Source organism: Triturus cristatus, chromosome 1_1 (genome assembly GCF_964204655.1).
Source record: "Triturus cristatus chromosome 1_1, aTriCri1.1, whole genome shotgun sequence".
Taxonomy (NCBI): domain Eukaryota; kingdom Metazoa; phylum Chordata; class Amphibia; order Caudata; family Salamandridae; genus Triturus; species Triturus cristatus.
The window spans coordinates 1,087,131,358-1,087,275,536 of record NC_140579.1 but is presented as its reverse complement, the minus strand read 5'-3'; positions in this window follow the sequence as shown (position 1 = coordinate 1,087,275,536).

Here is a 144,179-nt window from a genome sequence, read left to right as displayed (position 1 = left end):
ACCTGCTTAAATGAAATGTGTAGAATGGAAAATGCTCACCTAGCAATGAATTAGGATTTGCCTGCGTAATGGCAAAAGGAGGGTCTGAGGTTCTTTAATTTCGACTCCATTTTACATTCACCACCATTTTGTGTTGCCTTTACACAGGCTGCTAGATTCACAAAGTGTCTCTGCCCCTTGGACTGCAACGTGTCAAAAACCCCCTCCGTCCTTGTCTTGAAACCCATCTCAGACACCAGCCGGCCTAAACTAATCCTTGTCTGGACTACCTAATCTCTACATCAACTATCTGTTAGCCTTTAGTATTTTTCTCATGCCGTATCTTATCTTCTGGCCTTCGCTATTCTCTACTTGTATTCTCTCATTTCACAACTGTCCTCCAAAGCATACAAATGTCCTGCCACCTGCAAGTTTTGTTGTAGGCCCAACCACTAATTAACTTTGTGGGGAGGGGTGACAAAAACAGTTGTAAGAGAGGTTTTTTTTGGGTTACTTGATATCTTGTTTTTAAACTTTTCTCATTGGTTATATCTTGTTTTCAAACTCTTCACATTGGCTAAACATGTATGCATTGGGTGTGTTCTTGGTGAATCTATGTGCTATAAAAGATTGTGCGCCATGGAGTAAAGTGGCAGTCTCCTAAGAACATACCAGGTGTACTTTTGGGACAACTGTACTTAGCTGCAGCTAATAAACCTGATCTTCTACGCTCAACAGAGTGTCCTGTGTCTCTGTTCAACAAAGCAGGTGAACTCAGGAGATTAAGGCATACCCTGCGCCGCCAGGCCTAATTCAGCCTGGTTCTTCACACTCATCATCCAGGATAGCTTGTTTCCAGTGGCATGCAGAGCACGGGACCCATGTCTGTGCAAACCCGTCCCTCTCGGGTTGACAAATTCAAAAACAACAGTTGATGGACAGAATGCAGAACAATGTCATATATTCTCCCCTGTACAGAGATCTAATCCTAAATCCATAGTTTTTTTGCTCACCATCCCATTCCAGTTTTTACCCAGCCATATGCAAAATAGTCTTCACCCTCTGCCTCATGGGAACAGTGCAGCCCGAACTGCCAAGCCAGGTCCTCCCTGGACTGGAAACAAGCATTCTAGGCCGGTTTCTGGGTTTCACCCCTCTTCAGCCAGGTTAGCTTGTTTCCAGTGGCATGGAGAGCACGGGACGCACATCTGGGCATACCCGTCCCACTCGGGGTGACAAATGCAAAAACAACAGCTGATGGACAGAATGCAGAACAATGTCATACATTCATCCCAGTACAGAGATCTGGGCCTAAATCCATTGTTTTTTTGCTCACCGTGCCATTACAGTTTGAACCCAGCCATATGCAAACCAGTCTTGACCCTGTGCCTCATGGGAACAGTCCAGCCTGAACTGCCTAGCCAGGTCCTCCCTGGACTGGAAACAAACATCCTAGGACCGGTTTCGAGGTTTCAACCCTCTTCAGCTGGGTAGCTTGTTTTCAGTGGCATGGAGAGCACGGGACCCACGTCTGGGCATACCCGTCCCACTGAGGGTGAGAAATGCAAAAACAACAGTTGATGGACAGAATGCAGAACAATGTCATACATTCACCCCAGTACAGAGATCTGGACCTAAATCCATCGTTTTCTCGCTCACCATGCAATTCCACTTTGAACCCAGCCATATGGAAATCAGTCTTAACCCAGTGCCCCATTTGAAGAGTCCAGTCCGAACTGTCAAACGAGGTCATCCCTGGACTGGAAACAAGCATCCTAGGACCAGTTTCGGGGTTTCACCCCTCTTGAGCCAGGATAGCTTGTTTCCAGTGGCATGGAGAGCATGGGACCCACGTCCGGGCATACCCGTCCCACTTGGGGTGACAAATGCAAAAACAACAGTTGTTGGACAGAATGCAGAACAATGTCATACATTCACCCCAGTACAGAGATCTGGGCATAAATTCATCATTTTTCTGCTCACCATGCCATTCCAGTTTGAACACAGCCATATGCAAATCAGCCTTGACCCTGTACCTCATGGGAAGAGTCCAGCCCGAATTGCCAAGCCAGGTCCTCCCTGGACTGGAAACAAGCATCTTAGGAAAGGTTTCAGGGTTTCACCCCACTTCAGCCAGGATAGCTTGTTTCCAGTGGTATGGAGAGCAAGGGACCCACATCCGGGCATAACCGTCCCACTCAGGTGACAAATGCAAAAACAACAGTTGATGGACAGAATGCAAAACAATGTCATACATTCACCACAGTACAGAGATCTGGGCCTAAATCCTTCATTTTTTTGATCAACATTGCCATTCCAGTTTGAACCCAGCCATATGCAAATCAGTCTTGACCCTGTGCCTCACGGGAACAGTCCATCCCGAACTGCCAAAGCAGTTCCTACCTGGACAGGAAACAAGCACCCTAGTACCGGATTCGAGGTTTGACCATTCTTCAGCCAAGATAGCTTGTTTCCATTGGCATGGAGAGCACGGGACCCACGTCTGGGCATACCCGTCCCACTTAGGTTGACAAATGCAAAAACTAAAGGTGATGGACAGAATGCAGAACAATGTCATACATTCACCCCAGCACAGATATCTGGGCCTAAATCCTTCATTTTTTTGCTCACCATGCCATTCCAGTTTGAACCCAGCCATATGCAAATCAGTCTTGACCCTGTGCCTCATGGGAACAGTCCAGCCCGAACTCACAAACCAGGTCCTCCCTGGACTGGAAACAAGCACCGTAGTACCGGTTTCGGGGTTTCACCCATCTTCTGCCAGGATAGCTTGTTTCCAGTGGCATGGAGAGCACGGGACCCACGTCTGGGTATACCCGTCCCACTCGGGGGGACAAATGCAAAAACAACAGTTGATGGACAGAATGCAGAACAATGTCATACATTCACCCCAGTACAGAGATCTGGGTCTAAATCCATCGTTTTTTTGCTCACCATGCCATTCGAGTTTGAAAACAACCATATTCAAATGAGTCTTAGACCGATGCCTCATTGGGACAGTCCAGCCCGAACTGCCAAACCAGGTCCTCCCTGGACTGGAAACAAGCATCCTAGGACCGGTTTCAGGGTTTCACCCCTCTTCAGCCAGGATAGCTTGTTTCCAGTGGCGTGGAGAGCATGAGATCCACGTCTGGGCATACCTGTCCCACTCGGGGGTGACAAATGCAAAAACAACAGTTGATGGACAGAATGCAGATCAATGTCATACATTCACCCCAGTACAGAGATCTGGGCCTAAATCCATCGTTTTTTTGCTCACCATGCCACTCCACTTTGAAACCAGCCATATGCAAATCAGTCTTGACCCTGTGCTTCATGGGAACAGTCCAGCCCGCACTGCCAAGCTAGGTCCTCCCTGGGCTGGAAACAAGCATCCTAGGACCGGTTTCGGGGTTTCACCCCTCTTCAGCAAGGATAGCTTGTTTCCAGTGGCATGGAGAGCCCTGGACCCACGTCTGGACATACCCGTCCCACTCGGGGTGACAAATGCAAAAACAACAGTTGATGGACAGAATGCAGATCAATGTCATACATTCAGCCCAATACAGAGATCTAGGCCTAAATCCATTGTTTTTTTGCTCACCATGCCATTCCAGTTTGAACCCAGCCATATGCAAATCAGTCTTGACCCTGTGCCTCATGGGAACAGTCCATCCTGAACTGCCTAGCCAGGTGCTCTCTGGACTGGAAACAAACATCCTAGGACCGGTTTCGGGATTTCACCCCTCTTCAGCCGGGATAGCTTGTTTCCACTGGCATGGAGAGCACGGGACCCACGTCTGGGCATACCCGTCCCACTCAGGGTGAGAAATGCAAAAACAACAGTTGATTGACAGAATGCAGACCAATGTCATACATTCACCCTAGTACAGAGATCTGGGCCTAAATCCATTGTTTTTTCGCTCACCATGCCCTTCCAGTTTGAACCCAGCCATGTGGAAATCAGTCTTATCCCTGTGCCACATGGGAAGAGTCCAGCCCGAACTGTCAAACCAGGTCCTCCCTGGACTGGAAACAAGCATACTTGGACCGGTTTCGGGGATTCACCCCTCTTCAGCCAGGATAGCTTGTTTCCAGTGGCATGGAGAGCACGGGACCCACGTCTGGGCATACCTGTCCCACCAAGGGTGAAAAATGCAAAAACAACAGTTTGATGGACAGAATGCAGAATAATGTCATACATTCACCGAGTACAGAGACCTGGGCTAAATCCATCGTTTGTTTGATCACCATGCCATTCCACTTTGAACCCAGCCATATGCAAATCAGTCTGAACCCTGTGCCTCATGGGAAAAGTCCCTCCCAAACTGCCAAGCCAGGTCCTCTCTGGACTGGAAACAAGCATCCTAGGACCGGTTTCGGGGTTTCACCCCTCTTCAGCCAGGATAGCTTTGTTCCAGTAGCATGGAGAGCACGGGACCCATGTCTGGGCATACCCGTCCCACTCGGTGACTATTTAAAAAACAACAGCTGATGGACAGAATGCAGAACAATGTCATACATTCACCCCAGTACAGAGATCTGGTCCTAAATCCATTGTTTTTTTGCTCACCATGCCATTCCAGTTTGAACCCAGCCATATGTAAATCAGTCTTGACCCTGTGCCTCATGGTAACAGTCCAGCCCGAACTGCCAAGCCAGCTCCTCCCTGGACTGGAAACAAGCATCCTAGGACCGGTTTCGAGGTTTCCCCCCTTTTAAGCCAGGATAGCTTGGTTCCAGTGGCATGGAGAGCGCGGGACCCATGTCTGGACATACCCGACCCACTAGGGGTGACAAATGCAAAAACAACAATTGATGGACAAAATGTAGAACAATGTCATACATTCACCCCAGTACAGAGATCTGGGTCTAAATCTATCATTTTTTTTCTCACCATGCAATTCTAGTTAGAACCCAACCATATGCAAATCAGTCTTGACCCTGTGCCTCACAGGACCAGTCCAGCCCAAACTGCAAAGCCAGGCCTTTCCTGGACTGGAAACAAGCATCTTAGGACCAGTTTCGGGTTTCACCCCTCTTCAGCCAGGATAGCTTGTTTCCAGTGGCATGGAGAGCGCGGGACCCACGTCTGGACATACCTGACCCACTCGGGTGATAAATGCAAAAACAACAGTTGATGGACAGAATGCAGAACAATGACATACATTCACCCCAGTACAGAGATCTGGGCCTAAATCCATTGTTTTTTTGCTCACCATGTGATTCCTGTTTGAACCCAGCCATATGCAAATCAGTCTTGACCCTGTGCCTCATGGGAACAGTCCAGCCTGAACAGCCTAGCCAGGTCCTCCCTGGACTGGAAACAAACATCCTAGGACTGGTTTAAGGGTTTCACCCTCTTCAGCCGGGATAGCTTGTTTCCAGTGGCATGGAGAGCACGGGACCCACGTCTGGGCATACCCGTTCCACTCTGGATGACAACTGCAAAAACAACAGATGATGAACAAAATACAAAACAATGTCATACATTCACCCCAGCACAGAGATCTCGTCCTAATTCCTTTTTGTTTTGTTCACCATGCCATTCCAGTTTGAACCCAGCCATATGCAAATCAGTCTTGACCCTGTGCCTCATGGGAACAGTCCAGCCCAAACTGCCAAGCGAGGTCCTCCCTGGACTGGAAACAAGCATACTCGGACCTGTTTTGGTGTTTCACCCCTTTTAAGCCAGGATAGCTTGTTTCCAGTGGCATGGAGAGCAAGGGACACACGTCTGGGGATACCCGTCCCACTCGGGGTGACAAATGCAAAAACAACAGTTGATGGACAGAATGCAGAACAATGCCATACATTAACCCCAGTATAGAGATTTGGGCTTAAATCCATCGTTTTTTTGCTCACCATGCCATTCCAGTTTGAACCCAGCCATATGCAAATCAGTCTTGACCCTGTACCTCAAGGGAAGAGTCCAGCCCGAACTGCCAAGCCAGGTCCTCCTCGGACTAGAAACAAGCATCCTAGGAACGGTTTCGGGGTTTCACCCCTCTTCAGCCAGGATAGCTTGTTTCCAGTGGTATGGAGAGCAAGGGACCCACATCCGAGCATTACCGTCCCACTCGGGGTGACAAATGCAAAAACAATAGTTGATGGACATAATGCAGAACAACGTCATACATTCACCCTAGTACGGAGATCTGGGCCTAAATACTTTGTTTATTTGCTCACCATGCCATTCCAATTTGAACCCAGCCATATGCAAATCAGTCTTGACCCTGTGCCTCACGGGAACAGTCCAGCCCGAGCTGCCAAACCAGGTCCTCCCTGGACTGGAAACAAGCACCCTAGTACCGGTTTCGGGGTTTCACCCATCTTCTGCGAGGACAGCTTGTTTCCAGTGGCATGGAGAGCACGGGACCCACGTCTGGGCATACCCGTCCCACTCGGGGTGACAAATGCAAAAACAACAGTTGATGGACAGAATGCAGAACAATGTCATACATTCACACCAGTACAGAGATCTGGGTCTAAATCCATCGTTTTTTTGCTCACCATGCCATTCCAGTTTGAAAACAGCCATATTCAAATCAGTATAAGACCCGTGCCTCATGGGAAGAGTCCAGCCCGAACTGCCAAGCCAGGCCCTCCCTGGGCTGGAAACAAGCATCCTAGAACCGGTTTCGGGGTTTCACCCCTCTTCAGCCAGGATAGCTTGTTTCCAGTGGTATGGAGAGCAAGGGACCCACATCCGAGCATTACGTCCCACTCGGGGTGACAAATGCAAAAACAACAGTTGATGGACAGAATGCAGAACAACGTCATACATTCACCCTAGTACGGAGATCTGGTCCTAAATCCTTCGTTTATTTGCTCACCATGCCATTCCAATTTGAACCCAGCCATATGCAAATCAGTCTTGACCCTGTGCCTCACGGGAACAGTCCAGCCGGAGCTGCCAAACCAGGTCCTCCCTGGACTGGAAACAAGCACCCTAGTACCGGTTTCGGGGTTTCACCCCTCTTCATCCAGGATAGCTTGTTTCCAGTGGCATGCAGAGCACGGGACCCATGTCTGGGCATACCCGTCCCTCTCGGGGTGACAAATTCAAAAAACACAGTTGATGGACAGAATGCAGAACAATATCATACATTCACCCCTGTACAGAGATCTAGTCCTAAATCCATCATTTTTTTGCTCACCATCCCATTCCAGTTTGAAACCAGCCATATGCAAATCAGTCTTGACCCAGTGCCTCATGCAAACAGTCCAGCCCGAACTGCCGAGGCTGGTCATCCCTGGACTGGAAACAAGCATCCTAGGACCGGTTTCGGGGTTTCACCCCTCTTCAGCCAGGATAGCTTTGTTCCAGTAGCATGGAGAGCACGGGACCCATGTCTGGGCATACCCGTCCCACTCGGTGACTATTTAAAAAACAACAGCTGATGGACAGAATGCAGAACAATGTCATACATTCACCCCAGTACAGAGATCTGGTCCTAAATCCATCGTTTTTTTGCTCACCATGCCATTCCAGTTTGAACCCAGCCATATGTAAATCAGTCTTGACCCTGTGCCTCATGGTAACAGTCCAGCCCGAACTGCCAAGCCAGCTCCTCCCTGGACTGGAAACAAGCATCCTAGGACCGGTTTCGAGGTTTCACCCCTTTTAAGCCAGGATAGCTTGGTTCCAGTGGCATGGAGAGCGCGGGACCCATGTCTGGACATACCCGACCCACTAGGGGTGACAAATGCAAAAACAACAATTGATGGACAGAATGTAGAACAATGTCATACATTCACCCCAGTACAGAGATCTGGGCCTAAATCTATCATTTTTTTTCTCACCATGCAATTCTAGTTAGAACCCAACCATATGCAAATAAGTCTTGACCCTGTGCCTCACAGGACCAGTCCAGCCCAAACTGCAAAGCCAGGCCTTTCCTGGACTGGAAACAAGCATCTTAGGACCAGTTTCGGGTTTCACCCCTCTTCAGCCAGGATAGCTTGTTTCCAGTGGCATGGAGAGCGCGAGACCCACGTCTGGACATACCTGACCCACTCGGGTGATAAATGCAAAAACAACAGTTGATGGACAGAATGCAGAACAATGACATACATTCACCCCAGTACAGAGATCTGGGCCTAAATCCATTGTTTTTTTGCTCACCATGTGATTCCTGTTTGAACCCAGCCATATGCAAATCAGTCTTGACCCTGTGCCTCATGGGAACAGTCCAGCCTGAACAGCTTAGCCAGGTCCTCCCTGGACTGGAAACAAACATCCTAGGACTGGTTTAAGGGTTTCACCCTCTTCAGCCGGGATAGCTTGTTTCCAGTGGCATGGAGAGCACGGGACCCACGTCTGGGCATACCCGTCCCACTCAAGATGAGAAATGCAAAAACAACATTTGATGTACAAAATGCAGAACAATGTCATACATTCAGCCCAGTAAAGATATCTGGGCCTAAATCCATCGTTTTTTTGCTCACCATGCCATTCCAGTTTGAATCCAGCCATATGCAAATCAGTCTTGACCCTGTGCGTCATAGGACCAGTCCAGCCCGAACTGCCAAGCCAGGTCCTCCCTGGACTGGAAACAAGCATCCTAGGACCGGTTTCGGGGTTTCACCCCTCTTCAGCCAGGATAGCTTGTTTCCAGTGGCATGGAGAGCACGGGACCCACGTCTGGGTATACCCGTCCCACTCGGGGTGACAAAAGCAAAAACAACAGTTGATGGACAGAATGCAGAACAATGTCATACATTCACCCAGTACAGAGATCTGGGTCTAAATCCATCGTTTTTTTGCTCACCATGCCATTCGAGTTTGAAAACAACCATATTCAAATGAGTCTTAGACCGGTGCCTCAAGGGAAGAGTCCAGCCCGAACTGCCAATCCAGGTCCTCCCTGGGCTGGAAACATGCATCCTAGGACAGGGCTCGGGGTTTCACCCCTCTTCAGCCAGGATAGCTTGTTTCCAGTGGCATGGAGAGCACGGGACCCACGTCTGGGCATACCCGTTCCACTCTGGATGGCAACTGCAAAAACAACAGATGATGAACAAAATACAAAACTATGTCATACATTCACCCCAGCACAGAGATCTCGTCCTAATTCCTTTTTGTTTTGTTCACCATGCCATTCCAGTTTGAACCCAGCCATATGCAAATCAGTCTTGACCCTGTGCCTCATGGGAACAGTCCAGCCCAAACTGCCAAGCGAGGTCCTCCCTGGACTGGAAACAAGCATACTCGGACCTGTTTTGGTGTTTCACCCCTTTTAAGCCAGGATAGCTTGTTTCCAGTGGCATGGAGAGCAAGGGACACACGTCTGGGGATACCCGTCCCACTCGGGGTGACAAATGCAAAAACAACAGTTGATGGACAGAATGCAGAATAATGTCATACATTCACCCCAGTACAGAGATCTGGGCCTAAATCCATCGTTTGTTTGCTCACCATGCCATTCCAGTTTGAACCCAGCCATATGCAAATCAGTCTTGACCCTGTACCTCAAGGGAAGAGTCCAGCCCGAACTGCCAAGCCAGGTCCTCCTCGGACTAGAAACAAGCATCCTAGGAACGGTTTCGGGGTTTCACCCCTCTTCAGCCAGGATAGCTTGTTTCCAGTGGTATGGAGAGCAAGGGACCCACATCCGAGCATTACCGTCCCACTCGGGGTGACAAATGCAAAAACAATAGTTGATGGACATAATGCAGAACAACGTCATACATTCACCCTAGTACGGAGATCTGGGCCTAAATACTTTGTTTATTTGCTCACCATGCCATTCCAATTTCAACCCAGCCATATGCAAATCAGTCTTGACCCTGTGCCTCACGGGAACAGTCCAGCCCGAGCTGCCAAACCAGGTCCTCCCTGGACTGGAAACAAGCACCCTAGGACCGGGTTCGGGGTTTCACCCCTCTTCATCCAGGATAGCTTGTTTCCAGTGGCATGCAGAGCACGGGACCCTTGTCTGGGTATACCCGTCCCTCTCGGGGTGACAAATTCAAAAATAACAGTTGATGGACAGAATGCAGAACAATGTCATACATTCACCCCTGTACAGAGATCTAGTCCTAAATCCATCATTTTTTTGCTCACCATCCCATTCTAGTTTGAAACCAGCCATATGCAAATCAGTCTTGACCCTGTGCCTCACAGGACCAGTCCAGCCCAAACTGCAAAGCCAGGCCCTCCCTGGACTGGAAACAAGCATCTTAGGACCAGTTTCGGGGTTTCACCCCTCTTCAGCCAGGATAGCTTGTTTCCAGTGGCATGGAGAGCGCGGGACCCACGTCTCGACATACCCGACCCACTCGGGTGATAAATGCAAAAACAACAGTTGATGAACAGAATGCAGAACAATGACATACATTCACCCCAGTACAGAGATCTGGGCCTAAATCCATTGTTTTTTTGCTCACCATGTGATTCCAGTTTGAACCCAGCCATATGCAAATCAGTCTTGACCCTGTGCCTCATGGGAACAGTCCAGCCTGAACTGCCTAGCCAGGTCCTCCCTGGACTGGAAACAAACATCCTAGGACTGGTTTCGGGGTTTCACCCCTCTTCAGCCGGGATAGCTTGTTTCCAGTGGCATGGAGAGCACGGGACCCACGTCTGGGCATACCCATCCCACTCAGGATGAGAAATGCTAAAACAACATTTGATGGACAAAATGCAGAACAATGTCATACATTCAGCCCAGTAAAGAGATCTGGGCCTAAATCCATCGCTTTTTTTGCTCACCATGCCATTCCAGTTTGAACCCAGCCATATGCAAATCAGTCTTGACCCTGTGCCTCGTGGGAACAGTCCAGCCCGAACTGCCTAGCCAGGTCCTCCCTGGACTGGAAACAAGCATCCTAGGACCGGTTTCGGGGTTTCACCCCTCTTCAGCCAGCATAGCTTGTTTCCAGTGGCGTGGAGAGCATGGGACCCACGTCTAGGCATACCTGTCCCACTCGGGGGGGGACAAATGCAAAAACAACAGTTGATGGACAGAATGCAGATAAATCTCTTACATTCACCCCAGTACAGAGATCTGGGCTAAATCCACCGTTTTTTTGCTCACCATCCCATTTCAGTTTGAAACCAGCCATATGCAAATCAGTCTTGACCCTGTACCTCAAGGGAAGAGTCCAGCCCGAACTGCCAAGCCAGGTCCTCCCCGGACTGGAAACAAGCATCCTAGAACCGGTTTCGGGGTTTCACCCCTCTTCAGCCAGGATAGCTTGTTTCCAGTGGTATGGAGAGCAAGGGACCCACATCCGAGCATTACGTCCCACTCGGGGTGACAAATGCAAAAACAACAGTTGATGGACAGAATGCAGAACAACGTCATACATTCACCCTAGTACGGAGATCTGGGCCTAAATCCTTTGTTTATTTGCTCACCATGCCATTCCAATTTGAACCCAGCCATATGCAAATCAGTCTTGACCCTGTGCCTCACGGGAACAGTCCAGCCCGAGCTGCCAAACCAGGTCCTCCCTGGACCGGAAACAAGCACCCTAGTACCGGTTTTGGGGTTTCACCCATCTTCTGCGAGGATAGCTTTTTTCCAGTGGCATGGAGAGCACGGGACCGACGTCTGGGCATACCCGTTCCCACTCGGGGTGACAAATGCAAAAACAACAGTTGATGGATAGAATGCAGAACAATGTCATACATTCACACCAGTGCAGAGATCTGGGTCTAAATCCATCGTTTTTTTGCTCACCATGCCATTCCAGTTTGAAAACAGCCATATTTAAATCAGTCTTAGACCCGTCCCTCATGGGAAGAGTCCAGCCCGAACTGCCAAGGCAGGTCCTCCCTGGGCTGGAAACATGCATCCTAGGACCAGGATCGGGGTTTCACCCCTCTTCATCCACGATAGCTTGTTTCCAGTGGCATGCAGAGCACGGGACCCATGTCTGGGCATACCCGTCCCTCTCGGGGTGACAAATTCAAAAACAACAGTTGATGGACAGAATGCAGAACAATGTCATACATTCACCCCTGTACAGAGATCTAGTCCTAAATCCATCATTTTTTTTGCTCACCATCCCATTCCAGTTTGAAACCAGCCATATGCAAATCAGTCTTGACCCAGTGCCTCATGCAAACAGTCCAGCCCGAACTGCCAAGGCAGGTCCTCCCTGGACTGGAAACAAGCATCCTAGAACCGGTTTCGGGGTTTCACCCCTCTTCCGCCGGGATAGCTTTGTTCCAGTAGCATGGAGAGCACGGGACCCATGTCTGGGCATACCCGTCCCACTCGGTGACTATTTAAAAAACAACAGCTGATGGACAGAATGCAGAAATATGTCATATATTCACCCCAGTACAGAGATCTGGTCCTAAATCCATTGTTTTTTTGCTCACCATGCCATTCCAGTTTGAACCCAACCATATGCAAATCAGTCTTGACCCTGTGCCTCATGGTTACAGTCCAGCCCGAACTGCCAAGCCAGGTCCTCCCTGGACTGGAAACAAGCATCCTAGGACCGGTTTTGAGGTTTCACCCCTTTTAAGCCAGGATAGCTTGGTTCCAGTGGCATGGAGAGCGCGGGACCCATATCTGGAAAAACCCGACCCACTAGGGGTGACATATGCAAAAACAAAAATTGATGGACAGAATGTAGAACAATGTCATACATTCACCCCAGTACAGAGATCTGGGCCTAAATCTATCATTTTTTTTTCTCACCATGTCATTCTAGTTTGAACCCAACCATATGCAAATCAGTCTTGACCCTGTGCCTCACAGGACCAGTCCAGCCCAAACTGCAAAGCCAGGTCCTCCCTGGACTGGAAACAAGCATCTTAGGACCAGTTTCGGGGTTTCACCCCTCTTCAGCCAGGATAGCTTGTTTCCAGAGTCATGGAGAGCACGGGACCCACGTCTGGGCATACCCGTCCCACTCGGGGTAACAAATGCAAAAACAACAGTTGTTGGACAGAATGCAGAACAATGTCATACATTTACCCCAGTACAGATATCTGGGCCTAAATCCAGCATTTCTCTGCTCACCATGCCATTCCAGTTTGAAACCAGCCATATGCAAATCCGTCTTGACCCTGTGCTTCATGGGAACAGTCCAGCCCGCACTGTCAAGCCAGGTCCTCCCTGGACTGGAAACAAGCATTCTAGGACCGGTTTCAGGGTTTCACCCCTTTTCAGCCAGGATAGCTTGTTTCCAGTGGCATGGAGAGTACGGGACCCAGGAATGGGCATATCTGTTCCACTCGGGGTGACAAATGCAAAAATTACAGTTGATAGACAGAATGCAGAACAATGTCATACATTCAGCCCAGTATAGAGATCTGGGCCTAAATCCATCGTTTTTTTGCTCACCCTGCAATTCCAGTTTGAACCCAGCCATATGCAAATCAGTCTTGACCCCATGCCTCATGGGAACAGTCCAGCCTGAACTGCCTAGCCAGGTCCTCCCTGGACTGGAAACAAACATCCTAGGACTGGATTCGGGGTTTCACCCCTCTTCAGCCAGGATAGCTTGTTTCCAGTGGCATGGAGAGCACGGGACCCACGTCTGGGCATACCCGTCCCACTCAGGATGAGAAATGCAAAACAACATTTGATGGACAAAATGCAGAACAATGTCATACATTCAGCCCAGTAAAGAGATCTGGGCCTAAATCCACCGTTTTTTTGCTCACCATCCCATTCCAGTTTGAAACCAGCCATATGCAAATCAGTCTTGACCCTGTGCTTCATGGGAACAGTCCAGCCCGCACTGCCAAGCCAGGTCATCCCTGGACTGGAAACAAGCATCCTAGGACGGGTTTTAGGGTTTCACCCCTCTTCAGCCAGGATAGCTTGTTTCCAGTGGCATGGAGAGTACGGGACCCACGAATGGGCATATCTGTTCCACTCGGGGTGACAAATGCAAAAACTACAGTTGATGGACAGAATGCAGAACAATGTCATACATTCACCATAGTACAGAGATCTTGGCCTAAATACATCGTGCTTTTGCTCACCATGCCATTCCAGTTTGAACCCAGCCATATGCAAATCAGTCTTGACCCTGCGCCTCCTGCGAACAGTGCAGCCCGAACTGCCAAGCCAGGATCTCCCTGGACTGGAAACAAGCATCCTAGGACCGGTTTAGTAGTTTCAACCCTCTTCAGCCAGGATAGCTTGTTTCCTGTGGCATGGAGAGCACGGGACCCACGTCTGGGCATACCCGTCCGACTCGGGGTGAAAAATGCAAAAACAACAGTTGATGGACAGAATGCAGAACAATGACATACATTCACACCAGTACAGAGATCTGGGCCTAAATCCATTGTTTTTTTGCTCACCATGCGATTCCAGTTTGAACCAAGCCATATGCAAATCAGTCTTGACCCTGTGCCTCACAGGACCGGTCCAGCCCAAACTGCCAAGCCAGGTCCTCCCTGGACTGAAAACAAGCATCTTAGGACCGGTTTCGGGGTTTCACCCCTCTTCAGCCAAGATAGCTTGTTTCCAGTGGCATGGAGAGTGCGGGACCCACGTCTGGACATACCCGACCCACTCGGGTGATCAATGCAAAAACAACAGTTGATGGACAGAATGCAGAACAATGACATACATTCACACCAGTACAGAGATCTGGGCCTAAATCCATTGTTTTTTTGCTCACCATGCGATTTCAGTTTGAACCAAGCCATATGCAAATCAGTCTTGACCCTGTGCCTCATGGGAATAGTCCAGCCTGAACTGCCTAGCCAGGTCCTCCCTGGACTAGAAACAAACATCCTAGGACTGGTTTCGGGGTTTCACCCCTCTTCAGCCGGGATAGTTTGTTTCCAGTGGCATGGAGCACACAGGACCCACGTCTGGGCATACCCGTGCCACTCAGAATGAGAAATGCAAAAACAACAGTTGATGGACAGAATGCAGAACAATGACATACATTCACCATAGTACAGAGATCTTGGCCTAAATCCATCGGTTTTTTTCTCACCATGCCATTCCAGTTTGAACCCAGCCATTTGCAAATCAGTCTTGACCCTGTTCCTCATGGGAACAGTCCAGCTCGAACTGCCAAGCCAGGTCCTCCCTGGACTGGAAACAAGCATCCTTGGACCGGTTTCGGGGTTTCACCCCTCTTCAGCCAGGATAGCTTGTTTCCAGTGGCATGGAGAGCCCGGGACCCACGTCTGGACATACCCGTCCCACTCGGGGTGACAAATGCAAAAACATCAGTTGATGGACAGAATGCAGAACAATGTCATACATTCAGCCCAGTACAGAGATCTAGGCCTAAATCCATTGTTTTTTTGCTCACCATGCCATTCCAGTTTGAACCCAGCCATATGGAAATCAGTCTTAACCCTGTGCCCCATGGGAAGAGTCCAGCCTGAACTGTCAAACCAGGTCCTCACTGGACTGGAAACAAGCATCCTAGGACCGGTTTCGGGGTTTCACCCCTCTTCAGCCAGGGTAGCTTGTTTCCAGTGGCATGGAGAGCACTGGACCCACGTCTGGGCATACCTGTCCATATCGGGGACACAAATGCAAAAACAACAGTTTGATGGACAGAATGCAGAATAATGTCATACATTCACCGAGTACAGAGATCTGGGCCTAAATCCATAGTTTTTTTGCTCACCATGCCATTCCAGTTTGAACCCAGCCATATGCAAATCAGTCTGAACCCTGTGCCTCATGGGAAGAGTCCCTCCCGAACTGTCAAGCCAGGTCCTCTCTGGACTGGAAACAAGCATCCTTGGACCGGTTTCGGGGTTTCACCCCTCTTCAGCCAGGATAGCTTGTTTCCAGTGGCATGGAGAGCCCGGGACCCACGTCTGGACATACCCGTCCCACTCGGGGTGACAAATGCAAAAACAACAGTTGTTGGACAGAATGCAGAACAATGTCATACATTTACCCCAGTACAGATATCTGGGCCTAAATCCAGCATTTCTCTGCTCACCATGCCATTCCAGTTTGAAACCAGCCATATGCAAATCCGTCTTGACCCTGTGCTTCATGGGAACAGTCCAGCCCGCACTGTCAAGCCAGGTCCTCCCTGGACTGGAAACAAGCATTCTAGGACCGGTTTCAGGGTTTCACCCCTTTTCAGCCAGGATAGCTTGTTTCCAGTGGCATGGAGAGTACGGGACCCAGGAATGGGCATATCTGTTCCACTCGGGGTGACAAATGCAAAAATTACAGTTGATAGACAGAATGCAGAACAATGTCATACATTCAGCCCAGTAAAGAGATCTGGGCCTAAATCCATCGTTTTTTTGCTCACCCTGCAATTCCAGTTTGAACCCAGCCATATGCAAATCAGTCTTGACCCTATGCCTCATGGGAACAGTCCAGCCTGAACTGCCTAGCCAGGTCCTTCCTGGACTGGAAACAAACATCCTAGGACTGGATTAGGGGTTTCACCCCTCTTCAGCCAGGATAGCTTGTTTCCAGTGGCATGGAGAGTACGGGACCCACGAATGGGCATATCTGTTCCACTCGGGGTGACAAATGCAAAAACTACAGTTGATGGACAGAATGCAGAACAATGTCATACATTCACCATAGTACAGAGATCTTGGCCTAAATACATCGTGCTTTTGCTCACCATGCCATTCCAGTTTGAACCCAGCCATATGCAAATCAGTCTTGACCCTGCGCCTCCTGCGAACAGTGCAGCCCGAACTGCCAAGCCAGGACCTCCCTGGACTGGAAACAAGCATCCTAGGACCGGTTTAGTAGTTTCAACCCTCTTCAGCCAGGATAGCTTGTTTCCTGTGGCATGGAGAGCACGGGACCCACGTCTGGGCATACCCGTCCGACTCGGGGTGAAAAATGCAAAAACAACAGTTGATGGACAGAATGCAGAACAATGACATACATTCACACCAGTACAGAGATCTGGGCCTAAATCCATTGTTTTTTTGCTCACCATGCGATTCCAGTTTGAACCAAGCCATATGCAAATCAGTCTTGACCCTGTGCCTCACAGGACCGGTCCAGCCCAAACTGCCAAGCCAGGTCCTCCCTGGACTGAAAACAAGCATCTTAGGACCGGTTTCGGGGTTTCACCCCTCTTCAGCCAAGATAGCTTGTTTCCAGTGGCATGGAGAGTGCGGGACCCACGTCTGGACATACCCGACCCACTCGGGTGATCAATGCAAAAACAACAGTTGATGGACAGAATGCAGAACAATGACATACATTCACACCAGTACAGAGATCTGGGCCTAAATCCATTGTTTTTTTGCTCACCATGCGATTTCAGTTTGAACCAAGCCATATGCAAATCAGTCTTGACCCTGTGCCTCATGGGAATAGTCCAGCCTGAACTGCCTAGCCAGGTCCTCCCTGGACTAGAAACAAACATCCTAGGACTGGTTTCGGGGTTTCACCCCTCTTCAGCCGGGATAGTTTGTTTCCAGTGGCATGGAGCACACAGGACCCACGTCTGGGCATACCCGTGCCACTCAGAATGAGAAATGCAAAAACAACAGTTGATGGACAGAATGCAGAACAATGACATACATTCACCATAGTACAGAGATCTTGGCCTAAATCCATCGGTTTTTTTCTCACCATGCCATTCCAGTTTGAACCCAGCCATTTGCAAATCAGTCTTGACCCTGTTCCTCATGGGAACAGTCCAGCTCGAACTGCCAAGCCAGGTCCTCCCTGGACTGGAAACAAGCATCCTTGGACCGGTTTCGGGGTTTCACCCCTCTTCAGCCAGGATAGCTTGTTTCCAGTGGCATGGAGAGCCCGGGACCCACGTCTGGACATACCCGTCCCACTCGGGGTGACAAATGCAAAAACATCAGTTGATGGACAGAATGCAGAACAATGTCATACATTCAGCCCAGTACAGAGATCTAGGCCTAAATCCATTGTTTTTTTGCTCACCATGCCATTCCAGTTTGAACCCAGCCATATGGAAATCAGTCTTAACCCTGTGCCCCATGGGAAGAGTCCAGCCTGAACTGTCAAACCAGGTCCTCACTGGACTGGAAACAAGCATCCTAGGACCGGTTTCGGGGTTTCACCCCTCTTCAGCCAGGGTAGCTTGTTTCCAGTGGCATGGAGAGCACTGGACCCACGTCTGGGCATACCTGTCCATATCGGGGACACAAATGCAAAAACAACAGTTTGATGGACAGAATGCAGAATAATGTCATACATTCACCGAGTACAGAGATCTGGGCCTAAATCCATAGTTTTTTTGCTCACCATGCCATTCCAGTTTGAACCCAGCCATATGCAAATCAGTCTGAACCCTGTGCCTCATGGGAAGAGTCCCTCCCGAACTGTCAAGCCAGGTCCTCTCTGGACTGGAAACAAGCATCCTTGGACCGGTTTCGGGGTTTCACCCCTCTTCAGCCAGGATAGCTTGTTTCCAGTGGCATGGAGAGCCCGGGACCCACGTCTGGACATACCCGTCCCACTCGGGGTGACAAATGCAAAAACAACAGTTGATGGACAGAATGCAGAACAATGTCATACATTTACCCCAGTACAGATATCTGGGCCTAAATCCAGCATTTCTCTGCTCACCATGCCATTCCAGTTTGAAACCAGCCATATGCAAATCCGTCTTGACCCTGTGCTTCATGGGAACAGTCCAGCCCGCACTGTCAAGCCAGGTCCTCCCTGGACTGGAAACAAGCATTCTAGGACCGGTTTCAGGGTTTCACCCCTTTTCAGCCAGGATAGCTTGTTTCCAGTGGCATGGAGAGTACGGGACCCAGGAATGGGCATATCTGTTCCACTCGGGGTGACAAATGCAAAAATTACAGTTGATAGACAGAATGCAGAACAATGTCATACATTCAGCCCAGTAAAGAGATCTGGGCCTAAATCCATCGTTTTTTTGCTCACCCTGCAATTCCAGTTTGAACCCAGCCATATGCAAATCAGTCTTGACCCTATGCCTCATGGGAACAGTCCAGCCTGAACTGCCTAGCCAGGTCCTTCCTGGACTGGAAACAAACATCCTAGGACTGGATTCGGGGTTTCACCCCTCTTCAGCCAGGATAGCTTGTTTCCAGTGGCATGGAGAGCACGGGACCCACGTCTGGGCATACCGTCCCACTCAGGATGAGAAATGCAAAAACAACATTTGATTGACAAAATGCAGAACAATGTCATACATTCAGCCCAGTAAAGAGATCTGGGCCTAAATCCACCGTTTTTTTGCTCACCATCCCATTCCAGTTTGAAACCAGCCATATGCAAATCAGTCTTGACCCTGTGCTTCATGGGAACAGTCCAGCCCGCACTGCCAAGCCAGGTCATCCCTGGACTGGAAACAAGCATCCTAGGACGGGTTTTAGGGTTTCACCCCTCTTCAGCCAGGATAGCTTGTTTCCAGTGGCATGGAGAGTACGGGACCCACGAATGGGCATATCTGTTCCACTCGGGGTGACAAATGCAAAAACTACAGTTGATGGACAGAATGCAGAACAATGTCATACATTCACCATAGTACAGAGATCTTGGCCTAAATACATCGTGCTTTTGCTCACCATGCCATTCCAGTTTGAACCCAGCCATATGCAAATCAGTCTTGACCCTGCGCCTCCTGCGAACAGTGCAGCCCGAACTGCCAAGCCAGGACCTCCCTGGACTGGAAACAAGCATCCTAGGACCGGTTTAGTAGTTTCAACCCTCTTCAGCCAGGATAGCTTGTTTCCTGTGGCATGGAGAGCACGGGACCCACGTCTGGGCATACCCGTCCGACTCGGGGTGAAAAATGCAAAAACAACAGTTGATGGACAGAATGCAGAACAATGACATACATTCACACCAGTACAGAGATCTGGGCCTAAATCCATTGTTTTTTTGCTCACCATGCGATTCCAGTTTGAACCAAGCCATATGCAAATCAGTCTTGACCCTGTGCCTCACAGGACCGGTCCAGCCCAAACTGCCAAGCCAGGTCCTCCCTGGACTGAAAACAAGCATCTTAGGACCGGTTTCGGGGTTTCACCCCTCTTCAGCCAAGATAGCTTGTTTCCAGTGGCATGGAGAGTGCGGGACCCACGTCTGGACATACCCGACCCACTCGGGTGATCAATGCAAAAACAACAGTTGATGGACAGAATGCAGAACAATGACATACATTCACACCAGTACAGAGATCTGGGCCTAAATCCATTGTTTTTTTGCTCACCATGCGATTTCAGTTTGAACCAAGCCATATGCAAATCAGTCTTGACCCTGTGCCTCATGGGAATAGTCCAGCCTGAACTGCCTAGCCAGGTCCTCCCTGGACTAGAAACAAACATCCTAGGACTGGTTTCGGGGTTTCACCCCTCTTCAGCCGGGATAGTTTGTTTCCAGTGGCATGGAGCAAACAGGACCCACGTCTGGGCATACCCGTGCCACTCAGGATGAGAAATGCAAAAACAACAGTTGATGGACAGAATGCAGAACAATGACATACATTCACCATAGTACAGAGATCTTGGCCTAAATCCATCGGTTTTTTTCTCACCATGCCATTCCAGTTTGAACCCAGCCATTTGCAAATCAGTCTTGACCCTGTTCCTCATGGGAACAGTCCAGCTCGAACTGCCAAGCCAGGTCCTCCCTGGACTGGAAACAAGCATCCTTGGACCGGTTTCGGGGTTTCACCCCTCTTCAGCCAGGATAGCTTGTTTCCAGTGGCATGGAGAGCCCGGGACCCACGTCTGGACATACCCGTCCCACTCGGGGTGACAAATGCAAAAACATCAGTTGATGGACAGAATGCAGAACAATGTCATACATTCAGCCCAGTACAGAGATCTAGGCCTAAATCCATTGTTTTTTTGCTCACCATGCCATTCCAGTTTGAACCCAGCCATATGGAAATCAGTCTTAACCCTGTGCCCCATGGGAAGAGTCCAGCCTGAACTGTCAAACCAGGTCCTCACTGGACTGGAAACAAGCATCCTAGGACCGGTTTCGGGGTTTCACCCCTCTTCAGCCAGGGTAGCTTGTTTCCAGTGGCATGGAGAGCACTGGACCCACGTCTGGGCATACCTGTCCATATCGGGGACACAAATGCAAAAACAACAGTTTGATGGACAGAATGCAGAATAATGTCATACATTCACCGAGTACAGAGATCTGGGCCTAAATCCATAGTTTTTTTGCTCACCATGCCATTCCAGTTTGAACCCAGCCATATGCAAATCAGTCTGAACCCTGTGCCTCATGGGAAGAGTCCCTCCCGAACTGTCAAGCCAGGTCCTCTCTGGACTGGAAACAAGCATCCTTGGACCGGTTTCGGGGTTTCACCCCTCTTCAGCCAGGATAGCTTGTTTCCAGTGGCATGGAGAGCACGGGACCCACGTCTGGGCATACCCATCCCACTCGGGGTGACAAATGCAAAAACAACAGTTGTTGGACAGAATGCAGAACAATGTCATACATTCACCCCAGTACAGATATCTGGGCCTAAATCCATCATTTTTCTGCTCACCATGCCATTCCAGTTTGAACCCAGCCACATGCAAACCAGTCTTGACCCTGTGCCTCATGTGAACAGTCCAGCCCGAACTGCCAAGTCAGGTCTCCCAGGACTGGAAACAAGCATACTAGGACCTGTTTTGGTGTTTTACCCCTTTTAAGCCAGGATCGCTTGTTTCCAGTGGCATGGAGAGCACGGGACCCACGTCTGGGCATACCCGTCCCACTCTGGGTGACAAATGCAAAAACAACAGGTGATGGACAGAATGCAGAACAATGCCATACATTCACCCCAGTACAGAGATCTGGGCTTAAATTCATAGTTTTTTTGCTCACCATGCCATTCCAGTTTGAACCCAGACTTATGCAAATCAGTCTTGACCCTGTACCTCAGGGGAAGAGTCCAGCCCGAACTGCCAAGCCAGGTCCTCCCTGGACTGGAAACAAGCATCCTAGGAACGGTTTCTGGGTTTCACCCCTCTTCAGCCATGATAGCTTGTTTTCAGTGGTATGGAGAGCAAGGGACCCACATCCGGGCATTATCGTCCCACTCGGGGTGACAAATGCAAAAACAACAGTTGATGGACAGAAGGCAAAACAATGTCATACATTCACCCCAGTACAGAGATCTGGGCCTAAATCCTTCATTTTTTTGATCAACATTGCCATTCCAGTTTGAACCCAGCCATATGCAAATCAGTCTTGACCCTGTGCCTCATGGGAACAGTCCAGCCCGAACTGCCAAACCAAGTCCTAACTGGACTGGAAACAAGCACCCTAGTACCGGTTTCGAGGTTTCACCCATCTTCAGCCAGGATAGCTTGTTTCCAGTGGCATGGAGAGCACGGGACCCACGTCTGGGCATACCCGTCCCACTTAGGGTGACAAATGCAAAAACTAAAGTTGATGGACAGAATGCAGAGCAATGTCATACATTCACCCCAGTACAGAGATCTGGGCCTAAATCCTTCATTTTTTTGCTCACCATGCCATTCAAGTTTGAACCAAGCCATATTCAAATTAGTCTTGACCCTGTGCCTCATGGGAACAGTTCAGCCCGAACTGCCAAACCAGGTCCTCCCTGGACTGGAAACAAGCACCCTAGTACCGGTTTCGGGGTTTCACCCATCTTCGGCCATGATAACTGGTTTCCAGTGGCATGGAGAGCACGGGACCCACGACCGGGCATTCACGTTCCACTCGGGGTGACAAATGCAAAAACAACAGTTGATGGACAGAATGCAGAACAATGTCATACATTCACCTTAGTATGGAGATCTGGGCCTAAATCCTTAGTTTATTTGCTCACCATGCCATTCCAGTTTGAACTCAGCCATATGCAAATCAGTCTTGACCCTGTGCCTCACGGGAACAGTCCAGCCCGAACTGCCAAACCAGGTCCTCCTCAACTGGAAACAAGCACCTTAGTACCGGTTTCCGGGTTTCACCCATCTTCTGCCAGGATAGCTTGTTTCCAGTGGCATGGAGTGCACGGGACCCACGTATGGGCATACCCGTCCCACTCTGGGTGACAACTGCAAAAACAACAGGTGATGGACAGAATGCAGAACAATGCCATACATTCACCCCAGTACAGAGATCTGGGCTTAAATTCATAGTTTTTTTGCTCACCATGCCATTCCAGTTTGAACCCAGACATATGCAAATCAGTCTTGACCCTGTACCTCAGGGGAAGAGTCCAGCCCGAACTGCCAAGCCAGGTCCTCCCTGGACTGGAAACAAGCATCCTAGGAACGGTTTCTGGGTTTCACCCCTCTTCAGCCATGATAGCTTGTTTTCAGTGGTATGGAGAGCAAGGGACCCACATCCGGGCATTATCGTCCCACTCGGGGTGACAAATGCAAAAACAACAGTTGATGGACAGAAGGCAAAACAATGTCATACATTCACCCCAGTACAGAGATCTGGGCCTAAATCCTTCATTTTTTTGATCAACATTGCCATTCCAGTTTGAACCCAGCCATATGCAAATCAGTCTTGACCCTGTGCCTCATGGGAACAGTCCAGCCCGAACTGCCAAACCAAGTCCTAACTGGACTGGAAACAAGCACCCTAGTACCGGTTTCGAGGTTTCACCCATCTTCAGCCAGGATAGCTTGTTTCCAGTGGCATGGAGAGCACGGGACCCACGTCTGGGCATACCCGTCCCACTTAGGGTGACAAATGGAAAAACTAAAGTTGATGGACAGAATGCAGAGCAATGTCATACATTCACCCCAGTACAGAGATCTGGGCCTAAATCCTTCATTTTTTTGCTCACCATGCCAGTCAAGTTTGAACCAAGCCATATTCAAATTAGTCTTGACCCTGTGCCTCATGGGAACAGTTCAGCCCGAACTGCCAAACCAGGTCCTCCCTGGACTGGAAACAAGCACCCTAGTACCGGTTTCGGGGTTTCACCCATCTTCGGCCATGATAACTTGTTTCCAGTGGCATGGAGAGCACGGGACCCACGACCGGGCATTCACGTTCCACTCGGGGTGACAAATGCAAAAACAACAGTTGATGGACAGAATGCAGAACAATGTCATACATTCACCTTAGTATGGAGATCTGGGCCTAAATCCTTAGTTTATTTGCTCACCATGCCATTCCAGTTTGAACTCAGCCATATGCAAATCAGTCTTGACCCTGTGCCTCACGGGAACAGTCCAGCCCGAACTGCCAAACCAGGTCCTCCTCAACTGGAAACAAGCACCTTAGTACCGGTTTCCGGGTTTCACCCATCTTCTGCCAGGATAGCTTGTTTCCAGTGGCATGGAGTGCACGGGACCCACGTATGGGCATACCCGTCCCACTCTGGGTGACAACTGCAAAAACAACAGTTGATGGACAAAATACAAAACAATGTCATACATTCACCCTAGCACGGAGATCTCGTCCTAAATCCTTTTTTTATTTGTTCACCATGCCTTTCCAGTTTGAACCCAGCCATATGAAAATCAGTCTTGACCCTGTGCCCCATGGGAAGAGTCCAGCCCGAACTGTCAAACCAGGTCCTCCCTGGACTGGAAACAAGCATCTTAGGACCGGTTTCGGGGTTTCACCCCTCTTCAGCCAGGATAGCTTGTTTCCAGTGGCATGGAGAGCACTGGACCCACGTCTGGGCATACCTGTCCATCTCGGGGACACAAATGCAAAAACAACAGTTTGATGGACAGAATGCAGAATAATGTCATACATTCACCGAGTACAGAGATCTGGGCCTAAATCCATAGTTTGTTTGCTCACCATGCCATTCCAGTTTGAACCCAGCCATATGCAAATCAGTCTGAACCCTGTACCTCATGGGAAGAGTCCCTCCCGAACTGCCAAGCCAGGTCCTCTCTGGACTGGAAACAAGCCTCCTAGGACCGGTTTTGGGGGTTCACCCCTCTTGAGCCAGGATAGCTTGTTTCCAGTGGCATGGAGAGCACGGGACCCACGTCTGGGCATACCCATCCCACTCGGGGTGACAAATGCAAAAACAACAGTTGTTGGACGGAATGCAGAACAATGTCATACATTCACCCCAGTACAGATATCTGGGCCTAAATCCATCATTTTTCTGCTCACCATGCCATTCCAGTTTGAACCCAGCCACATGCAAACCAGTCTTGACCCTGTGCCTCATGTGAACAGTCAAGCCCGAACTGCCAAGCCAGGTCTCCCAGGACTGGAAACAAGCATACTAGGACCTGTTTTGGTGTTTTACCCCTTTTAAGCCAGGATAGCTTGTTTCCAGTGGCATGGAGAGCACGGGACCCACGTCTGGGCATACCCGTCCCACTCTGGGTGACAAATGCAAAAACAACAGGTGATGGACAGAATGCAGAACAATGCCATACCTTCACCCCAGTACAGAGATCTGGGCTTAAATTCATAGTTTTTTTGCTCACCATGCCATTCCAGTTTGAACCCAGACATATGCAAATCAGTCTTGACCCTGTACCTCAGGGGAAGAGTCCAGCCCGAACTGCCAAGCCAGGTCCTCCCTGGACTGGAAACAAGCATCCTAGGAACGGTTTTGGGGTTTCACCCCTCTTCAGCCATGATAGCTTGTTTCCAGTGGTATGGAGAGCAAGGGACCCACATCCGGGCATTATCGTCCCACTCGGGGTGACAAATGCAAAAACAACAGTTGATGGACAGAAGGCAAAACAATGTCATACATTCACCCCAGTACAGAGATCTGGGCCTAAATCCTTCATTTTTTTGATCAACATTGCCATTCCAGTTTGAACCCAGCCATATGCAAATCAGTCTTGACCCTGTGCCTCATGGGAACAGTCCAGCCCGAACTGCCAAACCAAGTCCTAACTGGACTGGAAACAAGCACCCTAGTACCGGTTTCGAGGTTTCACCCATCTTCAGCCAGGATAGCTTGTTTCCAGTGGCATGGAGAGCACGGGACCCACGTCTGGGCATACCCGTCCCACTTAGGGTGACAAATGCAAAAACTAAAGTTGATGGACAGAATGCAGAGCAATGTCATACATTCACCCCAGTACAGAGATCTGGGCCTAAATCCTTCATTTTTTTGCTCACCATGCCATTCAAGTTTGAACCAAGCCATATTCAAATTAGTCTTGACCCTGTGCCTCATGGGAACAGTTCAGCCCGAACTGCCAAACCAGGTCCTCCCTGGACTGGAAACAAGCACCCTAGTACCGGTTTCGGGGTTTCACCCATCTTCGGCCATGATAACTTGTTTCCAGTGGCATGGAGAGCACGGGACCCACGACCGGGCATTCACGTTCCACTCGGGGTGACAAATGCAAAAACAACAGTTGATGGACAGAATGCAGAACAATGTCATACATTCACCTTAGTATGGAGATCTGGGCCTAAATCCTTAGTTTATTTGCTCACCATGCCATTCCAGTTTGAACTCAGCCATATGCAAATCAGTCTTGACCCTGTGCCTCACGGGAACAGTCCAGCCCGAACTGCCAAACCAGGTCCTCCTCAACTGGAAACAAGCACCTTAGTACCGGTTTCGGGGTTTCACCCATCTTCTGCCAGGATAGCTTGTTTCCAGTGGCATGGAGTGCACGGGACCCACGTATGGGCATACCCGTCCCACTCTGGGTGACAACTGCAAAAACAACAGTTGATGGACAAAATACAAAACAATGTCATACATTCACCCTAGCACAGAGATCTCGTCCTAAATCCTTTTTTTATTTGTTCACCATGCCATTCCAGTTTGAACCCAGCCACATGAAAATCAGTCTTGACCCTGTGCCTAATGGGAACAGTCCAGCCCGAACTGCCTAGCCAGGTCCTCCCTGGAATGGAAATAAGCATCCAAGGACCGGTTTCGGGGTTTCACCTCTCTTCATCCAGGATAGCTTGTTTCCAGAGGCATGGAGAGCACGGGACCCACGTCTGGGCATACCCGTCCTACTTAGGCTGACAAAAGCAAAAACATCAGTTGATGGACAGAATGCAGAACAATGTCATATATTCACCCCAGTAGAGTGATCTGGGCCTAAATCCATAGTTTTTTTTCTCACCATGCCATTCTAGTTTGAAGCCAGCCATATACAAATCAGTCTTGTCCCTGTGCGTCATAGGACCAGGCCAGCCCGAACTGCCAAGCCATGTCCTCCCTGGACTGGAAACAAGCATCCTGGGACCGGTTTCAGGATTTCAACCCTGTTCAGCCAAGATGGCTTGTTTCCAGTGGCGTGGAGAGCATGAGACCCACGTCTGGGCATACCAGTCCCACTCGGGGGTGACAAATGCAAAAACAACAGTTGATGGACAGAATACAGATAAATGTCATACATTCACCCAAGTACAGAGATCTGGGCCTAAATCCATCGTTTTTTTGCTCACCATGCCTTTCCAGTATGAAACCAGCCATATGCAAATCAATCTTGACCCTGTGCTTCATGGGAACAGTCCAGCCCGCACTGCCAAGCCAGGTCCTCCCTGGACTGGAAACAAGCATTCTAAGACCGGTTTTGGGGTTTCATCCCCCCTCTTCAGCCAGGATAGCTTGTTTCCAGTGGCATTGAGAGTACGAGACCCACGAATGGGCATATCTGTTCCACTCGGGGTGACAAATGCAAAAACTACAGTTGATGGACAGAATGCAGAACAATGTCATACATTCACCCCAGTACAGAGATCTGGGCCTAAATCCATTGTTTGTTTGCTCACCATGCCATTCCACTTTGAACCCAGCCATATGCAAATCAGTCTGAACCCTGTGCCTCATGGGAAGAGTCCCTCCCGAACTGCCAAGCCGGGTCCTCTCTGGACTGGAAACAAGCATACTAGGACCTGTTTTGGTGTTTCACCCCTTTTAAGCCAGGATAGCTTGTTTCCAGTGGCATGGAGAGCACGGGATCCACGAGGGGCATACCCGTCCCACTCGGGGTGACAAATGCAAAAACAACAGTTGATGGACAGAATGCAGAACAATGCCATACATTCACCCCAGTACAGAGATCTGGGCTTAAATCCATTGTTTTTTTGCTCACCATGCCATTCCAGTTTGTACCCAGCCATATGCAAATCAGTCTTGACCCTGTACCTCATGGGAAGAGTCCAGCCCGAACTGCCAAGCCAGGTCCTCCCTGGACTGGAAACAAGCACCCTAGTACCGGTTTCGAAGTTTCACCCTTCTTCAGCCAGGATAGCTTGTTTCCAGTGGCATGGAGAGCACGGGACCCACGTCTGGGCATACCCGCCCCACTTAGTGTGACAAATGCAAAAACTAAAGTTGATGGACAGAATGCAGAACAATGTTATACATTCACCCAAGTACAGAGATCTGGGCCTAAATCCTTCAGTTTTTTTGCTCACCATGCCTTTCCAGTTTGATCCCAGCCATATTCAAATTAGTCTTGACCCTGTGCCTCATGGGAACAGTTCAGCCCGAACTGCCAAACCAGGTCCTCCCTGGACTAGAAACAAGCACCCTAGTACCGGTTTCGGGGTTTCACCCATCTTCGGCCAGGATAACCTGTTTCCAGTGGCATGGAGAGCACTGGACCCACGACCGGCCATTCACGTTCCACTCGGGGTGACAAATGCAAAAACAACACTTGATGGACAGAATGCAGAACAATGTCATACATTCACCATAGTACAGAGACCTTGGCCTAAATACATCGTGTTTTTGCTAACCATGCCATTCCAGTTTGAACCCAGCCATATGCAAATCAGTCTTGACCCTGTGCCTCATGGAAACAGTCCAGCTCGAACTGCCAAGCCATATCATCCCTGGGCTGAAACAAAGCATCCTAGGACCGGTTTCGGAGTTTCACCCCTCTTCAGCCAGGATAGCTTGTTTCCAGTGGCATGGAGAGCCCGGGACCCACGTCTGGACATACCCGTCCCACTCGGGGTGACAAATGCAAAAACAACAGTTGATGGACAGAATGCAGAACAATGTCATACATTCAGCCCAGTACAGAGATCTAGGCCTAAATCCATTGTTTTTTTGCTCACCATGCCAATCCAGTTTGAACCCAGCCATATGCAAATCAGTCTTGACCCTGTGCCTCATGGGAACAGTCCATCCTGAACTGCCTAGCCAGGTCCTCCCTGGACTGGAAACAAACATCCTAGGACCGGTTTCGGTATTTCATCCCTCTTCAGCCGGGATAGCTTGTTTCCAGTGGCATGGTGAGCACGGGTCCCACGTCTGGGCATACCCGTCCCACTCAGGGTGAGAAATGCAAAAACAACAGTTGATGGACAGAATGCAGAACAATGTCATACATTCACCCCAGTACAGAGATCTGGGCCTAAATCCATCGTTTTTTCGCTCACCATGCCATTCCAGTTTGAACCCAGCCATATGGATATCAGTCTTATCCCTGTGCCCCATGGGAAGAGTCCAGTCCGAACTGTCAAACCAGGTCCTCCCTGGACTGGAAACAAGCATCCTAGGACCGGTTTCGGGATTTCACCCCTCTTCAGCCGGGATAGCTTGTTTCCAGTGGCATGGAGAGCACGGGACCCACGTCTAGGCATAGCCATCCCACTCAGGGTGAGAAATGCAAAAACAACAGTTGATGGACAGAATGCAGAACAATGACATACATTCACACCAGTACAGAGATCTGGGCCTAAATCCATCGTTTTTTCGCTCACCATGCCATTCCAGTTTGAACCCAGCCATATGGAAATCAGTCTTATCCCTGTGCCCAATGGGAAGAGTCCAGCCCGAACTGTCAAACCAGGTCCTCCCTGGACTGGAAACAAGCATCCTATGACCGGTTTCGGGGTTTCACCCCTCTTCAGCCAGGATAGCTTGTTTCCATTGGCATGGAGAGCACGGGACCCACGGCTGGGCATACCTGTTCCACTTGGGGTGACAAATGCAAAAACAACAGTTTGATGGACAGAATGCAGAATAATGTCATACATTCACCGAGTACAGAGATCTGGGCCTAAATCCATTGTTTTTTTGCTCACCATGCCAATCCAGTTTGAACCCAGCCATATGCAAATCAGTCTTGACCCTGTGCCTCATGGGAACAGTCCATCCTGAACTGCCTAGCCAGATCCTCCCTGGACTGGAAACAAACATCCTAGGACCGGTTTCGGTATTTCATCCCTCTTCAGCCGGGATAGCTTGTTTCCAGTGGCATGGTGAGCACGGGACCCACGTCTGGGCATACCCGTCCCACTCAGGGTGAGAAATGCAAAAACAACAGTTGATGGACAGAATGCAGAACAATGTCATACATTCACCCCAGTAGGGAGATCTGGGCCTAAATCCATCGTTGTTTTGCTCACCATGCCATTCCAGTTTGAACTCAGCCATATGGAAATCAGTCTTATCCCTGTGCCCCATGGGAAGAGTCCAGCCCGAAGTGTCAAACCAGGTCCTCCCTGGACTGGAAACCAGCATCCTAGGACCGGTTTTGGGGTTTCACCCCTCTTCAGCCAGGATAGATTGTTTCCAGTGGCATGGAGAGCACGGGACCCACGTCTGGGCATACCTGTCCCACTCGGGGTGACAAATGCAAAAACAACAGTTTGATGGACAGAATGCAGAATAATGTCATACATTCACCGAGTACAGAGATCTGGGCCTAAATCCATCGTTTTTTTGCTCACCATGCATTCCAGTTTGAACCCAGCCATATGCAAATGAGTCTGAACCCTGTGCCTCATGGGAAGAGTCCCTCCCAAACTGCCAAGCCAGGTCCTCTCTGGACTGGAAACAAGCATCCTAGGACCGGTATCAGGGTTTCACCCCTCTTCAGCCAGGATAGCTTGTTTCCAGTGGCATGGAGAGCCCGGGACCCACATCTGGACATACCCGTCCCACTCGGGGGTGACAAATGCAAAAACAACAGTTGATGGACAGAATGCAGAACAATGTCATACATTCAGCCCAGTACAGAGATCCAGGCCTTAATCCATTGTTTTTTTGCTCACCATGCCATTCCAGTTTGAACCCAGCCATATGCAAATCAGTATTGACCCTGTACCTCATGGGAACTGTCCAGCATGAACTGCCTAGCCAGGTCCTCCCTGGACAGGAAACAAACATCCTAGGACCGGTTTCGGGATTTCACCCCTCTTCAGTTGGGATAGCTTGTTTCCAGTGGCATGGAGAGCCCGGGACCCACATCTGGACATACCCGTCCCTCTCGGGGTGACAAATGCAAAAACAACAGTTGATGGACAGAATGCAGAACAATGTCATACATTCACTCCAGTACAGAGATCTGGGCCTAAATCAATCGTTTTTTTCTCACCATGCCATTCTAGTTTGAACCCAGCCATATGCAAATCAGTCTTGATCCTATGCGTCATAGGACCAGTCCAGCCCGAACTGCCAAGCCCGGTCCTCCCTGGACTGGAAACAAGCATCCTAGGACCGGTTTCGGAGTTTCACCTCTCTTCAGCCAGGATAGCTTGTTTCCAGTGGCGTGGAGAGCATGAGACCCACGTCTGGGCATACCTGTCCCACTCGGGGGTGACAAATGCAAAAACAACAGTTGATGGACAGAATACAGCTAAATGTCATACATTCACCCCAGTACAGAGATCTGGGCCTTAATCCATCGTTTTCTTGCTCACCATGCCTTTCCAGTTTGAAACCAGCCACATGCAAATCAGTCTTGACCCTGTGCTTCATGGGAACAGTCCAGCCCGCACTTCCAAGCCACGTCCTCCGTGGACTGGAAACAAGCATTCTAGGACCGGTTTCGGTGTTTCACCCCTTTTAAGCCAGGATAGCTTGTTTCCGGTTGCATGGAGAGCACGGGACCCACGATGGGCATACCCGTCCCACTCGGGGTGACAAATGCAAAACAACAGTTGATGGACAGAATGTAGAACAATGTCATGCCTTCACCCCAGTACAGAGATCTGGGCCTAAAGCCATTGTTTTTTTGCTCACCATGCCATTCCAGTTTGAACCCAGCCATCTGCAAATCAGTCTTGACCCTGTGCCTCATGGGAACAGTCCAGCCTGAACTGCCTAGCCAGGTCCTCCCTGGACTGGAAACAAACATCCTAGGACCGGTTTCGGGGTTTTACCCCTCTTCAGTCGGGATATCTTGTTTCCAGTGGCATGAAGAGCACGGGACCCACGTCTGGGCATACCCGCCCCACTCAGGGTGATAAATGCAAAAATAACAGTTGATGGACGGAATGTAGAAAAATGTCATACATTTACCCCAGTACAGAGATCTGGGCCTAAATCCATCGTTTTTTGGCTCACCATGCCATTCCAGTTTGAACCCAGCCTTATGCAAATCAGTCTTAACCCTGTGCCTCATGGGAAGAGTCCAGCCCGAACTGCCAAGCCAGGCCCTCCCTGGACTGGAAACAAGCATTCTAGGACCGGTTTCAGGGTTTCATCCCCCCTCTTCAGCCAGGATAGCTTGTTTCAAGTGGCATGGAGAGTACGGGACCCACGAATGGGCATATCTGTTCCACTCGGGGTGACAAATGCAAAAACAACATTTGATGGACAGAATGCAAAAGAATATCATACATTCACCCCAGTACAGAGATCTGAGCCTAAATCCATTGTTTATTTGCCCACCATGCGATTCCAGTTTGAACCCAGCCATATGCAAATCAGTCTTGACCCTGTGCCTCATGGGAACAGTCCAGCTCGAACTGCCAAGCCAGGTACTCCCTGGACTGGAAGCAAACATCCTAGGACCGGTTTCGGGATTTCATCCCTCTTCAGCCAGGATAGATTGTTTCCAGTGGCATGGAGAGCACGGGACCCACGTCTGGGCATCCCGTCCCACGCAGGGTGTGAAATGAAAAAACAGCAGTTGATGGACAGAATGCAGAACAATGTCATACATTCACCCCAGTACAGAGATCTGGGCCTAAATCCATCATTTTTTCGCTCACCATGCCATTCCAGTTTGAACCCAGCCATATGGAAATCAGTCTTATCCCTGTGATCCATGGGAAGAGTCCAGCCCGAACTGTCAAACCAGGTCCTCCCTGAACTGGAAACAAGCATCCTAGGACCGGTTTCGGGATTTCACTCCTCTTCAGCCGGGATAGCTTGTTTCCAGTGAAATGGAGAGCACGGGACCCACGTCTGGGCATACCCGTCCCACTCGGGGTGAGAAATGCAAAAACAATAGTTGATGGACAGAATTCAGAACAATGACATACATTCACCCCAGTACAAAGATCTGGGCCTAAATCCATTGTTTTTTAGCTCACCATGCCATTCCAGTTTGAACCCAGCCATATGCAAATCAGTCTTGACCCTGCGCCTCATGAGAACAGTCCAGACTTAACTGCCTAGCCAGGTCCTCCCTAGACTGGAAACAAACATCCTAGGACCGGTTACAGGATTTTACCCCTCTTCAGCCGGGATAGCTTGTTTCCAGTGGCATGGAGAGTACGGGACCCACGAATGGGCTTATCTGTTCCACTCGGGGTGACAAATGCAAAAACAACAGTTGATGGACAGAATTCAAAAGAATATCATACATTCACCCCAGTACAGAGATCTGAGCCTAAATCCATTGTTTTTTTGCTCACCATGCGATTCCAGTTTGAACCCAGCCATATGCAAATCAGTCTTGACCCTGGGCCTCATGGGAACAGTCCAGCTCGAACTGCCAAGCCAGGTACTCCCTGGACTGGAAGCAAACATCCTAGGACCGGTTTCGGGATTTCCTTCCTCTTCAGCCGGGATAGATTGTTTCCAGTGGCATGGAGAGCACGGGACCCACGTCTGGGCATCCTGTCCCACTCAGGGTGTGAAATGCAAAAACAACAGTTGATGGACAGAATGCAGAACAATATCATACATTCACCCCAGTACAGAGATCTGGGCCTAAATCCATCGTTTTTTCGCTCACCATGCCATTCCAGTTTGAACCCAGCCATATGGAAATCAGTCTTATCCCTGTGATCCATGGGAAGAGTCCAGCCCGAACTGTCAAACCAGGTCCTCCCTGAACTGGAAACAAGCATCCTAGGACCGGTTTCGGGATTTCACCCCTCTTCAGCCGGGATAGCTTGTTTCCAGTGAAATGGAGAGCACGGGACCCACGTCTGGGCATACCCGTCCCACTAAGGGTGAGAAATGCAAAAACAACAGTTGATGGACAGAATGCAGAACAATGTCATACATTCACCCCACTACAGAGATCTGGGCCTAAATCCACCGTTTTTTCGCTCACCATGCCATTTCAGTTTGAACCCAGCCATATGGAAATCAGTCTTATCCCTGTGCCTCATGGGAAGACTTCCTCCCGAAATGCCAAGCCAGGAACTCTCTGGACTGGAAACAAGCATACTAGGACCTGTTTTGGTGTTTCACCCCTTTTAAGCCAGGATAGCTTGTTTCCAGTGGCATGGAGAGCACGGGACCCACGATGGACATACACGTCCCACTCGGGGTGACAAATGCAAAGATGAACAGAATACAGAACAATGCCATACATTTACCCCAGCACAGAGATCTGGGCTTAAATCCATCATTTTTTTGCTCACCATGCCATTCCAGTTTGAACGCAGCCATATGCAAATCAGTCTTGACCCTGTACCTCATGGGAAGAGTCCAGCCCGAACTGACAAGCCAGGTCTTCCCTGGACTGGAAACAAGCATCCTAGGAACGGTTTCGTGGTTTCACCCCTCTTCAGCCAGGATAGCTTGTTTCCAGTGGTATGGAGAGCAAGGGACCCACATCTGGGAATTACCGTCCCACTTGGGGTGACAAATGCAAAAACAACTGTTGATGGACAGAATGCAAAACAATGTCATACATTCACCCCAGTACAGAGATCTGGGCCTACATCCTTCATTTTTTTGATCAACATTGCCATTCCAGTTTGATCCCAGCCATATGCAAATCAGTCTTGACCCTGTGCCTCATGGGAACAGTCCATCCCGAACTGCCAAACCAGGTCCTCCCTGGACTGGAAACAAGCACCCTAGTACCGGTTTCGAGGTTTCACCCATCTTCAGCCAGGATAGATTGTTTCCAGTGGCATGGAGAGCACGTGACCCACGACCGGGCATTAACGTTCCACTCGGGGTGACAAATGCAAAAACAACAGTTGCTTGACAGAATGCAGAACAATGTCATACAATCACCCTAGTACGGAAATCAGGGCCTAAATCCTTCGTTTATTTGCTCACCATGCCATTCCAGTTTGAACCCAGCCATATGCAAATCAGTCTTGACCTTGTGCCTCATGGGAACAGTTCAGCCCGAACTGCCAAACCAGGTCCTCCCTGGACTGGAAACAAGCACCCTAGTACCGGTTTCGGGGTTTCACCCATCTTCGGCCAGGATAACTTGTTTCCAGTGGCATGGAGAGCACGTGACCCACGACCGGGCATTCACCTTCCACTCAGGGTGACAAATGCAAAAACAACAGTTGATGGACAGAATGCAGAACAATGTCATACATTCACCCTAGTACGGTTATCAGGGCCTAATTCCTTTGTTTATTTGCTCACCATGCCATTCCAGTTTGAACCCAGCCATATGAAAATCAGTCTTGATCCTGTGCCTCACAGGAACAGTCCAGCCCGAACTGCCAAACCAGGTCCTCCCTGGACTGGAAATAAGCACCCTAGTACCGGTTTCGGGGTTTCACCCATCTTCTGCCAGGATAGCTTGTTTCCAGTGGCATGGAGAGCACGGGACCCACATCTGGACATACCCGTCCCACTCGGGGTGACAAATGCAAAAACTGCAATTGATGGACAGAATGTAGAACAATGTCATACATTCACCCCAGTACAGAGATCTGGCCCTAAAATCATCTTTTTTTTCTCACCATGCCATTCCAGTTTGAACCCAGCCATATACAAATCAGTCTTGACCCTGTGCCTCATGGGAACAGTCCAGACTTAACTGCCAAGCCAGGTCCTCCCTAGACTGGAAACAAACATCCTAGGACCGGTTTCGGGATTTCACCCCTCTTCAGCCGGGATAGCTTGTTTCCACTCGCATGGAGAGCACGGGACCCACGTCTGGGCATACCCGTCCCACTCTGGGTGACAACTGAAAAAACAACAGTTGATGGACAAAATACAAAACAATGTCATACATTCACCCCAGCACAGAAATCTCATCCTAAATCCTTTTTTTTTGTTCACCATGCCATTCCAGTTTGAACCCAGCCATATGCAAATCAGTCTTGACCCTGTGCCTCATGAGAACAGTCCAGCCCGAACTGCCAAGAAAGGTCCTCCCAAGACTGGAAACAAGCATACTAGGACCTGTTTTGGGGTTTCACCCCTCTTCAGCCAGGATAGCTTATTTCCAGCGGCATGGAGAGCGCGGGCCCCACGTCTGGACATACCCAACCCAATCGGGGTGAGAAATGCAAAAACAACAGTTGATGGACAGAATGCAGAACAATGACATACATTCACCCCAGTACAAAGATCTGGGCCTAAATCCATTGTTTTTTAGCTCACCATGCCATTCCAGTTTGAACCCAGCCATATGCAAATCAGTCTTGACCCTGCGCCTCATGAGAACAGTCCAGACTTAACTGCCTAGCCAGGTCCTCCCTAGACTGGAAACAAACATCCTAGGACCGGTTACGGGATTTCACCCCTCTTCAGCCGGGATAGCTTGTTTCCAGTGGTATGGAGAGCAAGGGACCCACATCTGGGCATTACCGTCCCACTCGGGGTGACAAATGCAAAAACAACAGTTGATGGACAGAATACAAATAAATGTCATACATTCACCCCAGTACAGAGATCTGGGCCTTAATCCATTGTTTTTTGCTCACCATGCCTTTCCAGTTTGAAACCAGCCACATGCAAATCAGTCTTGACCCTGTGCTGCATGGGAACAGTCCAGCCCGTACTGCCAAGCCAGGTCCTCCCTGGACTGGAAACAAGCATTCTAGGACCGGTTTCGGGGTTTCATCCCCCCTCTTCAGCCAGGATAGCTTGTTTCCAGTGGCATGGAGAGTACGGGACCCACAAATGGGCATATCTGTTCCACTCGGAGTGAGAAATGCAAAAACAACAGTTGATGGACAGAATGCAAAAGAATATCATACATTCACCCCAGTACAGAGATCTGAGCCTAAATCCATTGTTTTTTTGCTCACCATGCGATTCCAGTTTGAACCCAGCCATATGCAAATCAGTCTTGACCCTGTGCCTCATGGGAACAGTCCAGCTCGAACTGCCAAGCCAGGTACTCCCTGGACTGGAAGCAAACATCCTAGGACCGGTTTCGGGATTTCATCCCTCTTCAGCCAGGATAGATTGTTTCCAGTGGCATGGAGAGCACGGGACCCACGTCTGGGCATCCCGTCCCACGCAGGGTGTGAAATGAAAAAACAGCAGTTGATGGACAGAATGCAGAACAATGTCATACATTCACCCCAGTACAGAGATCTGGGCCTAAATCCATCATTTTTTCGCTCACCATGCCATTCCAGTTTGAACCCAGCCATATGGAAATCAGTCTTATCCCTGTGATCCATGGGAAGAGTCCAGCCCGAACTGTCAAACCAGGTCCTCCCTGAACTGGAAACAAGCATCCTAGGACCGGTTTCGGGATTTCACTCCTCTTCAGCCGGGATAGCTTGTTTCCAGTGAAATGGAGAGCACGGGACCCACGTCTGGGCATACCCGTCCCACTCGGGGTGAGAAATGCAAAAACAATAGTTGATGGACAGAATTCAGAACAATGACATACATTCACCCCAGTACAAAGATCTGGGCCTAAATCCATTGTTTTTTAGCTCACCATGCCATTCCAGTTTGAACCCAGCCATATGCAAATCAGTCTTGACCCTGCGCCTCATGAGAACAGTCCAGACTTAACTGCCTAGCCAGGTCCTCCCTAGACTGGAAACAAACATCCTAGGACCGGTTACAGGATTTTACCCCTCTTCAGCCGGGATAGCTTGTTTCCAGTGGCATGGAGAGTACGGGACCCACGAATGGGCTTATCTGTTCCACTCGGGGTGACAAATGCAAAAACAACAGTTGATGGACAGAATTCAAAAGAATATCATACATTCACCCCAGTACAGAGATCTGAGCCTAAATCCATTGTTTTTTTGCTCACCATGCGATTCCAGTTTGAACCCAGCCATATGCAAATCAGTCTTGACCCTGGGCCTCATGGGAACAGTCCAGCTCGAACTGCCAAGCCAGGTACTCCCTGGACTGGAAGCAAACATCCTAGGACCGGTTTCGGGATTTCCTTCCTCTTCAGCCGGGATAGATTGTTTCCAGTGGCATGGAGAGCACGGGACCCACGTCTGGGCATCCTGTCCCACTCAGGGTGTGAAATGCAAAAACAACAGTTGATGGACAGAATGCAGAACAATATCATACATTCACCCCAGTACAGAGATCTGGGCCTAAATCCATCGTTTTTTCGCTCACCATGCCATTCCAGTTTGAACCCAGCCATATGGAAATCAGTCTTATCCCTGTGATCCATGGGAAGAGTCCAGCCCGAACTGTCAAACCAGGTCCTCCCTGAACTGGAAACAAGCATCCTAGGACCGGTTTCGGGATTTCACCCCTCTTCAGCCGGGATAGCTTGTTTCCAGTGAAATGGAGAGCACGGGACCCACGTCTGGGCATACCCGTCCCACTAAGGGTGAGAAATGCAAAAACAACAGTTGATGGACAGAATGCAGAACAATGTCATACATTCACCCCACTACAGAGATCTGGGCCTAAATCCACCGTTTTTTCGCTCACCATGCCATTTCAGTTTGAACCCAGCCATATGGAAATCAGTCTTATCCCTGTGCCTCATGGGAAGACTTCCTCCCGAAATGCCAAGCCAGGAACTCTCTGGACTGGAAACAAGCATACTAGGACCTGTTTTGGTGTTTCACCCCTTTTAAGCCAGGATAGCTTGTTTCCAGTGGCATGGAGAGCACGGGACCCACGATGGACATACACGTCCCACTCGGGGTGACAAATGCAAAGATGAACAGAATACAGAACAATGCCATACATTTACCCCAGCACAGAGATCTGGGCTTAAATCCATCATTTTTTTGCTCACCATGCCATTCCAGTTTGAACGCAGCCATATGCAAATCAGTCTTGACCCTGTACCTCATGGGAAGAGTCCAGCCCGAACTGACAAGCCAGGTCTTCCCTGGACTGGAAACAAGCATCCTAGGAACGGTTTCGTGGTTTCACCCCTCTTCAGCCAGGATAGCTTGTTTCCAGTGGTATGGAGAGCAAGGGACCCACATCTGGGAATTACCGTCCCACTTGGGGTGACAAATGCAAAAACAACTGTTGATGGACAGAATGCAAAACAATGTCATACATTCACCCCAGTACAGAGATCTGGGCCTACATCCTTCATTTTTTTGATCAACATTGCCATTCCAGTTTGATCCCAGCCATATGCAAATCAGTCTTGACCCTGTGCCTCATGGGAACAGTCCATCCCGAACTGCCAAACCAGGTCCTCCCTGGACTGGAAACAAGCACCCTAGTACCGGTTTCGAGGTTTCACCCATCTTCAGCCAGGATAGATTGTTTCCAGTGGCATGGAGAGCACGTGACCCACGACCGGGCATTAACGTTCCACTCGGGGTGACAAATGCAAAAACAACAGTTGCTTGACAGAATGCAGAACAATGTCATACAATCACCCTAGTACGGAAATCAGGGCCTAAATCCTTCGTTTATTTGCTCACCATGCCATTCCAGTTTGAACCCAGCCATATGCAAATCAGTCTTGACCTTGTGCCTCATGGGAACAGTTCAGCCCGAACTGCCAAACCAGGTCCTCCCTGGACTGGAAACAAGCACCCTAGTACCGGTTTCGGGGTTTCACCCATCTTCGGCCAGGATAACTTGTTTCCAGTGGCATGGAGAGCACGTGACCCACGACCGGGCATTCACCTTCCACTCAGGGTGACAAATGCAAAAACAACAGTTGATGGACAGAATGCAGAACAATGTCATACATTCACCCTAGTACGGTTATCAGGGCCTAATTCCTTTGTTTATTTGCTCACCATGCCATTCCAGTTTGAACCCAGCCATATGAAAATCAGTCTTGATCCTGTGCCTCACAGGAACAGTCCAGCCCGAACTGCCAAACCAGGTCCTCCCTGGACTGGAAATAAGCACCCTAGTACCGGTTTCGGGGTTTCACCCATCTTCTGCCAGGATAGCTTGTTTCCAGTGGCATGGAGAGCACGGGACCCACATCTGGACATACCCGTCCCACTCGGGGTGACAAATGCAAAAACTGCAATTGATGGACAGAATGTAGAACAATGTCATACATTCACCCCAGTACAGAGATCTGGCCCTAAAATCATCTTTTTTTTCTCACCATGCCATTCCAGTTTGAACCCAGCCATATACAAATCAGTCTTGACCCTGTGCCTCATGGGAACAGTCCAGACTTAACTGCCAAGCCAGGTCCTCCCTAGACTGGAAACAAACATCCTAGGACCGGTTTCGGGATTTCACCCCTCTTCAGCCGGGATAGCTTGTTTCCACTCGCATGGAGAGCACGGGACCCACGTCTGGGCATACCCGTCCCACTCTGGGTGACAAATGAAAAAACAACAGTTGATGGACAAAATACAAAACAATGTCATACATTCACCCCAGCACAGAAATCTCATCCTAAATCCTTTTTTTTTGTTCACCATGCCATTCCAGTTTGAACCCAGCCATATGCAAATCAGTCTTGACCCTGTGCCTCATGAGAACAGTCCAGCCCGAACTGCCAAGAAAGGTCCTCCCAAGACTGGAAACAAGCATACTAGGACCTGTTTTGGGGTTTCACCCCTCTTCAGCCAGGATAGCTTATTTCCAGCGGCATGGAGAGCGCGGGCCCCACGTCTGGACATACCCAACCCAATCGGGGTGAGAAATGCAAAAACAACAGTTGATGGACAGAATGCAGAACAATGACATACATTCACCCCAGTACAAAGATCTGGGCCTAAATCCATTGTTTTTTAGCTCACCATGCCATTCCAGTTTGAACCCAGCCATATGCAAATCAGTCTTGACCCTGCGCCTCATGAGAACAGTCCAGACTTAACTGCCTAGCCAGGTCCTCCCTAGACTGGAAACAAACATCCTAGGACCGGTTACGGGATTTCACCCCTCTTCAGCCGGGATAGCTTGTTTCCAGTGGTATGGAGAGCAAGGGACCCACATCTGGGCATTACCGTCCCACTCGGGGTGACAAATGCAAAAACAACAGTTGATGGACAGAATACAAATAAATGTCATACATTCACCCCAGTACAGAGATCTGGGCCTTAATCCATCGTTTTTTGCTCACCATGCCTTTCCAGTTTGAAACCAGCCACATGCAAATCAGTCTTGACCCTGTGCTGCATGGGAACAGTCCAGCCCGTACTGCCAAGCCAGGTCCTCCCTGGACTGGAAACAAGCATTCTAGGACCGGTTTCGGGGTTTCATCCCCCCTTCTTCAGCCAGGATAGCTTGTTTCCAGTGGCATGGAGAGTACGGGACCCACAAATGGGCATATCTGTTCCACTCGGAGTGAGAAATGCAAAAACAACAGTTGATGGACAGAATGCAAAAGAATATCATACATTCACCCCAGTACAGAGATCTGAGCCTAAATCCATTGTTTTTTTGCTCACCATGCGATTCCAGTTTGAACCCAGCCATATGCAAATCAGTCTTGACCCTGTGCCTCATGGGAACAATCCAGCTCGAACTGCCAAGCCAGGTACTCCCTGGACTGGAAGCAAACACCCTAGTACCGGTTTCGGGGTTTCACCCATCTTCGGCCAGGATAACTTGTTTCCAGTGGCATGGAGAGCACGTGACCCAAGACCGGGCATTCACGTTCCACTCGGGGTGACAAATGCAAAAACAACAGTTGATGGACAGAATGCAGAACAATGTCATACATTCACCCTAGTACGGATATCAGGGCCTAAATCCTTTGTTTATTTGCTCACCATGCCATTCCAGTTTGAACCCAGCCATATGCAAATCAGTCTTGACCCTGTGCCTCACAGGAACAGTCCAGCCCGAACTGCCAAACCAGGTCCTCCCTGGACTGGAAACAAGCACCTTAGTACCGGTTTCGAGGTTTCACCCATTTTCAGCCAGGATAGCTTGTTTCCAGTGACATGGAGAGCACGTGACCCACGACCGGGCATTAACGTTCCACTCGGGGTGACAAATGCAAAAACAACAGTTGATGGACAGAATGCAGAACAATGTCATACATTCACCCTAGTACGGAAATCAGGGCCTAAATCCTTCGTTTATTTGCTCACCATGCCATTCCAGTTTGAACCCAGCCATATGCAAATCAGTCTTGACCTTGTGCCTCATGGGAACAGTTCAGCTCGAACTGCCAAACCAGGTCCTCCCTGGAATGGAAACAAGCACCCTAGTACCGGTTTCGGGGTTTCACCCATCTTCGGCCAGGATAACTTGTTTCCAGTGGCATGGAGAGCACGTGACCCACGACCGGGCATTCACGTTCCACTCAGGGTGACAAATGCAAAAACAACAGTTGATGGACAGAATGCAGAACAATGTCATACATTCACCCTAGTACGGATATCAGGGCCTAAATCCTTTGTTTATTTGCTCACCATGCCATTCCAGTTTGAACCCAGCCATATGAAAATCAGTCTTGATCCTGTGCCTCACAGGAACAGTCCAGCCCGAACTGCCAAACCAGGTCCTCCCTGGACTGGAAATAAGCACCCTAGTACCGGTTTCGGGGTTTCACCCATCTTCTTCCAGGATAGCTTGTTTCCAGTGGCATGGAGAGCACGGGACCCACATCTGGGCATACCCGTCCCACTCGGGGTGACAAATGCAAAAACTGCAATTGATGGACAGAATGTAGAACAATGTCATACATTCACCCCAGTACAGAGATCTGAGCCTAAATCCATTGTTTTTTTGCTCACCATGCGATTCCAGTTTGAACCCAGCCATATGCAAATCAGTCTTGACCCTGTGCCTCATGGGAACAGTCCAGCTCGAACTGCCAAGCCAGGTACTCCCTGGACTGGAAGCAAACATCCTAGGACCGGTTTCGGGATTTCATCCCTCTTCAGCCAGGATAGATTGTTTCCAGTGGCATGGAGAGCACGGGACCCACGTCTGGGCATCCCGTCCCACGCAGGGTGTGAAATGAAAAAACAGCAGTTGATGGACAGAATGCAGAACAATATCATACATTCACCCCAGTACAGAGATCTGGGCCTAAATCCATCATTTTTTCGCTCACCATGCCATTCCAGTTTGAACCCAGCCATATGGAAATCAGTCTTATCCCTGTGATCCATGGGAAGAGTCCAGCCCGAACTGTCAAACCAGGTCCTCCCTGAACTGGAAACAAGCATCCTAGGACCGGTTTCGGGATTTCACTCCTCTTCAGCCGGGATAGCTTGTTTCCAGTGAAATGGAGAGCACGGGACCCACGTCTGGGCATACCCGTCCCACTCGGGGTGAGAAATGCAAAAACAACAGTTGATGGACAGAATTCAGAACAATGACATACATTCACCCCAGTACAAAGATCTGGGCCTAAATCCATTGTTTTTTAGCTCACCATGCCATTCCAGTTTGAACCCAGCCATATGCAAATCAGTCTTTACCCTGCGCCTCATGAGAACAGTCCAGACTTAACTGCCTAGCCAGGTCCTCCCTAGACTGGAAACAAACATCCTAGGACCGGTTACAGGATTTTACCCCTCTTCAGCCGGGATAGCTTGTTTCCAGTGGCATGGAGAGTACGGGACCCACGAATGGGCTTATCTGTTCCACTCGGGGTGACAAATGCAAAAACAACAGTTGATGGACAGAATTCAAAAGAATATCATACATTCACCCCAGTACAGAGATCTGAGCCTAAATCCATTGTTTTTTTGCTCACCATGCGATTCCAGTTTGAACCCAGCCATATGCAAATCAGTCTTGACCCTGGGCCTCATGGGAACAGTCCAGCTCGAACTGCCAAGCCAGGTTCTCCCTGGACTGGAAGCAAACATCCTAGGACCGGTTTCGGGATTTCCTTCCTCTTCAGCCGGGATAGATTGTTTCCAGTGGCATGGAGAGCACGGGACCCACGTCTGGGCATCCTGTCCCACTCAGGGTGTGAAATGCAAAAACAACAGTTGATGGACAGAATGCAGAACAATATCATACATTCACCCCAGTACAGAGATCTGGGCCTAAATCCATCGTTTTTTCGCTCACCATGCCATTCCAGTTTGAACCCAGCCATATGGAAATCAGTCTTATCCCTGTGATCCATGGGAAGAGTCCAGCCCGAACTGTCAAACCAGGTCCTCCCTGAACTGGAAACAAGCATCCTAGGACCGGTTTCGGGATTTCACCCCTCTTCAGCCGGGATAGCTTGTTTCCAGTGAAATGGAGAGCACGGGACCCACGTCTGGGCATACCCGTCCCACTAAGGGTGAGAAATGCAAAAACAACAGTTGATGGACAGAATGCAGAACAATGTCATACATTCACCCCACTACAGAGATCTGGGCCTAAATCCACCGTTTTTTCGCTCACCATGCCATTTCAGTTTGAACCCAGCCATATGGAAATCAGTCTTATCCCTGTGCCTCATGGGAAGACTTCCTCCCGAAATGCCAAGCCAGGAACTCTCTGGACTGGAAACAAGCATACTAGGACCTGTTTTGGTGTTTCACCCCTTTTAAGCCAGGATAGCTTGTTTCCAGTGGCATGGAGAGCACGGGACCCACGATGGACATACACGTCCCACTCGGGGTGACAAATGCAAAGATGAACAGAATACAGAACAATGCCATACATTCACCCCAGCACAGAGATCTGGGCTTAAATCCATCATTTTTTTGCTCACCATGCCATTCCAGTTTGAACGCAGCCATATGCAAATCAGTCTTGACCCTGTACCTCATGGGAAGAGTCCAGCCCGAACTGCCAAGCCAGGTCTTCCCTGGACTGGAAACAAGCATCCTAGGAACGGTTTCGTGGTTTCACCCCTCTTCAGCCAGGATAGCTTGTTTCCAGTGGTATGGAGAGCAAGGGACCCACATCTGGGCATTACCGTCCCACTTGGGGTGACAAATGCAAAAACAACTGTTGATGGACAGAATGCAAAACAATGTCATACATTCACCCCAGTACAGAGATCTGGGCCTACATCCTTCATTTTTTTGATCAACATTGCCATTCCAGTTTGATCCCAGCCATATGCAAATCAGTCTTGACCCTGTGCCTCATGGGAACAGTCCATCCCGAACTGCCAAACCAGGTCCTCCCTGGACTGGAAACAAGCACCCTAGTACCGGTTTCGAGGTTTCACCCATCTTCAGCCAGGATAGATTGTTTCCAGTGGCATGGAGAGCACGTGACCCACGACCGGGCATTAACGTTCCACTCGGGGTGACAAATGCAAAAACAACAGTTGCTTGACAGAATGCAGAACAATGTCATACAATCACCCTAGTACGGAAATCAGGGCCTAAATCCTTCGTTTATTTGCTCACCATGCCATTCCAGTTTGAACCCAGCCATATGCAAATCAGTCTTGACCTTGTGCCTCATGGGAACAGTTCAGCCCGAACTGCCAAACCAGGTCCTCCCTGGACTGGAAACAAGCACCCTAGTACCGGTTTCGGGGTTTCACCCATCTTCGGCCAGGATAACTTGTTTCCAGTGGCATGGAGAGCACGTGACCCACGACCGGGCATTCACCTTCCACTCAGGGTGACAAATGCAAAAACAACAGTTGATGGACAGAATGCAGAACAATGTCATACATTCACCCTAGTACGGTTATCAGGGCCTAATTCCTTTGTTTATTTGCTCACCATGCCATTCCAGTTTGAACCCAGCCATATGAAAATCAGTCTTGATCCTGTGCCTCACAGGAACAGTCCAGCCCGAACTGCCAAACCAGGTCCTCCCTGGACTGGAAATAAGCACCCTAGTACCGGTTTCGGGGTTTCACCCATCTTCTGCCAGGATAGCTTGTTTCCAGTGGCATGGAGAGCACGGGACCCACATCTGGGCATACCCGTCCCACTCGGGGTGACAAATGCAAAAACTGCAATTGATGGACAGAATGTAGAACAATGTCATACATTCACCCCAGTACAGAGATCTGGCCCTAAAATCATCTTTTTTTTCTCACCATGCCATTCCAGTTTGAACCCAGCCATATACAAATCAGTCTTGACCCTGTGCCTCATGGGAACAGTCCAGACTTAACTGCCAAGCCAGGTCCTCCCTAGACTGGAAACAAACATCCTAGGACCGGTTTCGGGATTTCACCCCTCTTCAGCCGGGATAGCTTGTTTCCACTCGCATGGAGAGCACGGGACCCACGTCTGGGCATACCCGTCCCACTCTGGGTGACAACTGAAAAAACAACAGTTGATGGACAAAATACAAAACAATGTCATACATTCACCCCAGCACAGAAATCTCATCCTAAATCCTTTTTTTTTGTTCACCATGCCATTCCAGTTTGAACCCAGCCATATGCAAATCAGTCTTGACCCTGTGCCTCATGAGAACAGTCCAGCCCGAACTGCCAAGAAAGGTCCTCCCAGGACTGGAAACAAGCATACTAGGACCTGTTTTGGGGTTTCACCCCTCTTCAGCCAGGATAGCTTATTTCAAGCGGCATGGAGAGCGCGGGCCCCACGTCTGGACATACCCAACCCAATCGGGGTGAGAAATGCAAAAACAACAGTTGATAGACAGAATGCAGAACAATGACATACATTCACCCCAGTACAAAGATCTGGGCCTAAATCCATTGTTTTTTAGCTCACCATGCCATTCCAGTTTGAACCCAGCCATATGCAAATCAGTCTTGACCCTGCGCCTCATGAGAACAGTCCAGACTTAACTGCCTAGCCAGGTCCTCCCTAGACTGGAAACAAACATCCTAGGACCGGTTACGGGATTTCACCCCTCTTCAGCCGGGATAGCTTGTTTCCAGTGGTATGGAGAGCAAGGGACCCACATCTGGGCATTACCGTCCCACTCGGGGTGACAAATGCAAAAACAACAGTTGATGGACAGAATACAAATAAATGTCATACATTCACCCCAGTACAGAGATCTGGGCCTTAATCCATCGTTTTTTGCTCACCATGCCTTTCCAGTTTGAAACCAGCCACATGCAAATCAGTCTTGACCCTGTGCTGCATGGGAACAGTCCAGCCCGTACTGCCAAGCCAGGTCCTCCCTGGACTGGAAACAAGCATTCTAGGACCGGTTTCGGGGTTTCATCCCCCCTCTTCAGCCAGGATAGCTTGTTTCCAGTGGCATGGAGAGTACGGGACCCACAAATGGGCATATCTGTTCCACTCGGAGTGAGAAATGCAAAAACAACAGTTGATGGACAGAATGCAAAAGAATATCATACATTCACCCCAGTACAGAGATCTGAGCCTAAATCCATTGTTTTTTTGCTCACCATGCGATTCCAGTTTGAACCCAGCCATATGCAAATCAGTCTTGACCCTGTGCCTCATGGGAACAATCCAGCTCGAACTGCCAAGCCAGGTACTCCCTGGACTGGAAGCAAACACCCTAGTACCGGTTTCGGGGTTTCACCCATCTTCGGCCAGGATAACTTGTTTCCAGTGGCATGGAGAGCACGTGACCCACGACCGGGCATTCACGTTCCACTCGGGGTGACAAATGCAAAAACAACAGTTGATGGACAGAATGCAGAACAATGTCATACATTCACCCTAGTACGGATATCAGGGCCTAAATCCTTTGTTTATTTGCTCACCATGCCATTCCAGTTTGAACCCAGCCATATGCAAATCAGTCTTGACCCTGTGCCTCACAGGAACAGTCCAGCCCGAACTGCCAAACCAGGTCCTCCCTGGACTGGAAACAAGCACCCTAGTACCGGTTTCGAGGTTTCACCCATTTTCAGCCAGGATAGCTTGTTTCCAGTGACATGGAGAGCACGTGACCCACGACCGGGCATTAACGTTCCACTCGGGGTGACAAATGCAAAAACAACAGTTGATGGACAGAATGCAGAACAATGTCATACATTTACCCTAGTACGGAAATCAGGGCCTAAATCCTTCGTTTATTTGCTCACCATGCCATTCCAGTTTGAACCCAGCCATATGCAAATCAGTCTTGACCTTGTGCCTCATGGGAACAGTTCAGCTCGAACTGCCAAACCAGGTCCTCCCTGGAATGGAAACAAGCACCCTAGTACCGGTTTCGGGGTTTCACCCATCTTCGGCCAGGATAACTTGTTTCCAGTGGCATGGAGAGCACGTGACCCACGACCGGGCATTCACGTTCCACTCAGGGTGACAAATGCAAAAACAACAGTTGATGGACAGAATGCAGAACAATGTCATACATTCACCCTAGTACGGATATCAGGGCCTAAATCCTTTGTTTATTTGCTCACCATGCCATTCCAGTTTGAACCCAGCCATATGAAAATCAGTCTTGATCCTGTGCCTCACAGGAACAGTCCAGCCCGAACTGCCAAACCAGGTCCTCCCTGGACTGGAAATAAGCACCCTAGTACCGGTTTCGGGGTTTCACCCATCTTCTTCCAGGATAGCTTGTTTCCAGTGGCATGGAGAGCACGGGACCCACATCTGGGCATACCCGTCCCACTCGGGGTGACAAATGCAAAAACTGCAATTGATGGACAGAATGTAGAACAATGTCATACATTCACCCCAGTACAGAGATCTGGCCCTAAAATCATCTTTTTTTTCTCACCATGCCATTCCAGTTTGAACCCAGCCATATACAAATCAGTCTTGACCCTGTGCCTCATGGGAACAGTCCAGACTTAACTGCCAAGCCAGGTCCTCCCTAGACTGGAAACAAACATCCTAGGACCGGTTTCGGGATTTCACCCCTCTTCAGCCGGGATAGCTTGTTTCCACTCGCATGGAGAGCACGGGACCCACGTCTGGGCATACCCGTCCCACTCTGGGTGACAACTGCAAAAACAACAGTTGATGGACAAAATACAAAACAATGTCATACATTCACCCCAGCACAGAAATCTCATCCTAAATCCTTTTTTTTTTGTTCACCATGCCATTCCAGTTTGAACCCAGCCATATGCAAATCAGTCTTGACCCTGTGCCTCATGAGAACAGTCCAGCCCGAACTGCCAAGAAAGGTCCTCCCAGGACTGGAAACAAGCGTACTAGGACCTGTTTTGGGGTTTCACCCCTCTTCAGCCAGGATAGCTTATTTCCAGCGGCATGGAGAGCGCGGGACCCACGTCTGGACATACCCAACCCACTCGGGGTGAGAAATGCAAAAACAACAGTTGATGGACAGAATGCAGAACAATGACATACATTCACCCCAGTACAAAGATCTGGGCCTAAATCCATTGTTTTTTAGCTCATCATGCCATTCCAGTTTGAACCCAGCCATATGCAAATCAGTCTTGACCCTGCGCCTCATGAGAACAGTCCAGACTTAACTGCCTAGCCAGGTCCTCCCTAGACTGGAAACAAACATCCTAGGACCGGTTACGGGATTTCACCCCTCTTCAGCCGGGATAGCTTGTTTCCAGTGGTATGGAGAGCAAGGGACCCACATCTGGGCACTACCGTCCCACTCGGGGTGACAAATGCAAAAACAACAGTTGATGGACAGAATACAAATAAATGTCATACATTCACCCCAGTACAGAGATCTGGGCCTTAATCCATCGTTTTTTTGCTCACCATGCCTTTCCAGTTTGAAACCAGCCACATGCAAATCAGTCTTGACCCTGTGCTTCATGGGAACAGTCCAGCCCGTACTGCCAAGCCAGGTCCTCCCTGGACTGAAAACAAGCATTCTAGGACCGGTTTCGGGGTTTCATCCCCCCTCTTCAGCCAGGATAGGTTGTTTCCAGTGGCATGGAGAGTACGGGACCCACAAATGGGCATATCTGTTCAACTCGGAGTGAGAAATGCAAAAACAACAGTTGATGGACAGAATGCAAAAGAATATCATACATTCACCCCAGTACAGAGATCTGAGCCTAAATCCATTGTTTTTTTGCTCACCATGCGATTCCATTTTAAACCCAGCCATATGCAAATCAGTCTTGACCCTGTGCCTCATGGGAACAGTCCAGCTCGAACTGCGAAGCCAGGTACTCCCTGGACTGGAAGCAAACACCCTAGTACCGGTTTCGGGGTTTCACCCATCTTCGGCCATAATAACTTGTTTCCAGTGGCATGGAGAGCACGTGACCCACGACCGGGCATTCACGTTCTACTCGGGGTGACAAATGCAAAAACAACAGTTGATGCACAGAATGCAGAACAATGTCATACATTCACCCTAGTACGGATATCAGGGCCTAAATCCTTTGTTTATTTGCTCACCATGCCATTCCAGTTTGAACCCAGCCATATGCAAATCAGTCTTGACCCTGTGCCTCACAGGAACAGTCCAGCCCGAACTGCCAAACCAGGTCCTCCCTGGACTGGAAACAAGCACCCTAGTACCGGTTTCGAGGTTTCGCCCATTTTCAGCCAGGATAGCTTGTTTCCAGTGACATGGAGAGCACGTGACCCACGACCGGGCATTAACGTTCCACTCGGGGTGACAAATGCAAAAACAACAGTTGATGGACAGAATGCAGAACAATGTCATACATTCACCCTAGTATGGAAATCAGGGCCTAAATCCTTCGTTTATTTGCTCACCATGCCATTCCAGTTTGAACCCAGCCATATGCAAATCAGTCTTGACCTTGTGCCTCATGGGAACAGTTCAGCTCGAACTGCCAAACCAGGTCCTCCCTGGAATGGAAACAAGCACCCTAGTACCGGTTTCGGGGTTTCACCCATCTTCGGCCAGGATAACTTGTTTCCAGTGGCATGGAGAGCACGTGACCCACGACCGGGCATTCACGTTCCACTCAGGGTGACAAATGCAAAAACAACAGTTGATGGACAGAATGCAGAACAATGTCATACATTCACCCTAGTACGGATATCAGGGCCTAAATCCTTTGTTTATTTGCTCACCATGCCATTCCAGTTTGAACCCAGCCATATGAAAATCAGTCTTGATCCTGTGCCTCACAGGAACAGTCCAGCCCGAACTGCCAAACCAAGTCCTCCCTGGACTGGAAATAAGCACCCTAGTACCGGTTTCGGGGTTAAACCCATCTTCTGCCAGGATAGCTTGTTTCCAGTGGCATGGAGAGCACGGGACCCACATCTGGGCATACCCGTCCCACTCGGGGTGACAAATGCAAAAACTGCAATTGATGGACAGAATGTAGAACAATGTCATACATTCACCCCAGTACAGAGATCTGGGCCTAAAATCATCTTTTTTTTTCTCACCATGCCATTCCAGTTTGAACCCAGCCATATACAAATCAGTCTTGACCCTGTGCCTCATGGGAACAGTCCAGCCCGAACTGCCAAACCAAGTCCTCCCTGGACTGGAAACAAGCATCCTAGGACCGGTTTCGGGATTTCACTCCTCTTCAGCCGGGATAGCTTGTTTCCAGTGAAATGGAGAGCACGGGACCCACGTCTGGGCATACCCGTCCCACTCGGGGTGAGAAATGCAAAAACAACAGTTGATGGACAGAATTCAGAACAATGACATACATTCACCCCAGTACAAAGATCTGGGCCTAAATCCATTGTTTTTTAGCTCACCATGCCATTCCAGTTTGAACCCAGCCATATGCAAATCAGTCTTGACCCTGCGCCTCATGAGAACAGTCCAGACTTAACTGCCTAGCCAGGTCCTCCCTAGACTGGAAACAAACATCCTAGGACCGGTTACAGGATTTTACCCCTCTTCAGCCGGGATAGCTTGTTTCCAGTGGCATGGAGAGTACGGGACCCACGAATGGGCTTATCTGTTCCACTCGGGGTGACAAATGCAAAAACAACAGTTGATGGACAGAATTCAAAAGAATATCATACATTCACCCCAGTACAGAGATCTGAGCCTAAATCCATTGTTTTTTTGCTCACCATGCGATTCCAGTTTGAACCCAGCCATATGCAAATCAGTCTTGACCCTGGGCCTCATGGGAACAGTCCAGCTCGAACTGCCAAGCCAGGTACTCCCTGGACTGGAAGCAAACATCCTAGGACCGGTTTCGGGATTTCCTTCCTCTTCAGCCGGGATAGATTGTTTCCAGTGGCATGGAGAGCACGGGACCCACGTCTGGGCATCCTGTCCCACTCAGGGTGTGAAATGCAAAAACAACAGTTGATGGACAGAATGCAGAACAATATCATACATTCACCCCAGTACAGAGATCTGGGCCTAAATCCATCGTTTTTTCGCTCACCATGCCATTCCAGTTTGAACCCAGCCATATGGAAATCAGTCTTATCCCTGTGATCCATGGGAAGAGTCCAGCCCGAACTGTCAAACCAGGTCCTCCCTGACCTGGAAACAAGCATCCTAGGACCGGTTTCGGGATTTCACCCCTCTTCAGCCGGGATAGCTTGTTTCCAGTGAAATGGAGAGCACGGGACCCACGTCTGGGCATACCCGTCCCACTAAGGGTGAGAAATGCAAAAACAACAGTTGATGGACAGAATGCAGAACAATGTCATACATTCACCCCACTACAGAGATCTGGGCCTAAATCCACCGTTTTTTCGCTCACCATGCCATTTCAGTTTGAACCCAGCCATATGGAAATCAGTCTTATCCCTGTGCCTCATGGGAAGACTTCCTCCCGAAATGCCAAGCCAGGAACTCTCTGGACTGGAAACAAGCATACTAGGACCTGTTTTGGTGTTTCACCCCTTTTAAGCCAGGATAGCTTGTTTCCAGTGGCATGGAGAGCACGGGACCCACGATGGACATACACGTCCCACTCGGGGTGACAAATGCAAAGATGAACAGAATACAGAACAATGCCATACATTCACCCCAGCACAGAGATCTGGGCTTAAATCCATCATTTTTTTGCTCACCATGCCATTCCAGTTTGAACGCAGCCATATGCAAATCAGTCTTGACCCTGTACCTCATGGGAAGAGTCCAGCCCGAACTGCCAAGCCAGGTCTTCCCTGGACTGGAAACAAGCATCCTAGGAACGGTTTCGTGGTTTCACCCCTCTTCAGCCAGGATAGCTTGTTTCCAGTGGTATGGAGAGCAAGGGACCCACATCTGGGCATTACCGTCCCACTTGGGGTGACAAATGCAAAAACAACTGTTGATGGACAGAATGCAAAACAATGTCATACATTCACCCCAGTACAGAGATCTGGGCCTACATCCTTCATTTTTTTGATCAACATTGCCATTCCAGTTTGATCCCAGCCATATGCAAATCAGTCTTGACCCTGTGCCTCATGGGAACAGTCCATCCCGAACTGCCAAACCAGGTCCTCCCTGGACTGGAAACAAGCACCCTAGTACCGGTTTCGAGGTTTCACCCATCTTCAGCCAGGATAGATTGTTTCCAGTGGCATGTAGAGCACGTGACCCACGACCGGGCATTAACGTTCCACTCGGGGTGACAAATGCAAAAACAACAGTTGCTTGACAGAATGCAGAACAATGTCATACAATCACCCTAGTACGGAAATCAGGGCCTAAATCCTTCGTTTATTTGCTCACCATGCCATTCCAGTTTGAACCCAGCCATATGCAAATCAGTCTTGACCTTGTGCCTCATGGGAACAGTTCAGCCCGAACTGCCAAACCAGGTCCTCCCTGGACTGGAAACAAGCACCCTAGTACCGGTTTCGGGGTTTCACCCATCTTCGGCCAGGATAACTTGTTTCCAGTGGCATGGAGAGCACGTGACCCACGACCGGGCATTCACCTTCCACTCAGGGTGACAAATGCAAAAACAACAGTTGATGGACAGAATGCAGAACAATGTCATACATTCACCCTAGTACGGTTATCAGGGCCTAATTCCTTTGTTTATTTGCTCACCATGCCATTCCAGTTTGAACCCAGCCATATGAAAATCAGTCTTGATCCTGTGCCTCACAGGAACAGTCCAGCCCGAACTGCCAAACCAGGTCCTCCCTGGACTGGAAATAAGCACCCTAGTACCGGTTTCGGGGTTTCACCCATCTTCTGCCAGGATAGCTTGTTTCCAGTGGCATGGAGAGCACGGGACCCACATCTGGGCATACCCGTCCCACTCGGGGTGACAAATGCAAAAACTGCAATTGATGGACAGAATGTAGAACAATGTCATACATTCACCCCAGTACAGAGATCTGGCCCTAAAATCATCTTTTTTTTCTCACCATGCCATTCCAGTTTGAACCCAGCCATATACAAATCAGTCTTGACCCTGTGCCTCATGGGAACAGTCCAGACTTAACTGCCAAGCCAGGTCCTCCCTAGACTGGAAACAAACATCCTAGGACCGGTTTCGGGATTTCACCCCTCTTCAGCCGGGATAGCTTGTTTCCACTCGCATGGAGAGCACGGGACCCACGTCTGGGCATACCCGTCCCACTCTGGGTGACAACTGAAAAAACAACAGTTGATGGACAAAATACAAAACAATGTCATACATTCACCCCAGCACAGAAATCTCATCCTAAATCCTTTTTTTTTGTTCACCATGCCATTCCAGTTTGAACCCAGCCATATGCAAATCAGTCTTGACCCTGTGCCTCATGAGAACAGTCCAGCCCGAACTGCCAAGAAAGGTCCTCCCAGGACTGGAAACAAGCATACTAGGACCTGTTTTGGGGTTTCACCCCTCTTCAGCCAGGATAGCTTATTTCCAGCGGCATGGAGAGCGCGGGCCCCACGTCTGGACATACCCAACCCAATCGGGGTGAGAAATGCAAAAACAACAGTTGATGGACAGAATGCAGAACAATGACATACATTCACCCCAGTACAAAGATCTGGGCCTAAATCCATTGTTTTTTAGCTCACCATGCCATTCCAGTTTGAACCCAGCCATATGCAAATCAGTCTTGACCCTGCGCCTCATGAGAACAGTCCAGACTTAACTGCCTAGCCAGGTCCTCCCTAGACTGGAAACAAACATCCTAGGACCGGTTACGGGATTTCACCCCTCTTCAGCCGGGATAGCTTGTTTCCAGTGGTATGGAGAGCAAGGGACCCACATCTGGGCATTACCGTCCCACTCGGGGTGACAAATGCAAAAACAACAGTTGATGGACAGAATACAAATAAATGTCATACATTCACCCCAGTACAGAGATCTGGGCCTTAATCCATCGTTTTTTGCTCACCATGCCTTTCCAGTTTGAAACCAGCCACATGCAAATCAGTCTTGACCCTGTGCTGCATGGGAACAGTCCAGCCCGTACTGCCAAGCCAGGTCCTCCCTGGACTGGAAACAAGCATTCTAGGACCGGTTTCGGGGTTTCATCCCCCCTCTTCAGCCAGGATAGCTTGTTTCCAGTGGCATGGAGAGTACGGGACCCACAAATGGGCATATCTGTTCCACTCGGAGTGAGAAATGCAAAAACAACAGTTGATGGACAGAATGCAAAAGAATATCATACATTCACCCCAGTACAGAGATCTGAGCCTAAATCCATTGTTTTTTTGCTCACCATGCGATTCCAGTTTGAACCCAGCCATATGCAAATCAGTCTTGACCCTGTGCCTCATGGGAACAATCCAGCTCGAACTGCCAAGCCAGGTACTCCCTGGACTGGAAGCAAACACCCTAGTACCGGTTTCGGGGTTTCACCCATCTTCGGCCAGGATAACTTGTTTCCAGTGGCATGGAGAGCACGTGACCCACGACCGGGCATTCACGTTCCACTCGGGGTGACAAATGCAAAAACAACAGTTGATGGACAGAATGCAGAACAATGTCATACATTCACCCTAGTACGGATATCAGGGCCTAAATCCTTTGTTTATTTGCTCACCATGCCATTCCAGTTTGAACCCAGCCATATGCAAATCAGTCTTGACCCTGTGCCTCACAGGAACAGTCCAGCCCGAACTGCCAAACCAGGTCCTCCCTGGACTGGAAACAAGCACCCTAGTACCGGTTTCGAGGTTTCACCCATTTTCAGCCAGGATAGCTTGTTTCCAGTGACATGGAGAGCACGTGACCCACGACCGGGCATTAACGTTCCACTCGGGGTGACAAATGCAAAAACAACAGTTGATGGACAGAATGCAGAACAATGTCATACATTCACCCTAGTACGGAAATCAGGGCCTAAATCCTTCGTTTATTTGCTCACCATGCCATTCCAGTTTGAACCCAGCCATATGCAAATCAGTCTTGACCTTGTGCCTCATGGGAACAGTTCAGCTCGAACTGCCAAACCAGGTCCTCCCTGGAATGGAAACAAGCACCCTAGTACCGGTTTCGGGGTTTCACCCATCTTCGGCCAGGATAACTTGTTTCCAGTGGCATGGAGAGCACGTGACCCACGACCGGGCATTCACGTTCCACTCAGGGTGACAAATGCAAAAACAACAGTTGATGGACAGAATGCAGAACAATGTCATACATTCACCCTAGTACGGATATCAGGGCCTAAATCCTTTGTTTATTTGCTCACCATGCCATTCCAGTTTGAACCCAGCCATATGAAAATCAGTCTTGATCCTGTGCCTCACAGGAACAGTCCAGCCCGAACTGCCAAACCAGGTCCTCCCTGGACTGGAAATAAGCACCCTAGTACCGGTTTCGGGGTTTCACCCATCTTCTTCCAGGATAGCTTGTTTCCAGTGGCATGGAGAGCACGGGACCCACATCTGGGCATACCCGTCCCACTCGGGGTGACAAATGCAAAAACTGCAATTGATGGACAGAATGTAGAACAATGTCATACATTCACCCCAGTACAGAGATCTGGCCCTAAAATCATCTTTTTTTTCTCACCATGCCATTCCAGTTTGAACCCAGCCATATACAAATCAGTCTTGACCCTGTGCCTCATGGGAACAGTCCAGACTTAACTGCCAAGCCAGGTCCTCCCTAGACTGGAAACAAACATCCTAGGACCGGTTTCGGGATTTCACCCCTCTTCAGCCGGGATAGCTTGTTTCCACTCGCATGGAGAGCACGGGACCCACGTCTGGGCATACCCGTCCCACTCTGGGTGACAACTGCAAAAACAACAGTTGATGGACAAAATACAAAACAATGTCATACATTCACCCCAGCACAGAAATCTCATCCTAAATCCTTTTTTTTTTGTTCACCATGCCATTCCAGTTTGAACCCAGCCATATGCAAATCAGTCTTGACCCTGTGCCTCATGAGAACAGTCCAGCCCGAACTGCCAAGAAAGGTCCTCCCAGGACTGGAAACAAGCGTACTAGGACCTGTTTTGGGGTTTCACCCCTCTTCAGCCGGGATAGCTTATTTCCAGCGGCATGGAGAGCGCGGGACCCACGTCTGGACATACCCAACCCACTCGGGGTGAGAAATGCAAAAACAACAGTTGATGGACAGAATGCAGAACAATGACATACATTCACCCCAGTACAAAGATCTGGGCCTAAATCCATTGTTTTTTAGCTCATCATGCCATTCCAGTTTGAACCCAGCCATATGCAAATCAGTCTTGACCCTGCGCCTCATGAGAACAGTCCAGACTTAACTGCCTAGCCAGGTCCTCCCTAGACTGGAAACAAACATCCTAGGACCGGTTACGGGATTTCACCCCTCTTCAGCCGGGATAGCTTGTTTCCAGTGGTATGGAGAGCAAGGGACCCACATCTGGGCACTACCGTCCCACTCGGGGTGACAAATGCAAAAACAACAGTTGATGGACAGAATACAAATAAATGTCATACATTCACCCCAGTACAGAGATCTGGGCCTTAATCCATCGTTTTTTTGCTCACCATGCCTTTCCAGTTTGAAACCAGCCACATGCAAATCAGTCTTGACCCTGTGCTTCATGGGAACAGTCCAGCCCGTACTGCCAAGCCAGGTCCTCCCTGGACTGAAAACAAGCATTCTAGGACCGGTTTCGGGGTTTCATCCCCCCTCTTCAGCCAGGATAGGTTGTTTCCAGTGGCATGGAGAGTACGGGACCCACAAATGGGCATATCTGTTCAACTCGGAGTGAGAAATGCAAAAACAACAGTTGATGGACAGAATGCAAAAGAATATCATACATTCACCCCAGTACAGAGATCTGAGCCTAAATCCATTGTTTTTTTGCTCACCATGCGATTCCAGTTTGAACCCAGCCATATGCAAATCAGTCTTGACCCTGTGCCTCATGGGAACAGTCCAGCTCGAACTGCGAAGCCAGGTACTCCCTGGACTGGAAGCAAACACCCTAGTACCGGTTTCGGGGTTTCACCCATCTTCGGCCATAATAACTTGTTTCCAGTGGCATGGAGAGCACGTGACCCACGACCGGGCATTCACGTTCTACTCGGGGTGACAAATGCAAAAACAACAGTTGATGCACAGAATGCAGAACAATGTCATACATTCACCCTAGTACGGATATCAGGGCCTAAATCCTTTGTTTATTTGCTCACCATGCCATTCCAGTTTGAACCCAGCCATATGCAAATCAGTCTTGACCCTGTGCCTCACAGGAACAGTCCAGCCCGAACTGCCAAACCAGGTCCTCCCTGGACTGGAAACAAGCACCCTAGTACCGGTTTCGAGGTTTCGCCCATTTTCAGCCAGGATAGCTTGTTTCCAGTGACATGGAGAGCACGTGACCCACGACCGGGCATTAACGTTCCACTCGGGGTGACAAATGCAAAAACAACAGTTGATGGACAGAATGCAGAACAATGTCATACATTCACCCTAGTATGGAAATCAGGGCCTAAATCCTTCGTTTATTTGCTCACCATGCCATTCCAGTTTGAACCCAGCCATATGCAAATCAGTCTTGACCTTGTGCCTCATGGGAACAGTTCAGCTCGAACTGCCAAACCAGGTCCTCCCTGGAATGGAAACAAGCACCCTAGTACCGGTTTCGGGGTTTCACCCATCTTCGGCCAGGATAACTTGTTTCCAGTGGCATGGAGAGCACGTGACCCACGACCGGGCATTCACGTTCCACTCAGGGTGACAAATGCAAAAACAACAGTTGATGGACAGAATGCAGAACAATGTCATACATTCACCCTAGTACGGATATCAGGGCCTAAATCTTTTGTTTATTTGCTCACCATGCCATTCCAGTTTGAACCCAGCCATATGAAAATCAGTCTTGATCCTGTGCCTCACAGGAACAGTCCAGCCCGAACTGCCAAACCAAGTCCTCCCTGGACTGGAAATAAGCACCCTAGTACCGGTTTCGGGGTTAAACCCATCTTCTGCCAGGATAGCTTGTTTCCAGTGGCATGGAGAGCACGGGACCCACATCTGGGCATACCCGTCCCACTCGGGGTGACAAATGCAAAAACTGCAATTGATGGACAGAATGTAGAACAATGTCATACATTCACCCCAGTACAGAGATCTGGGCCTAAAATCATCTTTTTTTTTCTCACCATGCCATTCCAGTTTGAACCCAGCCATATACAAATCAGTCTTGACCCTGTGCCTCATGGGAACAGTCCAGCCCGAACTGCCAAACCAAGTCCTCCCTGGACTGGAAACAAGCATCCTAGGACCGGTTTCGGGATTTCACTCCTCTTCAGCCGGGATAGCTTGTTTCCAGTGAAATGGAGAGCACGGGACCCACGTCTGGGCATACCCGTCCCACTCGGGGTGAGAAATGCAAAAACAACAGTTGATGGACAGAATTCAGAACAATGACATACATTCACCCCAGTACAAAGATCTGGGCCTAAATCCATTGTTTTTTAGCTCACCATGACATTCCAGTTTGAACCCAGCCATATGCAAATCAGTCTTGACCCTGCGCCTCATGAGAACAGTCCAGACTTAACTGCCTAGCCAGGTCCTCCCTAGACTGGAAACAAACATCCTAGGACCGGTTACAGGATTTTACCCCTCTTCAGCCGGGATAGCTTGTTTCCAGTGGCATGGAGAGTACGGGACCCACGAATGGGCTTATCTGTTCCACTCGGGGTGACAAATGCAAAAACAACAGTTGATGGACAGAATTCAAAAGAATATCATACATTCACCCCAGTACAGAGATCTGAGCCTAAATCCATTGTTTTTTTGCTCACCATGCGATTCCAGTTTGAACCCAGCCATATGCAAATCAGTCTTGACCTTGGGCCTCATGGGAACAGTCCAGCTCGAACTGCCAAGCCAGGTACTCCCTGGACTGGAAGCAAACATCCTAGGACCGGTTTCGGGATTTCCTTCCTCTTCAGCCGGGATAGATTGTTTCCAGTGGCATGGAGAGCACGGGACCCACGTCTGGGCATCCTGTCCCACTCAGGGTGTGAAATGCAAAAACAACAGTTGATGGACAGAATGCAGAACAATATCATACATTCACCCCAGTACAGAGATCTGGGCCTAAATCCATCGTTTTTTCGCTCACCATGCCATTCCAGTTTGAACCCAGCCATATGGAAATCAGTCTTATCCCTGTGATCCATGGGAAGAGTCCAGCCCGAACTGTCAAACCAGGTCCTCCCTGAACTGGAAACAAGCATCCTAGGACCGGTTTCGGGATTTCACCCCTCTTCAGCCGGGATAGCTTGTTTCCAGTGAAATGGAGAGCACGGGACCCACGTCTGGGCATACCCGTCCCACTAAGGGTGAGAAATGCAAAAACAACAGTTGATGGACAGAATGCAGAACAATGTCATACATTCACCCCACTACAGAGATCTGGGCCTAAATCCACCGTTTTTTCGCTCACCATGCCATTTCAGTTTGAACCCAGCCATATGGAAATCAGTCTTATCCCTGTGCCTCATGGGAAGACTTCCTCCCGAAATGCCAAGCCAGGAACTCTCTGGACTGGAAACAAGCATACTAGGACCTGTTTTGGTGTTTCACCCCTTTTAAGCCAGGATAGCTTGTTTCCAGTGGCATGGAGAGCACGGGACCCACGATGGACATACACGTCCCACTCGGGGTGACAAATGCAAAGATGAACAGAATACAGAACAATGCCATACATTCACCCCAGCACAGAGATCTGGGCTTAAATCCATCATTTTTTTGCTCACCATGCCATTCCAGTTTGAACGCAGCCATATGCAAATCAGTCTTGACCCTGTACCTCATGGGAAGAGTCCAGCCCGAACTGCCAAGCCAGGTCTTCCCTGGACTGGAAACAAGCATCCTAGGAACGGTTTCGTGGTTTCACCCCTCTTCAGCCAGGATAGCTTGTTTCCAGTGGTATGGAGAGCAAGGGACCCACATCTGGGCATTACCGTCCCACTTGGGGTGACAAATGCAAAAACAACTGTTGATGGACAGAATGCAAAACAATGTCATACATTCACCCCAGTACAGAGATCTGGGCCTACATCCTTCATTTTTTTGATCAACATTGCCATTCCAGTTTGATCCCAGCCATATGCAAATCAGTCTTGACCCTGTGCCTCATGGGAACAGTCCATCCCGAACTGCCAAACCAGGTCCTCCCTGGACTGGAAACAAGCACCCTAGTACCGGTTTCGAGGTTTCACCCATCTTCAGCCAGGATAGATTGTTTCCAGTGGCATGGAGAGCACGTGACCCACGACCGGGCATTAACGTTCCACTCGGGGTGACAAATGCAAAAACAACAGTTGCTTGACAGAATGCAGAACAATGTCATACAATCACCCTAGTACGGAAATCAGGGCCTAAATCCTTCGTTTATTTGCTCACCATGCCATTCCAGTTTGAACCCAGCCATATGCAAATCAGTCTTGACCTTGTGCCTCATGGGAACAGTTCAGCCCGAACTGCCAAACCAGGTCCTCCCTGGACTGGAAACAAGCACCCTAGTACCGGTTTCGGGGTTTCACCCATCTTCGGCCAGGATAACTTGTTTCCAGTGGCATGGAGAGCACGTGACCCACGACCGGGCATTCACCTTCCACTCAGGGTGACAAATGCAAAAACAACAGTTGATGGACAGAATGCAGAACAATGTCATACATTCACCCTAGTACGGTTATCAGGGCCTAATTCCTTTGTTTATTTGCTCACCATGCCATTCCAGTTTGAACCCAGCCATATGAAAATCAGTCTTGATCCTGTGCCTCACAGGAACAGTCCAGCCCGAACTGCCAAACCAGGTCCTCCCTGGACTGGAAATAAGCACCCTAGTACCGGTTTCGGGGTTTCACCCATCTTCTGCCAGGATAGCTTGTTTCCAGTGGCATGGAGAGCACGGGACCCACATCTGGGCATACCCGTCCCACTCGGGGTGACAAATGCAAAAACTGCAATTGATGGACAGAATGTAGAACAATGTCATACATTCACCCCAGTACAGAGATCTGGCCCTAAAATCATCTTTTTTTTCTCACCATGCCATTCCAGTTTGAACCCAGCCATATACAAATCAGTCTTGACCCTGTGCCTCATGGGAACAGTCCAGACTTAACTGCCAAGCCAGGTCCTCCCTAGACTGGAAACAAACATCCTAGGACCGGTTTCGGGATTTCACCCCTCTTCAGCCGGGATAGCTTGTTTCCACTCGCATGGAGAGCACGGGACCCACGTCTGGGCATACCCGTCCCACTCTGGGTGACAACTGAAAAAACAACAGTTGATGGACAAAATACAAAACAATGTCATACATTCACCCCAGCACAGAAATCTCATCCTAAATCCTTTTTTTTTGTTCACCATGCCATTCCAGTTTGAACCCAGCCATATGCAAATCAGTCTTGACCCTGTGCCTCATGAGAACAGTCCAGCCCGAACTGCCAAGAAAGGTCCTCCCAGGACTGGAAACAAGCATACTAGGACCTGTTTTGGGGTTTCACCCCTCTTCAGCCAGGATAGCTTATTTCCAGCGGCATGGAGAGCGCGGGCCCCACGTCTGGACATACCCAACCCAATCGGGGTGAGAAATGCAAAAACAACAGTTGATGGACAGAATGCAGAACAATGACATACATTCACCCCAGTACAAAGATCTGGGCCTAAATCCATTGTTTTTTAGCTCACCATGCCATTCCAGTTTGAACCCAGCCATATGCAAATCAGTCTTGACCCTGCGCCTCATGAGAACAGTCCAGACTTAACTGCCTAGCCAGGTCCTCCCTAGACTGGAAACAAACATCCTAGGACCGGTTACGGGATTTCACCCCTCTTCAGCCGGGATAGCTTGTTTCCAGTGGTATGGAGAGCAAGGGACCCACATCTGGGCATTACCGTCCCACTCGGGGTGACAAATGCAAAAACAACAGTTGATGGACAGAATACAAATAAATGTCATACATTCACCCCAGTACAGAGATCTGGGCCTTAATCCATCGTTTTTTGCTCACCATGCCTTTCCAGTTTGAAACCAGCCACATGCAAATCAGTCTTGACCCTGTGCTGCATGGGAACAGTCCAGCCCGTACTGCCAAGCCAGGTCCTCCCTGGACTGGAAACAAGCATTCTAGGACCGGTTTCGGGGTTTCATCCCCCCTCTTCAGCCAGGATAGCTTGTTTCCAGTGGCATGGAGAGTACGGGACCCACAAATGGGCATATCTGTTCCACTCGGAGTGAGAAATGCAAAAACAACAGTTGATGGACAGAATGCAAAAGAATATCATACATTCACCCCAGTACAGAGATCTGAGCCTAAATCCATTGTTTTTTTGCTCACCATGCGATTCCAGTTTGAACCCAGCCATATGCAAATCAGTCTTGACCCTGTGCCTCATGGGAACAATCCAGCTCGAACTGCCAAGCCAGGTACTCCCTGGACTGGAAGCAAACACCCTAGTACCGGTTTCGGGGTTTCACCCATCTTCGGCCAGGATAACTTGTTTCCAGTGGCATGGAGAGCACGTGACCCACGACCGGGCATTCACGTTCCACTCGGGGTGACAAATGCAAAAACAACAGTTGATGGACAGAATGCAGAACAATGTCATACATTCACCCTAGTACGGATATCAGGGCCTAAATCCTTTGTTTATTTGCTCACCATGCCATTCCAGTTTGAACCCAGCCATATGCAAATCAGTCTTGACCCTGTGCCTCACAGGAACAGTCCAGCCCGAACTGCCAAACCAGGTCCTCCCTGGACTGGAAACAAGCACCCTAGTACCGGTTTCGAGGTTTCACCCATTTTCAGCCAGCATAGCTTGTTTCCAGTGACATGGAGAGCACGTGACCCACGACCGGGCATTAACGTTCCACTCGGGGTGACAAATGCAAAAACAACAGTTGATGGACAGAATGCAGAACAATGTCATACATTCACCCTAGTACGGAAATCAGGGCCTAAATCCTTCGTTTATTTGCTCACCATGCCATTCCAGTTTGAACCCAGCCATATGCAAATCAGTCTTGACCTTGTGCCTCATGGGAACAGTTCAGCTCGAACTGCCAAACCAGGTCCTCCCTGGAATGGAAACAAGCACCCTAGTACCGGTTTCGGGGTTTCACCCATCTTCGGCCAGGATAACTTGTTTCCAGTGGCATGGAGAGCACGTGACCCACGACCGGGCATTCACGTTCCACTCAGGGTGACAAATGCAAAAACAACAGTTGATGGACAGAATGCAGAACAATGTCATACATTCACCCTAGTACGGATATCAGGGCCTAAATCCTTTGTTTATTTGCTCACCATGCCATTCCAGTTTGAACCCAGCCATATGAAAATCAGTCTTGATCCTGTGCCTCACAGGAACAGTCCAGCCCGAACTGCCAAACCAGGTCCTCCCTGGACTGGAAATAAGCACCCTAGTACCGGTTTCGGGGTTTCACCCATCTTCTTCCAGGATAGCTTGTTTCCAGTGGCATGGAGAGCACGGGACCCACATCTGGGCATACCCGTCCCACTCGGGGTGACAAATGCAAAAACTGCAATTGATGGACAGAATGTAGAACAATGTCATACATTCACCCCAGTACAGAGATCTGGCCCTAAAATCATCTTTTTTTTCTCACCATGCCATTCCAGTTTGAACCCAGCCATATACAAATCAGTCTTGACCCTGTGCCTCATGGGAACAGTCCAGACTTAACTGCCAAGCCAGGTCCTCCCTAGACTGGAAACAAACATCCTAGGACCGGTTTCGGGATTTCACCCCTCTTCAGCCGGGATAGCTTGTTTCCACTCGCATGGAGAGCACGGGACCCACGTCTGGGCATACCCGTCCCACTCTGGGTGACAACTGCAAAAACAACAGTTGATGGACAAAATACAAAACAATGTCATACATTCACCCCAGCACAGAAATCTCATCCTAAATCCTTTTTTTTTTGTTCACCATGCCATTCCAGTTTGAACCCAGCCATATGCAAATCAGTCTTGACCCTGTGCCTCATGAGAACAGTCCAGCCCGAACTGCCAAGAAAGGTCCTCCCAGGACTGGAAACAAGCGTACTAGGACCTGTTTTGGGGTTTCACCCCTCTTCAGCCAGGATAGCTTATTTCCAGCGGCATGGAGAGCGCGGGACCCACGTCTGGACATACCCAACCCACTCGGGGTGAGAAATGCAAAAACAACAGTTGATGGACAGAATGCAGAACAATGACATACATTCACCCCAGTACAAAGATCTGGGCCTAAATCCATTGTTTTTTAGCTCATCATGCCATTCCAGTTTGAACCCAGCCATATGCAAATCAGTCTTGACCCTGCGCCTCATGAGAACAGTCCAGACTTAACTGCCTAGCCAGGTCCTCCCTAGACTGGAAACAAACATCCTAGGACCGGTTACGGGATTTCACCCCTCTTCAGCCGGGATAGCTTGTTTCCAGTGGTATGGAGAGCAAGGGACCCACATCTGGGCACTACCGTCCCACTCGGGGTGACAAATGCAAAAACAACAGTTGATGGACAGAATACAAATAAATGTCATACATTCACCCCAGTACAGAGATCTGGGCCTTAATCCATCGTTTTTTTGCTCACCATGCCTTTCCAGTTTGAAACCAGCCACATGCAAATCAGTCTTGACCCTGTGCTTCATGGGAACAGTCCAGCCGGTACTGCCAAGCCAGGTCCTCCCTGGACTGGAAACAAGCATTCTAGGACCAGTTTCGGGGTTTCATCCCCCCTCTTCAGCCAGGATAGGTTGTTTCCAGTGGCATGGAGAGTACGGGACCCACAAATGGGCATATCTGTTCAACTCGGAGTGAGAAATGCAAAAACAACAGTTGATGGACAGAATGCAAAAGAATATCATACATTCACCCCAGTACAGAGATCTGAGCCTAAATCTATTGTTTTTTTGCTCACCATGCGATTCCAGTTTGAACCCAGCCATATGCAAATCAGTCTTGACCCTGTGCCTCATGGGAACAGTCCAGCTCGAACTGCGAAGCCAGGTACTCCCTGGACTGGAAGCAAACACCCTAGTACCGGTTTCGGGGTTTCACCCATCTTCGGCCAGGATAACTTGTTTCCAGTGGCATGGAGAGCACGTGACCCACGACCGGGCATTCACGTTCTACTCGGGGTGACAAATGCAAAAACAACAGTTGATGCACAGAATGCAGAACAATGTCATACATTCACCCTAGTACGGATATCAGGGCCTAAATCCTTTGTTTATTTGCTCACCATGCCATTCCAGTTTGAACCCAGCCATATGCAAATCAGTCTTGACCCTGTGCCTCACAGGAACAGTCCAGCCCGAACTGCCAAACCAGGTCCTCCCTGGACTGGAAACAAGCACCCTAGTACCGGTTTCGAGGTTTCGCCCATTTTCAGCCAGGATAGCTTGTTTCCAGTGACATGGAGAGCACGTGACCCACGACCGGGCATTAACGTTCCACTCGGGGTGACAAATGCAAAAACAACAGTTGATGGACAGAATGCAGAACAATGTCATACATTCACCCTAGTATGGAAATCAGGGCCTAAATCCTTCGTTTATTTGCTCACCATGCCATTCCAGTTTGAACCCAGCCATATGCAAATCAGTCTTGACCTTGTGCCTCATGGGAACAGTTCAGCTCGAACTGCCAAACCAGGTCCTCCCTGGAATGGAAACAAGCACCCTAGTACCGGTTTCGGGGTTTCACCCATCTTCGGCCAGGATAACTTGTTTCCAGTGGCATGGAGAGCACGTGACCCACGACCGGGCATTCACGTTCCACTCAGGGTGACAAATGCAAAAACAACAGTTGATGGACAGAATGCAGAACAATGTCATACATTCACCCTAGTACGGATATCAGGGCCTAAATCCTTTGTTTATTTGCTCACCATGCCATTCCAGTTTGAACCCAGCCATATGAAAATCAGTCTTGATCCTGTGCCTCACAGGAACAGTCCAGCCCGAACTGCCAAACCAAGTCCTCCCTGGACTGGAAATAAGCACCCTAGTACCGGTTTCGGGGTTAAACCCATCTTCTGCCAGGATAGCTTGTTTCCAGTGGCATGGAGAGCACGGGACCCACATCTGGGCATACCCGTCCCACTCGGGGTGACAAATGCAAAAACTGCAATTGATGGACAGAATGTAGAACAATGTCATACATTCACCCCAGTACAGAGATCTGGGCCTAAAATCATCTTTTTTTTTCTCACCATGCCATTCCAGTTTGAACCCAGCCATATACAAATCAGTCTTGACCCTGTGCCTCATGGGAACAGTCCAGACTTAACTGCCAAGCCAGGTCCTCCCTAGACTGGAAACAAACATCCTAGGACCGGTTTCGGGATTTCACCCCTCTTCAGCCGGGATAGCTTGTTTCCACTCGCATGGAGAGCACGGGACCCATGTCTGGGCATACCCGTCCCACTCTGGGTGACAACTGCAAAAACAACAGTTGATGGACAAAATACAAAACAATGTCATACATTCACCCCAGCACAGAAATCTCATCCTAAATCCTTTTTTTTTTGTTCACCATGCCATTCCAGTTTGAACCCAGCCATATGCAAATCAATCTTGTCCCTGTGCCTCATGGGAACAGTCCAGCCTGAACTGCCTAGCCAGGTCCTCCCTGGACTGGAAACAAACATCCTAGGACCGGTTTCGGGGTTTCACCCCTCATCAGCCGGGATAGCTTGTTTCCAGTGGTATGGAGAGCAAGGGACCCACGTCTGGGCATACCCGTCCCACTCGGGTTGACAAATGCAAAAACAACAGTTGCTTGACAGAATGCAGAACAATGTCAGATATTCACCCCAGTACAGAGATCTGGGACTAAATCCATCATTTTCTGCTCACCATGCCATTCCAGTATGAACCTAGCCATATGCAAATCAGTCTTGACCCTGTGCCTCATGAGAACAGTCCAGCCCGAACTGCCAAGAAAGGTCCTCCCAGGACTGGAAACAAGCATACTAGGACCTGTTTTGGGGTTTCACCCCTCTTCAGCCAGGATAGCTTATTTCCAGTGGCATAGAGAGCGCGGGACCCACGTCTGGACATACCCAACCCACTCGGGGTGAGAAATGCAAAAACAACAGTTGATGGACAGAATGCAGAACAATGACATACATTCACCCCAGTACAAAGATCTGGGCCTAAATCCATTGTTTTTTAGCTCACCATGCCATTCCAGTTTGAACCCAGCCATATGCAAATCAGTCTTGACCCTGCGCCTCATGGGAACAGTCCAGCTCGAACTGCCAAGCCAACTGGCAGCCATATTGGGTGAGGGCCCGGACAGCGTTGTAGACGCACAGAGGCCGGGGGGAATAAATTGCAGATGCCATCGCGCACGCGCAGCGGACGCGCGCAGCGGGAGCGCCGACAACTCGCCGAAGGCGCGCTAATGGCAAGCCCGTCTGCGCCCGTCCACGGCCCTCTGGACCCAGGGTCAGCCACCTTGGTCGGCCCATAACCTATTCACCTGAGATACTGAAGGCGTTGCATAACATGTACAATCAACCTGCTAGTAAGGTCTCTTCTATTCTAATTGCCAATAATTTACTCACTGCACGTAATAGTTTTCCGGAGCTTCTGCCTACTACGGCATATAATCCGCACCCCCTCATTCAGACTATGCAGGGAGCAGTCCCTCTGTCAATTTACTACCTTAACACACGTTCCTTGGTGAAACATCAACTGGATATTTTTTTACTACTGACTACGGACAAACCTGATGTTCTGCTATTGTCTGAGACATGGCTTACCGATGATTCTGCCCCGGATATACTCGCTGCACTACCCCCTGACTACTACATCATGGCGGCTAATAGAGGCCCAGGCAATTCAGGTGGCGGTGTGGCCGCTATTATCCACACTGACCTCTCCTTTTGCTCTCTGAAGTGCCTATCTCTCATAGACACGGATAACATCGTGATTAAACTAGAGTCAGCTCATGACTCTCTGGTCTGTGTCCTATTGTACAGACCACCTATGCCGATGCCTTTCTTCCCAATGACTTTGAGTGAACAGATAGCTACATTAGTGATGGAACATGCTAGGGTTCTCCTGGTAGGAGACTTCAACTACTGGTATGGTGACCCCAACGAAGGGTCTCACTCTGTAGAAATGTCTGACCTACTTAAAAATCTCAATTTATCTCAGCTTATCCCCTCCCCAACTCACTCTAAGGGCCGAATTCTGGACCAAATCTGGGCTGCTAACCTGAATATCACTATCCCATCTGTGTTACCTTGCATCTGGTCCGATCACCATCTACTGAAATTTCAAATCATGAGATCGGCCCCTCCAAAAGCTAAAGTACGGGAAGGAGGCATGGCTAGAAAATGGAACCTCATTAACAAAGAAGATTGTTTCAACACTTTAGGAGACTCGACTCCAGTTTTACATCACGATGATGTTAACATCCTGGAAAATAAGGTATCCAGGTGGCTTCTTGAGGCCAGTGATAAACATGCCCCTTCCAAAAGAGTTAAATTATTGCATCAGACTGAAACAAACAGATGGTTTTCAGATGATCTTAAAGCACAGAAACTGACAGTACGTCAATTGGAGAGACAATGGCGCCAACAATACTCTCCTGAAAAAAGATCTCAGTACATCATTGCGCATAAAGATTATAGGAAAAACATTCTGACCGCCAAAACGGCTTTCTTCTCTGATCGCATCATAAAGTCCAATCATAGTTCTAAAATAATATTCTCTGTTATAGACAAACTCTCAAACCCGGAACGCACCTTAAGAAAGGCCGCTCTTTCCCAGGAACTATGTGATTCCCTGAATGATTATTTCATTGATAAGATTACTCTAATAAAAAGCAGTATACCGTCCCACCCCCCCCAGCAGAATGCCCCGGCTCACCATTGTAACAACAGCACCCTTTACACTTTCCCTCCGATTAGCGAAGAGACCTTCCTGTCTCTTTTAAAGGAAACTAAATCAGGTGCACCTGCGGACTGCTGCCCACCTCATATTCTAAAAGAGTGTTTGGCGATCCATCCTGGCCCGGCCCTTGCCCTACTGAACAAATCTATTACATCTGGTACAGTTCCCTTAGCTTTTAAAAAAGCCACAGTGGTCCCCCTCCTGCAAAAAGTTGGGAGCTGACCCGGCGCTCCTCGCCAACTACTGTCCCATATCCTTGTTACCTTTTTTGGCCAAGGTATTGGAGGGTTATGTAGCTAGATGCCTCTCCAACTTCTTGGAGATGTATAAACATTTGGACTCCCATTAGGCTGGCTTTCGTCCCGCGCATTCTACTGAAGCCGTGATCCTGTCAGCTATGGATAGTCTACGTGACTTCGCTGATAGAGGGTGCCCTCAAGCCCTGGTCTTGCTGGATTGTCGTACTTTAAAATTTGGGACCGCGTAGGAGGCAGGGCCCTACCCCTGTCTATCCCGGTATTAGCAAACCACGAATGGTCAATGCGGTATGTACAAGTGCTTTGTGTAACGTTTTAGCTATGAATGCACTATGTATACGTTATTATACATTGACTCCGTGGGTTCCATTTTGTAGCGGTGGCCATCTTATGGTTGCCCTCACATAGGCTATATAGCATGAAGCGAAAACGGGCCTTTTAGAGCACATGTGCCTTTCTTTGACTTTTCTGTGACCTGGGCAGCTTGGCTCCGCCACCCCAGGTCAAACTGGTCTCACGAGTTCCCCGTCCTCTGGCCACCTGTGATTAGCATCAGGGCTTGACACACCATAAAGTCTTTTCATCCTACACAAGCCTCCAGCTAATCTCTTTCACACCTGACTGTTCCTGCTTTATGGCTTGTTTCCCAAAACAGGAGATGCTCATGTTTATTGGGGCCTATCGATATCTGATGTGGGATCTGAGCCTTGCTGGGTAAATAATTACGGGCTGGCTTAACTGGAATGTGGGATGGTCATCATGACTCTGCCTTTTCGTTTGCAATGTATACATGTGAATGACCAACTGCAAGAGAAGGGCGGTGTTGCCCAGAGCGTAACATTCTCCATAAAAGAGGAGACTGGTTTCTGTTCTGGGGACTGCCTCATTCAGTTGCTAAGGCTTCTGTGCGACGTAGTCTCACTCATTTGAGTTTAATAAAGATGTCTTTTCATATTTCAGCTTCTGTTGCCAAGTTCTTTGTTATATTATCAAGATATGCAGAATTTTATAATACCACATCAGGAAGTACTCGAAGTCATAGGGTGCTACCCCTAGCACCTCTGGGGTCTCAAAAATTGGAGTACTTCAGTTGGCGCCCACCAGCGCGGCCTCATCAGAGAAGTGACTTTCTGTGGGAGTGATCTTGTCAGGAGACTGAAATCTACTGAGGAGGACAGAACGGGATTCTACCAAGAAGGTACTCTGTGCACAGGGATTCTGGAGAGTCTTTGATTATGTAGCCCGGTATATTTCTGCTCTTCCTGATTTTGATCCTCCACATGATGTCACTCAAAAGGTGAGAAAAAGAACCCTTTTGGCGTGAGTATTGTAGAAGACGTTTGGTCATGTAGAACTTGACAATTAGAATTTGGATAACCTTTTGATTATTAAGAATAAGAATTAAGTATAAGTGGGTCGCTCCCAGTCCTTTGGTTCTTTTGGACTTTAATTTGGTTATCGCAATTACCAAAGCCGAGGGGTTGGTTTCTTGGTTTCTGATTTGGTCATTGCAATTACCAAAACCGAGGGTCTCGCATATTTGCGAGTGTATTGGTAGAGATAACCCCTTGAAGTTTGAAGCTAGATTAGTGAGCTATAAGATGCCTGATCTTAGCAAATTTGGAAATGTAGCTTTTGGTTTGTATAGGTTTGGATATGCGAATTGCAATTTGTGTAGGCAGGTAATGAGGAGATATTTCTCCATTTGGTTTTGATTATAATACTTGCGTTTTCCGCAGTATTTTTGGCATGCCTGTTTGTAAGCTCACATGGAAAAATGTGTTGCTTTTTGTTTTGAAAGGTACCATAGTGTGGGAAATATCTAGATAGGTTAAATTTAAAAACATATTTCTTCCTTGGTGATTTTGTATCCCCAGGGAATTAAAATATGACATAATACAAAACAAGGATCCTTCGTTCTGCGCAGTTTCATGAATGAAGATATGCAGAACAATTTTGTGTGGTGTTCTGCTAGGCAAAGCTAGTGAATTGAGCGCATTCACTACTTCTTGGACATGCATCTGTCTGTGGGGCTGTTTATGCAGCCTTTGGGAACACTATTGAAAAGCGTTGCTTGTAAATATGACCTACAACTAGTATTTGCAAATGGTTTGTTTCAAGTATAGTCTGTGAGCTGTTCTTTCTTTCTGTCATGCGTATTGATTTGTAAGTCAACTGTGTGTTTAAATGTCTGGGTTTTTTTTATCATTAGTGCAACTTCTGTAAGTAAATTGCGACGGCGGTATTTATGAAAAATGGCTAAAGCGCGCTGTATTGTCTGTTTAACCCCTTTCTGTTTATGTCTGAAATGAGCTCAATATGAGTTTGTGGGTCTTCTGATGTTTCCAGTCTGTTAAGTAAATTGTTGGTTAATTAATATCAAGTAGAAACTTAAAAAAGAAATCCAGAAACGAACCATGTGACGTGCTAAAATAGCTATATGGTGCTCTTTAATTTATAGAATGAGCAATTGTGCACATATACAAAACTGCCGTTAAATGCTTAAAGGATAAAATTAGAAACACATTCAATAGATATAAATCAGGCCCCAAATATGAAATTATCTATTTTTGCAAAAGTAAATAAATTTACAGCATTTTCCTTAGATGCATTGTATTAGATGTTCACAGGCAAACTTTTCAGCTGCAGTATATTTGATAGAAATGTTCATTCAGCCAGCACCTTCCCAGTTGAACATGGGTGGTATTTTGCAGAACCGTCCTTTTAAATGAAAGTGGCGCAAAAATGTGACGCGTTTCAAGTTGGGCTTATGCGCTTAGGCGTGTGAGTTAATGTGTCCAAAATGATAGGCAAGGGATGCAGCTTGTTTTTTATACATGGATTTATCACAAAAACGAATAATTGGGATTTTTTTTAAAAAGAAAATTATTAATCATGGAAAAATTATTTTAAAAAAATAAGTGCTTTTCAAAATCGTTTTTTGATATTTATAAAGCTTAATACTCATACTATGACCTCCTAGCATTAAAATTTGATTTAAGTTGTGTTGCATCACTAAAATGACAAGCATTCGCGTGTACAATTTTCCCTTGGCGCAGGCGCAAACAAGCCCATTTCTATAAAGTATAAGTTATTATTTCCAATGCCTGACTCATGGGTTATGTAATAAACATTCTGGTAATGCATATTATGCAAAAAAATTGTAGGATATTCATTTTTTAATGCCAAAAGAATGAAAGTCGAATTTGGGTAGAAAACACTGTTTGAACTGCATTTTCTTCCATTCAGAGTACTTTTTAAAGTGTCTCAGACTTCAGTTAATGCATACGTTTAGGTTTGATATATATTTACAGGTTGTGCCTTCTTATGATTCAATGAGTCAATGTGCCAGTACAAAGGCTTGTTTTAATATCAGGGTTGAAGGTTCTAACTTTAGCTGTGTCTGTCACGATACTACTGAACACGCTATGAAAAACAGGACCTTTTTAAAACTTGGAGAAATAAAATAAAATATGGTGTCGCAACCCGCAACTATTGGATGTTAATAAAAAACGGCCTTAATGGAGTTAGCACCCACATAGAGAAAGAGAAATGGAGAATTCTTTTTTGATGAAGGAAAAAGAGGATGTTTGTGAGCAGGTATGTGATGAAGTCAGTAATGATAGAGGGGTGGAGAAATGTAGAATTACGGTTATAGGAACTAGGTAATACGTAGGAAGGAGAAGAACAATTGGGAAAATAGAATGCCGTGGAGGGAAGAGAGATGATGAAGGGGAGTAATAAAGACATGAAGAGTAGCGTGAGGAAGGTTGTATTGACGAAGGGAATAAAAAGGAATGTGGTATCGGTTTGAGTAAGTAGGAGGGGAAAGATGAGATTGCAGGTTCTAGCAGTAGGGGTGAAAATATTGTAATTACCTAACGGGAGGCACTGAGTTTCATATGCTAATATGAAAGCGACGAACAGAGCTTGAATAAAGGCAAGTGACTAAATGATGAAGAAAATATCAAAACTCATTGCAAATGCAATTCGCAGTGCCAGTGGACTGGGGCAGAAAGCGGTCCCAATTGCTGGAGTTCAGTCTAACTTTAGCTGGGCCTACTGAGACGTTCATTCATTTAAGGTTGTTGAAATGTGTACCATTACATAGGATTGTAACAAGGATTTATTCTAAAAAGTGGTATGTGTGTTATTAAGTTTCGTGAATTATTCACAGTAAATGTAGTTTAATAATCTGGGAATAGAGATAATTTTTTTTTTAGCGCCTAAAAAGGAGAAATTATTTTTCAAAATAGAGTGAATTATTGCAAGTTAGGAGGAATTAGGAAGGCCTTCTGGCTTTGACAAATTCAGAGTGGCAGGAGCTGGGGGTTGGAGAGCTGCAGAGGCTGGCTCAAGTTACGCTGTTGAGATGCTATCTTTAGTTCAATGGAGTAGGCTGCCACGTTGACATTTATGACCTTTTAAATTAGGGCCTTGCCTCTGTGGAATGCAGAATGACCTTGCTACACGGGCCTCTGAAGGTGGGGTTTCTGGTTTCTCCATAAGAACATCAATAAAACTAAAGAACTTAATTCCAAAGGGAAAATATAGCAAAGGGGTTTCTTTGGAAGCCCAAACATCATGGTAAATGCTTTGCAGAACTGATACATTTGCGTCTCGCTCTAAAAAAAAAATAAAAAAAAGAATGATGCCTGCTATTAGCTCTTATTTAACAGAAAACGGAGTGTTGCATTAAGTCTTAGACAGACAAAAAGATTCTAAATTTTTTTTTAAGGCTACATGCCTAAATGTGAACGAATTGACAAATTAAGACTTATTTTTCACAGTGGAAATTGTGGGTGCCAAATTAATGTGGAGTGTCAGTGTAACGATTTTTTTAGAAAGGTAAAACTAAGGTGGCTGGATGTTGCAAGGGGGTACAGTTAAGTAATGGCAATTTATTTTTGTGTATTTGGTCCTATCATGAATTGTTCTTGCTGGTCCTGTATGTTAGAAGAGAGACAGTAACGTTATATTTGACAGCAGATTTCCATTGCCTGGTGATCTACTGTCAAAAAGGAGGGTAAGGATTTTAAACCTGACAAATTAAACAGGCCCAAATATTGGGTTTTGGGCTGCAGGTTTACAGTGCATAAAAGTACATGACATGGTGTTGTGTGTCACCGCTTATTTACATATGCTATTGTTTTGTCTATGCTTTTTGTGCTTGATATACAGCAAGTATATCTGATGGCTTGACGTTTTGTGCGTTTTTATTATTTTTTCCATGTTTTCGTTGTTTTTGTTGCTGCTTTTTGATACTATTACAAGTTTACCTGTGTTGTGAGGGGATGGTCATGACGATGCCCATCGCTACGCAACAGTTGGTTGAACTTGTTCTGGTTACTAAATTCCACAGCTAATGATATTTCATGCTGTGAACATGAGAGACAACACTTCACCAGTGCATGTCTAAATTGGCTATAATGGTATTACAGAAAACTAAAAGAGATCTACAGGATCAAGGTGTGTCACCTGCAGTTAGTCACTTACTGCCCTTTCCCTTAATGGAACAGGCAGCCTTACATTTATGTATCCTTGATTGGACCTAAGGATGAAATTATAGATCTGTGACTCAAGGTGGCCTAATTTCTATATTACATTAGTTAATGATGTTTTGCTTCCTAAGTAACCTATGGCTTTTGTTCCTTAAAAGAAAACTAGATTTTCATTTTTCCCTGAAGAAGGAACTGGAACATTACCTAAGATTACTGTATATGGTGTAGTCACCAGCGGTAGAGTTAAAATGTATGTAACTTTGGCCTTTTGTGTATCACCCGTACTCTTGGTGTAGTGTCACATGCCTGACTATCACCCAAGTAAATTCTTGTCCTTCCTATAGATTTTTATTTTTTATTGCTTTTGTTGCTTCTTCCCTGACCGATGTCGCATCATGCTTAGTTATTGGGGATTTTAGTTGTGTCCTAGTTTCAATTCCCTTTTCCGTATTCCTTTCACCAGTGAGCCCATTTATTATTGTAGGTGTATTGTTCAGGTACACACTTCCAGACTGCAGTGATGCACCAGGAACCTCCATATTATGTATAATCTCCTCTTGTATGACCAGACTGGTTTTCAAGAATTGTCCCTAGGCCTGCTTCAATGTTTTCCAGCCTGACTGTCAAGTATATTATATTATAGTAAGACAAGTTTTCCATCCCGATAGGAGATAACTTACGTTTACCTTTTTTTGAACATGACGAATTTTCAATGTCTATTTTTTAATGTAGTTTTTACCCTTTTTGTTCCTGCTGCTTTAATTTTCGGTGGTATCAGAAGTTTCTAATCATGCAAATATCAGGACCCTCTAGTTCTTGTCTTTTGTTTTCATATCTGACTATTAGCCTGTGTATTGCCTAGTGCACCTGATGTGAAAGGTTTCTACATGCCTATGATAATCTGTACCATGTGATTTCTCTATTGAGATGTCCTAGATAAGGAATTTAGAAACACTTATATATAATCATTGAAAAAAAAAATGCGTTTGCCCTATTAGACAATGCCACCATATGTGAAGACATCCATTTAGATAGAATTCTCGTGTAGTTATCTACCCTTAGATGATGGAGGCTCTCACACGGAAACCCAATTGAAAAGCTTAGAGGCACTGTTTTGCCTACTGCCTTTTTTATTTGTATTGCTTCCTGAGAAAGACAGTGTATTCTAGACGAAAATTGTCCCATGGCGTGTGGCCACTCCTTTGAAAATCACAGGCCACCTGTTTACAGTCCCCTTGTTATACAACGAACTGTTTAAAGCATCACACTTGCTTCATCAGAAGGCGTTCAACATCAGAAAAGAAGGAGGAGCTGGTTTTGCCACAGAACCAGAATTCCAGTGCAAAAGAGCGCCTGTCATGTGCTGGTAACCTCTGACAGTGTGCAGTCCCTTGAGCACCTTGGCCTGAGTTTTTGGCCACACACCCCCCCTCTTTTCCTTTGCTTCAATGGAAGTGCAGTGCACCGGCGGATCCAAGATTGACAGAAGGCACTACATTCCAGTGCCCATGGAAGAGGAGCCTGAGCATCCTCTGACACTGAATGACGAGTGTTGGAGTCTGAGAATGGTCCCGAATCTGCACGAGATGACCTGTGCCCTTGATCAATGGAGAGCACACTACCTGTAGTGCCTGCCGCAAAGGAAAAATACTGGCGCACTGCCTTGATACATTGAGACTTTTTCGAGTGAGCTGTGGGTGTTTGCCAGGAGGGCACTCCAACTAAGCAGTACTTTTCTCATGAAAGGCTTGAATGAAGAGGCCCAGGCAAAAGAAAACAACAGAAGAAGATTTGATGGACAATAGAAGCCTGCCAGAGAGGCTTTTTGAATGTATAGGAGCCCTAAAATGTTACTAAATAATTTTAGGATTTGCTTTTTGCTCAGGGTTGTAGACAATTATTATTTCATTTGTAATAGTGGTCGCTACTTTCTCCCGTTGTCTATATATTCTTAATAACGTGTTTTCTAGTGTTTTTTTAAACATGACGTTGTCATTTATGGGTGGGATTGATTTTCTCTACTCAATTGACTTCTGCACCCTCTTCCCAACCTATGTCTTTCCCTACCACTGTTTCTTTGCATTTTTTTCACCCTTTTCCTGAACATGAGCAGGTTAAAAGATCAGAATTCGTAAGCAATTCTTTTGTACAGCTTCTGCATCGACACTAGTTAGTAGTAAACATCACTAATTGTTGGGGGTGTGATCTTATGCCACCTAGATAGAGGTATTCCTTATTTTGTCCTGCCATATGTGGCCTTTGTGCTACTACATGTGTAAGGAGACGTGTCCCGTGAGAGTCGCTAAGTAATAGGATGATGCTACAGCAACATCTCCAGGACTTCATGTCTGTAGACCTGGACTCGGATTGATGAGAGTATAGTTATTGCCTATGTAAGGGCAAAAGGAGGGTCTGTCGTACTTTAAAATTTGGGACCGCGTAGGAGGCAGGGCCCTACCCCTGTCTATCCCGGTATTAGCGAACCGCGAATGGTCAATGCGGTATGTACAAGTGCTTTGTGTAACGTTTTAGCTATGAATGCACTATGTATACGTTATTATACATTGACTCCGTGGGTTCCATTTTGTAGCGGTGACCATCTTAAGGTTGCCCTCACATAGGCTATATAGCATGAAGCGAAAACGGCCTTTTAGAGCACATGTGCCTTTCTTTGACTTTTCTGTGACCTGGGCAGCTTGGCTCCGCCACCCCAGGTCAAACTGGTCTCACGAGTTCCCCGTCCTCTGGCCACCTGTGATTAGCATCAGGGCTTGACACACCATAAAGTCTTTTCATCCTACACAAGCCTCCGGCTAATCTCTTTCACACCTGACTGTTCCTGCTTAATGGCTTGTTTCCCAAAACAGGAGATGCTCATGTTTATTGGGGCCTATCGATATCTGATGTGGGATCTGAGCCTTGCTGGGTAAATAATTACGGGCTGGCTTAACTGGAATGTGGGATGGTCATCATGACTCTGCCTTTTCGTTTGCAATGTATACATGTGAATGACCAACTGCAAGAGAAGGGCGGTGTTGCCCAGAGCGTAACATCCTCCATAAAAGAGGAGACTGGTTTCTGTTCTGGGGACTGCCTCATTCAGTTGCTAAGGCTTCTGTGCGACGTAGTCTCACTCATTTGAGTTTAATAAAGATGTCTTTTCATATTTCAGCTTCTGTTGCCAAGTTCTTTGTTATATTATCAAGATATGCAGAATTTTAAAATACCACATCAGGAAGTACTCGAAGTCATAGGGTGCTACCCCTAGCACCTCTGGGGTCTCAAAAATTGGAGTACTTCAGGATCTGTCTGCGGCCTTAGACACGGTCGACCACAACATCTTGGTCGACCGTGTCAGGGGGACTGGAGTCTCAGGCATAGCGGCGCGTTGGATCAACTCTTTTCTGAAGGACCGCTCTCAAGCAGTGCGCCTTGGCCAATTTTCCTCTGCCTCTCACATTACCACCTGTGGGGTGCCTCAGGGCTCAGCTCTCTCCCCACACTTATTTAACATCTATATGTCCCCTCTGATTAAATCACTGAAAGAGAGAAAGGTACTGGTCCTTAATTATGCTGATGATCTGCAGCTTCTCCTCAGGGTTGATGGTACCAACGATTCCATCATGGAATTCCAGGATACTATGCTGTTCATCCAAACTTGGATAGATCTGAACCATCTGAAACTTAATCCTGGGAAAACTGAGATAGTCCTTACCGGGGATAGCTCTAAGCATTGGGGCCCCCAATATTGGCCTCCTGCACTCGGTCTACCTCCCATCCCCTCTAGCTCCGCCAAGACTTTGGGGGTACTTTTGGATAGCGGCCTATCCTTAAAAGCCCAGGTTGGAGCAGTGGTGTCCAAATGCTTCTACCAACTGTGTAAAATCAGGAAGATCCATCGCTTTCTCACTCATGAAGCTATGGTCCAAGCTATGATTTCCACTGTACTATCTCACTTAGACTATTCCAACTCGGTCTACTTGGGAATGCCGCATTATCTGTTCAAACGCCTTCAGCTGGTCCAAAACCAGGCAGCCTGACTGATATACCACCAACCTAAATGGCAACCTGCCTCTCCTCTCTTGAGGAAATTACATTGGCTCCCGGTGTCACGTCGTTGTGCTGTTAAAACCGGTTGCCTTATTTTTAAGGCTTTACACGGCACCAGCCCGGAATTTATTAACAACATCATACTTAGGTACGCCCCTAATCGCCACCTAAGATCCACTTATCTTTCTCTTCTTACTATTCCAAACTTTAAGAGGGCCCGTCTTGGAGGTCGCAGGTTTGCCATTCTTGCTCCCAAGCTGTGGAACTCTTTCCCTCTTGAGATCCGAACGTGCATTGACATCCTTCCATTTAGGAAACTCCTGAAAACCTGGCTGTTTAGTCAGGATTAGCTTCCGCTGCCTTGTCAAGCCGTCTGTTAGCGCCATGAAGCCAACCCAGCGTACGTGCGCTTTACAAATACACACTAACATTAACATTAACATTAACATTAACAGTTGTTTGACAGAATGCAGAACAATGTCATACATTCACCCCAGTACAGAGATCTGGGCCTAAATCCATCATTTTTCTGCTCACCATGCCATTCCAGTTTGAACCCAGCCATATGCAAATCAGTCTTGACCCTGTGCCTCATGAGAACAGTCCAGCCGAACTGCCAAGAAAGGCCCTCCCAGGACTGGAAACAAGCATACTAGGACCTGTTTTGGGGTTTCACCCCTCTTCAGCCAGGATAGCTTATTTCCAGTGGCATGGAGAGCGCGGGACCCACATCTGGACATACCCAACCCACTCGGGGTGAGAAATGCAAAAACAAAAGTTGATGGACAGAATGCAGAACAATGACATACATTCACCCCAGTACAAAGATCTGGGCCTAAATCCATTGTTTTTTAGCTCACCATGCCATTCCAGTTTGAACACAGCCATATGCAAATCAGTCTTGACCCTGCGCCTCATGGGAATAGTCCAGACTTAACTGCCTAGCCAGGTCCTCCCTAGACTGGAAACAAACATCCTAGGACCGGTTTCGGGATTTCACCCCTCTTCAGCCGGGATAGCTTGTTTCCAGTGGCATGGAGAGCATTGGACCCACGTCTGGGCATACCCGTCCCACTCAGGATGAGAAATGCAAAAACAACAGTTGATGGATAGAATGCAGAACAATGTCATACATTCACCCCAGTACAGAGATCTGGGCCTAAATCCATTGTTTTTTTCTCACCATGCCATTCTAGTTTGAACAAAGCCATATGCAAATCAGTCTTGACCCTGTGCCTCATGGGAACAGTCCAGCCCGAACTGCCAAGCCAGGTCCTCCCTGGACTGGAAACAAGCATACTAGGACCTGTATTGGTGTTTCACCCCTTTTAAGCCTGGATAGCTTGTTTCCAGTGGCATGGAGAGCACGGGACCCACGATGGGCATACCCGTCCCACTCGGGGTCACAAATGCAAAAACAACAGTTGATGGACAGAATACAGATAAATGTCATACATTCACCCCAGTACAGAGATCAGGGCCTAAATCCATCGTTTTTTTGCTCACCATGCCTTTCCAGTTTGAAACCAGCCACATGCAAATAAGTCTTGACCCTGTGCTTCATGGGAACAGTCCAGCCCGCACTGCCAAGCAAGGTCCTCCCTGGACTGGAAACAAGCATTCTAGGACCGGTTTCGGGGTTTCATCCCCCCTCTTCAGCCAGGATAGCTTGTTTCCAGTGGCATGGAGAGTACAAGACCCACGAATGGGCATATCTGTTCCACTCGGGGTGACAAATGCAAAAACTACAGTTGATGGACAGAATGCAGAACAATGTCATACATTCACCCCAGTACAGAGATCTGGGCCTAAATCCATTGTTTGTTTGCTCACCATGCCATTCCACTTTGAACCCAGCCATATGCAAATCAGTCTGAACCCTGTGCCTCATGGGAAGAGTCCCTCCCGAACTGCCAAGCCAGGTCCTCTCTGGACTGGAAACAAGCATACTAGGACCTGTTTTGGTGTTTCACCCCTTTTAAGCCAGGATAGCTTGTTTCCAGTGGCATGGAGAGCACGGGATCCACGATGGGCATACCCGTCCCACTCGGGGTGACAAATGCAAAAACAACAGTTGATGGACAGAATGCAAAACAATGTCATACATTCACCCCAGTACAGAGATCTGGGCCTAAATCCTTCATTTTCTTGATCAACATTGCCATTCCAGTTTGAACCCAGTCATATGCAAATCAGTCTTGACCCTGTGCCTCATGGGAACAGTCCATCCCGAACTGCCAAACCAGGTCCTCCCTAGACTGGAAAAAAGCACCCTAGTACTGGTTTCAAAGTTTCACCCATCTTCAGCCAGGATAGCTTGTTTCCAGTGGCATGGAGAGCACGGGACCCACGTCTGGGCATACCCATCCCACTTAGGGTGACAAATGCAAAAATTAAGTTGATGGACAGAATGCAGAACACTGTCATACATTCACCCCAGTACAGAGATCTGGACCTAAATCCTTCATTTTTTTGCTCACCATGCCATTGCAGTTTGAACCCAGCCATATGCAAATCAGTCTTGACCCTGTGCCTCATGAGAACAGTCCAGCCGAACTGCCAAGAAAGGCCCTCCCAGGACTGGAAACAAGCATACTAGGACCTGTTTTGGGGTTTCACCCCTCTTCAGCCAGGATAGCTTATTTCCAGTGGCATGGAGAGCGCGGGACCCACATCTGGACATACCCAACCCACTCGGGGTGAGAAATGCAAAAACAACAGTTGATGGACAGAATGCAGAACAATGACATACATTCACCCCAGTACAAAGATCTGGGCCTAAATCCATTGTTTTTTAGCTCACCATGCCATTCCAGTTTGAACACAGCCATATGCAAATCAGTCTTGACCCTGCGCCTCATGGGAATAGTCCAGACTTAACTGCCTAGCCAGGTCCTCCCTAGACTGGAAACAAACATCCTAGGACCGGTTTCGGGATTTCACCCCTCTTCAGCCGGGATAGCTTGTTTCCAGTGGCATGGAGAGCATTGGACCCACGTCTGGGCATACCCGTCCCACTCAGGATGAGAAATGCAAAAACAACAGTTGATGGATAGAATGCAGAACAATGTCATACATTCACCCCAGTACAGAGATCTGGGCCTAAATCCATTGTTTTTTTCTCACCATGCCATTCTAGTTTGAACAAAGCCATATGCAAATCAGTCTTGACCCTGTGCCTCATGGGAACAGTCCAGCCCGAACTGCCAAGCCAGGTCCTCCCTGGACTGGAAACAAGCATACTAGGACCTGTATTGGTGTTTCACCCCTTTTAAGCCTGGATAGCTTGTTTCCAGTGGCATGGAGAGCACGGGACCCACGATGGGCATACCCGTCCCACTCGGGGTCACAAATGCAAAAACAACAGTTGATGGACAGAATACAGATAAATGTCATACATTCACCCCAGTACAGAGATCAGGGCCTAAATCCATCGTTTTTTTGCTCACCATGCCTTTCCAGTTTGAAACCAGCCACATGCAAATCAGTCTTGACCCTGTGCTTCATGGGAACAGTCCAGCCCGCACTGCCAAGCAAGGTCCTCCCTGGACTGGAAACAAGCATTCTAGGACCGGTTTCGGGGTTTCATCCCCCCTCTTCAGCCAGGATAGCTTGTTTCCAGTGGCATGGAGAGTACAAGACCCACGAATGGGCATATCTGTTCCACTCGGGGTGACAAATGCAAAAACTACAGTTGATGGACAGAATGCAGAACAATGTCATACATTCACCCCAGTACAGAGATCTGGGCCTAAATCCATTGTTTGTTTGCTCACCATGCCATTCCACTTTGAACCCAGCCATATGCAAATCAGTCTGAACCCTGTGCCTCATGGGAAGAGTCCCTCCCGAACTGCCAAGCCAGGTCCTCTCTGGACTGGAAACAAGCATACTAGGACCTGTTTTGGTGTTTCACCCCTTTTAAGCCAGGATAGCTTGTTTCCAGTGGCATGGAGAGCACGGGATCCACGATGGGCATACCCGTCCCACTCGGGGTGACAAATGCAAAAACAACAGTTGATGGACAGAATGCAAAACAATGTCATACATTCACCCCAGTACAGAGATCTGGGCCTAAATCCTTCATTTTCTTGATCAACATTGCCATTCCAGTTTGAACCCAGTCATATGCAAATCAGTCTTGACCCTGTGCCTCATGGGAACAGTCCATCCCGAACTGCCAAACCAGGTCCTCCCTAGACTGGAAAAAAGCACCCTAGTACTGGTTTCAAAGTTTCACCCATCTTCAGCCAGGATAGCTTGTTTCCAGTGGCATGGAGAGCACGGGACCCACGTCTGGGCATACCCATCCCACTTAGGGTGACAAATGCAAAAATTAAGTTGATGGACAGAATGCAGAACACTGTCATACATTCACCCCAGTACAGAGATCTGGACCTAAATCCTTCATTTTTTTGCTCACCATGCCATTGCAGTTTGAACCCAGCCATATGCAAATCAGTCTTGACCCTGTGCCTCATCTGAACAGTCCATCCCGAACAGCCAAACCAGGTCCGCCCTCGACTGGAAACAAGCACCCAAGTACAGGTTTCGAGGTTTCACCCATCTTCGGCCAGGATAACTTGTTTCCAGTGGCATGGAGAGCACGTGACCCACGACCGGGCATTCACATTCCACTCGGGGTGACAAATGCAAAAACAACAGTTGATGGACAGAATGCAGAACAATGTCATACATTCACCCTAGTATGGATATCAGGGCCTAAATCCTTCGTTTATTTGCTCACCATGCCATTCCAGTTTGAACCCAGCAATATGCAAATCAGTCTTGACCCTGTGCCTCACGGGAACAGTCCAGCCCGAACTGCCAAACCAGGTCCTCCCGTTACTGGAAACAAGCACCCTAGTACCGGTTTCGGGGTTTCACCCATCTTCTTCCAGGATAGCTTGTTTCCAGTGGCATGGAGAGCACGGGACCCATGTCTGGGCATACCCGTCCCACTCGAGGTGACAAATGCAAAAACAACAGTTGATGGACAGAATGTAGAACAATGTCATACATTCACCCCAGTACAGAGATCTGGTTCTAAATCAATCGTTTTTTTACTCACCATGCCATTCCAGTTTGAAAACAGCCATATTCAAATCAGTCTTAGACCCCTGCCTCACGGGAAGAGTCCAGCCCGAACTGCCAAGCCAGGTCCTCCCTGGGCTGGAAACATGCATCCTAGGACCAGGTTCGGGGTTTTACCCCTCTTCAGCCAGGATAGCTTGTTTCCAGTGGCATGGAGAGCACGGGACCCACGTCTGGGCATACCCGTCCCACTCTGGATGTATGACGTTACAACGCATACTATTACAACGCATACCTTTACAACGCATTTTTTACAACGCACAATCCATTACAACGCATGACATTACAACGCAGTACACTACAACGCATTTTTAAAAACTACCTTTACAACGCATATCCATTACAACGCATACTACCTTTACAACGCATAATATTAAATTGCATTTAAGGTAAGTATTAGATAGTATAGGGTTAAAAATTACTATTCTAACTCCAGGGGGTGCAACAGTAGGGTAAGTGTTGGATAGTATAGGGGTAAAAATTACTATTCTAACTCCAGGGGGTGCAACAGTAGGGAAAGTGTTGGATAGTATAGGGGTAAAAATTACTATTCTAACTCCAGGGGGTGCAACAGTAGGGTAAGTGTTGGATAGTATAGGGGTAAAAATTACTATTCTAACTCCAGGGGGTGCAACAGTAGGGAAAGTGTTGGATAGTATAGGGGTAAAAATTACTATTCTAACTCCAGGGGGTGCAACAGTAGGGTAAGTGTTGGATAGTATAGGGGTAAAAATTACTATTCTAACTCCAGGGGGTGCAACAGTAGGGTAAGTGTTGGATAGTATAGGGGTAAAAATTACTATTCTAACTCCAGGGGGTGCAACAGTAGGGAAAGTGTTGGATAGTATAGGGGTAAAAATTACTATTCTAACTCCAGGGGGTGCAACAGTAGGGTAAGTGTTGGATAGTATAGGGGTAAAAATTACTATTCTAACTCCAGGGGGTGCAACAGTAGGGTAAGTGTTGGATAGTATAGGGTTAAAAATTACTATTCTAACTCCAGGGGGTGCAACAGTAGGGTAAGTGTTGGATAGTATAGGGGTAAAAATTACTATTCTAACTCCAGGGGGTGCAACAGTAGGGAAAGTGTTGGATAGTATAGGGGTAAAAATTACTATTCTAACTCCAGGGGGTGCAACAGTAGGGTAAGTGTTGGATAGTATAGGGGTAAAAATTACTATTCTAACTCCAGGGGGTGCAACAGTAGGGTAAGTGTTGGATAGTATAGGGGTAAAAATTACTATTCTAACTCCAGGGGGTGCAACAGTAGGGTAAGTGTTGGATAGTATATTACTATATTATGCGTTGTAATGGTATGCGTTGTAATGGTAGTATGCGTTGTAATGGAATGCGTTGTAAAGGTAGTATTTAGAAATGCGTTGTAGTGTCCTGCGTTGTAATGTCATGCGTTGTAATGGATTGTGCGTTGTAAAAAATGCGTTGTAAAGGTAGTGCGTTGTAAAAGTTGCGTTGTAAAGGTTGTTCCCCTCCCACTCTGGGTGACAACTGCAAAAACAACAGTTGATGGACAAAATACAAAACAATGTCATACATTCACCCCAGCACAGAGATCTCACCCTAAATCTTTTTTTTTTGTTCACCATGACATTCCAGTTTGAACCCAGCCATATGCAAATCAGTCTTGACCCTGTGCCTCATGGGAACAGTCCAGCCCGAACTGCCAAGAAAGGTCCTCCAAGGACTGGAAACAAGCATACTAGGACCTATTTTGGGGTTTCACCCCTCTTCAGCCAGGATAGCTTGTTTCCAGTGGCATGGAGAGCGCTGGACCCACGTCTGGACATACCCAACCCACTCGGGGTGAGAAATGCAAAAACAACAGTTGATGGACAGAATGCAGAACAATGACATACATTCACCCCAGTACAAAGATCTGGGACTAAATCCGTTGTTTTTTTAACTCATTATGCCATTCCAGTTGGAACCCAGCCATATGCAAATCAGTCTTGACCCTGCGCCTCATGGGAACAGTCCAGACTTAACTGCCTAGCCAGGTCCTCCCTAGACTGGAAACAAACATCCTAGGACCGGTTTCGGGATTTCACCCCTCTTCAGCCGGGATAGCTTGTTTCCAGTGCCATGGAGAGCATTGGACCCACGTCTGGGCATACCCGTCCAACTCAGGATGAAAAATACAAAAACAACAGTTGATATACAGAATGCAGAACAATGTCATACATTCACCCCAGTGCAGAGATCTGGGCCTAAATCCATCGTTTTTTTCTCACCATGCCATTCTAGTTTGAACCCAGCCATATGAAAATCAGTCTTGACCCTGTGCCTCATGGGAACAGTCCAGCTCGAACTGCCAAGCCAGGTCCTCCCTGGACTGGAAACAAACATCCTAGGACCGGTTTCGGGATTTCATCCCTCTTCAGCCGGGATAGCTTGTTTCCAGTGGCATGGAGAGCACGGGACCCACGTCTGGGCATCCCGTCCCACTCAGGGTGAGAAATGCAAAAACAACAGTTGATTGACAGAATGCAGAACAATGTCATACATTCACCCCAGTACAGAGATCTGGGCCTAAATCCATTGTTTGTTTGCTCACCATGCCATTCCTCTTTTAACCCAGCCATATGCAAATCTGTCTGAACCCTGTGCCTCATGGGAAGAGTCCCTCCCGAACTGCCAAGCCAGGTCCTCTCTGGACTGGAAACAAGCATACTAGGACCTGTTTTGGTGTTTCACCCCTTTTAAGCAAGGATAGCTTGTTTCCAGTGGCATGGACAGCACGGGAACCACGATGGGCATACCCGTCCCACTCGGGGTGACAAAAGCAAAAACAACAGTTGATGGACAGAATGCAGAACAATGCCATACATTCACTACAGTACAGAGATCTGGGCTTAAATCCATCGTTTTTTTGCTCACCATGCCATTCCAGTTTGAACCCAGCCATATGCAAATCAGTCTTGACCCTGTGCCTCATGGGAACAGTCCATAGCGATCTGCCAAACCAGGTCCTCCCTGGAATGCAAACAAGCACCCTAGTACCGGTTTCGAGGTTTCACCCATCTTCAGCCAGGTTAGCTTGTTTCCAGTGGCATGGAGAGCACGGGACCCACGTCTAGGCATACCCATCCCACTTAGGGTGACAAATACAAAAACTAAAGTTGATGGACAGGATGCAGAACAATGTCATACATTCACCCCACTACAGAGATCTGGGCCTAAATCCTTCATTTTTTTGCTCACGATGCGATTCCAGTTTGAACCCAGCCATATGCAAATCAGTCTTGACCCTGTGCCTCATGGGAACAGTTCAGCCCGACCTGCCAAACCAGGTCCTCCCTGGACTCGAAACAAGCACCCTAGTACCGGTTTTGGGGTTTCACCCATCTTCGGCCAGGATAACTTGTTTCCAGTGGCATGGAGAGCATGTGACCCACGACCGGGCATTCACGTTCCACTCGGGGTGACAAATGCAAAAACAACAGTTGATGGTCAGAATGCAGAACAATGTCATACATTCACCCTGGTACGGATATCAGGGCCTAAATCCTTCGTTTATTTGCTCACCATGCCTTTCCAGTTTGAACCCAGCCATATGCAAATCAGTCTTGACCCTGTGCCTCACGGGAACAATCCAGCCCGAACTGCCAAACCAGGTCCTCCCTGGACTGGAAACAAGCACCCTAGTACCGGTTTTGGGGTTTCACCCATCTTCTGCCAGGATAGCTTGTTTCCAGTGGAATGGAGAGCATGTGACCCACGACCGGGCATACCCATCCCACTCGGGGTGACAAATGCAAAAACAACAGTTGATGGACAGAATGTAGAACAATGTCATACATTAACCCCAGTACAGAGATCTGGGTCTAAATCCATCGTTTCTATGCTCACCATGCCATTCCAGTTTGAAAACAGCCATATTCAAATCAGTCTTAGACCCGTGCCTCATGGGAAGAGTCCAGCCTGAACTGCCAAGCCAGGTCCTCCCTGGGCTGGAAACATGCATCCTAGGACCGGGTTCGGGGTTTCACCCCTCTTCAGCCAGGATAGCTTGTTTCCAGTGGCATGAAGAGCACGGGACCCACGTCTGGGCATACCCGTCCCACTCTGGGTGACAGCTGCAAAAACAACAGTTGATGGACAAAATACAAAACAATGTCATACATTCACACCAGCACAGAGATCTCATCCTAAATCCTTTTTTTTTGTTCACCATGCCATTCCAGTTTGAACCCAGCCATATGCAAATCAGTCTTGACCCTGTGCCTCATGGGAACAGTCCAGCCTGAACTGTCGAGCCAGGTCCTCCCTGGACTGGAAACAAACATCCTAGGACCGGTTTCGGGGTTTCACCCCTCATCAGCCGGGATAGCTTTTTTTCCAGTGGCATGGAGAGCACGGGACCCACGTCTGGGCATACCTGTCCCACTCAGGGTGAAGAAATGCAAAAACAAGAGTTGATGGACAGAATGCAGAACAATGTCATACATTCACCCCAGTACAGAGATCTGGGCCTAAATCCATAGTTTTTTCGCTCACCATGCCATTCCACTTTGAACCCAGCCATATTCAAATCAGTCTGAACCCTGTGCCTCATGGGAAGAGTCCCTCCCGAACTGCCAAGCCAGGTCCTCTCTGGACTGGAAACAAGCATCTTAGGACCGGTTTCGGGGTTTTACCCCTCTTCATCCTGGATAGCTTGTTTCCAGTGGCATGGAGAGCATGGGACCCACGTCTGGGCATACCCGTCCCACTCGAGTGACAAATACAAAAACAACAGTTATTGGACAGAATGCAGAACAATGTCATACATTCTCCCCAGTACAGAGATCTGGGCCTAAATCCATAATTTTTCTGCTCACCATGCCATTCCAGTTTGAAGCCAGCCATATGCAAATCAGTCTTGACCCTGTGCCACATGGGAACAGTCCAGCCCGAACTGCCAAGAAAGGTCCTCCCAGGACTGGAAACAAGCATACTAGGACCTGTTTTGGGGTTTCACCCCACTTCAGCCAGTATAGCTTGTTTCCAGTGGCATGGAGAGCGCTGGACCCACGTCTGGGCATACCCGTCCCACTCAGGATGAGTAATGCAAAAACAACAGTTGATGGACAGAATGCAGAACAATGACATACATTCACCCAAGTACAAAGATCTGGGCCTAAATCCATTATTTTTTAGCTCACCATGCCATTCCAGTTTGAACCCAGCCACATGCAAATCAGTCTTGACCCTGCGCCTCATGGAAACAGTCCAGACTTAACTGCCTAGCCAGGTCCTTCCTAGACTGGAAACAAACATCCTAGGACTGGTTTCGGGATTTCATCCCTCTTCAGCAAGGATAGCTTGTTTCCAGTGGCATGAAGAGCACGGGACCCACGTCTGGGCATACCCGTCCCACTCTGGGTGACAGCTGCAAAAACAACAGTTGATGGACAAAATACAAAACAATGTCATACATTCACACCAGCAGAGATCTCATCCTAAATCCTTTTTTTTTTGTTCACCATGCCATTCCAGTTTGAACCCAGCCATATGCAAATCAGTCTTGACCCTGTGCCTCATGGGAACAGTCCAGCCTGAACTGCCGAGCCAGGCCCTCCCTGGACTGGAAACAAACATCCTAGGACCGGTTTCGGGGTTTCACCCCTCATCAGCCGGGATAGCTTTTTTCCAGTGGCATGGAGAGCACGGGACCCACGTCTGGGCATACCTGTCCCACTCAGAGTGAAGAAATGCAAAAACAAGAGTTGATGGACAGAATGCAGAACAATGTCATACATTCACCCCAGTACAGAGATCTGGGCCTAAATCCATAGTTTTTTCGCTCACCATGCCATTCCACTTTGAACCCAGCCATATGCAAATCAGTCTGAACCCTGTGCCTCATGGGAAGAGTCCCTCCCGAACTGCCAAGCCAGGTCCTCTCTGGACTGGAAACAAGCATCTTAGGACCGGTTTCGGGGTTTCACCCCTCTTCAGCCAGGATAGCTTGTTTCCAGTGGCATGGAGAGCATGGGACCCACGTCTGGGCATACCCGTCCCACTCGGGGTGACAAATACAAAAACAACAGTTGTTGGACAGAATGCAGAACAATGTCATACATTCACCCCAGTACAGAGATCTGGGCCTAAATCCATAATTTTTCTGCTCACCATGCCATTCCAGTTTGAACCCAGCCATATGCAAATCAGTCTTGACCCTGTGCCTCATGGGAACAGTCCAGCCCGAACTGCCAAGAAAGGTCCTCCCGGGACTGGAAACAAGCATACTAGGACCTGTTTTGGGGTTTCACCCCACTTCAGCCAGTATAGCTTGTTTCCAGTGGCATGGAGAGCGCTGGACCCATGTCTGGGCATACCCGTCCCACTCGGGGTGACAAATGCAAAAACAACAGTTGATGGACAGACTGCAGAATAATGTCATACATTCACCCCAGTACAGAGATCTGGGCCTAAATCCATTATTTGTTTGCTTACCATGCCATTCCAGTTTGAACTCAGCCATATGCAAATCAGTCTTGACCCTGTGCCTCATGTGAACAGTCCAGCCTGAACTGCCTAGCCAGGTCCTCCCTGGACTTGAAGCAAGCATCCTAGGACCGGTTTCGGGGTTTCACCCCTCTTCAGCGAGGATAGCTTGTTTCCAGTGGCAGGGAGAGCACAGGACCCACGTCTGGGCATACCCGTCCCACTCGGGGTGACAAATGCAAAAATAACAGTTGATGGAGAGACTGCAGAACAATGTCATACATTCACCCCAGTACAGAGATCTGAGCCTAAATCCATTATTTCTTTGCTCACCATGCCATTCCAGTTTGAACCCAGCCATATGCAAATCAGTCTTGGCCCTGCGTCTCATGGGAACAGTCCAGACTTAACTGCCTAGCCAGGTCCTCCCTAGACTGGAAACAAATATCCTTGGACCGGTTTCGGGATTTCACCCCTCTTCAGCCGGGATAGCTTGTTTCCAGTGGCATGGAGAGCATTGGACCCACGTCTGGGCATATCCGTCCCACTCAGGATGAGCACTGCAAAAACAACAGTTGATGGACAAAATGCAGAACAATGTCATACATTCACCCCAGTACAGAGATCTGGGCCTAAATCCATCCTTTTTTTCTCACCATGCCATTCTAGTTTGAACCTAGCCATATGAAAATCAGTCTTGACCCTGTGCCTCATGGGAACAGTCCAGTTCGAACTGCCAAGCCAGGTCCTCCCTGGACTGGAAACAAACATCCTAAGACCGGTTTTGGGATTTCATACCTCTTCAGCCAGGATAGCTTGTTTCCAGTGGCATGGAGAGCACGGGACCCACGTCTGGGCATCCCGTCCCACTCAGGGTGAGAAATGCAAAAACAACAGTTGATGGACAGAATGCAGAACAATGTCATACATTCACCCCAGTACAGAGATCTGGGCCTAAATCCATCGTTTGTTTGCTCGCCAGGCCATTCCACTTTGAACCCAGCCATATGCAAATCAGTCTGAACCCTGTGCCTCATGGGAAGAGTCCCTCCCGAACTGCCAAGCCAGGTCCTCTCTGGACTGGAAACAAGCATACTAGGACCTGTTTTGGTGTTCCACCCCTTTTAAGCCATGATAGCTTGTTTCCAGTGGCATGTACAGCACGGGACCCACGATGGGCATACCCGTCCCACTCGGGGTGACAAATGCAAAGACAACAGTTGATGGACAGAATGCAGAACAATGCCCTACATTCACTACAGTAAGAGATCTGGGCTTAAATCCATCGTTTTTTTGCTCATCATGCCCTTCCAGTTTGAACCAAGCCATATGCAAATCAGTCTTGACCCTGTACCTCATGGGAAGAGTCCAGCCCGAACTGCCAAGCCACGACCTCCCTGGACTGGAAACAAGCATCTTAGGAACGGTTTTGTGGATTCACCCCTTTTCAGTCAGGATAGCTTGTTTCCAGTGGTATGGAGAGCAAGGGACCTACATCCGGGCATTACCGTCCCACTCGGGGTGAGAAATGCAAAAACAACAGTTGATGGACAGAATGTGAAACAATGTCATACATTCACCCCAGTACAGAGATCTGGGCCTAAATCCTTCATTTTTTTGATCAACATTGCCATTCCAGTTTGATCCCAGCCATATGCAAATCAGTCTTGACCCTGTGCCTCATGGGAACAGACCATCCCGAACTGCCAAACCAGGTCCTCCCTGGACTGGAAACAAGCACCCTAGTACCGGTTTCGAGGTTTCACCCATCTTCAGCAAGGATAGCTTGTTTCCAGTGGCATGGAGAGCACGGGACCCACGTCTAGGCATACCCATCCCACTTAGGGTGACAAATGCAAAAACTAAAGTTGATGGACAGAATGCAGAACAATGTCATACATTCACCCTAGTATGGATATCAGGGCCTAAATCCTTCGTTTATTTGCTCACCATGAAATTCCAGTTTGAACCCAGCCATATGCAAATCAGTCTTGACCCTGTGCCTCACGGGAACAGTCCAGCCCGAACTGCCAAACCAGGTCCTCCCTGGACTGGAAACAAGCACCCTAGTGCCGGTTTCGGGGTTTCACCCCTCTTCAGCCAGGATAGCTTGTTTCCAGTGGCATGGAGAGCACGGGACCCACGTCTGGGCATACCCATCCCACTCGGGGTGACAAATGCAAAAACAACAGTTGATGGACAGAATGTAGAACAATGTCATACATTCACCCCAGTACAGAGATCTGGGTCTAAATCCATCGTTTTTTTGCTCACCATGCCATTCCAGTTTGAAAACAGCCATATTCAAATCAGTCTTGACCCTGTGCCTCATGCAAACATTCCAGCCCGAACTGCCAAGCCAGGTCTTCCCTGGGCTGGAAACATGCATCCTAGGACCGGGTTCGGGGTTTCACCTCTCTTCAGCCAGGATAGCTTGTTTCCAGTGGCATAGAGAGCAAGGGACCCACGTCTGGGCATACCCGTCCCACTCTGGGTGACAACTGCAAAAACAACAGTTGATGGACAAAATACAAAACAATGTCATACATTCACCCCAGCACAGAGATCTCATCCTAAATCCTTTTATATTGTTCACCATGCCATTCCAGTTTGAACCCAGCCATATGCAAATCAGTCTTGACCCTGTGCCTCATGGGAACAGTCCAGCCTGAACTGCCTAGCCAGGTCCTCCCTGGACTGGAAACAAACATCCTAGGGCCGGTTTCGGGGCTTCACCCCTCATCAGCCGGGATAGCTTGTTTCCAGTGGCATGGAGAGCACGGGACCCCCGTCCCACTCAAGGTGAGAAATGCAAAAACAACAGTTGATGGATAGAATGCAGAACAATGTCATACATTCACCCCAGTACAGAGATCTGGGCCAAAATCCATCGTTTTTTCGCTCACCATGCCATTCCACATTGAACCCAGCCATATGCAAATCAGTCTGAACCCTGTGCCTCATGGGAACAGTCGAGCCCGAACTGCCAAGAAAGGTCCTCCCAGGACTGGAAACAAGCATACTAGGACCTGTTTTGGGGTTTCACCCCTCTTCAGCCAGGATAGCTTGTTTCCAGTGGAATGGAGAGCGTGGGACCCACGTCTGGACATACCCAACCCACTCGGGGTGAAAAAAGCAAAGACAACAGTTGATGGACAGAATGCAGAACAATGACATACATTCACCCCAGTAGAAAGATCTGGGCCTAAATCCATTGTTTTTTAGCTCACCATGCCATTCCAGTTTGAACCCAGCCATATGCAAATCAGTCTTGACCCTGCGCCTCATGGGAACAGTCCAGACTTAACTGCCTAGCCAGGTCCTTCCTAGACTGGAAACAAACATCCTAGGACCGGTTTCAGGATTTCACCCCTTTTCAGCCGGGATAGCTTGTTTCCAGTGGCATGGAGAGCATTGGACCCTCGTCTGGGCATACCCGTCCCACTCAGGATGAGAAATGCAAAAACAACAGTTGTTGGACAGAATGCAGAACAATGTCATACATTCACCCCAGTACAGAGATCTGGGCCTAAATCCATAATTTTTCTGCTCACCATGCCATTCCAGTTTGAACCCAGCCATATGCAAATCAACCTTGACCCTGTGCCTCATGGGAACAGTCCAGCCCGAACTGCCAAGAAAGGTCCTCCCCGGACTGGAAACAAGCATACTAGGACCTGTTTTGGGGTTTCACCCCACTTCAGCCAGTATAGCTTGTTTCCAGTGGCATGGAGAGCGCTGGACCCACGTCTGGGCATACCCGTCCCACTCAGGATGAGTAATGCAAAAACAACAGTTGATGGACAGAATGCAGAACATTGACATACATGATATATAGAAAAAGATAATGCCTCGGGACTGATACTCTCACATAAGTTTAGGCGAAGAGATAGATGAATTATCTCTCCCCTGGAGTAATATTTATTTCTCCAACAAAACCTGTATTATTAAATTTTGTGACCAAGTCAACGGCGATTCCAATGAAAACCAAAAATGTATCAATTACTTTTTATAAGTGTGAGGATATTTATTTTCTACCACACTTTTTTTGAAATTCTTTTGTTTTTAGACATATATATACAAACAAATACAATATTTACAATACTTACATATAGCACAATCACTGAACATATACATATCATCAAACGCCCTTTTTAATGTACCAGGATGCTTATGGGCTTTTTTTGAAACAGCATTCCTATATATAGAAGATCACTACTAAAGACGCACTACGAGATTTTGTCGTTTACAATCTCCTAATTATTTTGAGTGCTCTTTCACAAATAAGTCAAAACATAAATCATAATCCAGTGAGTGTCTTCAAAATAAATGTCGACGCGTTTCAGCCAAATAACTCTTTTGGCCTCATCAGGACTAGGGCATCCGAACCAATAATTTACAACCTGTAAGAACAAATTAATTGTCCCTATTAATATCCATCTTATCTCTATTTAGATTATATACACAGAAACACAGGAATAATATTAAAAGACACTATATTACAGTTATATTACAACAGTTCAAAACTGAAGTGGCGGCTCATACAACAAAACGTAGAACTTCAAATAAAACACCCAGAGTGTATAACAACCTTACAACCCAATCTAATATATCACCGACAGTGAATGTAAAGCAATTAGGTGTATTAATATGTGGTATGTTGAATAAACTTAAAATACCTTATATTGAAAACTGCATATTACCTATTGTCCAATTAGGGTATGGTCGGAACAAATAATCGTCTTTTCTTTCTTTCTTTTTTCTATAAATTATTTTGGCGGGCTAAAAGCAATCAAAACCAAAAATTATCTCAATGGAAAATCACTCCACCTATAATCAATGTATCTATTTCCAAGTCACTGACTCCCACATCCGTTACCCTTTATCTTAAAGTCAGTATAATCTCAAAGTGCATCGATTGTATCGTTATTTAAAACGAGAAAACCCAAAGTAATTGACACCGTAGGTTACACCCATTAGGGGAAATTAGATAATAGAACCTGCCTATTATTGAAAAGGATATGTGGTACATACCGTGTGTATAATTATTCGACCCTTCCAAAACCACTCGTTATACGGTTCAAGTATTCTGCATATGTTTGTGCATATACACTGTTTTAGCACTGCTTGAGGTCGCCTCGCTCTCAACTCTGTCAATAGAACCAATAAAAAAACCAAATCTAAGTATCAATTCTCTTTAGCCTTGGTGTAACGGTAGGTATATTTACACTTTTGCCGAATCGTACGTCTCCTTACCTCGAAGTTTATACACAGGACCCACTTCTAACGTTCCTTCTCCCTCCAGTCTACACGGATCGCGTCCGATGTCACGTGATGCGGAAGTCTATTTAAACCCGGCAAATATTGCCGTAAACATAATAAAAGGACCACTCTCTCTATGTTGATGGTAGACAACGACATTGCCAACCATAGACCTAGTAAAAGGACTACTATTCAACTGAAACGGAGAACAGTAAGTTTATACATACGGAAACGAATAAATACCCAAATTCACCAAAATGCACATATATGTTATTGCCGCCATCATGGAAAGTCCTAATCAGGTCCTAATGGATTCAATTCAGAGTGGGGATAATTGAATAATATTAAATGCCCTAAACTAGCGTTATATGCTCTTCTTTTCTTTTACTCATTAAATACCTGCTTAAACAAGATTGAAAATAAAATACAAAAAAAATGTAGAAAAGTTACCTTATATCCCAGTATATTACCGCCACTCCTTACATTCTAGCTATCCACAATACATTAGTGTAGATAAGTACGAACCGACTATTGCAAGCAACAACGTCTGAAGAACATGTGAACCCTTTTTACGCTCCATTATTGTATAAGAGCCCAGATCTCATCTTTATCATTAAGGCCTAGCGTTGTGGTATGATATTTCGCTATTAGTCTGGCCTCTAATCTGTTAAGTTTTGTTTGTAACTCAGTTTTTTCGAAATTACCGACTAAACACATTACTGACCATTTTAAGTCATTTTCTGAATGCAGATGGTTCTGAAAATGCTGCACCAATGGGGCCCCCTGAACTTTACATTTAATTCTTGATTTGTGTTGCAATATACGTTTCTTTACATGCTGTGTTGTCTGGCCTATGTAATATTTATTACAAGGACACTTTATGCAATAAATTGCATTTTTTGAATTGCAATTGGAAAATGTTTTTTGGTAGTGCGTAAGGCCATTAATCTCCAACTGTTTGGAGTCTTCTGTTAGATTACATGCCACACAGTTTTGGCATCGGAAGTGACCAACTACCGGTGGTAATTGCAGGAGGTTCCGCAGATCTTTTCTTGGTATTTCTGTCTGTCTTGTAGCCCTCACGAGTTGTTGTCGGATATTTTTACCTTTTTTAAAAGCAAACAAAGGTTTCGAAATTCCCAAAGGCTCAATTATTTTCCAGTTATTTTGGACAATTTTTTTGACTTTATTAGCTTTTGGATCAAAAGTCAACACACATGTCAATGGAGTGATTTTATCCTTTGCTTTTGGAACTAATAAGACTTCCCTCGGGGTGTACCACGCTCTTTTGAGTGCACCTTTCACTAATTTTTTCGGGTATCCTCGAGTTATTAATTTGTCTTTTAATATCTCTGCATTAGTGAAAAAGTCTTTTTTGTTTGTACAATTTCTTCTTACACGGAGAAATTGTCCGTACGGCAAATTTTCCTTTAAAGTACGTGGGTGGCTACTTGTAAAATGTAAAAGAGTGTTACGGTCTGTCGGTTTAGTGTATAGACAAACCCCCAGTACTTCATTTTCCTGTTGGATAAAGACATCCAGAAAGTTTATTTTGTCATGGTCAGCACTTTTAGTGAAGTTAAATTCAGCTGTTCTTGAGTTTAGCCAGTTGTGAAAGTCTTGTAGACATGTATCATCTCCATCCCAAATCATAAAAATATCATCTATATAGCGACACCAAAACCCAATATTGGTTAAAAATGGGTTGGTGTCACTATATATCCATCTTTTTTCGAATTCAGCCATAACTAGGTTAGCTATTTCAGGTGAAAAACTGCAGCCCATTGCGACTCCCGATACTTGCAAGTACAAATTTTCTTTGAAATTAAAAAAATTATTTTTTAAGCATAAAGTAGCTAGGGCTATTATGAATTCGGTAGGAACTTGATGGGGGCGATCTCTTTCATCCAGTTTATATTGCATGACAGCCAATGCCTCATCTTGTGGAATGTTGGTATACAAGGATTCGATATCGAAGGACACCAGAAGTTGTTTTTCTCTGTTATAAGGTAATCCTTCTACCTTCGATATCAAATCCATTGTATCTCTCACATAGGATGGAGTCTTTTTCACCAAAGGAATCAGAAAAGTATCAATGTATTTGGCCAATGGTTCCAAAATAGAACCACATGCAGACACAATGGGTCTACCTGGTGGATCTATCAATGTTTTGTGCACCTTTGGTAAAACATATATACTTGGTGTCTTAGTTTTGTCACTATTGAGATAATCAAACTCGTTCTTACATAACCAACCTCCCTCTAAACCATCTTTGGTAATCTCAAAGATCTCTGATTTTAACTCGAGTGTAGGGTTAGTTCCCAGTAATCTGTAATGCATTGGATTAGACAATTGTCGAATAACTTCATGATCATATTTGTCTGTATCCCAAAGCACGATTCCACCCCCTTTATCAGCCGGCTTAATTATTATTGTAGGGTTATTGGCTAAATCTTTAAGGGCTTGAAATTCCTGTTTACTGCAGTTAGCATTGAAAAAAACTTTCTTGTCTTGTAATGCGTCAAGTTCTCTTAGAATTTGTTCCTCGAAGATCAAAATTTCTGTAGGCAGAAGAATGCTTTCTGGGATGAAATTTGATTTATTTCTTAGGCCACTAATATTTAACTGTTCATTTTTTTCTTTTTCTAAGAAGAAGGCTTGAAGCCTAACCTTTCTCAAAAAGTGTAGAATCTCAGTTTTAGTGTCCACAGGATTTTGTAGGGCTGTGGGAACAAAAGATAACCCTTTATTCAAAACCAACAATTCTGTTTGAGTGGGCGTGTATTTAGATAGATTATATATAGGTATAGTCTCTAATCTATCTTGCTTATGTAAGTTGTTTATATTCAACGTCTGTATGTCTTCTTCCTGGTTCTGAAAGTCTCTGGATCCTGATTTTGATATTGTTCTGGAGTCTGATATTGGCCTTGTTGGTGATATTGGCCAACTTGTGTATTGTATCCTCTCCATCTTGTTCCTCCTCCTCTCCCTCGATACCGGCCTCTGCCAAAAAAAGGTTGGGATCTGGGATATTGTGGGTTTGGATGATAATTATTATAGGACCCTTGGTCAGAATCTGAGGAGGTGTCTGAAAAAGTAATGAATTTATTTCGTGATCTACCCCTATATTGCAGATTTAGGGAGCTGGGATTATTGTTCTGATAAAAATCTTCCTTTAAATAAGGGTAAATCTCTTCCAATTTAAAGTTTTTTATGTCTCTAGCCACTTTTGTAGTTTTTTGATTTGTGGTATGAATTTTCAAAAAACTACAAAATCAGGATCCAGAGACTTTCAGAACCAGGAAGAAGACATACAGACGTTGAATATAAACAACTTACATAAGCAAGATAGATTAGAGACTATACCTATATATAATCTATCCACTCGGGGTGACAAATGCAAAGACAACAGTTGAGGGACAGAATGCAGAACAATGCCCTACATTCACTACAGTAAGAGATCTGGGCTTAAATCCATCGTTTTTTTGCTCATCATGCCCTTCCAGTTTGAACCAAGCCATATGCAAATCAGTCTTGACCCTGTACCTCATGGGAAGAGTCCAGCCCGAACTGCCAAGCCACGACCTCCCTGGACTGGAAACAAGCATCTTAGGAACGGTTTTGTGGATTCACCCCTTTTCAGCCAGGATAGCTTGTTTCCAGTGGTATGGAGAGCAAGGGACCCACATCCGGGCATTACCGTCCCACTCGGGGTGACAAATGCAAAAACAACAGTTGATGGACAGAATGCGAAACAATGTCATACATTCACCCCAGTACAGAGATCTGGGCCTAAATCCTTCATTTTTTTGATCAACATTGCCATTCCAGATTGATCCCAGCCATATGCAAATCAGTCTTGACCCTGTGCCTCATGGGAACAGACCATCCCGAACTGCCAAACCAGGTCCTCCCTGGACTGGAAACAAGCACCCTAGTACCGGTTTCAAGGTTTCACCCATCTTCAGCAAGGATAGCTTGTTTCCAGTGGCATGGAGAGCACGGGACCCACGTCTAGGCATACCCATCCCACTTAGGGTGACAAATGCAAAAACTAAAGTTGATGGACAGAATGCAGAACAATGTCATACATTCACCCTAGTATGGATATCAGGGCCTAAATCCTTCGTTTTTTTGCTCACCATGAAATTCCAGTTTGAACCCAGCCATATGCAAATCAGTCTTTACCCTGTGCCTCACGGGAACAGTCCAGCCCGAACTGCCAAACCAGGTCCTCCCTGGACTGGAAACAAGCACCCTAGTGCCGGTTTCGGGGTTTCACCCCTCTTCAGCCAGGATAGCTTGTTTCCAGTGGCATGGAGAGCACGGGACCCACGTCTGTGCATACCCATCCCACTCGGGGTGACAAATGCAAAAACAACAGTTGATGGACAGAATGTAGAACAATATCATACATTCACCCCAGTACAGAGATCTGGGTCTAAATCCATCATTGTTTTGCTCACCATGCCATTCCAGTTTGAAAACAGCCATATTCAAATCAGTCTTTTATCCGTGCCTCATGGGAAGAGTCCAGCCTGAACTGCCAAGCCAGGTCCTCCCTGGGCTGGAAACATGCATCCTAGGACCGGGTTCGGGGTTTTACCTCTCTTCAGCCAGGATAGCTTGTTTCCCGTGGCATGGAGAGCAAGGGACCCACGTCTGGGCATACCCGTCCCACTCTGGGTGACAACTGCAAAAAAAACAGTTGATGGACAAAATACAAAACAATGTCATACATTCACCCCAGCACAGAGATCTCATCCTAAATCCTTTTATATTGTTCACCATGCCATTCCAGTTTGAACCCAGCCATATGCAAATCAGTCTTGACCCTGTGCCTCATGGGAACAGTCCAGCCTGAACTGCATAGCCAGGTCCTCCCTGGACTGGAAACAAAAATCCTAGGGCCGGTTTCGGGGCTTAACCCCTCATCAGCCGGGATAGCTTGTTTCCAGTGGCATGGAGAGCACGGGACCCCCGTCCCACTCAGGGTGAGAAATGCAAAAACAACAGTTGATGGACAGAATGCAGAACAATGTCATACATTCACCCCAGTACAGAGATCTGGGCCAAAATCCATCGTTTTTTCGCTCACCATGCCATTCCACATTGAACCCAGCCATATGCAAATCAGACTGAACCCTGTGCCTCATGGGAACAGTCCAGCCCAAAGTGCCAAGAAAGGTCCTCCCAGGACTGGAAACAAGCATACTAGGACCTGTTTTGGGGTTTCACCCCTCTTCAGCCAGGATAGCTTGTTTCCAGTGGAATGGAGAGCGCGGGACCCACGTCTGGACATACCCAACCCACTCGGGGTGAAAAAAGCAAAGACAACAGTTGATGGACAGAATGCAGAACAATGACATACATTCACCCCAGTACAAAGATCTGGGCCTAAATCCATTGTTTTTTAGCTCACCATGCCATTCCAGTTTGAACCCAGCCATATGCAAATCAGTCTTGACCCTGCGCCTCATGGGAACAGTCCAGACTTAACTGCCTAGCCAGGTCCTTCCTAGACTGGAAACAAACATCCTAGGACCGGTTTCGGGATTTCACCCCTCTTCAGCCGGGATAGCTTGTTTCCAGTGGCATGGAGAGCATTGGACCCTCGTCTGGGCATACCCGTCCCACTCAGGATGAGAAATGCAAAAACAACAGTTGTTGGACAGAATGCAGAACAATGTCATACAATCACCCCAGTACAGAGATCTGGGCCTAAATCCATAATTTTTCTGCTCACCATGCCATTCCAGTTTGAACCCAGCCATATGCAAATCAGTCTTGACCCTGTGCCTCATGGGAACAGTCCAGCCCGAACTGCCAAGAAAGGTCCTCCCAGGACTGGAAACAAGCATACTAGGACCTGTTTTGGGGTTTCTCCCCACTTCAGCCAGTATAGCTTGTTTCCAGTGGCATGGAGAGCGCTGGACCCACGTCTGGGCATACCCGTCCCACTCAGGATGAGTAATGCAAAAACAACAGTTGATGGACAGAATGCAGAACATTGACATACATTCACCCAAGTACAAAGATCTGGGCCTAAATCCATTATTTTTTAGCTCACCATGCCATTCCAGTTTGAACCCAGCCATATGCAAATCAGTCTTGACCCTGCGCCTCATGGGAACAGTCCAGACTTAACTGCCTAGCCAGGTCCTCCCTAGACTGGAAACAAACATCCTAGGACCGGTTTCGGGATTTCACCCCTCTTCAGCCAGGATAGCTTGTTTCCAGTGGCATGGAGAGCATTGGACCCACGTCTGGGCATATCCGTCCCACTCAGGATGAGAAATGCAAAAACAACAGTTGATGGACAGAATGCAGAACAATGTCATACATTCACCCCAGTACAGAGATCTGGGCCTAAATCCATCCTTTTTTTCTCACCATGCCATTCTAGTTTGAACCAAGCCATATGAAAATCAGTCTTGACCCTGTGCCTCATGGGAACAGTCCAGCTCGAACTGCCAAGCCAGGTCCTCCCTGGACTGGAAACAAACATCCTAAGACCGGTTTTGGGATTTCATCCCTCTTCAGCCAGGATAGCTTGTTTCCAGTGGCATGGAGAGCACGGGACCCACGTCTGGGCATCCCGTCCCACTCAGGGTGAGAAATGAAAAAACAACAGTTGATGGACAGAATGCAGAACAATGTCATACATTCACCCCAGTACAGAGATCTGGGCCTAAATCCATCGTTTGTTTGCACGCCAGGCCATTCCACTTTGAACCCAGCCATATGCAAATCAGTCTGAACCCTGTGCCTCATGGGAAGAGTCCCTCCCGAACTGCCAAGCCAGGTCCTCTCTGGACTGGAAACAAGCATACTAGGACCAGTTTTGGTGTTCCACCCCTTTTAAGCCAGGATAGCTTGTTTCCAGTAACATGTACAGCACGGGCCCCATGATGGGCATACCCGTCCCACTCGGGGTGACAAATGCAAAGACAACAGTTGATGGACAGAATGCAGAACAATGCCCTACATTCACTACAGTAAGAGATCTGGGCTTAAATCCATCGTTTTTTTGCTCATCATGCCATGCCAGTTTGAACCAAGCCATATGCAAATCAGTCTTGACCCTGTACCTCATGGGAAGAGTCCAGCCCGAACTGCCAAGCCAGGACCTCCCTGGACTGGAAACCAGCATCCTAGGAACGGTTTTGTGGATTCACCCCTTTTCAGCCAGGATAGCTTGTTTCCAGTGGTATGGAGAGCAAGGGACCCACATCCGGGCATTACCGTCCCACTCGGGGTGACAAATGCAAAAACAACAGTTGATGGACAGAATGCGAAACAATGTCATACATTCACCCCAGTACAGAGATCTAGGCCTAAATCCTTCATTTTTTTGATCAACATTGCCATTCCAGTTTGATCCCAGCCATATGCAAATCAGTCTTGACCCTGTGCCTCATGGGAACAGACCATCCCGAACTGCCAAACCAGGTCCTCCCTGGACTGGAAACAAGCACCCTAGTACCGGTTTCGAGGTTTCACCCATCTTCAGCAAGGATAGCTTGTTTCCAGTGGCATGGAGAGCACGGGACCCACGTCTAGGCATACCCATCCCACTTAGGGTGACAAATGCAAAAACTAAAGTTGATGGACAGAATGCAGAACAATGTCATACATTCACCCTAGTATGGATATCAGGGCCTAAATCCTTCGTTTATTTGCTCACCATGAAATTCCAGTTTGAACCCAGCCATATGCAAATCAGTCTTGACCCTGTGCCTCACGGGAACAGTCCAGCCCGAACTGCCAAACCAGGTCCTCCCTGGACTGGAAACAAGCACCCTAGTGCCGGTTTCGGGGTTTCACCCCTCTTCAGCCAGGATAGCTTGTTTCCAGTGGCATGGAGAGCACGGGACCCACGTCTGGGCATACCCATCCCACTCGGGGTGACAAATGCAAAAACAACAGTTGATGGACAGAATGTAGAACAATGTCATACATTCACCCCAGTACAGAGATCTGGGTCTAAATCCATCGTTTTTTTGCTCACCATGCCATTCCAGTTTGAAAACAGCCATATTCAAATCAGTCTTGACCCTGTGCCTCATGCAAACATTCCAGCCCGAACTGCCAAGCCAGGTCTTCCCTGGGCTGGAAACATGCATCCTAGGACCGGGTTCGGGGTTTCACCTCTCTTCAGCCAGGATAGCTTGTTTCCAGTGGCATGGAGAGCAAGGGAACCACGTCTGGGCATACCCGTCCCACTCTGGGTGACAACTGCAAAAATAACAGTTGATGGACAAAATACAAAACAATGTCATACATTCACCCCAGCACAGAGATCTCATCCTAAATCCTTTTATATTGTTCACCATGCCATTCCAGTTTGAACCCAGCCATATGCAAATCAGTCTTGACCCTGTGCCTCATGGGAACAGTCTAGCCTGAACTGCCTAGCCAGGTCCTCCCTGGACTGGAAACAATCATCCTAGGGCCGGTTTCGGGGCTTCACCCCTCATCAGCCGGGATAGCTTGTTTCCAGTGGCATGGAGAGCACGGGACCCACGTCTGGGCATATCCGTCCCACTCAGGATGAGAAATGCAAAAACAACAGTTGATGGACAGAATGCAGAACAATGTCATACATTCACCCCAGTACAGAGATCTGGGCCTAAATCCATCCTTTTTTTCTCACCATGCCATTCTAGTTTGAACCCAGCCATATGAAAATCAGTCTTGACCCTGTGCCTCATGGGAACAGTCCAGCTCGAACTGCCAAGCCGGGTCCTCCCTGGACTGGCACAAACATCCTAAGACCGGTTTTGGGATTTCATTCCTCTTCAGCCAGGATAGCTTGTTTCCAGTGGCATGGAGAGCACGGGACCCACGTCTGGGCATACCCGTCCCTCTCAGGGTGACAAATTCAAAAACAACAGTTGATGGACAGAATGCAGAACAATGTCATACATTCACCCCAGTACAGAGATCTGGTCCTAAATCCATCATTTGTTTGCTCGCCAGGCCATTCCACTTTGAACCCAGCCATATGCAAATCAGTCTGAACCCTGTGCCTCATGGGAAGAGTCCCTCCCGAACTGCCAAGCCAGGTCCTCTCTGGACTGGAAACAAGCATACTAGGACCTGTTTTGGTGTTCCACCCCTTTTAAGCCAGGATAGCTTGTTTCCAGTAACATGTACAGCACGGGCCCCATGATGGGCATACCCGTCCCACTCGGGGTGACAAATGCAAAGACAACAGTTGATGGACAGAATGCAGAACAATGCCCTACATTCACTACAGTAAGAGATCTGGGCTTAAATCCATCGTTTTTTTGCTCATCATGCCATGCCAGTTTGAACCAAGCCATATGCAAATCAGTCTTGACCCTGTACCTCATGGGAAGAGTCCAGCCCGAACTGCCAAGCCAGGACCTCCCTGGACTGGAAACCAGCATCCTAGGAACGGTTTTGTGGATTCACCCCTTTTCAGCCAGGATAGCTTGTTTCCAGTGGTATGGAGAGCAAGGGACCCACATCCGGGCATTACCGTCCCACTCGGGGTGACAAATGCAAAAACAACAGTTGATGGACAGAATGCGAAACAATGTCATACATTCACCCCAGTACAGAGATCAGGGCCTAAATCCTTCATTTTTTTGATCAACATTGCCATTCCAGTTTGATCCCAGCCATATGCAAATCAGTCTTGACCCTGTGCCTCATGGTAACAGACCATCCCGAACTGCCAAACCAGGTCCTCCCTGGACTGGAAACAAGCCCCCTAGTACCGGTTTCGAGGTTTCACCCATCTTCAGCAAGGATAGCATGTTTCCAGTGGCATGGAGAGCACAGGACCCACGTCTAGGCATACCCATCCCACTTAGTGTGACAAATGCAAAAACTAAAGTTGATGGACAGAATGCAGAACAATGTCATACATTCACCCCAGTATGGATATCAGGGCCTAAATCCTTCGTTTATTTGCTCACCATGAAATTCCAGTTTGAACCCATCCATATGCAAATCAGTCTCGACCCTGTGCCTCACAGGAACAGTCCAGCCCGAACTGCCAAACCAGGTCCTCCCTGGACTGGAAACAAGCACCCTAGTGCCAGTTTCGGGGTTTCACCCCTCTTCAGCCAGGATAGCTTGTTTCCAGTGGCATGGAGAGCACGGGACCCACGTCTGGGCATACCCATCCCACTCGGGGTGACAAATGCAAAAACAACAGTTGATGGACAGAATGTAGAACAATGTCATACATTCACCCCAGTACAGAGATCTGGGTCTAAATCCATCGTTTTTTTGCTCACCATGCCATTCCAGTTTGAAAACAGCCATATTCAAATCAGTCTTAGACCCGTGCCTCACGGGAAGAGTCAAGCCCGAACTGCCAAGCCAGGTCCTCCCTGGGCTGGAAACATGCATCCTAGGACCGGGTTCGGGGTTTCACCTCTCTTCAGCCAGGATAGCTTGTTTCCAGTGGCATGGAGAGCAAGGGACCCACGTCTGGGCATACCCGTCCCACTCTGGGTGACAACTGCAAAAACAACAGTTGATGGACAAAATACAAAACAATGTCATACATTCACCCCAGCACAGAGATCTCATCCTAAATCCTTTTATATTGTTCACCATGCCATTCCAGTTTGAACCCAGCCATATGCAAATCAGTCTTGACCCTGTGCCTCACGGGAACAGTCCAGCCTGAACTGCCTAGCCAGGTCCTCCCTGGACTGGAAACAAACATCCTTGGGCCAGTTTCGGGGCTTCACCCCTCATCAGCCGGGATAGCTTGTTTCCAGTGGCATGGAGAGCACGGGACCCCCATCCCACTCAGGGCGAGAAATGCAAAAACAACAGTTGATGGACAGAATGCAGAACAATGTCATACATTCACCCCTGTACAGAGATCTGGGCCAAAATCCATCGTTTTTTCGCTCACCATGCCATTCCACTTTGAACCCAGCCATATGCAAATCAGTCTGAACCCTGTGCCTCTTGGGAACAGTCCAGCCCGAACTGCCAACAAAGGTCCTCCCAGGACTGGAAACAAGCATACTAGGACCTGTTTTGGGGTTTCACCCCTCTTCAGCCAGGATAGCTTGTTTCCAGTGGAATGGAGAGCGTGGGACCAACGTCTGGACATACCCAACCCACTCGGGGTGAGAAAAGCAAAGACAACAGTCGATGGACAGAATGCAGAACAATGACATACATTCACCCCAGTACAAAGATCTGGGCCTAAATCCATTGTTTTTTAGCTCACCATGCCATTCCAGTTTGAACCCAGCCATATGCAAATCAGTCTTGACCCTGCGCCTCATGGGAAGAGTCCCTCCCGAACTGCCAAGCCAGGTCCTCACTGGACTGGAAACAAGCATACTAGGACCTGTTTTGGTGTTTCACCCCCTTTAAGCCAGGATAGCTTGTTTCCAGTTGCATGGAGAGCACGGGACCCACATCTGGGCATACCCATCCCACTCAGGGTGAGAAATGCAAAAACAACAGTTGATGGACAGAATGCAGAACAATGTCATACATTCACCCCAGTACAGAGATCTGGGCCTAAATCCATCGTTTTTTCCAGACTTAACTGCCTAGCCAGGTCCTCCCTAGACTGGAAACAAACATCCTAGGACCGGTTTCTGGATTTCACCCCTCTTCAGCCGGGATAGCTTGTTTCCAGTGGCATGGAGAGCATTGGACACTCGTCTGGGCATACCCGTCCCACTCAGGATGAGAAATGCAAAAACAACAGTTGATGGACAGAATGCAGAACAATGTCATACATTCACCCCAGTACAGAGATCTGGGCCTAAATCCATCGTTTTTTTCTCACCATGCCATTCTAGTTTGAACCCAGCCATATGTAAATCAGTCTTGACCCTGTGCCTCATGGGAACAGTCCAGCCCGAACTGCCAACCCAGGTCCTCCCTGGACTGGAAACAAGCATACTAGGACCTGTTTTGGTGTTTCATCCCCCCTCTTCAGCCAGGATAGCTTGTTTCCAGTGGCATGGAGAGCACAGGACCCTCGTCTGGGCATACCTGTCCCACTCGGGGTGACAAATGCAAAAACAACAGTTTGATGGACAGAATGCAGAATAATGTCATACATTCACCGAGTACAGAGATCTGGGCCTAAATCCATCGTTTGTTTGCTCACCATGCCATTCCACTTTGAACCCAGCCATATGCAAATCAGTCTGAACCCTGTGCCTCATGGGAAGAGTCCCTCCCGAACTGCCAAGCCAGGTCCTCACTGGACTGGAAACAAGCATACTAGGACCTGTTTTGGTGTTTCACCCCCTTTAAGCCAGGATAGCTTGTTTCCAGTTGCATGGAGAGCACGGGACCCACATCTGGGCATACCCATCCCACTCAGGGTGAGAAATGCAAAAACAACAGTTGATGGACAGAATGCAGAACAATGTCATACATTCACCCCAGTACAGAGATCTGGGCCTAAATCCATCGTTTTTTCGCTCACCATGCCATTCCAGTTTGAACCCAGCCATATGGAAATCAGTCTTATCCCTGTGTCCATGGGAAGAGTCCAGCCCAAACTGTCAAACCAGGTCCTCCCTGGACTGGAAACAAGCATCCTAGGACCGGTTTCGGGGTTTCACCCCTCTTCAGCCAGGATAGCTTGTTTCCAGTGGCATGGAGAGCACGGGACCCACGTCTGGGCATACCTGTCCCACTCGGGTGACAAATGCAAAAACAACAGTTTGATGGACAGAATGCAGAATAATGTCATACATTCACCGAGTACAGAGATCTGGGCCTAAATCCATTGTTTGTTTGCTCAGCATGCCATTCCACATTGAACCCAGCCATATGCAAATCAGTCTGAACCCTGTGCCTCATGGGAAGAGTCCCTCCCGAACTGCCAAGCCAGGTCCTCTCCGGACTGGAAACAAGCATACTAGGACCTGTTTTGGTGTTTCACCCCTTTTAAGCCAGGATAGCTTTTTTCCAGTGGCATGGAGAGCATGGGACCCACGATGGGCATACCCGTCCCACTCGGGATGACAAATGCAAAAACAACAGTTGATGGACAAAATGCAGAACAATGCCATACATACACCCCAGTACAGAGATCTGGGCTTAAATCAATCGTTTTTTTGCTCACCATGCCATTCCAGTTTGAACCCAGCCATATGCAAATCAGTCTTGACCTTGTACCTCATGGGAAGAGTCCAGCCCGAACTGCCAAGCCAGGTCCTCCCTGGACTGGAAACAAGCATCCTAGGAACGGTTTCGGGGTTTCACCCCTCTTCTGCCAGGATAGCTTGTTTCCAGTGGTATGGAGAGCAAAGGACCCACATCCGGGCATTAACATCCCATTCGGGGTGACAAATGCAAAAACAACAGTTGATGGACAGAATGCAGAACAATGTCATACATTCACCCCAGTACAGAGATCTGGGCCTAAATACATCATTTTTCTGCTCACCATGCCATTCCAGTTTGAACCCAGCCATAGGCAAATCAGTCTTGACCCTGTGCCTCATGGGAACAGTCCAGCCCGAACTGCCAAGCCAGGTCCACTCTGGACTGGAAACAAGCATCCTAGGACCAGTTTTGGGGTTTCACCCCTCGTCAGCCAGGATAGCTTGTTTCCAGTGGCATGGAGAGCACGGGACCCACGTCTGGGCATACCCGTCCCACTCGGGGTGACAAATGCAAAAACAACAGTTTGATGGACAGAATGCAGAATAATGTCATACATTCACCGAGTACAGAGATCTGGGCCTAAATCCATTGTTTGTTTGCTCAGCATGCCATTCCACATTGAACCCAGCCATATGCAAATCAGTCTGAACCCTGTGCCTCATGGGAAGAGTCCCTCCCGAACTGCCAAGCCAGGTCCTCTCCGGACTGGAAACAAGCATACTAGGACCTGTTTTGGTGTTTCACCCCTTTTAAGCCAGGATAGCTTGTTTCCAGCGGCATGGAGAGCACGGCACCCACGTCTGGGCATACCCGTCCCACTCGGGGTGACAAATTCAAAAACAACAGTTGATGGACAGAATGCAGAACAATGACATACATTCACCCCAGTACAGAGATCTGGGCTTAAATCCATCGTTTTTTTGCTCACCATGCCATTCCAGTTTGAACCCAGCCATATGCAAATCAGTCTTGACCCTGTGCGTCATAGGACCAGTCCAGCCCGAACTGCCAAGCCAGGTCCTCCCTGGACTGGAAACAAGCATCCTAAGCATCCTAGGACCGGTTTTGGGGTTTCACCCTCTTCAGACAGGACAGCTTGTTTCCAGTGGCATGGAGAGCACAGGACCCACGTCTGGGCATACCTGTCCCACTCGGGGTGACAAATGCAAAAACAACAGTTTGATGGACAGAATGCAGAATAATGTCATACATTCACCGAGTACAGAGATCTGGGACTAAATCCATCGTTTGTTTGCTCACCATGCCATTCCACTTTGAACCCAGCCATATGCAAATCAGTCTGAACCCTGTGCATCATGGGAAGAGTCCCTCCCGAACTGCCAAACCAGGTCCTCCCTGGACTGGAAACAAGCACCCTAGTACCGGTTTCGAGGTTTCACCCATCTTCAGCAAGGATAGCTTGTTTCCAGTGGCATGGAGAGCACGGGACCCACGTCTAGGCATACCCATCCCACTTAGGGTGACAAATGCAAAAACTAAAGTTGATGGACAGAATGCAGAACAATGTCATACATTCACCCTAGTATGGATATCAGGGCCTAAATCCTTCGTTTTTTTGCTCACCATGAAATTCCAGTTTGAACCCAGCCATATGCAAATCAGTCTTGACCCTGTGCCTCACGGGAACAGTCCAGCCCGAACTGCCAAACCAGGTCCTCCCTGGACTGGAAACAAGCACCCTAGTGCCGGTTTCGGGGTTTCACCCCTCTTCAGCCAGGATAGCTTGTTTCCAGTGGCATGGAGAGCACGGGACCCACGTCTGGGCATACCCATCCCACTCGGGGTGACAAATGCAAAAACAACAGTTGATGGACAGAATGTAGAACAATATCATACATTCACCCCAGTACAGAGATCTGGGTCTAAATCCATCATTGTTTTGCTCACCATGCCATTCCAGTTTGAAAACAGCCATATTCAAATCAGTCTTTTACCCGTGCCTCATGGGAAGAGTCCAGCCTGAACTGCCAAGCCAGGTCCTCCCTGGGCTGGAAACATGCATCCTAGGACCGGGTTCGGGGTTTTACCTCTCTTCAGCCAGGATAGCTTGTTTCCCGTGGCATGGAGAGCAAGGGACCCACGTCTGGGCATACCCGTCCCACTCTGGGTGACAACTGCAAAAACAACAGTTGATGGACAAAATACAAAACAATGTCATACATTCACCCCAGCACAGATATCTCATCCTAAATCCTTTTATATTGTTCACCATGCCATTCCAGTTTGAACCCAGCCATATGCAAATCAGTCTTGACCCTGTGCCTCATGGGAACAGTCCAGCCTGAACTGCATAGCCAGGTCCTCCCTGGACTGGAAACAAACATCCTAGGGCCGGTTTTGGGGCTTAACCCCTCATCAGCCGGGATAGCTTGTTTCCAGTGGCATGGAGAGCACGGGACCCCCGTCCCACTCAGGGTGAGAAATGCAAAAACAACAGTTGATGGACAGAATGCAGAACAATGTCATACATTCACCCCAGTACAGAGATCTGGGCCAAAATCCATCGTTTTTTCGCTCACCATGCCATTCCACATTGAACCCAGCCATATGCAAATCAGACTGAACCCTGTGCCTCATGGGAACAATCCAGCCCAAAGTGCCAAGAAAGGTCCTCCCAGGACTGGAAACAAGCATACTAGGACCTGTTTTGGGGTTTCACCCCTCTTCAGCCAGGATAGCTTGTTTCCAGTGGAATGGAGAGCGCGGGACCCACGTCTGGACATACCCAACCCACTCGGGGTGAAAAAAGCAAAGACAACAGTTGATGGACAGAATGCAGAACAATGACATACATTCACCCCAGTACAAAGATCTGGGCCTAAATCCATTGTTTTTTAGCTCACCATGCCATTCCAGTTTGAACCCAGCCATATGCAAATCAGTCTTGACCCTGCGCCTCATGGGAACAGTCCAGACTTAACTGCCTAGCCAGGTCCTTCCTAGACTGGAAACAAACATCCTAGGACCGGTTTCGGGATTTCACCCCTCTTCAGCCGGGATAGCTTGTTTCCAGTGGCATGGAGAGCATTGGACCCTCGTCTGGGCATACCCGTCCCACTCAGGATGAGAAATGCAAAAACAACAGTTGTTGGACAGAATGCAGAACAATGTCATACAATCACCCCAGTACAGAGATCTGGGCCTAAATCCATAATTTTTCTGCTCACCATGCCATTCCAGTTTGAACCCAGCCATATGCAAATCAGTCTTGACCCTGTGCCTCATGGGAACAGTCCAGCCCGAACTGCCAAGAAAGGTCCTCCCAGGACTGGAAACAAGCATACTAGGACCTGTTTTGGGGTTTCTCCCCACTTCAGCCAGTATAGCTTGTTTCCAGTGGCATGGAGAGCGCTGGACCCACGTCTGGGCATACCCGTCCCACTCAGGATGAGTAATGCAAAAACAACAGTTGATGGACAGAATGCAGAACATTGACATACATTCACCCAAGTACAAAGATCTGGGCCTAAATCCATTATTTTTTAGCTCACCATGTGATGGACCCGGCCTCGTAGAATGGCCCTCCGTGCCCCCGCACCACCGAAACCTGGTACCTACAGCCCAAGCCCCCGGCCCGGCCGAACCTCCCCACCAGGACACCCGCACCGACCCGGACATCTCCGTCCCTGGCCTCTCCCCTTTCGGCCACCCCGGGCCCGCGTGCCCACTTCATGCACCAAGATGGCCGCCCGGCCCCAGCGCGACCCGGGCATAGAGGCGCCACTCCGGCTGGAGGACATCACGCTTCCAGGGGATGAGAGAGGGAGGAGCAGTTTCTATCGCACCTCTGAACTCCCCCGGGACGATGGGTTTCGATCGGCCCTCCGGCCTCCCTGAGGGCTGGCTCCACGCCTGCTGGGTGTCTGGGACTCCTCCCGACCCGGCCCTGAAAGGATCAAAAGACTATAGCAGGAAATCCCGACAAGCGACCCCCAGGTGACAAGACCCCTGCCTGCACAGACTCCGGACATCAAAGAGGGGTCGAACTATAACAAGGGGTGCTCTGGGGCTGTCCGGCAGATTCGACGCTGGAACAACGAGAGCCTGCTGACGTGGTCGCGGCTCCTGGAACTGGAACTCACCTGAGCCCTGCTGAGTGACTCGCGGCTCCCTGAAGATCGTAAGACCTCCGAACTTGTACCTGAGCCCGCTGAGTGACTCGCGGCTCCCTGAAGATCGTAAGACCTCCGAACTTGTACCTGAGCCCTGCTGAGTGACTCGCGGCTCCCTGAAGATCGTAAGACCTCCGAACTTGTACCTGAGCCCTGCTGAGTGACTCGCGGCTCCCCCAGACTCTCACGGTCCCGCCGGACCCCACCTCCGACCACGTATCCCCCAGCTCGAGGATTGTGAGCTGTGCGCCGGGTACGTCCCTGCTTTGAACCGTTACCAGAGACAGTCCCGCTACCCCCTACCTTTCCGAGACTCTTGAGCCCGTGCTCACCTTGTACATATTTGCAGTGATACCTGTTTGATAAAGCTTGTTCTGAGAATACCCAGTGTGGTCCCTCTGTGTCGTGTGGTGCCAGAAGTATGATCCTAGTTGCGAGAATCCTCCCCCTGGGGAATCTCCCGCCAGTGCCCGGCTACGATACTTTGAGGGTGGGTCTCAGGGTAGTCAGGACCCCCTTTCCGGGCTCCTCTGAGGTCGCCGTCTAACATTGGTGGCAAGCGACGGGATTCGGGCCCATCACCTAGAGATCGTACAGTAAACGACGGACGCACGACCAACAAAGATGGCAGAAGGAAGCGCCACGAGCTCCGCAGAAACCAACGCCAACAGAGTGTTCCAGGTGGAGCATCTGGAAGAATACACACACAAAGAGCTAAAACAATTTTGCAAAGAACTTAAAATCGCTACCACTGGCCTCAACACTAAAGAAGACTTGCAGAAAGCACTGAAAACTTGGGTGGAGACCGGGGCCTCCCGCCCGGAAGGCACGGGGGAGCGCCCCGACGAAGCCGAACCCCCCCAAAATGAAAGCAGTAGCAATCAGGTGCGAGGCATCGTACCAGACGGGGGCCTATCCCCGGAAGAGCTTGCGGACAGAGAGAGAAGCCGCAGTCATGAACTCGAGTTAGCCAAACTCAAAATCGAGGGCGAATTGAAGTTAGCGGAGAAGAAGCTAGCAGTAGAGCAAATGCGTGTACAAGGCGAACTGGAAGAAAAGAAGCTCCAACGGGAGCACGAAGGAAGAAAGCTCCAACTGGAGCACGAACGGAGCTTAAAGGAACTCGAGCTCAAGGCCCGAAATGAGGACGGGAGGCCCTCGGGGAACCGAGAGACGGCCCCCCCAGCGGAACAGAAGGTCCACATCCCCAAGGATGTGGTCAAAGAATATTATAAAAACGATGACATTCAGCAATGGTTTCGGGCCTACGAGGTCGCCATGACCTCCCATCGGATTCCACAGAAGGACTGGGGGGCGGGGTTGTGGGGACGGTTTCTGAGCGAAGGAAGGGACACCCTGCTCGACCTACCCCTATCCCTGCAGACCTCCTACAGCCACATGAAAGAGGCTCTCCTCACAAGATACGGCCTCACCCCAGAAATGTACCGCCAACGGTTCCGGGACTGCAGGAAGATCCCGGGCACCACCTGGGTGGAGTATGTAAACTTTTTTAGTCGGGCCTTCGATGGGTGGGTCAAGGGCAGCAAAGTCACCACCCTTGCCGAACTCACTGACCTCATGTTATGGGAACATCTGGCTGCGAACTGCTTCGTAGAGCTACGTCAACATCTGCTGGATAGCAAGCTCACAGATCCCCGGAAGCTGGCCGTGGAGGCCGACCGCTGGACCAACACCCGGGTCTCCCGGGGCATGGTAGGAGAGTACCCCCGAACCAGTCAGGGACCACCCCGCCAGAGAGGGGGAGGGAACCAGGGAGGGCCGAGGGAATCCCAGCCTAGCCCCCCGAAGACACCACCTCCACCTTTCCCGGCGCCCCCCCCACCAGTAACAGGCCCCCCTGGGAGACGGGGACACCGGGTGACCGTCACCTGTTTCCGCTGCCAGAAACCCGGGCACTACGCCAATGACCCAGAGTGCCCCATGGCCACCCAAGTCACCCCTGCGAGACAGATAGCCAACGTAGCCCTAGGGGAGGAGGTTGAGGAAGCCGAGGAGTGGGAACCAGCCGCGATGGCCCTAGTATCCCTGGGAGATAGGGAAATGATCCCTGGTAGCCTCCTACCGTCCAACACACAGAAATATGGGCAGCTCGTCAAGATCAATGGCCACCAGGTAGAGGCCCTGCGGGACACCGGGGCCAGTATCACCGGTGTCCTCAGGCACCTAGTTCCCGAGGAGCAGATCCTCCCCAATGTCTTTTGCCCCGTAATATCTGCAGACAATAGGGAAAGTATGTGTCAGGTGGCCCTGGTGCCATTTGAGTGGGGAGGGGTGATAGGCAAACTCAAGGTGGCCGTAAGAACCTCCCAGCCGGTCGACTGCCTCTTAGGGAACGACCTGGAGAGTTCCCCCTGGAAGCACGTAGAGCGCAAGGCCCACCTAGGAATGATGGGACTCCCCGAGTGGGTGTGTGCCACCACCCGATCTATGACAGCCCAACTCACTCCCCGGAGAGAAATCGAGAGCACCCCGGTCAAAGTAGCCAGCACCGTCCCCGCCGAGGGTCCTCCCGTTCCCCCATCGGAAGGGTCCGTCGTCAGCGACGAACCCGCACCATCCGACCCCGCCCCGGTCCCCGAGTTGGGGGATCTACCCGAGTTGGCCCATTGGCGCCACGAGGGCGGGCCCACCCGAGAAGAATTTTGCCGGGAGCAAGCCACCTGTCCATCCCTGGTCGGGCTGCGGCGCCAGGCCGAGGGCCAAGCCGCAGGTAACCAGACCGGAACGCACCGAATCTATTGGGAGAATAACGTCCTGTATAGTGAGCAGAAATCAGTGGAGCTGGGATCCGGACGGGTACTGGTGGTACCTCTCCGCTTCCGGGATTTCCTCCTGGGCTTAGCCCACGATGTCCCCCTCGCCGGTCACCTGGGTCAGGACAAGACCTACAGCCGTCTCGTGACCCATTTTTATTGGCCTAAGATGAAAGCAGCGGTAGAAGCCCACTGCAAGTCCTGCCCCACGTGCCAAGCCAGTGGGAAGAGTGGGGGGAAGCGCAAGGCTCCCCTCCAACCCTTCCCGGTCGTCAGTACCCCCTTCGAACGAGTCGGGATCGACATCGTGGGGCCACTGGACCCCCCCACATCCCAAGGTCACCGTTTCATCTTGGTCCTAGTGGACCACCTCACCCGCTACCCAGAGGCTATTCCCCTACGCACCATTACGGCCCCCGTGGTGGGCCGGGCCCTGATGGGGATCTTCTCCAGGGTGGGTTTCCCCCGCGAGGTCGTGAGCGATCGCGGCACTAATTTTATATCCAGGTATATGACGTCCCTGTGGCAACAATGTGGGGTGTCCTATAAGTTCACCACCCCGTACCATCCCCAAGGGAACGGCCTAGTAGAGAGGTTTAATAGGACTTTGAAAGGGATGATCGCTGGCCTAGAAGAGCCCCTCCGGCGTAAGTGGGACGTCCTGCTCCCCTGCCTCTTGTTCGCTTACCGGGAGGTCCCCCAGAAGTCCTTAGGGTTCAGCCCGTTTGAATTACTCTATGGGCACCCCGTCCGAGGTCCCCTCAGTTTAGTTAAGGAAGGGTGGGAGGCAGCACCCCAGGCCACCCCCCGAGATGTGTTCCAATATGTCCTGGCCCTCCGGAACCAGACCAGGAGGTTCCGAGAACTGGCCGAGGCCAACCTGGAGGCGAGTCAAGAAGAAATGAAGCGCTGGTACGACCAGAATGCTACTCTGGTCGAGTTCCAGCCGGGCCAGCAGGTGTGGGTCATGGCCCCGGTGAAGCCTGGCGCTCTCCAGGACCGATGGACTGGGCCCTACAAAGTGGTCGAGAAGAAGAGCCAAGTCACCTACTTGGTGGACGTCCAGTCGCCTCGGGATCCCCTCCGGGTCCTGCACGTGAACCGCCTCAAGCCTCACTTCCAGCGGACAGAACTGAGCCTCCTGCTGGCCACCGATGACGGGGCCGAAGATGAGTCGGATCCCCTCCCGGACCTCCTGTGTATCAAGGAGCAGGATGGCTCCGTGGAAGGAGTGAACCTCTCCCCAGCCCTCACTGCCCAGCAACAAGCGGACTGCCGCCAGCTCCTAAGACAATTTTCTGACCTCTTCTCCCTGACCCCCCGGGTCACCGACTGGTGTGTTCATGATGTGGACACCGGGGACAGCCCGCCGGTGAGACACCGAGCCTACCGGGTTCCTGACCGGGTCCGGTCCTGCATTCAAGCGGAAGTCTCGAAGATGTTGACCCTGGGGGTGATCGAGCCCTCTGACAGTCCCTGGGCCAGCCCCGTGGTCCTGGTCCCGAAGGCAGCGGCCCCCGGTGTCGCCCCCGAGCTCCGATTCTGCGTAGACTACCGGGGGCTCAATGACGTTACCCGAGCCGATGCCCACCCCATTCCACGAGCCGACGAACTCATTGACCGACTAGGGGCAGCCCGGTTCCTCAGCACATTCGACCTCACCTGCGGATACTGGCAGATTGCGCTCATCGAAGGGGCCAAAGAGCGGTCCGCTTTCTCCACCCCCGATGGGCACTACCGCTTCCGCGTAATGCCCTTCGGGATGAAAAATGCCCCGGCCACTTTCCAGCGACTGGTGAATAGAGTCCTGGCCGGGCTAGAACAGTTCAGCGCGGCATACCTGGACGACATCGCTGTCTTCAGTTCAGAGTGGAGTGAGCACCTCCAGCACCTCCGAAGGGTGCTAATCGCCCTGCGCCAGGCAGGCCTCACAGTAAAAGCCAGCAAGTGCCAGATCGGGCAAGGATCCGTGTTCTACTTGGGGCACCAGGTCGGGAGTGGCCAGGTCGCCCCGCTACAGCCAAAGATCGACGCCATCCTGGCCTGGGAACCACCCATTACCCAGACGGAGGTCCGAGCCTTTCTGGGACTCACGGGCTACTACCGAAGATTCATTCGGGGGTATGGCAGCCTTGTCGGCCCTCTCACAGAACTCACGTCTAAAAAACAGCCAAAGAAAGTGCAGTGGACGGCTGCCTGCCAGGAAGCTTTCGATGCCCTAAAAAGGGCCATGTGTACTGCCCCCGTCCTCCGGGCTCCCGACTACGCCAAGGAGTTCATAGTCCAAACCGATGCCTCCGAGCATGGCATTGGGGCCGTCCTGTCCCAAGTAAATGACCAAGGCCTAGACCAGCCCGTCGCCTTCCTCAGTCGGCGGCTGTTGCCCCGAGAACAAAGATGGAGCACCATAGAGCGCGAAGCCTTTGCCGTGGTCTGGGCACTCAAAAAGCTACGACCCTACCTGTTTGGCACACATTTCAGAGTCCAAACTGACCATCGGCCCTTACGTTGGCTCATGCAGATGCGAGGAGAAAACCCCAAGCTACTGCGGTGGTCAATCTCCCTCCAGGGGATGGATTTCACCGTGGAACAACGCCCTGGTACGGACCACGCCAATGCTGACGGCCTCTCCCGGTTCTTCCGCCTCAGCGAAGAGAACCCCCCAAGCTGATGGGCAGTTCTCTCCGGCTTTCAGCTGGGGGGGACGCGTGTTGGACCCGGCCTCGTAGAATGGCCCTCCGTGCCCCCGCACCACCGAAACCTGGTACCTACAGCCCAAGCCCCCGGCCCGGCCGAACCTCCCCACCAGGACACCCGCAACGACCCGGACATCTCCGTCCCTGGCCTCTCCCCTTTCGGCCACCCCGGGCCCGCGTGCCCACTTCATGCACCAAGATGGCCGCCCGGCCCCAGCGCGACCCGGGCATAGAGGCGCCACTCCGGCTGGAGGACATCACGCTTCCAGGGGATGAGAGAGGGAGGAGCAGTTTCTATCGCACCTCTGAACTCCCCCGGGACGATGGGTTTCGATCGGCCCTCCGGCCTCCCTGAGGGCTGGCTCCACGCCTGCTGGGTGTCTGGGACTCCTCCCGACCCGGCCCTGAAAGGATCAAAAGACTATAGCAGGAAATCCCGACAAGCGACCCCCAGGTGACAAGACCCTTGCCTGCACAGACTCCGGACATCAAAGAGGGGTCGAACTATAACAAGGGGTGCTCTGGGGCTGTCCAGCAGATTCGACGCTGGAACAACGAGAGCCTGCTGACGTGGTCGCGGCTCCTGGAACTGGAACTCACCTGAGCCCTGCTGAGTGACTCGCGGCTCCCTGAAGATCGTAAGACCTCCGAACTTGTACCTGAGCCCGCTGAGTGACTCGCGGCTCCCTGAAGATCGTAAGACCTCCGAACTTGTACCTGAGCCCTGCTGAGTGACTCGCGGCTCCCTGAAGATCGTAAGACCTCCGAACTTGTACCTGAGCCCTGCTGAGTGACTCGCGGCTCCCCCAGACTCTCACGGTCCCGCCGGACCCCACCTCCGACCACGTATCCCCCAGCTCGAGGATTGTGAGCTGTGCGCCGGGTACGTCCCTGCTTTGAACCGTTACCAGAGACAGTCCCGCTACCCCCTACCTTTCTGAGACTCTTGAGCCCGTGCTCACCTTGTACATATTTGCAGTGATACCTGTTTGATAAAGCTTGTTCTGAGAATACCCAGTGTGGTCCCTCTGTGTCGTGTGGTGCCAGAAGTACGATCCTAGTTGCGAGAATCCTCCCCCTGGGGAATCTCCCGCCAGTGCCCGGCTACGATACTTTGAGGGTGGGTCTCAGGGTAGTCAGGACCCCCTTTCCGGGCTCCTCTGAGGTCGCCGTCTAACACCATGCCATTCCAGTTTGAACCCAGCCATATGCAAATCAGTCTTGACCCTGCGCCTCATGGGAACAGTCCAGACTTAACTGCCTAGCCAGGTCCTCCCTAGACTGGAAACAAACATCCTAGGACCGGTTTCGGGATTTCACCCCTCTTCAGCCAGGATAGCTTGTTTCCAGTGGCATGGAGAGCATTGGACCCACGTCTGGGCATATCCGTCCCACTCAGGATGAGAAATGCAAAAACAACAGTTGATGGACAGAATGCAGAACAATGTCATACATTCACCCCAGTACAGAGATCTGGGCCTAAATCCATCCTTTTTTTCTCACCATGCCATTCTAGTTTGAACCAAGCCATATGAAAATCAGTCTTGACCCTGTGCCTCATGGGAACAGTCCAGCTCGAACTGCCAAGCCAGGTCCTCCCTGGACTGGAAACAAACATCCTAAGACCGGTTTTGGGATTTCATCCCTCTTCAGCCAGGATAGCTTGTTTCCAGTGGCATGGAGAGCACGGGACCCACGTCTGGGCATCCCGTCCCACTCAGGGTGAGAAATGAAAAAACAACAGTTGATGGACAGAATGCAGAACAATGTCATACATTCACCCCAGTACAGAGATCTGGGCCTAAATCCATCGTTTGTTTGCACGCCAGGCCATTCCACTTTGAACCCAGCCATATGCAAATCAGTCTGAACCCTGTGCCTCATGGGAAGAGTCCCTCCCGAACGGCCAAGCCAGGTCCTCTCTGGACTGGAAACAAGCATACTAGGACCTGTTTTGGTGTTCCACCCCTTTTAAGCCAGGATAGCTTGTTTCCAGTAACATGTACAGCACGGGCCCCATGATGGGCATACCCGTCCCACTCGGAGTGACAAATGCAAAGACAACAGTTGATGGACAGAATGCAGAACAATGCCCTACATTCACTACAGTAAGAGATCTGGGCTTAAATCCATCGTTTTTTTGCTCATCATGCCATGCCAGTTTGAACCAAGCCATATGCAAATCAGTCTTGACCCTGTACCTCATGGGAAGAGTCCAGCCCGAACTGCCAAGCCAGGACCTCCCTGGACTGGAAACCAGCATCCTAGGAACGGTTTTGTGGATTCACCCCTTTTCAGCCAGGATAGCTTGTTTCCAGTGGTATGGAGAGCAAGGGACCCACATCCGGGCATTACCGTCCCACTCGGGGTGACAAATGCAAAAACAACAGTTGATGGACAGAATGCGAAACAATGTCATACATTCACCCCAGTACAGAGATCGGGGCCTAAATCCTTCATTTTTTTGATCAACATTGCCATTCCAGTTTGATCCCAGCCATATGCAAATCAGTCTTGACCCTGTGCCTCATGGTAACAGACCATCCCAAACTGCCAAACCAGGTCCTCCCTGGACTGGAAACAAGCCCCCTAGTACCGGTTTCGAGGTTTCACCCATCTTCAGCAAGGATAGCATGTTTCCAGTGGCATGGAGAGCACAGGACCCACGTCTAGGCATACCCATCCCACTTAGTGTGACAAATGCAAAAACTAAAGTTGATGGACAGAATGCAGAACAATGTCATACATTCACCCTAGTATGGATATCAGGGCCTAAATCCTTCGTTTATTTGCTCACCATGAAATTCCAGTTTGAACCCATCCATATGCAAATCAGTCTTGAGCCTGTGCCTCACGGGAACAGTCCAGCCCGAACTGCCAAACCAGGTCCTCCCTGGACTGGAAACAAGCACCCTAGTGCCAGTTTCGGGGTTTCACCCCTCTTCAGCCAGGATAGCTTGTTTCCAGTGGCATGGAGAGCACGGGACCCACGTCTGGGCATACCCATCCCACTCGGGGTGACAAATGCAAAAACAACAGTTGATGGACAGAATGTAGAACAATGTCATACATTCACCCCAGTACAGAGATCTGGGTCTAAATCCATCGTTTTTTTGCTCACCATTCCATTCCAGTTTGAAAACAGCCATATTCAAATGAGTCTTAGACCCATGCCTCATGGGAAGAGTCCAGCCCGAACTGCCAAGCCAGGTCCTCCCTGGGCTGGAAACATGCATCCTAGGACCGGGTTCGGGGTTTCACCTCTCTTCAGCCAGGATAGCTTGTTTCCAGTGGCATGGAGAGCAAGGGACCCACGTCTGGGCATACCCGTCCCACTCTGGGTGACAACTGCAAAAACAACAGTTGATGGACAAAATACAAAACAATGTCATACATTCACCCCAGCACAGAGATCTCATCCTAAATCCTTTTATATTGTTCACCATGCCATTCCAGTTTGAACCCAGCCATATGCAAATCAGTCTTGACCCTGTGCCTCATGGGAACAGTCTAGCCTGAACTGCCTAGCCAGGTCCTCCCTGGACTGGAAACAATCATCCTAGGGCCGGTTTCGGGGCTTCACCCCTCATCAGCCGGGATATCTTGTTTCCAGTGGCATGGAGAGCACGGGACCCACGTCTGGGCATATCCGTCCCACTCAGGATGAGAAATGCAAAAACAACAGTTGATGGACAGAATGCAGAACAATGTCATACATTCACCCCAGTACAGAGATCTGGGCCTAAATCCATCCTTTTTTTCTCACCATGCCATTCTAGTTTGAACCCAGCCATATGAAAATCAGTCTTGACCCTGTGCCTCATGGGAACAGTCCAGCTCGAACTGCCAAGCCGGGTCCTCCCTGGACTGGCACAAACATCCTAAGACCAGTTTTGGGATTTCATTCCTCTTCAGCCAGGATAGCTTGTTTCCAGTGGCATGGAGAGCACGGGACCCACGTCTGGGCATACCCGTCCCTCTCAGGGTGACAAATTCAAAAACAACAGTTGATGGACAGAATGCAGAACAATGTCATACATTCACCCCAGTACAGAGATCTGGGCCTAAATCCATCATTTGTTTGCTCGCCAGGCCATTCCACTTTGAACCCAGCCATATGCAAATCAGTCTGAACCCTGTGCCTCATGGGAAGAGCCCCTCCCGAACTGCCAAGCCAGGTCCTCTCTGGACTGGAAACAAGCATACTAGGACCTGTTTTGGTGTTCCACCCCTTTTAAGCCAGGATAGCTTGTTTCCAGTGGCATGTACAGCACGGGACCCACGATGGGCATACCCGTCCCACTCGGGGTGACAAATGCAAAGACAATAGTTGATGGACAGAATGCAGAACAATGCCCTACATTCACTACAGTAAGAGATCCGGGCTTAAATCCATCGTTTTTTTGCTCATCATGCCATTCCAGTTTGAACCAAGCCATATGCAAATCAGTCTTGACCCTGTACCTCATGGGAAGAGTCCAGCCCGAACTGCCAAGCCAGGACCTCCCTGGACTGGAAACAAGCATCCTAGGAACGGTTTTGTGGATTCACCCCTTTTCAGCCAGGATAGCTTGTTTCCAGTGGTATGGAGAGCAAGGGACCCACATCCGGGCATTACCGTCCCACTCGGGGTGACAAATGCAAAAACAACAGTTGATGGACAGAATGCAAAACAATGTCATACATTCACCCCAGTACAGAGATCTGGGCCTAAATCCTTCATTTTTTGATCAACATTGCCATTACATTTTGATCCCAGCCATATGCAAATCAGTCTTGACCCTGTGCCTCATGGTAACAGACCGTCCCGAACTGCCAAACCAGGTCCTCCCTGGACTGGAAACAAGCACCCTAGTACCGGTTTCGAGGTTTCACCCATCTTCAGCAAGGATAGCTTGTTTCCAGTGGCATGGAGAGCACGGGACCCACGTCTAGGCATACCCATCCCACTTAGGGTGACAAATGCAAAAACTAAAGTTGATGGACAGAATGCAGAACAATGTCATACATTCACCCTAGTATGGATATCAGGGCCTAAATCCTTCGTTTATTTGCTCACCATGAAATTCCAGTTTGAACCCAGCCATATGCAAATCAGTCTCGACCCTGTGCCTCACAGGAACAGTCCAGCCCGAACTGCCAAACCAGGTCCTCCCTGGACTGGAAACAAGCACTGTAGTGCCGGTTTCGGGGTTTCACCCATCTTCAGCCAGGATAGCTTGTTTCCAGTGGCATGGAGAGCACGGGACCCACGTCTGGGCATACCCATCCCACTCGGGGTGACAAATGCAAAAACAAGAGTTGATGGACAGAATGTAGAACAATGTCATACATTCACCCCAGTACAGAGATCTGGGTCAAAATCCATCGTTGTTTTGCTCACCATGCCATTCCAGTTTGAAAACAGCCATATTCAAATCAGTCTTAGACCCGTGCCTCATGGGAAGAGTCAAGCCCGAACTGCCAAGCCAGGTCCTCCCTGGGCTGGAAACATGCATCCTAGGACCGGGTTCGGGGTTTCACCTCTCTTCAGCCAGGATAGCTTGTTTCCAGTGGCATGGAGAGCAAGGGACCCACGTCTGGGCATACCCGTCCTACTCTGAGTGACAACTGCAAAAACAACAGTTGATGGACAAAATACAAAACAATGTCATACATTCACCCCAGCACAGAGATCTCATCCTAAATCCTTTTATATTGTTCACCATGCCATTCCAGTTTGAACCCAGCCATATGCAAATCAGTCTTGACCCTGTGCCTCATGGGAACAGTCCAGCCTGAACTGCCTAGCCAGGTCCTCCCTGGACTGGAAACAAACATCCTTGGGCCAGTTTCGGGGCTTCACCCCTCATCAGCCGGGATAGCTTGTTTCCAGTGGCATGGAGAGCACGGGACCCCCATCCCACTCAGGGTGAGAAATGCAAAAACAACAGTTGATGGACAGAATGCAGAACAATGTCATACATTCACCCCTGTACAGAGATCTGGGCCAAAATCCATCGTTTTTTCGCTCACCATGCCATTCCACTTTGAACCCAGCCATATGCAAATCAGTCTGAACCCTGTGCCTCTTGGGAACAGTCCAGCCCGAACTGCCAACAAAGGTCCTCCCAGGACTGGAAACAAGCATACTAGGACCTGTTTTGGGGTTTCACCCCTCTTCAGCCAGGATAGCTTGTTTCCAGTGGAATGGAGAGCGCGGGACCAACGTCTGGACATACCCAACCCACTCGGGGTGAGAAAAGCAAAGACAACAGTCGATGGACAGAATGCAGAACAATGACATACATTCACCCCAGTACAAAGATCTGGGCCTAAATCCATTGTTTTTTAGCTCACCATGCCATTCCAGTTTGAACCCAGCCATATGCAAATCAGTCTTGACCCTGCGCCTCATGGGAACAGTCCAGACTTAACTGCCTAGCAAGGTCCTCCCTAGACTGGAAACAAACATCCTAGGACCGGTTTCTGGATTTCACCCCTCTTCAGCCGGGATAGCTTGTTTCCAGTGGCATGGAGAGCATTGGACACTCGTCTGGGCATACCCGTCCCACTCAGGATGAGAAATGCAAAAACAACAGTTGATGGACAGAATGCAGAACAATGTCATACATTCACCCCAGTACAGAGATCTGGGCCTAAATCCATCGTTTTTTTCTCACCATGCCATTCTAGTTTGAACCCAGCCATATGTAAATCAGTCTTGACCCTGTGCCTCATGGGAACAGTCCAGCCCGAACTGCCAACCCAGGTCCTCCCTGGACTGGAAACAAGCATACTAGGACCTGTTTTGGTGTTTCATCCCCCCTCTTCAGCCAGGATAGCTTGTTTCCAGTGGCATGGAGAGCACAGGACCCACGTCTGGGCATACCTGTCCCACTCGGGGTGACAAATGCAAAAACAACAGTTTGATGGACAGAATGCAGAATAATGTCATACATTCACCGAGTACAGAGATCTGGGCCTAAATCCATCGTTTGTTTGCTCACCATGCCATTCCACTTTGAACCCAGCCATATGCAAATCAGTCTGAACCCTGTGCCTCATGGGAAGAGTCCCTCCCGAACTGCCAAGCCAGGTCCTCACTGGACTGGAAACAAGCATACTAGGACCTGTTTTGGTGTTTCACCCCCTTTAAGCCAGGATAGCTTGTTTCCAGTTGCATGGAGAGCACGGGACCCACATCTGGGCATACCCATCCCACTCAGGGTGAGAAATGCAAAAACAACAGTTGATGGACAGAATGCAGAACAATGTCATACATTCACCCCAGTACAGAGATCTGGGCCTAAATCCATCGTTTTTTCGCTCACCATGCCATTCCAGTTTGAACCCAGCCATATGGAAATCAGTCTTATCCCTGTGTCCATGGGAAGAGTCCAGCCCAAACTGTCAAACCAGGTCCTCCCTGGACTGGAAACAAGCATCCTAGGACCGGTTTCGGGGTTTCACCCCTCTTCAGCCAGGATAGCTTGTTTCCAGTGGCATGGAGAGCACGGGACCCACGTCTGGGCATACCTGTCCCACTCGGGTGACAAATGCAAAAACAACAGTTTGATGGACAGAATGCAGAATAATGTCATACATTCACCGAGTACAGAGATCTGGGCCTAAATCCATTGTTTGTTTGCTCAGCATGCCATTCCACATTGAACCCAGCCATATGCAAATCAGTCTGAACCCTGTGCCTCATGGGAAGAGTCCCTCCCGAACTGCCAAGCCAGGTCCTCTCCGGACTGGAAACAAGCATACTAGGACCTGTTTTGGTGTTTCACCCCTTTTAAGCCAGGATAGCTTTTTTCCAGTGGCATGGAGAGCATGGGACCCACGATGGGCATACCCGTCCCACTCGGGATGACAAATGCAAAAACAACAGTTGATGGACAAAATGCAGAACAATGCCATACATACACCCCAGTACAGAGATCTGGGCTTAAATCAATCGTTTTTTTGCTCACCATGCCATTCCAGTTTGAACCCAGCCATATGCAAATCAGTCTTGACCTTGTACCTCATGGGAAGAGTCCAGCCCGAACTGCCAAGCCAGGTCCTCCCTGGACTGGAAACAAGCATCCTAGGAACGGTTTCGGGGTTTCACCCCTCTTCTGCCAGGATAGCTTGTTTCCAGTGGTATGGAGAGCAAAGGACCCACATCCGGGCATTAACATCCCATTCGGGGTGACAAATGCAAAAACAACAGTTGATGGACAGAATGCAGAACAATGTCATACATTCACCCCAGTACAGAGATCTGGGCCTAAATCCATCATTTTTCTGCTCACCATGCCATTCCAGTTTGAACCCAGCCATAGGCAAATCAGTCTTGACCCTGTGCCTCATGGGAACAGTCCAGCCCGAACTGCCAAGAAAGGTCCTGCCAGGACTGGAAACAAGCATACTAGGACCTGTTTTGGGGTTTCACCCCTCTTCAGCCAGGATAGCTTGTTTTCAGTGGCATGGAGAGCGCGGAACCCACATCTGGACATACCCAACCCACTCGGGGTAAGAAATGCAAAAACAACAGTTGATGGACAGAATGCAGAACAATGACATACATTCACCCCAGTACAAAGATCTGGGCCTAAACCATTGTTTTTTAGCTCACCATGCCATTCCAGTTTGAACCCAGCCATAAGCAAATCAGTCTTGACCCTGCGCCTCATGGGAACAGTCCAGACTTAACTGCCTAGCCAGGTCCTCCCTAGGCTGGAAACAAACATCCTAGGACCGGTTTCGGGATTTCACTCCTCTTCAGCCGGGATAGCTTGTTTCCAGTGGCATGGAGAGCATTGGACCCACGTCTGGGCATACCTGTCCCACTCAGGATGAGAAATGCAAAAACAACAGTTGATGGACAGAATGCAGAACAATGTCATACATTCACCCCAGTACAGAGATCTGGGCCTAAATCCATCGTTTTTTTCTCACCATGCCATTCTAGTTTGAACCCAGCCATATGCAAATCAGTCTTGACCCTGTGCGTCATAGGACCAGTCCAGCCCGAACTGCCAAGACAGGTCCTCCCTGGACTGGAAACAAGCATCCTAGGACCGGTTTTGGGGTTTCACCCTCTTCAGCCAGGATAGCTTGTTTCCAGTGGCATGGAGAGCACGGGAACCACGTCTGGGCATACCTGTCCCACTCGGGGTGACAAATGCAAAAACAACAGTTTGATGGACAGAATGCAGAATAATGTCATACATTCACCGAGTACAGAGATCTGGGCCTAAATCCATCGTTTGTTTGCTCACCATGCCATTCCACTTTGAACCCAGCCATATGCAAATCAGTCTGAACCCTGTGCATCATGGGAAGAGTCCCTCCCGAACTGCTAAGCCAGGTACTCTCTGGACTGGAAACAAGCATCCTAGGACCAGTTTTGGGGTTTCACCCCTCTTCAGCCAGGATAGCTTGTTTCCAGTGGCATGGAGAGCATTGGACCCACGTCTGGGCATACCCGTCCCACTCAGGATGAGAAATGCAAAAACAACAGTTGATGGACAGAATGCAGAACAATGTCATACATTCACCCCAGTACAGAGATCTGGGCCTAAATCCATCGTTTTTTTCTCACCATGCCATTCTAGTTTGAACCCAGCCATATGCAAATCAGTCTTGACCCTGTGCGTCATAGGACCAGTCCAGCCCGAACTGCCAAGCCAGGTCCTCCCTGGACTGGAAACAAGCATCCTAAGCATCCTAGGACCGGTTTTGAGGTTTCACCCTCTTCAGCCAGAATAGCTTGTTTCCAGTGGCATGGAGAGCACGGGACCCACGTCTGGGCATACCTGTCCCACTCGGGGTGACAAATGCAAAAACAACAGTTTGATGGACAGAATGCAGAATAATGTCATACATTCACCGAGTACAGAGATCTGGGACTAAATCCATCGTTTGTTTGCTCACCATGCCATTCCACTTTGAACCCAGCCATATGCAAATCAGTCTGAACCCTGTGCATCATGGGAAGAGTCCCTCCCAAACTGCCAAGCCAGGTCTACTCTGGACTGGAAACAAGCATCCTAGGACCAGTTTTGGGGTTTCACCCCTCGTCAGCCAGGATAGCTTGTTTCCAGTGGCATGGAGAGCACGGGACCCACGTCTGGGCATACCCGTCCCACTCGGGGTGACAAATGCAAAAACAACAGTTTGATGGACAGAATGCAGAATAATGTCATACATTCACCGAGTACAGAGATCTGGGCCTAAATCCATTGTTTGTTTGCTCAGCATGCCATTCCACATTGAACCCAGCCATATGCAAATCAGTCTGAACCCTGTGCCTCATGGGAAGAGTCCCTCCCGAACTGCCAAGCCAGGTCCTCTCCGGACTGGAAACAAGCATACTAGGACCTGTTTTGGTGTTTCACCCCTTTTAAGCCAGGATAGCTTGTTTCCAGCGGCATGGAGAGCACGGCACCCACCTCTGGGCATACCCGTCCCACTCGGGGTGACAAATTCAAAAACAACAGTTGATGGACAGAATGCAGAACAATGACATACATTCACCCCAGTACAGAGATCTGGGCTTAAATCCATCGTTTTTTTGCTCACCATGCCATTCCAGTTTGAACCCAGCCATATGCAAATCAGTCTTGACCCTGTGCGTCACAGGACCAGTCCAGCCCGAACTGCCAAGCCAGCTCCTCCCTGGACTGGAAACAAGCATCCTAAGCATCCTAGGACCGGTTTTGGGGTTTCACCCTCTTCAGACAGGACAGCTTGTTTCCAGTGGCATGGAGAGCACAGGACCCACGTCTGGGCATACCTGTCCCACTCGGGGTGACAAATGCAAAAACAACAGTTTGATGAACAGAATGCAGAATAATGTCATACATTCACCGAGTACAGAGATCTGGGACTAAATCCATCGTTTGTTTGCTCACCATGCCATTCCACTTTGAACCCAGCCATATGCAAATCAGTCTGAACCCTGTGCATCATGGGAAGAGTCCCTCCCGAACTGCCAAGCCAGGTCCTCCCTGAACTAGAAACAAGCATCCTAGGACCGGTTTTGAGGTTTCACCCTTCTTCAGCCAGGATAACTTGTTTCCAGTGGCATGGAGAGCAAGGGACCCACATCCGGGCATACCCGGCCCACTCGGGGTGACAAATGCAAAAAGAACAGTTGATGGACAGAATGCAAAACATTGTCATACATTCACCCCAGTACAGAGATCTGGGCCTAAAGCCATTGTTTTTTTGCTCACCATGCCATTCCAGTTTGAACCCAGCCATATGCAAATCAGTCTTGACCCTGTACCTCATGGGAACAGTCCAGCCCGAACTGCCAAGCCAGGTCCTCCCTGGACTGGAAACAAGCATACTAGGACCTGTTTTGGTGTTTTACCCCTTTTAAGCCAGGATAGCTTGTTTCCAGTGGCATGGAGAGCACGGGACCCACGATGAGCATACCCGTCCCACTCGGGGTGACAAATGCAAAAACAACAGTTGATGGACAGAATATAGAACAATGCCATACATTCACCCCAGTACAGAGATCTGGGCTTAAATCCATCGTTTTTTTGCTCACCATGCCATTCCAGTTTGAACCCAGCCATATGCAAATCAGTCTTGACCCTGTGCCTCATGGGAAGAGTCCAGCCCTAACTGCCAAGCCAGGTCCTCCCTGGACTGGAAACAAGCATCCTAGGAACGGTTTCGGGGTTTCACCCCTCTTCAGCCAGGATAGCTTGTTGCCAGTGGTATGGAGAGCAAGGGACCCATGACCGGACATTCACGTTCCACTCGGGGTGACAAATGCAAAAACAACAGTTGATGGACAGAATGCAGAACAATGTAATGCATTCACCCCAGTACAGAGATCTGGGTCTAAATCCATCATTCTTTTGCTCACCATGTCATTCCAGTTTGAAAACTGCCATATTCAAATCAGTCTTAGACCCGTGCCTGATGGGAATAGTCCAGCCCGAACTTCCAAGCCAGGTACTCCCTGGGCTGGAAACATGCATCCTAGGACCGGGTTCGGGGGTTCACCCCTCTTCAGCCAGGATAGCTTGTTTCCAGTGGCATGGAGAGCACGGGACCCACGTCTGGGCATACCCGTCCAACTCTGGGTGACAACTGCAAAAACAACAGTTGATGGACACAATACAAAACAATGTCATACATTCACCCCAGCACAGAGATCTCATCCTAAATCCTTTTTTTTTGTTCATCATGCCATTCCAGTTTGAACCCAGCCATTTGCAAATCAGTCTTGACCCTGTGCCTCATGGGAACAGTCCAGCCTGAACTGCCTAGCCAGGTCCTGTCTGGACTGGAAACAAACATCCTAGGACCGGTTTCGGGGTTTCACTCCTCATCAGCCGGGATAGCTTGTTTCCAGTGGCATGGAGAGCACGGGACCCACGTCTGGGCATACCCGTCCTACTCAGGATGAGAAATGCAAAAACGAAAGTTGATGGACATAATACAAAACTATGTCATACATTCACCCCAGCACAGAGATCTCATCCTACATTTTTTTTTTCTTCACCATGACATTGCAGTTTGAACCCAGCCATATACAAATCAGTCTTGACCCTGTGCCTCATGGGAACAGTCCAGACTTAACTGCCTAGCCAGGTTCTCCCTAGACTGGAAACAAACATCCTAGGACCGGTTTCGGGATTTCACCCCTCTTCAGTCGGGATAGCTTGTTTCCAGTCGCATGAAGAGCACGGGACCCATGTCTGGGCATACCCGTCCCACTCAGGATGAGAAATGCAAAAACAACAGTTGATGGACAAAATACAAAACAATGTCATACATTCACCCCAGCACAGAGATCTCATCCTAAATCCTTTTTTTTTGTTCACCATGCCATTCCAGTTTGAACCCAGCCATATGCAAATCAGTCTTGACCCTGTGCCTCATGGGAACAGTCCAGCCCGAACTGCCTAGCCAGGTCCTCCCTGGATTGGAAATAAGCATCCAAGGACCGGTTTTGGGGTTTCACCTCTCTTCATCCAGGATTGCTTGTTTCCAGTGGCATGGAGAGCACGGGACCCACGTCTGGGCATACCCGTCCCTCTCAGGGTGACAAATTCAAAAACAGCAGTTGATGAACAGAATGCAGAACAATGTCATACATTCACCCCTGTACAGAGATCTAGTCCTAAATCCATCGTTTTTTTGCTCACCATCCCATTCCAGTTTGAACCCAGCCATATGCAAATCAGTCTTGACCCAGTGCCTCATGCGAACAGTCCTGCCCGAACTGCCAAGCCAGGTCCTCCCTGGACTGGAAACAAGCATCCTAGGACCGGTTTCGGGGTTTCACCCCTCTTCAGCCAGGTTAGCTTGTTTCCAGTGGCATGGAGAGCACGGGACCCACATCTGGGCATACCCGTCCCACTCGGGGTGACAAATGCAAAAACAACAGTTGATGGACAGAATGCAGAACAATGTCATACGTTCATCCCCATACAGAGATCTGAGAATAAATCCATCGGTTTTTTTGCTCACCATGCCATTACAGTTTGAACCCAGCCATATGCAAATCAGTCTTGACCCTGTGCCTCATGGGAACAGTCCAGCCCGAACTGCCAAGCCAGGTCCTCCCTGGACTGGAAACAAGCATCCTAGGACCGGTTTTGGGGTTTCACCCCCTTCAGCCAGGATAGTTTGTTTCCAGTGGCATGGAGAGCAAGGGACCCACATCCGGGCATACCCGGCCCACTCATGGTGAAAAGTGCAAAAACTGAAATTGATGGACAGAATGTAGAACAATGTCATACATTCACCCCAGTACAGAGATCTGGGCCTAAATCCATCTTTTTTTTTCTCACCATGCCATTCTTGTTTGAACCCAACCATATGCAAATCAGTCTTGACCCTGTGCCTCACAGGACCAGTCTAGCCCGAACTGCCAAGCCAGGTCCTCCCTGGACTGGAAACAAGCATCATAGGACTGGTTTGGGGTTTCACCCCTCGTCAGCCAGGATAGCTTGTTTCCAGTGGCATGGAGAGCACAGGACCCACGTCTGGGCATACCTGTCCCACTCGGGGTGACAAATGCAAAAACAACAGTTTCATGGACAGAATGCAGAACAATGTCATACATTTACCGAGTACAGAGATCTGGGCGTAATCCATAGTTTTTTTGCTCACCATGCCATTCCAGTTTGAACCCAGCCATATGCAAATCAGTCTGAACCCTGTACATCATGGGAAGAGTCCTACACGAGCTGCCAAGCCAGGTCCTCCCTGGACTGGAAACAAGCATCCTAGGACCGGTTTTGAGGTTTCACCCTTCTTCAGCCAGGATAACTTGTTTCCAGTGGCATGGAGAGCAAGGGACCCACATCCGGGCATACCCGGCCCACTCGGGGTGACAAATGCAAAAAGAACAGTTGATGGACAGAATGCAAAACATTGTCATACATTCACCCCAGTACAGAGATCTGGGCCTAGAGCCATTGTTTTTTTGCTCACCATGCCATTCCAGTTTGAACCCAGCCATATGCAAATCAGTCTTGACCCTGTACCTCATGGGAACAGTCCAGCCCGAACTGCCAAGCCAGGTCCTCCCTGGACTGGAAACAAGCATACTAGGACCTGTTTTGGTGTTTCACCCCTTTTAAGCCAGGATAGCTTGTTTCCAGTGGCATGGAGAGCACGGGACCCACGATGAGCACACCCGTCCCACTCGGGGTGACAAATGCAAAAACAACAGTTGATGGACTGAATATAGAACAATGCCATACATTCACCCTAGTACAGAGATCTGGGCTTAAATCCATCGTTTTTTTGCTCACCATGCCATTCCAGTTCGAACCCAGCCATATGCAAATCAGTCTTGACCCTGTACCTCATGGGAAGAGTCCAGCCCTAACTGCCAAGCCAGGTCCTCCCTGTACTGGAAACAAGCATCCTAGGAACGGTTTCGGGGTTTCACCCCTCTTCAGCCAGGATAGCTTGTTTCCAGTGGCATGGAGAGCAAGGGACCCACATCCGGGCATACCCGTCCCACTCATGGTGAAAAGTGCAAAAACTGCAATTGATGGACAGAATGTAGAACAATGTCATACATTCACCCCAGTACAGAGATCTGGGCCTAAATCCATCTTTTTTTTTCTCACCATGCCATTCTTGTTTGAACCCAACCATATGCAAATCAGTCTTGACCCTGTGCGTCATAGGACCAGTCCAGCCCGAACTGCCAAGCCAGGTCCTCCCTGGACTGGAAACAAGCATCCTAAGCATCCTAGGACCGGTTTTGGGGTTTCACCCTCTTCAGCCAGGATAGCTTGTTTCCAGTGGCATGGAGAGCACGGGACCCACGTCTGGGCATACCTGTCCCACTCGGGGTGACAAATGCAAAAACAACAGTTTGATGGACAGAATGCAAAATAATGTCATACATTCACTGAGTACAGAGATCTGGGACTAAATCCATCGATTGTTTGCTCACCATGCCATTTCACTTTGAACCCAGCCATATGCAAATCAGTCTGAACCCTGTGCATCATGGGAAGAGTCCCTCCTGAACTGCCAAGCCAGGTCCACTCTGGACTGGAAACAAGCATCCTAGGACCAGTTTTGGGGTTTCACCCCTATTCAGCCAGGATAGCTTGTTTCCAGTGGCATGGAGAGCACGGGACCCACGTCCGGGCATACCCGTCCCACTCGGGGTGACAAATGCAAAAACAACAGTTGTTGGACAGAATGCAGAACAATGTCATACATTCACCCTAGTAAAGATATCTGGGCCTAAATCCATCATTTTTCTGCTCACCATGCCATTCCAGTTTGAACCCAGCCATATGCAAATCAGTATTGACCCTGTGCCTCATGGGAACAGTCCAAGCCGAACTGCTAAGCCAGGTCCTCCCTGGACTGGAAACAAGCATACTAGGACCTGTTTTGGTGTTTTACCCCTTTTAAGCCAGGATAGCTTGTTTCCAGTGGCATGGAGAGCACGGGACCCACGATGAGCATACCCGTCCCACTCGGGGTGACAAATGCAAAAACAACAGTTGATGGACAGAATATAGAACAATGCCATACATTCACCCCAGTACAGAGATCTGGGCTTAAATCAATCGTTTTTTTGCTCACCATGCCATTCCAGTTTGAACCCAGCCATATGCAAATCAGTCTTGACCCTGTGCCTCCTGGGAAGAGTCCAGCCCTAACTGCCAAGCCAGGTCCTCCCTGTACTGGAAACAAGCATCCTAGGAACGGTTTCGGGGTTTCACCCCTCTTCAGCCAGGATAGCTTGTTGCCAGTGGTATGGAGAGCAAGGGACCCATGACCGGGCATTCACGTTCCACTCGGGGTGACAAATGCAAAAACAACAGTTGATGGACAGAATGCAGAACAATGTCATGCATTCACCCCAGTACAGAGATATGGGTCTAAATCCATCATTTTTTTGCTCACCATGTCATTCCAGTTTGAAAACAGCCATATTCAAATCAGTCTTAGACCCGTGCCTAATGGGAAGAGTCCAGCCCGAACTTCCAAGCCAGGTCCTCCCTGGGCTGGAAACATGCATCCTACGACCGGGTTCGGGGTTTTACCCCTCTTCAGCCGGGATAGCTTGTTTCCAGTGGCATGGAGAGCACGGGACCCACGTCTGGGCATACCCGTCCCACTCTGGGTGACAACTGCAAAAACAACAGTTGATGGACACAATACAAAACAATGTCATACATTCACCCCAGCACAGAGATCTCATCCTAAATCCTTTTTTTTTGTTCATCATGCCATTCGAGTTTGAACTCAGCCATATGCAAATCAGTCTTGACCCTGTGCCTCATGGGGACAGTCCAGCCTGAACTGCCTAGCCAGGTCCTCTCTGGACTGGAAACAAACATCCTAGGACCGGTTTCGGGGTTTCACCCCTCATCAGCCGGGATAGCTTGTTTCCAGTGGCATGGAGAGCACGGGACCCACGTCTGGGCATACCCGTCCTACTCTGGATGAGAAATGCAAAAACGAAAGTTGATGGACATAATACAAAACAATGTCATACATTCACCCCAGCACAGAGATCTCATCCTACATTTTTTTTTTTTCTTCACCATGACATTCCAGTTTGAACCCAGCCTTATACAAATCAATCTTGACCCTGTGCCTCATGGGAACAGTCCAGACTTAACTGCCTAGCCAGGTCCTCCCTAGACTGGAAACAAACATCCTAGGACCGGTTTCGGGATTTCACCCCTCTTCAGCCGGGATAGCTTGTTTCCAGTCGCATGGAGAGCACGGGACCCAAGTCTGGGCATACCCGTCCCACTCAGGATGAGAAATGCAAAAACAACAGTTGATGGACAAAATACAAAACAATGTCATACATTCACCCCAGCACAGAGATCTCATCCTAAATCCTTTTTTTTTGTTCACCATGCCATTCCAGTTTGAACCCAGCCATATGCAAATCAGTCTTGACCCTGTGCCTCATGGGAACAGTCCAGCCCGAACTGCCTAGCCAGGTCCTCCCTGGATTGGAAATAAGCATCCAAGGACCGGTTTTGGGGTTTCACCTCTCTTCATCCAGGATTGCTTGTTTCCAGTGGCATGGAGAGCACAGGACCCACGTCTGGGCATACCCGTCCCTCTCAGGGTGACAAATTCAAAAACAACAGTTGATGAACAGAATGCAGAACAATGTCATACATTCACCCCTGTACAGAGATCTAGTCCTAAATCCATCGTTTTTTTGCTCACCATCCCATTCCAGTTTGAACCCAGCCATATGCAAATCTTGACCCAGTGCCTCATGCGAACAGTCCTGCCCGAACTGCCAAGCCAGGTCCTCCCTGGACTGGAAACAAGCATCCTAGGACCGGTTTCGGGGTTTCACCCCTCTTCAGCCAGGTTAGCTTGTTTCCAGTGGCATGGAGAGCACGGGACCCACATCTGGGCATACCCGTCCCACTCGGGGTGACAAATGCAAAAACAACAGTTGATGGACAGAATGCAGAACAATGTCATACGTTCATCCCCATACAGAGATCTGGGAATAAATCCATCGTTTTTTTTGCTCACCATGACATTACAGTTTGAACCCAGCCATATGCAAATCAGTCTTGACCCTGTGCCTCATGGGAACAGTCCAGACTTAACTGCCTAGCCAGGTCCTCCCTAGACTGGAAACAAACATCCTAGGACCGGTTTCGGGATTTCACCCCTCTTCAGCTGGGATAGTTTGTTTCCAGTGGCATGGAAAGCACGGGACCCACGTCTGGGCATACCCGTCCCACTCAGGATGAGAAATGCAAAAACAACACTTGATGGACAGAATGCAGAACAATGCCATACATTCACCCCAGTGCAGAGATCTGGGCCTAAATCCATCTTTTTTTCTCACCATGCCATTCTAGTTTGAAGCCAGCCATATGCAAATAAGTCATGACCCTGCGCCTCATGGGAAAAGTCCAGACTTAACTGCCTAGCCAGGTCCTCCCTAGGCTGGAAACAAACATCCTAGGACCGGTTTCAGGATTTCACCCCTCTTCAGCCGGGATAGCTTGTTTCCAGTGGCATGAAGAGCATTGGACCCACGTCTGGGCATACCCGTCCCACTCAAGATGAGAAATGCAAAAACAACAGTTGATGGACAGAATGCAGAACAATGTCATACATTCACCCCAGTACAGAGATCTGGGCCTAAATCCATTGTTTTTTTCTCACCATGCCATTCTAGTTTGAACCCAGCCATATGCAAATCAGTCTTGACCCTGTGCGTCATAGGACCAGTCCAGCCCGAACTGCCAAGCCAGGTCCTCCCTGGACTGGAAACAAGCATCCTAGGACCGGTTTTGGGGTTTCACCCTCTTCAGCCAGGATAGCTTGTTTTCAGTGGCATGGAGAGCACGGGACCCACGTCTGGGCATACCCGTCTCACTCAGGATGAGAAATGCAAAAACAACAGTTGATGGACAGAATGCAGAACAATGTAACACATTCACCCCAGTACAGAGATCTTGGACTAAATCCATCATTTTTCTGCTCACCATGCCATTCTAGTTTGAACCCAGCCATATGCAAATCAGTCTTGACCCTGTGCCTCACAGGACCAGTCCAGCCCGAACTGCCAAGCCAGGTCCTCCCTGGATTGGAAATAAGCATCCTAGGACCGGTTTCGGGGTTTCACCCCCCTTCAGCCAGGATAGCTTGTTTCCAGTGGCATGGAGAGCACGGGACCCACGTCTGGGCCTAGCCGTACCACTCGGGGTGACAAATTAAAAAACAACAGTTGATGGACAGAATGCAGAACAATGTCATACATTCACTCCTGTACAGAGATCTAGTCCTAAATCCATTATTTTTTGCTCACCATGCCATTCCAGTTTGAACCCAGCCATATGCAAATCAGTCTTGACCCTGTGCCTCATGCGAACAGTCCAGCCCAAACTGGCAAGCCAGGTCCTCCCTGGACTGGAAACAAGCATCCTAGGACCGGTTTAGGGGTTTCACCCCTCTTCAGCCAGGATAGCTTGTTTCCAGTGGCATGGAGAGCACGGGACCCACGTCTGGGCATACCCGTCCCACTCTGGGTGACAACTGCAAAAACAACAGTTGATGGACACAATACAAAACAATGTCATACATTCACCCCAGCACAGAGATCTCATCCTAAATCCTTTTTTTGTTTGTTCATCATGCCATTCCAGTTTGAACCCAGCCATATACAAATCAGTCTTGACCCTGTGCCTCATGGGAACAGTCCAGACTTAACTGCCTAGCCAGGTCCTCCCTAGACTGGAAACAAACATCCTAGGACCGGTTTTGGGATTTCACCCCTCTTCAGCCGGGATAGCTTGTTTCCAGTCGCATGGAGAGCATGGGACCCACGTCTGGGCATACCCGTCCCACTCAGGATGAGAAATGCAAAAACAACAGTTGATTGACAAAATACAAAACAATGTCATACATTCACCCCAGCACAGAGATCTCATCCTAAATCCTTTTTTTTTGTTCACCATGCCATTCCAGTTTGAACCCAGCCATATGCAAATCAGTCTTGACCCTGTGCCTCATGGGAACAGTCCAGCCCGAACTGCCTAGCCAGGTCCTCCCTGGATTGGAAATAAGCATCCAAGGACCGGTTTTGGGGTTTCACCTCTCTTCATCCAGGATTGCTTGTTTCCAGTGGCATGGAGAGCACGGGACCAACGTCTGGGCATATCCGTCCCTCTCAGGGTGACAAATTCAAAAACAACAGTTGATGAACAGAATGCAGAACAATGTCATACATTCACCCCTGTACAGAGATCTAGTCCTAAATCCATCGTTTTTTTGCTCACCATCCCATTCCAGTTTGAACCCAGCCATATGCAAATCAGTCTTGACCCAGTGCCTCATGCGAACAGTCCTGCCCGAACTGCCAAGCCAGGTCCTCCCTGGACTGGAAACAAGCATCCTAGGACCGGTTTCGGGGTTTCACCCCTCTTCATCCAGGTTAGCTTGTTTCCAGTGGCATAGAGATCATGGGACCCACATATGGGCATACCCGTCCCACTCGGGATGACAAATGCAAAAACAACAGTTGATGGACAGAATGCAGAACAATGTCATACGCTCATCCCCACACAGAGACCTGGGAATAAATCCATCGGTTTTTTTGCTCACCATGCCATTCCAGTATGAACCCAGCCATATGCAAATCAGTCTTGACCCTGTGCCTCATGGGAACAGTCCAGACTTAACTGCCTAGCCAGGTCCTCCCTAGACTGGAAACAAACATCCTAGGACCGGTTTTGGGGTTTCACCTCTCTTCATCCAGGATTGCTTGTTTCCAGTGGCATGGAGAGCACGGGACCCACGTCTGGGCATACCCGTCCCTCTCAGGGTGACAAATTCAAAAACAACAGTTGATGGACAGAATGCAGAACAATGTAACACATTCACCCCAGTACAGAGATCTTGGACTAAATCCATAATTTTTCTGCTCACCATGCCATTCTAGTTTGAACCCAGCCATATGCAAATCAGTCTTGACCCTGTGCCTCACAGGACCAGTCCAGCCCGAACTGCCAAGCCAGGTCCTCCCTGGATTGGAAATAAGCATCCTAGGACCGGTTTCGGGGTTTCACCCCCCTTCAGCCAGGATAGCTTGTTTCCAGTGGCATGGAGAGCACGGGACCCACGTCTGGGCCTAGCCGTACCACTCGGGGTGACAAATTAAAAACCAACAGTTGATGGACAGAATGCAGAACAATGTCATACATTCACTCCTGTACAGAGATCTAGTCCTAAATCCATTATTTTTTGCTCACCATGCCATTCCAGTTTGAACCCAGCCATATGCAAATCAGTCTTGACCCTGTGCCTCATGCGAACAGTCCAGCCCGAACTGGCAAGCCAGGTCCTCCCTGGACTGGAAACAAGCATCCTAGGACCGGTTTAGGGGTTTCACCCCTCTTCAGCCAGGATAGCTTGTTTCCAGTGGCATGGAGAGCACGGGACCCACGTCTGGGCATACCCGTCCTACTCTGGATGAGAAATGCAAAAACGAAAGTTGATGGACATAATACAAAACAATGTCATACATTCACCCCAGCACAGAGATCTCATCCTACATTTTTTTTTTTCTTCACCATGACATTCCAGTTTGAACCCAGCCATATACAAATCAATCTTGACCCTGTGCCTCATGGGAACAGTCCAGACTTAACTGCCTAGCCAGGTCCTCCCTAGACTGGAAACAAACATCCTAGGACCGGTTTCGGGATTTCACCCCTCTTCAGCCGGGATAGCTTGTTTCCAGTCGCATGGAGAGCACGGGACCCAAGTCTGGGCATACCCGTCCCACTCAGGATGAGAAATGCAAAAACAACAGTTGATGGACAAAATACAAAACAATGTCATACATTCACCCCAGCACAGAGATCTCATCCTAAATCCTTTTTTTTTGTTCACCATGCCATTCCAGTTTGAACCCAGCCATATGCAAATCAGTCTTGACCCTGTGCCTCATGGGAACAGTCCAGCCCGAACTGCCTAGCCAGGTCCTCCCTGGATTGGAAATAAGCATCCAAGGACCGGTTTTGGGGTTTCACCTCTCTTCATCCAGGATTGCTTGTTTCCAGTGGCATGGAGAGCACAGGACCCACGTCTGGGCATACCCGTCCCTCTCAGGGTGACAAATTCAAAAACAACAGTTGATGGACAGAATGCAGAACAATGTCATACATTCACCCCTGTACAGAGATCTAGTCCTAAATCCATCGTTTTTTTGCTCACCATCCCATTCCAGTTTGAACCCAGCCATATGCAAATCTTGACCCAGTGCCTCATGCGAACAGTCCTGCCCGAACTGCCAAGCCAGGTCCTCCCTGGACTGGAAACAAGCATCCTAGGACCGGTTTCGGGGTTTCACCCCTCTTCAGCCAGGTTAGCTTGTTTCCAGTGGCATGGAGAGCACGGGACCCACATCTGGGCATACCCGTCCCACTCGGGGTGACAAATGCAAAAACAACAGTTGATGGACAGAATGCAGAACAATGTCATACGTTCATCCCCATACAGAGATCTGGGAATATATCCATCGTTTTTTTTGCTCACCATGACATTACAGTTTGAACCCAGCCATATGCAAATCAGTCTTGACCCTGTGCCTCATGGGAACAGTCCAGACTTAACTGCCTAGCCAGGTCCTCCCTAGACTGGAAACAAACATCCTAGGACCGGTTTCGGGATTTCACCCCTCTTCAGCTGGGATAGTTTGTTTCCAGTGGCATGGAAAGCACGGGACCCACGTCTGGGCATACCCGTCCCACTCAGGATGAGAAATGCAAAAACAACACTTGATGGACAGAATGCAGAACAATGCCATACATTCACCCCAGTGCAGAGATCTGGGCCTAAATCCATCTTTTTTTCTCACCATGCCATTCTAGTTTGAACCCAGCCATATGCAAATAAGTCATGACCCTGCGCCTCATGGGAAAAGTCCAGACTTAACTGCCTAGCCAGGTCCTCCCTAGGCTGGAAACAAACATCCTAGGACCGGTTTCAGGATTTCACCCCTCTTCAGCCGGGATAGCTTGTTTCCAGTGGCATGAAGAGCATTGGACCCACGTCTGGGCATACCCGTCCCACTCAAGATGAGAAATGCAAAAACAACAGTTGATGGACAGAATGCAGAACAATGTCATACATTCACCCCAGTACAGAGATCTGGGCCTAAATCCATTGTTTTTTTCTCACCATGCCATTCTAGTTTGAACCCAGCCATATGCAAATCAGTCTTGACCCTGTGCGTCATAGGACCAGTCCAGCCCGAACTGCCAAGCCAGGTCCTCCCTGGACTGGAAACAAGCATCCTAGGACCGGTTTTGGGGTTTCACCCTCTTCAGCCAGGATAGCTTGTTTTCAGTGGCATGGAGAGCACGGGACCCACGTCTGGGCATACCCGTCTCACTCAGGATGAGAAATGCAAAAACAACAGTTGATGGACAGAATGCAGAACAATGTAACACATTCACCCCAGTACAGAGATCTTGGACTAAATCCATCATTTTTCTGCTCACCATGCCATTCTAGTTTGAACCCAGCCATATGCAAATCAGTCTTGACCCTGTGCCTCACAGGACCAGTCCAGCCCGAACTGCCAAGCCAGGTCCTCCCTGGATTGGAAATAAGCATCCTAGGACCGGTTTCGGGGTTTCACCCCCCTTCAGCCAGGATAGCTTGTTTCCAGTGGCATGGAGAGCACGGGACCCACGTCTGGGCCTAGCCGTACCACTCGGGGTGACAAATTAAAAACCAACAGTTGATGGACAGAATGCAGAACAATGTCATACATTCACTCCTGTACAGAGATCTAGTCCTAAATCCATTATTTTTTGCTCACCATGCCATTCCAGTTTGAACCCAGCCATATGCAAATCAGTCTTGACCCTGTGCCTCATGCGAACAGTCCAGCCCAAACTGGCAAGCCAGGTCCTCCCTGGACTGGAAACAAGCATCCTAGGACCGGTTTAGGGGTTTCACCCCTCTTCAGCCAGGATAGCTTGTTTCCAGTGGCATGGAGAGCACGGGACCCACGTCTGGGCATACCCGTCCCACTCTGGGTGACAACTGCAAAAACAACAGTTGATGGACACAATACAAAACAATGTCATACATTCACCCCAGCACAGAGATCTCATCCTAAATCCTTTTTTTGTTTGTTCATCATGCCATTCCAGTTTGAACCCAGCCATATACAAATCAGTCTTGACCCTGTGCCTCATGGGAACAGTCCAGACTTAACTGCCTAGCCAGGTCCTCCCTAGACTGGAAACAAACATCCTAGGACCGGTTTTGGGATTTCACCCCTCTTCAGCCGGGATAGCTTGTTTCCAGTCGCATGGAGAGCATGGGACCCACGTCTGGGCATACCCGTCCCACTCAGGATGAGAAATGCAAAAACAACAGTTGATTGACAAAATACAAAACAATGTCATACATTCACCCCAGCACAGAGATCTCATCCTAAATCCTTTTTTTTGTTCACCATGCCATTCCAGTTTGAACCCAGCCATATGCAAATCAGTCTTGACCCTGTGCCTCATGGGAACAGTCCAGCCCGAACTGCCTAGCCAGGTCCTCCCTGGATTGGAAATAAGCATCCAAGGACCGGTTTTGGGGTTTCACCTCTCTTCATCCAGGATTGCTTGTTTCCAGTGGCATGGAGAGCACGGGACCCACGTCTGGGCATATCCGTCCCTCTCAGGGTGACAAATTCAAAAACAACAGTTGATGAACAGAATGCAGAACAATGTCATACATTCACCCCTGTACAGAGATCTAGTCCTAAATCCATCGTTTTTTTGCTCACCATCCCATTC